Source organism: Coturnix japonica, unplaced genomic scaffold (genome assembly GCF_054131305.1).
Source record: "Coturnix japonica strain WE unplaced genomic scaffold, WE-NBRP24 Scf045, whole genome shotgun sequence".
NCBI classification, from domain to species: Eukaryota; Metazoa; Chordata; class Aves; order Galliformes; family Phasianidae; genus Coturnix; species Coturnix japonica.
The window spans coordinates 2812863-2952018 of NW_028188948.1; the positions used below are offsets into that span (position 1 = coordinate 2812863).

Genomic DNA, 139156 nt, shown 5'->3' on the forward strand with positions numbered 1-139156 from the left:
TAGATGCTGAGGGAAACCTTTGTTAATGAATTTTCACTGCCAGTGTATGGAATCTGTTTTAAGATTTTTATATCAAGTAGTTTGAAGAAGGTAAAATAAGAAACAATTTTCTATCCAAGTATTTAGTTGGACATATGCTGCTGGTGTAAAGGAAAGTTACATGGTTTTTTATTATGGAAGATTAAAAATATTTTTTTTTTCTGTTTTTTAGTAAAGTGATGTTTTTATTAGTAAGTATATAAATTTTATTCCTGTACATAACACTGTGCTTTAGCCATTTTCATAAGCCATCTTGGAGTAGATTTATCTTAGAGTAAAAAAGTTACTTCTTACATCCAGTGTCTTGTTTTTCTGTTTTGGAAGAGATACAAAACAGAAGTCAAATGCACATACATCAAGTTATTAGCACTCAGTGGAGAAAATGTAGTGCATTACCAACAACAGTTCAGCTCTAGCTGATCTCCAGACAAAGGTACTTTATGATTCTTACACCTTCACTTGTATGGAGAGCATATCTACTGTCACAGAATATCGCCCAATTGAATGCTGTACTGGCACTATGTAGAAAATGGCACCCACATAAGTGAATGGATGTTTTGTTACTGCTTTCAAAGTGCTACTGAGTATCAGACTTGCCTTGTGACTTGCATAAGGACTGTCCTATTTGAGTTGTGGCTGAATTGATGCTGTCTCCCAGCAAGTGGTTTTGAGGCTTCTCTCTTTCAGCTAGCTTTGAAGGCTCAGGGGCAGCAATTCCTGGCTGAAGGTGAAAATTCTACTGCAAAAAGATGAACTGTCCCCTCGCTAGTGCTTGCTTGTATTTCTGTTCTATTTGGAGTATAATTTCATTTTGGGCCTTCTTCCTCCCGTGTCATATGAAAGTTCTATGCTTCTTTTTGGGTATTTTTTATTTAATTCCTGTCCAGAGGGGTATAAAATGCAAGATGAATTAAGCTCCTTGAAGATAGGAACATCTACCTCTTTTCATGTACCATTTTGGGTGAATGTATATAAAATGTCTAAGAAGATGTTTCATTGAGAAGTAATCTGAAACCTATGGACTGAGTGACAACAAGTTTGTTTTCTTTTGACATGAAGGACCACGTCAATTAATGTTTGAAATTTAAATGACCTTGTGAAGGAGAAAAATAAGTACTAGCACTGTCGAAGGACCTCATGGGACTGGTATCTAAACCTTTTTCTACTAAGCACGGTCCTTTTCAGTGGGGAAAAAAATATTAAGAATATTAAGGAGAATTAGAACTGGATTTTCTTTAAGGTCCTTTCCAACCTGAGCCATTCTATGACGCACTGCTTGCTCTCTTCTGAACTAGAAGAACTTTGCCCTTAAACTGATGCAAATGCAGTAGCTGACATAGAAGAACAAGAATGCTCTCTGAGAGTTTTTGTTATGAAATACGTCAAATTTGGGTACCTTACTAAAAATACATTGTGTTTTGATCTTATTGGCTGTTGGAGCGCTTGAATAGTTAAAGAAACATTGAAAACCAGGATATTTCTGTTGTGAGGTGACTGTCGTTTGAGTTTTCTTTCGTGATGAGCCTTCTTATTTTAAAGGAGCATGATCTTTGTACTTCTTGTTTATCACCTTAATTTTTTATGAATTCAGAATGCTTTAAGAGAACTTGCTATGTCTCTTTGTTTATCTTTTTGCTTTTGTCACTATTAGTTTTGAACACATGAATGTGTGATCAGCTTTAAGAAACTGTCCGGACACAGACCAGAAGAGGAAAAGCTGCCGCAAAGACATGCCATGGTTTTTAACCTCCCAGCAGTTAGCTTGCTCATTCTGACTATGCAATTTTTTAAAAGCCTGCATGAATCCTGGTGTAATCTGAGTCTGCCACACTGTGATTTATGACACCTTAATGCAGGAATTTAGATTTTTGCTTGTCTGCCATGAGGCACCAATTGTAGTAAAGAGTTAACGAGGGGACATGAGTAACTTGAGCACAGAATAATTTTGCTGCCATAGGTAGGATTTAAGCCTTACAAACCTGAACATTGTGTTATAAATATGGTAAACACTGCCTCTTGTGTATGCCATTTGACAAGGAAAAAGTAGGCAGTGTGTTTGGAACTTGCTCCCTATAAATGATAGGACACAGAGCATTCATGCATAATTTTCTGGGGTCTGCATGTGCAGGCTGGTACCAAGTTAATATGCCACATAGGTGCAAATACAAAACATGAAAAAACCACTCACAAGTTGTTCTTGAAGTTTCCATCAAATGCCCTTTGAGTTTATACTTTATTTCTAGGAGTCCCTTATATTTCTTTTTATTCAAGATGTTTGTCATGATGCATCGGATGCAGCACAGATGGGAAATGAGATTTTTATCTGGAAATGTGTATTATCTTTTACAGAAGCATAGAGTCCAGAACAACTCTGAAAAATGAGTTTATCTGTGCAGCTGCCTGGGAGAAGTCTTTCTTAGTTTCTATAGGTACCTTGTATGCTTAGTGGGAATGCATGACCAGCCACTCTTTCTCTGATCATGCAACCTAATATATTTAATTTCGTGGGTAAGGTTCAGAAAAAAGGTGGAAGGGATTTGTCAGGGAATACAGCCAGTACGTGTTTGAAATGTTTCTTTAAACTTGGCTCCTTTAACTATAAAGCTAGAAATTTAACTTGGCTTCCTGGGCAAACTTCAGTCGTCCTGATAAACATACACAAGGATGTTTGGATAACAAAAGAGAGAGCATTACCAAGGTGATGCTTAATTGAGCTAAATCCACATATAATCATTCCTATTATAGTGAAGTGCTGTTCCTCTTAGATGAAGTAAGCCACTTAGAAAATTCTGCAAATGTTTCATTGTGTTGCTGCTGCTTCTCTGACTTACACTAATGAGGATGAGGAAATGCTCTACTGAAATCCGTGGTGCTAAGCAACTGTTAAACATCATTTGACATGCCAATATTAAGACAGACTTATGTTTTCTTTGATTTTCTTTTAGTAAATTATTCATTATTATTATAAGTGATTGGGCAAAACTTCAAAAGGAAGAAAAAAGCAGCTAAGGATTGAAACAGGAGGAACTCACGTTGAACTGTTAATACGAAACGATCCCAGGAGGGCCAGACTCACCTCACTGCTGCTGATCTGCCTGGGACCTCACATGTTTGAATGGGGCTGTTAAGTTCATTTTCTGCAGTGTGTTTCTGAAACCTGACAGAAAGACCACAAGACCCTTTCAGGCCTGAGTTACAGGGACAGTGCTCTCATCTGCCACTGAATTAGGCACAAGGGAGGATCCCAATATGTTCTGACCCAAGCTACACCTGGTTGAAGTACTCTTAATGAAGTTCGTGTAGGGTGGGAATTTCAAGAGAGTACTGAGCAAGCAAGCAGAGAAGTGATGGTTATGTAGGGGCGTCTGCTGGCAGGGCTAAATTCCTGCCCATTTCCAGAGATGCATTGATAGGCAACTCTACCTCTTTGAGTCTTGTGAGATATTCTGGGAAATGTCTTTTTAATGGTAATAGCCACAAGTTATAAGGTGTGCCTTGAGACAGGATGGCTTTTATATATTCTTACCCACATTACAAATTGTGGTACGTACTTGTGGTATGAGCTGGTGTGTGTGTTAGTCTTGATAGAGTTTAGTCATTATTTCAGCGTCAGTGCTTTTTAATCATGCTTCCCCTGTCAAACATAGCAAATATTTCCATTCTTCACTCGGGTAGTTTTTTCTTTTTCCCTGTAGCCCTTCCAAACGAGACAAAGCAATAGCATTATTTTAGTTCATCTGTATGTTTGTGCATCTCTGCTCTTAGCAAAGAGCATGCTAAAATCGATGTCCATTGAGGAACTGTTGCTATTGCCCTTGCTGCCTGATACTCCACAGTAACTGTAAACTGAAGTCCACTGGAGAGTTTGGGGTTAGAAGAACGCTTAATATCAGAAGGGAACCCATATGGTAAATTGTCTTAAGACTAGTTGCTGGAGGATTTGTAGTTTCTAGCCAAAGCAAAGCAATAGTGGATATTTTGAAGAGAAAGAGCCCAAATTTCACTAAGATCAACAATGCTCAGGCTGGGATCTAGAGAGAGTAACTGTGGAGTTCTTCTGATTTGTTCCCTGACGTGTGTTCTAATCTGGGACAACTCATTTACTGAACCTCTAGCTTTGGGTTTTCCTGGCTGTAAAATGAAGATGTGAAGGTTCACAATGATTAAGATGAGAAATGTTATGCAAGTGCTGGAGGAGAAGGGAATGAGATGCTCCTTCTCAACACCAGTCCTTAGAGGAATGTCATTGTGGCATTGTCTGAAATATCTTCGTCTTCACTGTTTTACTCTTCTTGCACTTTCTCCTTTGGGTTAACCTTTTTATTAAGTCTCCAAACTGGCTCAAATTCTCTGTAGACTTAAAGTGAAATGCTAGTAGAGGGGTTTGGTTCTTTAATTCCATGGGGACTGAAACAGAGAGGAAGAGGCCTTAGGAGAGGGCCTAATCTGCAGTGTCAGAAAGGGCTAGAGAAGAAAGAGGAGTTCCAGAGAAAGCTGATGAATTGTGTATATGTGAGAACAGAATGTAAGATATATTTCATGGAACAGTTCTTGACAGAGGCGAGGTGGAAAAGCAGTCCATTGTGCACCTGATTACCTTGATGTATTCTGTGGCAGGCTGTTGTTGGATGGCTTTCTGGCTGGATGGCTTTCTGGATACTTGTCCTGGGGTGCTGCAATATAGCCATTCCTCTTCAGCCCCCAATCTCTTACTGTTATTTTAATATTTCTTTTAGATGTCTCTCATCTCCCATGAGTAACTAACCACAGGCTATCCTGAGCTCTTCTCTATCTGAGATTTAATATCTTTGATATTAGAGATTCTTTCCATTACAACTCTGTAGTGTTTTTTCTTTCTGTTTATTGACATACGTGCACTAAATAAAACAATGTTAAGCCCTGTTTTGTAAAAGTTCTTTGGAGCATTATTCCATATATTGGAATTTATAGTTCCCTATATAGATTGCCTTGAAACCTCAACAATAGATTTGAAGAACTTTCTGCACACAGTTTTACTATTAGTCTGGAAGCCATTTTATGTATATATTCTTTGCGCATGGGCTCCCTCTGGAGCTTTCTCTTATTAAAAAAAGAAAGAAAACCCTTTAAAACATATTTAGAGGGAGATTTTAATAAAAAGCATCAGAAGTGCTGCTATGTCATTGCAGGGTTCAGTAGAGCACTGTTTGATATCAGTGTTAGGTACATGAACAGAGTCTTACTGTATTATGCCATCTGAGGAGAGGGGCCCTTATAATTAACATCTAGTTGGTCTTGGAGAGAGCCTTGTGTGAAAACAATGCCTCACAGTGTAAGAGTAATTAATTACAGTACTCTGAAGATGCAAAGTGCCATGTAAATCCCAGACATTCATCATAGCGTTTAGACTCTAATGGCTAATAACAGATTTGATTTCGCTTTCAATGAATCATCATAATCAAAGAAAATTTTGCTTCTCTGAATATTTTCACTATTTTCCAGATGTGTTTTATTAGAGTGTGAGCACAGAGGGAGGAGAAACATTTTAATTTACTGAAATCAAACTCTGCCAGTATTGGTGCAGACACTTCCAGTGCTTTCCCCTTGGAAATTCTGGGAAATTTTTGGAAAGAATTTTATGTGTGAAACCTATTCGGTGATGCTGAAGCGTTTACCAGCATCTAGTGGCTGGCAACCCTGCCTGCAGTGGGGCGTTGGAAGTTGGTGATCCTTGATGTCCCTTCTAACACAAGGCATTTAATGATTCTGTGCTTTCATAGTTTTCCTTATCGAGGACAAAGTAAGCAGTAACATCTACATTGGTTTTCTCTGAAGGGAAGATAGTAAAAGTCGTATTTCCTTGAATTATGTTACTACTTTTTGAAGAGCTTATAGATAGTGTTATTCTGAGGAGCATTTTCTCTTTATTTTAATAAAATTGGATATAATTGTTCTGTGACCAGCTACATGTACTTTTTAAAAGATGCAGTCTGATTGACAACAGTAACAAAAAGACGTTATGTACTTGGATTTTTATCCTGTGATCTGCTTCCCAAGAGTCTTAAACTGAGCAGGGTTGTAGTTTGCTCATGTCTCAGTGCACTGTGACAGGTGCATCAGAAATTCTGTCACCCTTCTGGCCATTACTGTTTTTATCAGAGATTTTAGTACCTTATCAGATTTGAAGGAATTTCTACCGCATAGCGGCGTGTCTGGGTTTCTGTTTCTTTTTTGAAGCTATTTCAGTGTTTTCTTGGTTTGTCTTCCTTGTGTTTAACATGAATGGAGTCTTGTACAATTAGCTTACAGACAGTGATGTGATAGAGATATTTCTTGCATGGTTGTAATGAATTTATGACTCTTCTTATAAAGGCATTCTGATAACAAACAATCTTTTTCCTGTGGAACACAGGGAAGGAGGCCAGGATGTTCAGCTTCAACAAAGATTCCCCAGTCATTGTTATATATATATTTTTTTACTCTATGGTGAACCAACTTTTATTTGCTAGTATTAGAAGCTCTTTTGCACTCCAACTTTTGGCAAGAATGACCCAGTGAGCACAAACACTGTTGCTGGGTACGTAGAATCTCTCAGTTTTGGCTGGTGCTCCAGACCCCTTCACATCTGGTCAATTTTTCTCTTGAAGTACATTGGTCTGATTAATTGTCTGGGGTGAGAATATCACAGGTGTCCATACTGTTCAGAGTTTCTTCTAAACGTGGAGGTCTACACAAAGTGCATGCTCCCTTACGCTGGTATTAATCATCCTTGCCTATGCATCTTATTTTTGCAGCATTCCTTCCTGTAATGGGAGGTTGTTAGTGGTTTTGCTGGTCTTGCTGCTTATTTTTATTTATTAGCCAATGCAGGACTAATAGTATATCGGTTTTAAAAAATAATAGAGCCATTATCTTTGAGACCACTATAAGTTGAGTTACTTCTTCCATTAATAATTCACATTTTTAGTCCATTTGCAAATTAAACATCACATTTTCATTTTTAACATCTACTGCTCTTTGGAAAAATTTAATTTCCTATCATTGTCTCATAATTAAGCTCACTGTGCATACTGTGTAACTTAAAGGACTCTAATAAGTAGGACATAGAACCAACTGTTTCAAATCTCTGCCCTTTAGAGTAGACACATTGAACATAAAAGTGGTTAAAAAAATGAAAAAGCAAGGGAAGCAGCAAAATCCAATGGGATTTTGTTGTTTCACTGAGCCATGTGCCTGGTACTGTGACTGTGGTCCTACTGAAAAAATGTTTCTTGACACTGTGGTAAAATGGGAGTTACCTTTCAGGCTGAAAACTTCAGGCTGAAAACAAACTGAAAACTGAAAAAATGAAGTTCTGTTGCAGTTTGGTTTGGCACACAGCACACGCAGGTGTTTTTGCTCCATTTTCTGTCTTCTGGATCCAGCCACTCTTTTCATGTAGCGAGAAACAACAGCAAGGGCTTCAGCCTGGCAGGGACTGCATGGGACTGATGCTTTGCAGATGGAAAGCAAAGTGCCTTACCCAGGCAAACACAGAGGCACGGCAAAAGTAGGACTGCAGGGAGGTGAAAGAACCAGCTATGGGTCCAACAACATTAGTAAGTTAATTTTCTGGACATCTGTTCAGATCCCATGAATTGTAAAAGGATACATTTTCCCCTGGTGATAGGACCCCACAGTTTGCTCCCTGAGATTTCCGCCTCTCTTTGCAGAGTGAATCTCAGGTGTTTTATGAGCAAATGAAAACCAAGATTTGCCTTGGTCCTGTGCTGTTAACAAGGCTGATTTTCCTCTGTCTGCTTGAGCTGCTGCTGATGCTGCACAAAGCCCAGCTGGTTTTGCAGGAATGGAAATGATATTCCATGAATGATATGAAAGGCATAGAAAGGCAAGAAAGAGGGAAAGTAATCGTGTGGGCTCAGCTGTTTACTATTTTCAGCGTACAGGAACTGAATGTATAATGTTAGCTCAGACCATGGTTCCTCAGTTTTCTGTGGTTTGCTAAGTAAGGACAGTGATTACAATTCTTCTTTTTCCTGTAGAAGATCACTGAAAACTAAATGAAAACCGTGCGCTTGTGCTGCACTTGCTGCTATGTCTTTTTCTTCCTCTCTCCCTCCTAACTACCTCCTGACCCAATTAACTGATGGAGAGGTAGAATAATAAAAAAGAATGAGTTCACATTAGTTTCTTGAGCAGAGGTGTCTCATTGAAGAAGATGGGTCTTGTGCGTGCTCCCACAAAGCGAAAATCCTTGGAAAATGCACACAGAGTGCAGAGCTGTGCTTTGGATCAAAACTTTGTAGAAACTAAGCTTCTTAGTTTTGGCTGCTGATGGCTCTGTTAGCTTGTCATTTTAAATGCATCAAGTTCCTCTTTGTGATGGCTGAATGAGTGTTATTCCATTCATTTGCTTTATGTGAGGACATTTTCCATACAGTTGATGCATGAATGGGTTTATGGTCCAATTTAAGATGAGTCTGGGGTTCTTCTGGAATGCTCTGCTCTACCTGTAAGGCTGGTGATTCATAAGGCAGGAGGGGTTTAACATCACAGACAAACACTGATTTATAAGAATATAAAGTGTTAAAACATTCTTTTTCCTCTTATAATTGTCAATCCTAAGTCTCTTGTGGGGAAGACATATTTCACATTAAAAAAAAAGTAAATGCCACAGTTATACTGAAGACAAGAAGGATTCTTCCCCTCCCCACCCCAGTTTGATTAACCACAGCATTGTTTTTACTCTTGAACATTACTTGTTTCCTCTTCTATCTTGTACCAATAATATCCAGAGAGTGCTTGTACAAGCTTAGAGATTTTATTCCTTAATTTATACTCCAGGGGGTACATCTCCCAGAATCTTTCTAAGGAAAGGCCAGGGAAATGAAAATTGTTGGAGTTCTTATAGCCGCACCACTGAAGTATTTTAACCTTTTTATTGCTGTGTGGGTACATGCCTACAAATATTACCACTGACCTAAGTTTGTTCCGGGTTATAAAACTGCCTCCTGTTGATAAATGGGACTTGTCTTTCCAGAGACCAGGAGGCCAAGTATTTTAGGCCTCACATGATTATGATTTCCTCTTTTATTTCTGCTTATATGAGCTTAATCCAATACCCAGTTGAGGAGATAAGTCTTCCTGTTGACGCATGCAGCAATTGAAGGAAAAGATACAACAAAGCTGTTTGAAAGTTTCTGGTAGTTTATTTTTGTCAAAACAGAAGTGATTTGGTGGTTTCTTTACAGCTCTTCTCTCTGGCTGTAAATATGCCTGGAGAGGGAGCCTCAGTTCTAAACCAGGAAGAGCAGCCCTGAACCACTTACCCCATGCTGCTGATGAGTGTCTGAAGTGTACAGGACCCTTTTGTATTCTCTTTTTGCTACCACGTATAAGAAAGACCTTTTATTTTCATTCTTATACAAAGTGACATTAAGTTAGGTCTGCTTTCCCAACAATCCCACTGATGCATATCTTGGACTTTCTCCTTTGGGCTGCTTCTACAGCATGGTGTGATTGCAGTGGTACAGGGGTCATCCTAGGTGGCTGAACTTCCCTTCGTGCAGAGGGCCATCACTGAGCCCAGAGGAAACGTAACTTCCACAGGAGTCCTAGTCTGAAAGTGAGCAAGGAGTTTAAAGTGGCCTTTAGGGGCGAATTTATGTCAGCCTCTGCACTCTTCCTTGTGTTAAGCATGCCTTCTGTCATGGAAAAATCCAGGCTTGATTATTTTCATGGATGTATTTCTCAAGCGTATTTAACTCTATTCCTTTCCTCCTTCAGGACTCCAAATAATGTCTTGTGTAATTGCCATTGCGAGCAAATTTTTGGAAAGAATATTGCATTTGAGCTGTCAGCAATGCAATAATATAATAAGCAAATACAAGGTATGGAATAGGGTTGCATTCACAATATCTAAGTGCGTGTATACATAAATGTGAAAACTTGTATGCGTCATATATGTGGAGTGTACATAGGTATAAGTATCTATGTATGTACATGTAAGGAGATTCTTTTACTGCAAGTGGTATTGGTCAGCTGAAATCTGTGAAATAATAAAGTAATCCACATATTGCATGTTGAGAATGAAAGGGAGAAATGTGCATGAGAATACATTGAAAGATCATGTAGCTGTACAGTTAAAGTAAATGTCTCAAAGTTTCAAGAGAAAGTAGGAAAAATACTCTTTACAGCTGTGCACTTTGCAGTTGCTGATCTATGCAAACTGATAAGACTGATAAGCATTTTGGAAAACAGACCAATAGGAAGGGGAAGCTTGTAAAGTCACCTCCCCACACAAAGCAAACAAACAAAAGAAGATAATTCTAGGATGCAGAAATGGGAAGTAATTGCTTTGCTGAGTACCTGAGATACTGCCAAACTCTTCACCTGGTGTGGTTTACTCAGTTTTGGATATCACGCTAAAGAAAGATGTGAACAAACTATAGAGAGCTCACAGAAGAGAATAATCAAAGTGGGAAAGACACACCTGAATGAAGCAATTTCTCAGCATAGAGGGAAGGTGACAGGGTGGGATGTGGTAATGTTTTTCAAATATCCAAGGTGGCTATGTGAGGAAGGAAATAATCTATTTTCGGTATCCAGAGAGTTGTTTGCTAATATGAGTACCGTCATCAGATGCAGAATTGAACTAGGATTTCTTATTTATTTTGTGAATCAACATATGCATGGTCATGTATGCAGCCATTGCTGAATTTGATGGATTTTGTTGGCTCTGCACTACATGCATATGTTGCAGATATCAAAAAGAAAAGTGTATTTTACCAGAATCTATTTCCTTACATTTTCTTGGTGGCTTTTTCTTGTCTTGCTCCCACTCTTGATGCAAGTTCATAATAAAATTAGGCCAACTTGATTCGTTTTTACGCTTGTGGCCTTTTCTTTCTGTAAAGCTGAACTAGATCCACAAAGAGACATCACAGAATTTGGCATCTTTATCCCATCATGTGCTAGGCTGCCTAACTCTAGGTGCAGCATTTGGGAGCTGAGCAGAGGGGCAGGATCACCACCTTTCACTTGCTGGCAGCACTTGCCCTCATGTAGCCCAGGACACCATTCACCTTAGTGGCCAGGGCTCCCTGCTGGTTCTGCCTAGTGTCCAGCAGAACTCTGACTTACTGTCCAGATGGTTGGCACCATCTATGAAAGAGCCTGGTGATTTTTCTCCTCAGTTGCAGAAATTTGCTCTTCCCTTCACTGAGACCCACGGGGATCCTGCCTGAAATGTAACAGTGGCACAGCAGCAGGAAAAAGGGGAGAAAGCATTTGGGGTAGGGAGGCAATGACCACTATGCTGTTGGCAGCACCAACACGATTCTGCATCTCTGTTTCTGCTTGATTTCCATGGTGGAAGTGGACAGCAATGACAGGAGTCCATGGGAGCTGATTTGTGTCCCAGCTGCCACACAGCCCCAGTCTTGCCAGCTCCACCACTGTTGTATTGCTGCTGCTGGTGGGGTGGAGTCTTCCTTGGTGATGGCAGATCCTAGTAGTTACTGGCCTTCCTGTGGGAGGCTCACTGGGTCCCCCCCAGATGGGCTGATGCCACAGGGCCCTGCCGTAGGCTCTGCCAGTTCCTCACCAGATGATGCATGATCCACAATGAAGGTGGAATAGATGCAGCTCTTCTGCCATGGTTGGCACCTCATCCCTGTTGAAGCTGGTTGGGCTGCTGAACTGGGCAGAAAGTATATTACAGGTGTGCTTGCTACGGTGTTTCACTTCATTGAATAATACGAGATTAATTCTCATTTTTCCTGTGTTCCCTTGAACAGCCACAGGAGCCTCGTGCTATTTGGAGTTTTTTTAAAAGCAAATTGAGGTATCACATATGAAGCTGTTCTCCATTTTAAAAAAATCGGGGGATTCAAGTAAAAAAAGATCATGATGTAACTTAAATGTTTCAAAAATCAAGGGTATCACTCAAGGCTATGTGCTGCTATTGGATTGGAGTTTGATTCTTTAGTGTTCCATGTGTTTTCCTTCCTCTGATGAGTTCCTGCATTACTCACAGTGGGATGGTTTGGGATGGGGTCTGATTTTGTGATGTCATCACGCAGTGTCATCACATGCAATCATAATCGGTCCATCTTCTGCTTATTAGGGTCTTTGTCTCTTTTATTAGTAATATCAGGAGTGCTGATTTACGGTCATAAATTTCAAAGATGAAATTTAACACCCTCTATCTATAAGGACAGAAATATGGAGAAAGCAGCATGGGCAGCATGGGTAGGAACAGCAACGCCAGCAGTCTTGTCAAAAACACAGAGACTTTTTGTTCTAAGTTTTAAGGGATGTTTATTAGGTATTATAAGCAGCAGGCCGAGAGGCAGATGTTGGGCTCCCGGCCCGCCGGAGCCGTGCTGTGACGGCATTGCGGTGCCGGCCTAGTGCCGCCGCCGGGGCCGCCTCTTGCAGGGCGGCGCAGAGTCCTGGGGGCTGCTGCGGGCCTTCCTCTTCGGGGGGCGCCGGGGCCCCCCAGACGAGCGGTCGCTGCCCTGGGAAGAGGGACCCGCTGTGGCCGCCTGCCCTGGCTCCGTGCTGGGCCCTGCGGTGCTGGTGGAGCGGCCTGGGCCCGAGGCAGGAGGCTCCTGATGGGAGGTGCTGGTGATGGTGCTGGCTGCAGGACTGTCCTCCCTCCCTCCAGCAGCACGGGTGTCCTGGTGGTCCAGCTGGTGGCGGATGGTGGGGCCGTACAGGGCTGCAGCGATGCCGATGAGCCTTCTGACGAAGGGCACCACGTCACCACTGGTGGTCATCTGCAGCGCCTGCACCAAGGCCTCCTGGTCCAGCCCGTGCTGGCACAGGAAGTTCACGGTGGTGCACTGTGCCACGTAGACTTCCCACCAGTCGTCGCTGGACACCTCATGGATCTCTCCCTGCAGCCATCGGAGCAGGGGTCCGAGGTCTTCCGGATGTTGCTGGAAGAAGGCAGCCCAGACCTCGGCTGGGAAGTTGTGCTCAGCTGGGATGAGCACCGGCTCTGCAGGCCCCTGCTCGTCCTGCAGGCCGTCACCTGAGTGCGCTGCGGGCTGCGGGACAGCACACTCCAGGTAATCCTCGTCCGACCTCACCGAGTATCGGATGGTGGCGACTTTGTGCCCGCATACGGCACAACTCGGTTTCTTCTGTGCCCACCAGACGGCACAGCCGTAGCACAGCTGGTGCTGGCAGGGGGTCACGTAAGCCACATCCTCCCGTACTTGCCCACAGATGGGGCAGGTCCAGTCGGATGTTGCATCCATGGCCCGGGCTGTTCAGTGGGCTGGGGAGAGCTGAGGTCGGGAAGCTGCTCCCCTCACAGGTGCTGCAGCAGGCAGAAAGACGGTGTCACCAACTGCAAAAGACAGAGAGAGGCCACGGTCACTCACTGTCCCAGTCTCTCATCAGCAAACCCTCCCGGTCCCTGTTCCCCTCCTGCCACTGCGGAGGCCATGTCCCCACGGGCATAGGCCGGCCTGGGGAGGGGCCCTCAAGAAGCACCCCCAGCTTCTGGCGTCAGGCATTGCCACGCTGCCCACCTGCGCTGCTGCACGCTCCTCTCCTAGATGTCCCAGACGCCTGCAACCAGCAGGGTCGGGGTACAGCTCAAGAGGCTCTGGGACGGCGGCTGAGTGCTGCGCAAGCAACACCCAGATCACGTTCCAGCTCCAAAACTCGCCCTGTCCACACTCCAGTCCTCGCACACTCGCTCGGTTGGAGGCCAGGCACGAACTGCTGGGCTGGGCTGCTGCGCCCGCATTGGAGCAGTGTGGGCCAAGCAGTCACAATCCATCGCACGGAGATGTCACAGACCAGGGCTTGGCCGTGTTGCTGGGCCTCGCCTTCACTGGGGGACATCACCACCCGTCCCACAGCGACGCCGTCATCCACTGCTTGCTCATCACTATGCGCCAGCCTCACGTGCTGCACGTTTTATTATTCAATAAAATTTCCTGCTTCCCTCTGTCTCTTGAAGTTGGTGATCTTGGAGATCTTTTTCGGCCTTCATGAATCTATGATTTTGTGTTACCCAAGATCACTCTGATTTAGATGCTGAGGGAAACCTTTGTTAATGAATTTTCACTGCCAGTGTATGGAATCTGTTTTAAGATTTTTATATCAAGTAGTTTGAAGAAGGTAAAATAAGAAACAATTTTCTATCCAAGTATTTAGTTGGACATATGCTGCTGGTGTAAAGGAAAGTTACATGGTTTTTTATTATGGAAGATTAAAAATATTTTTTTTTTCTGTTTTTAGTAAAGTGATGTTTTTATTAGTAAGTATATAAATTTTATTCCTGTACATAACACTGTGCTTTAGCCATTTTCATAAGCCATCTTGGAGTAGATTTATCTTAGAGTAAAAAAGTTACTTCTTACATCCAGTGTCTTGTTTTTCTGTTTTGGAAGAGATACAAAACAGAAGTCAAATGCACATACATCAAGTTATTAGCACTCAGTGGAGAAAATGTAGTGCATTACCAACAACAGTTCAGCTCTAGCTGATCTCCAGACAAAGGTACTTTATGATTCTTACACCTTCACTTGTATGGAGAGCATATCTACTGTCACAGAATATCGCCCAATTGAATGCTGTACTGGCACTATGTAGAAAATGGCACCCACATAAGTGAATGGATGTTTTGTTACTGCTTTCAAAGTGCTACTGAGTATCAGACTTGCCTTGTGACTTGCATAAGGACTGTCCTATTTGAGTTGTGGCTGAATTGATGCTGTCTCCCAGCAAGTGGTTTTGAGGCTTCTCTCTTTCAGCTAGCTTTGAAGGCTCAGGGGCAGCAATTCCTGGCTGAAGGTGAAAATTCTACTGCAAAAAGATGAACTGTCCCCTCGCTAGTGCTTGCTTGTATTTCTGTTCTATTTGGAGTATAATTTCATTTTGGGCCTTCTTCCTCCCGTGTCATATGAAAGTTCTATGCTTCTTTTTGGGTATTTTTTATTTAATTCCTGTCCAGAGGGGTATAAAATGCAAGATGAATTAAGCTCCTTGAAGATAGGAACGTCTACCTCTTTTCATGTACCATTTTGGGTGAATGTATATAAAATGTCTAAGAAGATGTTTCATTGAGAAGTAATCTGAAACCTATGGACTGAGTGACAACAAGTTTGTTTTCTTTTGACATGAAGGACCACGTCAATTAATGTTTGAAATTTAAATGACCTTGTGAAGGAGAAAAATAAGTACTAGCACTGTCGAAGGACCTCATGGGACTGGTATCTAAACCTTTTTCTACTAAGCACGGTCCTTTTCAGTGGGGAAAAAAATATTAAGAATATTAAGGAGAATTAGAACTGGATTTTCTTTAAGGTCCTTTCCAACCTGAGCCATTCTATGACGCACTGCTTGCTCTCTTCTGAACTAGAAGAACTTTGCCCTTAAACTGATGCAAATGCAGTAGCTGACATAGAAGAACAAGAATGCTCTCTGAGAGTTTTTGTTATGAAATACGTCAAATTTGGGTACCTTACTAAAAATACATTGTGTTTTGATCTTATTGGCTGTTGGAGCGCTTGAATAGTTAAAGAAACATTGAAAACCAGGATATTTCTGTTGTGAGGTGACTGTCGTTTGAGTTTTCTTTCGTGATGAGCCTTCTTATTTTAAAGGAGCATGATCTTTGTACTTCTTGTTTATCACCTTAATTTTTTATGAATTCAGAATGCTTTAAGAGAACTTGCTATGTCTCTTTGTTTATCTTTTTGCTTTTGTCACTATTAGTTTTGAACACATGAATGTGTGATCAGCTTTAAGAAACTGTCCGGACACAGACCAGAAGAGGAAAAGCTGCCGCAAAGACATGCCATGGTTTTTAACCTCCCAGCAGTTAGCTTGCTCATTCTGACTATGCAATTTTTTAAAAGCCTGCATGAATCCTGGTGTAATCTGAGTCTGCCACACTGTGATTTATGACACCTTAATGCAGGAATTTAGATTTTTGCTTGTCTGCCATGAGGCACCAATTGTAGTAAAGAGTTAACGAGGGGACATGAGTAACTTGAGCACAGAATAATTTTGCTGCCATAGGTAGGATTTAAGCCTTACAAACCTGAACATTGTGTTATAAATATGGTAAACACTGCCTCTTGTGTATGCCATTTGACAAGGAAAAAGTAGGCAGTGTGTTTGGAACTTGCTCCCTATAAATGATAGGACACAGAGCATTCATGCATAATTTTCTGGGGTCTGCATGTGCAGGCTGGTACCAAGTTAATATGCCACATAGGTGCAAATACAAAACATGAAAAAACCACTCACAAGTTGTTCTTGAAGTTTCCATCAAATGCCCTTTGAGTTTATACTTTATTTCTAGGAGTCCCTTATATTTCTTTTTATTCAAGATGTTTGTCATGATGCATCGGATGCAGCACAGATGGGAAATGAGATTTTTATCTGGAAATGTGTATTATCTTTTACAGAAGCATAGAGTCCAGAACAACTCTGAAAAATGAGTTTATCTGTGCAGCTGCCTGGGAGAAGTCTTTCTTAGTTTCTATAGGTACCTTGTATGCTTAGTGGGAATGCATGACCAGCCACTCTTTCTCTGATCATGCAACCTAATATATTTAATTTCGTGGGTAAGGTTCAGAAAAAAGGTGGAAGGGATTTGTCAGGGAATACAGCCAGTACGTGTTTGAAATGTTTCTTTAAACTTGGCTCCTTTAACTATAAAGCTAGAAATTTAACTTGGCTTCCTGGGCAAACTTCAGTCGTCCTGATAAACATACACAAGGATGTTTGGATAACAAAAGAGAGAGCATTACCAAGGTGATGCTTAATTGAGCTAAATCCACATATAATCATTCCTATTATAGTGAAGTGCTGTTCCTCTTAGATGAAGTAAGCCACTTAGAAAATTCTGCAAATGTTTCATTGTGTTGCTGCTGCTTCTCTGACTTACACTAATGAGGATGAGGAAATGCTCTACTGAAATCCGTGGTGCTAAGCAACTGTTAAACATCATTTGACATGCCAATATTAAGACAGACTTATGTTTTCTTTGATTTTCTTTTAGTAAATTATTCATTATTATTATAAGTGATTGGGCAAAACTTCAAAAGGAAGAAAAAAGCAGCTAAGGATTGAAACAGGAGGAACTCACGTTGAACTGTTAATACGAAACGATCCCAGGAGGGCCAGACTCACCTCACTGCTGCTGATCTGCCTGGGACCTCACATGTTTGAATGGGGCTGTTAAGTTCATTTTCTGCAGTGTGTTTCTGAAACCTGACAGAAAGACCACAAGACCCTTTCAGGCCTGAGTTACAGGGACAGTGCTCTCATCTGCCACTGAATTAGGCACAAGGGAGGATCCCAATATGTTCTGACCCAAGCTACACCTGGTTGAAGTACTCTTAATGAAGTTCGTGTAGGGTGGGAATTTCAAGAGAGTACTGAGCAAGCAAGCAGAGAAGTGATGGTTATGTAGGGGCGTCTGCTGGCAGGGCTAAATTCCTGCCCATTTCCAGAGATGCATTGATAGGCAACTCTACCTCTTTGAGTCTTGTGAGATATTCTGGGAAATGTCTTTTTAATGGTAATAGCCACAAGTTATAAGGTGTGCCTTGAGACAGGATGGCTTTTATATATTCTTACCCACATTACAAATTGTGGTACGTACTTGTGGTATGAGCCGGTGTGTGTGTTAGTCTTGATAGAGTTTAGTCATTATTTCAGCGTCAGTGCTTTTTAATCATGCTTCCCCTGTCAAACATAGCAAATATTTCCATTCTTCACTCGGGTAGTTTTTTCTTTTTCCCTGTAGCCCTTCCAAACGAGACAAAGCAATAGCATTATTTTAGTTCATCTGTATGTTTGTGCATCTCTGCTCTTAGCAAAGAGCATGCTAAAATCGATGTCCATTGAGGAACTGTTGCTATTGCCCTTGCTGCCTGATACTCCACAGTAACTGTAAACTGAAGTCCACTGGAGAGTTTGGGGTTAGAAGAACGCTTAATATCAGAAGGGAACCCATATGGTAAATTGTCTTAAGACTAGTTGCTGGAGGATTTGTAGTTTCTAGCCAAAGCAAAGCAATAGTGGATATTTTGAAGAGAAAGAGCCCAAATTTCACTAAGATCAACAATGCTCAGGCTGGGATCTAGAGAGAGTAACTGTGGAGTTCTTCTGATTTGTTCCCTGACGTGTGTTCTAATCTGGGACAACTCATTTACTGAACCTCTAGCTTTGGGTTTTCCTGGCTGTAAAATGAAGATGTGAAGGTTCACAATGATTAAGATGAGAAATGTTATGCAAGTGCTGGAGGAGAAGGGAATGAGATGCTCCTTCTCAACACCAGTCCTTAGAGGAATGTCATTGTGGCATTGTCTGAAATATCTTCGTCTTCACTGTTTTACTCTTCTTGCACTTTCTCCTTTGGGTTAACCTTTTTATTAAGTCTCCAAACTGGCTCAAATTCTCTGTAGACTTAAAGTGAAATGCTAGTAGAGGGGTTTGGTTCTTTAATTCCATGGGGACTGAAACAGAGAGGAAGAGGCCTTAGGAGAGGGCCTAATCTGCAGTGTCAGAAAGGGCTAGAGAAGAAAGAGGAGTTCCAGAGAAAGCTGATGAATTGTGTATATGTGAGAACAGAATGTAAGATATATTTCATGGAACAGTTCTTGACAGAGGCGAGGTGGAAAAGCAGTCCATTGTGCACCTGATTACCTTGATGTATTCTGTGGCAGGCTGTTGTTGGATGGCTTTCTGGCTGGATGGCTTTCTGGATACTTGTCCTGGGGTGCTGCAATATAGCCATTCCTCTTCAGCCCCCAATCTCTTACTGTTATTTTAATATTTCTTTTAGATGTCTCTCATCTCCCATGAGTAACTAACCACAGGCTATCCTGAGCTCTTCTCTATCTGAGATTTAATATCTTTGATATTAGAGATTCTTTCCATTACAACTCTGTAGTGTTTTTTCTTTCTGTTTATTGACATACGTGCACTAAATAAAACAATGTTAAGCCCTGTTTTGTAAAAGTTCTTTGGAGCATTATTCCATATATTGGAATTTATAGTTCCCTATATAGATTGCCTTGAAACCTCAACAATAGATTTGAAGAACTTTCTGCACACAGTTTTACTATTAGTCTGGAAGCCATTTTATGTATATATTCTTTGCGCATGGGCTCCCTCTGGAGCTTTCTCTTATTAAAAAAAGAAAGAAAACCCTTTAAAACATATTTAGAGGGAGATTTTAATAAAAAGCATCAGAAGTGCTGCTATGTCATTGCAGGGTTCAGTAGAGCACTGTTTGATATCAGTGTTAGGTACATGAACAGAGTCTTACTGTATTATGCCATCTGAGGAGAGGGGCCCTTATAATTAACATCTAGTTGGTCTTGGAGAGAGCCTTGTGTGAAAACAATGCCTCACAGTGTAAGAGTAATTAATTACAGTACTCTGAAGATGCAAAGTGCCATGTAAATCCCAGACATTCATCATAGCGTTTAGACTCTAATGGCTAATAACAGATTTGATTTCGCTTTCAATGAATCATCATAATCAAAGAAAATTTTGCTTCTCTGAATATTTTCACTATTTTCCAGATGTGTTTTATTAGAGTGTGAGCACAGAGGGAGGAGAAACATTTTAATTTACTGAAATCAAACTCTGCCAGTATTGGTGCAGACACTTCCAGTGCTTTCCCCTTGGAAATTCTGGGAAATTTTTGGAAAGAATTTTATGTGTGAAACCTATTCGGTGATGCTGAAGCGTTTACCAGCATCTAGTGGCTGGCAACCCTGCCTGCAGTGGGGCGTTGGAAGTTGGTGATCCTTGATGTCCCTTCTAACACAAGGCATTTAATGATTCTGTGCTTTCATAGTTTTCCTTATCGAGGACAAAGTAAGCAGTAACATCTACATTGGTTTTCTCTGAAGGGAAGATAGTAAAAGTCGTATTTCCTTGAATTATGTTACTACTTTTTGAAGAGCTTATAGATAGTGTTATTCTGAGGAGCATTTTCTCTTTATTTTAATAAAATTGGATATAATTGTTCTGTGACCAGCTACATGTACTTTTTAAAAGATGCAGTCTGATTGACAACAGTAACAAAAAGACGTTATGTACTTGGATTTTTATCCTGTGATCTGCTTCCCAAGAGTCTTAAACTGAGCAGGGTTGTAGTTTGCTCATGTCTCAGTGCACTGTGACAGGTGTATCAGAAATTCTGTCACCCTTCTGGCCATTACTGTTTTTATCAGAGATTTTAGTACCTTATCAGATTTGAAGGAATTTCTACCGCATAGCGGCGCGACTGGGTTTCTGTTTCTTTTTTGAAGCTATTTCAGTGTTTTCTTGGTTTGTCTTCCTTGTGTTTAACATGAATGGAGTCTTGTACAATTAGCTTACAGACAGTGATGTGATAGAGATATTTCTTGCATGGTTGTAATGAATTTATGACTCTTCTTATAAAGGCATTCTGATAACAAACAATCTTTTTCCTGTGGAACACAGGGAAGGAGGCCAGGATGTTCAGCTTCAACAAAGATTCCCCAGTCATTGTTATATATATATTTTTTTACTCTATGGTGAACCAACTTTTATTTGCTAGTATTAGAAGCTCTTTTGCACTCCAACTTTTGGCAAGAATGACCCAGTGAGCACAAACACTGTTGCTGGGTACGTAGAATCTCTCAGTTTTGGCTGGTGCTCCAGACCCCTTCACATCTGGTCAATTTTTCTCTTGAAGTACATTGGTCTGATTAATTGTCTGGGGTGAGAATATCACAGGTGTCCATACTGTTCAGAGTTTCTTCTAAACGTGGAGGTCTACACAAAGTGCATGCTCCCTTACGCTGGTATTAATCATCCTTGCCTATGCATCTTATTTTTGCAGCATTCCTTCCTGTAATGGGAGGTTGTTAGTGGTTTTGCTGGTCTTGCTGCTTATTTTTATTTATTAGCCAATGCAGGACTAATAGTATATCGGTTTTAAAAAATAATAGAGCCATTATCTTTGAGACCACTATAAGTTGAGTTACTTCTTCCATTAATAATTCACATTTTTAGTCCATTTGCAAATTAAACATCACATTTTCATTTTTAACATCTACTGCTCTTTGGAAAAATTTAATTTCCTATCATTGTCTCATAATTAAGCTCACTGTGCATACTGTGTAACTTAAAGGACTCTAATAAGTAGGACATAGAACCAACTGTTTCAAATCTCTGCCCTTTAGAGTAGACACATTGAACATAAAAGTGGTTAAAAAAATGAAAAAGCAAGGGAAGCAGCAAAATCCAATGGGATTTTGTTGTTTCACTGAGCCATGTGCCTGGTACTGTGACTGTGGTCCTACTGAAAAAATGTTTCTTGACACTGTGGTAAAATGGGAGTTACCTTTCAGGCTGAAAACTTTTAATGAAGTTCTGTTGCAGTTTGGTTTGGCACACAGCACACGCAGGTGTTTTTGCTCCATTTTCTGTCTTCTGGATCCAGCCACTCTTTTCATGTAGCGAGAAACAACAGCAAGGGCTTCAGCCTGGCAGGGACTGCATGGGACTGATGCTTTGCAGATGGAAAGCAAAGTGCCTTACCCAGGCAAACACAGAGGCACGGCAAAAGTAGGACTGCAGGGAGGTGAAAGAACCAGCTATGGGTCCAACAACATTAGTAAGTTAATTTTCTGGACATCTGTTCAGATCCCATGAATTGTAAAAGGATACATTTTCCCCTGGTGATAGGACCCCACAGTTTGCTCCCTGAGATTTCCGCCTCTCTTTGCAGAGTGAATCTCAGGTGTTTTATGAGCAAATGAAAACCAAGATTTGCCTTGGTCCTGTGCTGTTAACAAGGCTGATTTTCCTCTGTCTGCTTGAGCTGCTGCTGATGCTGCACAAAGCCCAGCTGGTTTTGCAGGAATGGAAATGATATTCCATGAATGATATGAAAGGCATAGAAAGGCAAGAAAGAGGGAAAGTAATCGTGTGGGCTCAGCTGTTTACTATTTTCAGCGTACAGGAGACTTTTTCTGGTCTTCCTAAGTGAACCTGGTGAACTGAATGTATAATGTTAGCTCAGACCATGGTTCCTCAGTTTTCTGTGGTTTGCTAAGTAAGGACAGTGATTACAATTCTTCTTTTTCCTGTAGAAGATCACTGAAAACTAAATGAAAACCGTGCGCTTGTGCTGCACTTGCTGCTATGTCTTTTTCTTCCTCTCTCCCTCCTAACTACCTCCTGACCCAATTAACTGATGGAGAGGTAGAATAATAAAAAAGAATGAGTTCACATTAGTTTCTTGAGCAGAGGTGTCTCATTGAAGAAGATGGGTCTTGTGCGTGCTCCCACAAAGCGAAAATCCTTGGAAAATGCACACAGAGTGCAGAGCTGTGCTTTGGATCAAAACTTTGTAGAAACTAAGCTTCTTAGTTTTGGCTGCTGATGGCTCTGTTAGCTTGTCATTTTAAATGCATCAAGTTCCTCTTTGTGATGGCTGAATGAGTGTTATTCCATTCATTTGCTTTATGTGAGGACATTTTCCATACAGTTGATGCATGAATGGGTTTATGGTCCAATTTAAGATGAGTCTGGGGTTCTTCTGGAATGCTCTGCTCTACCTGTAAGGCTGGTGATTCATAAGGCAGGAGGGGTTTAACATCACAGACAAACACTGATTTATAAGAATATAAAGTGTTAAAACATTCTTTTTCCTCTTATAATTGTCAGTCCTAAGTCTCTTGTGGGGAAGACATATTTCACATTAAAAAAAAAGTAAATGCCACAGTTATACTGAAGACAAGAAGGATTCTTCCCCTCCCCACCCCAGTTTGATTAACCACAGCATTGTTTTTACTCTTGAACATTACTTGTTTCCTCTTCTATCTTGTACCAATAATATCCAGAGAGTGCTTGTACAAGCTTAGAGATTTTATTCCTTAATTTATACTCCAGGGGGTACATCTCCCAGAATCTTTCTAAGGAAAGGCCAGGGAAATGAAAATTGTTGGAGTTCTTATAGCCGCACCACTGAAGTATTTTAACCTTTTTATTGCTGTGTGGGTACATGCCTACAAATATTACCACTGACCTAAGTTTGTTCCGGGTTATAAAACTGCCTCCTGTTGATAAATGGGACTTGTCTTTCCAGAGACCAGGAGGCCAAGTATTTTAGGCCTCACATGATTATGATTTCCTCTTTTATTTCTGCTTATATGAGCTTAATCCAATACCCAGTTGAGGAGATAAGTCTTCCTGTTGACGCATGCAGCAATTGAAGGAAAAGATACAACAAAGCTGTTTGAAAGTTTCTGGTAGTTTATTTTTGTCAAAACAGAAGTGATTTGGTGGTTTCTTTACAGCTCTTCTCTCTGGCTGTAAATATGCCTGGAGAGGGAGCCTCAGTTCTAAACCAGGAAGAGCAGCCCCGAACCACTTACCCCATGCTGCTGATGAGTGTCTGAAGTGTACAGGACCCTTTTGTATTCTCTTTTTGCTACCACGTATAAGAAAGACCTTTTATTTTCATTCTTATACAAAGTGACATTAAGTTAGGTCTGCTTTCCCAACAATCCCACTGATGCATATCTTGGACTTTCTCCTTTGGGCTGCTTCTACAGCATGGTGTGATTGCAGTGGTACAGGGGTCATCCTAGGTGGCTGAACTTCCCTTCGTACAGAGGGCCATCACTGAGCCCAGAGGAAACGTAACTTCCACAGGAGTCCTAGTCTGAAAGTGAGCAAGGAGTTTAAAGTGGCCTTTAGGGGCGAATTTATGTCAGCCTCTGCACTCTTCCTTGTGTTAAGCATGCCTTCTGTCATGGAAAAATCCAGGCTTGATTATTTTCATGGATGTATTTCTCAAGCGTATTTAACTCTATTCCTTTCCTCCTTCAGGACTCCAAATAATGTCTTGTGTAATTGCCATTGCGAGCAAATTTTTGGAAAGAATATTGCATTTGAGCTGTCAGCAATGCAATAATATAATAAGCAAATACAAGGTATGGAATAGGGTTGCATTCACAATATCTAAGTGCGTGTATACATAAATGTGAAAACTTGTATGCGTCATATATGTGGAGTGTACATAGGTATAAGTATCTATGTATGTACATGTAAGGAGATTCTTTTACTGCAAGTGGTATTGGTCAGCTGAAATCTGTGAAATAATAAAGTAATCCACATATTGCATGTTGAGAATGAAAGGGAGAAATGTGCATGAGAATACATTGAAAGATCATGTAGCTGTACAGTTAAAGTAAATGTCTCAAAGTTTCAAGAGAAAGTAGGAAAAATACTCTTTACAGCTGTGCACTTTGCAGTTGCTGATCTATGCAAACTGATAAGACTGATAAGCATTTTGGAAAACAGACCAATAGGAAGGGGAAGCTTGTAAAGTCACCTCCCCACACAAAGCAAACAAACAAAAGAAGATAATTCTAGGATGCAGAAATGGGAAGTAATTGCTTTGCTGAGTACCTGAGATACTGCCAAACTCTTCACCTGGTGTGGTTTACTCAGTTTTGGATATCACGCTAAAGAAAGATGTGAACAAACTATAGAGAGCTCACAGAAGAGAATAATCAAAGTGGGAAAGACACACCTGAATGAAGCAATTTCTCAGCATAGAGGGAAGGTGACAGGGTGGGATGTGGTAATGTTTTTCAAATATCCAAGGTGGCTATGTGAGGAAGGAAATAATCTATTTTCGGTATCCAGAGAGTTGTTTGCTAATATGAGTACCGTCATCAGATGCAGAATTGAACTAGGATTTCTTATTTATTTTGTGAATCAACATATGCATGGTCACGTATGCAGCCATTGCTGAATTTGATGGATTTTGTTGGCTCTGCACTACATGCATATGTTGCAGATATCAAAAAGAAAAGTGTATTTTACCAGAATCTATTTCCTTACATTTTCTTGGTGGCTTTTTCTTGTCTTGCTCCCACTCTTGATGCAAGTTCATAATAAAATTAGGCCAACTTGATTCGTTTTTACGCTTGTGGCCTTTTCTTTCTGTAAAGCTGAACTAGATCCACAAAGAGACATCACAGAATTTGGCATCTTTATCCCATCATGTGCTAGGCTGCCTAACTCTAGGTGCAGCATTTGGGAGCTGAGCAGAGGGGCAGGATCACCACCTTTCACTTGCTGGCAGCACTTGCCCTCATGTAGCCCAGGACACCATTCACCTTAGTGGCCAGGGCTCCCTGCTGGTTCTGCCTAGTGTCCAGCAGAACTCTGACTTACTGTCCAGATGGTTGGCACCATCTATGAAAGAGCCTGGTGATTTTTCTCCTCAGTTGCAGAAATTTGCTCTTCCCTTCACTGAGACCCACGGGGATCCTGCCTGAAATGTAACAGTGGCACAGCAGCAGGAAAAAGGGGAGAAAGCATTTGGGGTAGGGAGGCAATGACCACTATGCTGTTGGCAGCACCAACACGATTCTGCATCTCTGTTTCTGCTTGATTTCCATGGTGGAAGTGGACAGCAATGACAGGAGTCCATGGGAGCTGATTTGTGTCCCAGCTGCCACACAGCCCCAGTCTTGCCAGCTCCACCACTGTTGTATTGCTGCTGCTGGCGGGGTGGAGTCTTCCTTGGTGATGGCAGATCCTAGTAGTTACTGGCCTTCCTGTGGGAGGCTCACTGGGTCCCCCCCAGATGGGCTGATGCCACAGGGCCCTGCCGTAGGCTCTGCCAGTTCCTCACCAGATGATGCATGATCCACAATGAAGGTGGAATAGATGCAGCTCTTCTGCCATGGTTGGCACCTCATCCCTGTTGAAGCTGGTTGGGCTGCTGAACTGGGCAGAAAGTATATTACAGGTGTGCTTGCTACGGTGTTTCACTTCATTGAATAATACGAGATTAATTCTCATTTTTCCTGTGTTCCCTTGAACAGCCACAGGAGCCTCGTGCTATTTGGAGTTTTTTTAAAAGCAAATTGAGGTATCACATATGAAGCTGTTCTCCATTTTAAAAAAATCGGGGGATTCAAGTAAAAAAAGATCATGATGTAACTTAAATGTTTCAAAAATCAAGGGTATCACTCAAGGCTATGTGCTGCTATTGGATTGGAGTTTGATTCTTTAGTGTTCCATGTGTTTTCCTTCCTCTGATGAGTTCCTGCATTACTCACAGTGGGATGGTTTGGGACGGGGTCTGATTTTGTGATGTCATCACGCAGTGTCATCACATGCAATCATAATCGGTCCATCTTCTGCTTATTAGGGTCTTTGTCTCTTTTATTAGTAATATCAGGAGTGCTGATTTACGGTCCTAAATTTCAAAGATGAAATTTAACACCCTCTATCTATAAGGACAGAAATATGGAGAAAGCAGCATGGGCAGCATGGGTAGGAACAGCAACGCCAGCAGTCTTGTCAAAAACACAGAGACTTTTTGTTCTAAGTTTTAAGGGATGTTTATTAGGTATTATAAGCAGCAGGCCGAGAGGCAGATGTTGGGCTCCCGGCCCGCCGGAGCCGTGCTGTGACGGCATTGCGGTGCCGGCCTAGTGCCGCCGCCGGGGCCGCCTCTTGCAGGGCGGCGCAGAGTCCTGGGGGCTGCTGCGGGCCTTCCTCTTCGGGGGGCGCCGGGGCCCCCCAGACGAGCGGTCCCTGCCCTGGGAAGAGGGACCCGCTGTGGCCGCCTGCCCTGGCTCCGTGCTGGGCCCTGCGGTGCTGGTGGAGCGGCCTGGGCCCGAGGCAGGAGGCTCCTGATGGGAGGTGCTGGTGATGGTGCTGGCTGCAGGACTGTCCTCCCTCCCTCCAGCAGCACGGGTGTCCTGGTGGTCCAGCTGGTGGCGGATGGTGGGGCCGTACAGGGCTGCAGCGATGCCGATGAGCCTTCTGACGAAGGGCACCACGTCACCACTGGTGGTCATCTGCAGCGCCTGCACCAAGGCCTCCTGGTCCAGCCCGTGCTGGCACAGGAAGTTCACGGTGGTGCACTGTGCCACGTAGACTTCCCACCAGTCGTCGCTGGACACCTCATGGATCTCTCCCTGCAGCCATCGGAGCAGGGGTCCGAGGTCTTCCGGATGTTGCTGGAAGAAGGCAGCCCAGACCTCGGCTGGGAAGTTGTGCTCAGCTGGGATGAGCACCGGCTCTGCAGGCCCCTGCTCGTCCTGCAGGCCGTCACCTGAGTGCGCTGCGGGCTGCGGGACAGCACACTCCAGGTAATCCTCGTCCGACCTCACCGAGTATCGGATGGTGGCGACTTTGTGCCCGCATACGGCACAACTCGGTTTCTTCTGTGCCCACCAGACGGCACAGCCGTAGCACAGCTGGTGCTGGCAGGGGGTCACGTAAGCCACATCCTCCCGTACTTGCCCACAGATGGGGCAGGTCCAGTCGGATGTTGCATCCATGGCCCGGGCTGTTCGGTGGGCTGGGGAGAGCTGAGGTCGGGAAGCTGCTCCCCTCACAGGTGCTGCAGCAGGCAGAAAGACGGTGTCACCAACTGCAAAAGACAGAGAGAGGCCACGGTCACTCACTGTCCCAGTCTCTCATCAGCAAACCCTCCCGGTCCCTGTTCCCCTCCTGCCACTGCGGAGGCCATGTCCCCACGGGCATAGGCCGGCCTGGGGAGGGGCCCTCAAGAAGCACCCCCAGCTTCTGGCGTCAGGCATTGCCACGCTGCCCACCTGCGCTGCTGCACGCTCCTCTCCTAGATGTCCCAGACGCCTGCAACCAGCAGGGTCGGGGTACAGCTCAAGAGGCTCTGGGACGGCGGCTGAGTGCTGCGCAAGCAACACCCAGATCACGTTCCAGCTCCAAAACTCGCCCTGTCCACACTCCAGTCCTCGCACACTCGCTCGGTTGGAGGCCAGGCACGAACTGCTGGGCTGGGCTGCTGCGCCCGCATTGGAGCAGCGTGGGCCAAGCAGTCACAATCCATCGCACGGAGATGTCACAGACCAGGGCTTGGCCGTGTTGCTGGGCCTCGCCTTCACTGGGGGACATCACCACCCGTCCCACAGCGACGCCGTCATCCACTGCTTGCTCATCACTATGCGCCAGCCTCACGTGCTGCACGTTTTATTATTCAATAAAATTTCCTGCTTCCCTCTGTCTCTTGAAGTTGGTGATCTTGGAGATCTTTTTCGGCCTTCATGAATCTATGATTTTGTGTTACCCAAGATCACTCTGATTTAGATGCTGAGGGAAACCTTTGTTAATGAATTTTCACTGCCAGTGTATGGAATCTGTTTTAAGATTTTTATATCAAGTAGTTTGAAGAAGGTAAAATAAGAAACAATTTTCTATCCAAGTATTTAGTTGGACATATGCTGCTGGTGTAAAGGAAAGTTACATGGTTTTTTATTATGGAAGATTAAAAATATTTTTTTTTTCTGTTTTTTAGTAAAGTGATGTTTTTATTAGTAAGTATATAAATTTTATTCCTGTACATAACACTGTGCTTTAGCCATTTTCATAAGCCATCTTGGAGTAGATTTATCTTAGAGTAAAAAAGTTACTTCTTACATCCAGTGTCTTGTTTTTCTGTTTTGGAAGAGATACAAAACAGAAGTCAAATGCACATACATCAAGTTATTAGCACTCAGTGGAGAAAATGTAGTGCATTACCAACAACAGTTCAGCTCTAGCTGATCTCCAGACAAAGGTACTTTATGATTCTTACACCTTCACTTGTATGGAGAGCATATCTACTGTCACAGAATATCGCCCAATTGAATGCTGTACTGGCACTATGTAGAAAATGGCACCCACATAAGTGAATGGATGTTTTGTTACTGCTTTCAAAGTGCTACTGAGTATCAGACTTGCCTTGTGACTTGCATAAGGACTGTCCTATTTGAGTTGTGGCTGAATTGATGCTGTCTCCCAGCAAGTGGTTTTGAGGCTTCTCTCTTTCAGCTAGCTTTGAAGGCTCAGGGGCAGCAATTCCTGGCTGAAGGTGAAAATTCTACTGCAAAAAGATGAACTGTCCCCTCGCTAGTGCTTGCTTGTATTTCTGTTCTATTTGGAGTATAATTTCATTTTGGGCCTTCTTCCTCCCGTGTCATATGAAAGTTCTATGCTTCTTTTTGGGTATTTTTTATTTAATTCCTGTCCAGAGGGGTATAAAATGCAAGATGAATTAAGCTCCTTGAAGATAGGAACATCTACCTCTTTTCATGTACCATTTTGGGTGAATGTATATAAAATGTCTAAGAAGATGTTTCATTGAGAAGTAATCTGAAACCTATGGACTGAGTGACAACAAGTTTGTTTTCTTTTGACATGAAGGACCACGTCAATTAATGTTTGAAATTTAAATGACCTTGTGAAGGAGAAAAATAAGTACTAGCACTGTCGAAGGACCTCATGGGACTGGTATCTAAACCTTTTTCTACTAAGCACGGTCCTTTTCAGTGGGGAAAAAAATATTAAGAATATTAAGGAGAATTAGAACTGGATTTTCTTTAAGGTCCTTTCCAACCTGAGCCATTCTATGACGCACTGCTTGCTCTCTTCTGAACTAGAAGAACTTTGCCCTTAAACTGATGCAAATGCAGTAGCTGACATAGAAGAACAAGAATGCTCTCTGAGAGTTTTTGTTATGAAATACGTCAAATTTGGGTACCTTACTAAAAATACATTGTGTTTTGATCTTATTGGCTGTTGGAGCGCTTGAATAGTTAAAGAAACATTGAAAACCAGGATATTTCTGTTGTGAGGTGACTGTCGTTTGAGTTTTCTTTCGTGATGAGCCTTCTTATTTTAAAGGAGCATGATCTTTGTACTTCTTGTTTATCACCTTAATTTTTTATGAATTCAGAATGCTTTAAGAGAACTTGCTATGTCTCTTTGTTTATCTTTTTGCTTTTGTCACTATTAGTTTTGAACACATGAATGTGTGATCAGCTTTAAGAAACTGTCCGGACACAGACCAGAAGAGGAAAAGCTGCCGCAAAGACATGCCATGGTTTTTAACCTCCCAGCAGTTAGCTTGCTCATTCTGACTATGCAATTTTTTAAAAGCCTGCATGAATCCTGGTGTAATCTGAGTCTGCCACACTGTGATTTATGACACCTTAATGCAGGAATTTAGATTTTTGCTTGTCTGCCATGAGGCACCAATTGTAGTAAAGAGTTAACGAGGGGACATGAGTAACTTGAGCACAGAATAATTTTGCTGCCATAGGTAGGATTTAAGCCTTACAAACCTGAACATTGTGTTATAAATATGGTAAACACTGCCTCTTGTGTATGCCATTTGACAAGGAAAAAGTAGGCAGTGTGTTTGGAACTTGCTCCCTATAAATGATAGGACACAGAGCATTCATGCATAATTTTCTGGGGTCTGCATGTGCAGGCTGGTACCAAGTTAATATGCCACATAGGTGCAAATACAAAACATGAAAAAACCACTCACAAGTTGTTCTTGAAGTTTCCATCAAATGCCCTTTGAGTTTATACTTTATTTCTAGGAGTCCCTTATATTTCTTTTTATTCAAGATGTTTGTCATGATGCATCGGATGCAGCACAGATGGGAAATGAGATTTTTATCTGGAAATGTGTATTATCTTTTACAGAAGCATAGAGTCCAGAACAACTCTGAAAAATGAGTTTATCTGTGCAGCTGCCTGGGAGAAGTCTTTCTTAGTTTCTATAGGTACCTTGTATGCTTAGTGGGAATGCATGACCAGCCACTCTTTCTCTGATCATGCAACCTAATATATTTAATTTCGTGGGTAAGGTTCAGAAAAAAGGTGGAAGGGATTTGTCAGGGAATACAGCCAGTACGTGTTTGAAATGTTTCTTTAAACTTGGCTCCTTTAACTATAAAGCTAGAAATTTAACTTGGCTTCCTGGGCAAACTTCAGTCGTCCTGATAAACATACACAAGGATGTTTGGATAACAAAAGAGAGAGCATTACCAAGGTGATGCTTAATTGAGCTAAATCCACATATAATCATTCCTATTATAGTGAAGTGCTGTTCCTCTTAGATGAAGTAAGCCACTTAGAAAATTCTGCAAATGTTTCATTGTGTTGCTGCTGCTTCTCTGACTTACACTAATGAGGATGAGGAAATGCTCTACTGAAATCCGTGGTGCTAAGCAACTGTTAAACATCATTTGACATGCCAATATTAAGACAGACTTATGTTTTCTTTGATTTTCTTTTAGTAAATTATTCATTATTATTATAAGTGATTGGGCAAAACTTCAAAAGGAAGAAAAAAGCAGCTAAGGATTGAAACAGGAGGAACTCACGTTGAACTGTTAATACGAAACGATCCCAGGAGGGCCAGACTCACCTCACTGCTGCTGATCTGCCTGGGACCTCACATGTTTGAATGGGGCTGTTAAGTTCATTTTCTGCAGTGTGTTTCTGAAACCTGACAGAAAGACCACAAGACCCTTTCAGGCCTGAGTTACAGGGACAGTGCTCTCATCTGCCACTGAATTAGGCACAAGGGAGGATCCCAATATGTTCTGACCCAAGCTACACCTGGTTGAAGTACTCTTAATGAAGTTCGTGTAGGGTGGGAATTTCAAGAGAGTACTGAGCAAGCAAGCAGAGAAGTGATGGTTATGTAGGGGCGTCTGCTGGCAGGGCTAAATTCCTGCCCATTTCCAGAGATGCATTGATAGGCAACTCTACCTCTTTGAGTCTTGTGAGATATTCTGGGAAATGTCTTTTTAATGGTAATAGCCACAAGTTATAAGGTGTGCCTTGAGACAGGATGGCTTTTATATATTCTTACCCACATTACAAATTGTGGTACGTACTTGTGGTATGAGCTGGTGTGTGTGTTAGTCTTGATAGAGTTTAGTCATTATTTCAGCGTCAGTGCTTTTTAATCATGCTTCCCCTGTCAAACATAGCAAATATTTCCATTCTTCACTCGGGTAGTTTTTTCTTTTTCCCTGTAGCCCTTCCAAACGAGACAAAGCAATAGCATTATTTTAGTTCATCTGTATGTTTGTGCATCTCTGCTCTTAGCAAAGAGCATGCTAAAATCGATGTCCATTGAGGAACTGTTGCTATTGCCCTTGCTGCCTGATACTCCACAGTAACTGTAAACTGAAGTCCACTGGAGAGTTTGGGGTTAGAAGAACGCTTAATATCAGAAGGGAACCCATATGGTAAATTGTCTTAAGACTAGTTGCTGGAGGATTTGTAGTTTCTAGCCAAAGCAAAGCAATAGTGGATATTTTGAAGAGAAAGAGCCCAAATTTCACTAAGATCAACAATGCTCAGGCTGGGATCTAGAGAGAGTAACTGTGGAGTTCTTCTGATTTGTTCCCTGACGTGTGTTCTAATCTGGGACAACTCATTTACTGAACCTCTAGCTTTGGGTTTTCCTGGCTGTAAAATGAAGATGTGAAGGTTCACAATGATTAAGATGAGAAATGTTATGCAAGTGCTGGAGGAGAAGGGAATGAGATGCTCCTTCTCAACACCAGTCCTTAGAGGAATGTCATTGTGGCATTGTCTGAAATATCTTCGTCTTCACTGTTTTACTCTTCTTGCACTTTCTCCTTTGGGTTAACCTTTTTATTAAGTCTCCAAACTGGCTCAAATTCTCTGTAGACTTAAAGTGAAATGCTAGTAGAGGGGTTTGGTTCTTTAATTCCATGGGGACTGAAACAGAGAGGAAGAGGCCTTAGGAGAGGGCCTAATCTGCAGTGTCAGAAAGGGCTAGAGAAGAAAGAGGAGTTCCAGAGAAAGCTGATGAATTGTGTATATGTGAGAACAGAATGTAAGATATATTTCATGGAACAGTTCTTGACAGAGGCGAGGTGGAAAAGCAGTCCATTGTGCACCTGATTACCTTGATGTATTCTGTGGCAGGCTGTTGTTGGATGGCTTTCTGGCTGGATGGCTTTCTGGATACTTGTCCTGGGGTGCTGCAATATAGCCATTCCTCTTCAGCCCCCAATCTCTTACTGTTATTTTAATATTTCTTTTAGATGTCTCTCATCTCCCATGAGTAACTAACCACAGGCTATCCTGAGCTCTTCTCTATCTGAGATTTAATATCTTTGATATTAGAGATTCTTTCCATTACAACTCTGTAGTGTTTTTTCTTTCTGTTTATTGACATACGTGCACTAAATAAAACAATGTTAAGCCCTGTTTTGTAAAAGTTCTTTGGAGCATTATTCCATATATTGGAATTTATAGTTCCCTATATAGATTGCCTTGAAACCTCAACAATAGATTTGAAGAACTTTCTGCACACAGTTTTACTATTAGTCTGGAAGCCATTTTATGTATATATTCTTTGCGCATGGGCTCCCTCTGGAGCTTTCTCTTATTAAAAAAAGAAAGAAAACCCTTTAAAACATATTTAGAGGGAGATTTTAATAAAAAGCATCAGAAGTGCTGCTATGTCATTGCAGGGTTCAGTAGAGCACTGTTTGATATCAGTGTTAGGTACATGAACAGAGTCTTACTGTATTATGCCATCTGAGGAGAGGGGCCCTTATAATTAACATCTAGTTGGTCTTGGAGAGAGCCTTGTGTGAAAACAATGCCTCACAGTGTAAGAGTAATTAATTACAGTACTCTGAAGATGCAAAGTGCCATGTAAATCCCAGACATTCATCATAGCGTTTAGACTCTAATGGCTAATAACAGATTTGATTTCGCTTTCAATGAATCATCATAATCAAAGAAAATTTTGCTTCTCTGAATATTTTCACTATTTTCCAGATGTGTTTTATTAGAGTGTGAGCACAGAGGGAGGAGAAACATTTTAATTTACTGAAATCAAACTCTGCCAGTATTGGTGCAGACACTTCCAGTGCTTTCCCCTTGGAAATTCTGGGAAATTTTTGGAAAGAATTTTATGTGTGAAACCTATTCGGTGATGCTGAAGCGTTTACCAGCATCTAGTGGCTGGCAACCCTGCCTGCAGTGGGGCGTTGGAAGTTGGTGATCCTTGATGTCCCTTCTAACACAAGGCATTTAATGATTCTGTGCTTTCATAGTTTTCCTTATCGAGGACAAAGTAAGCAGTAACATCTACATTGGTTTTCTCTGAAGGGAAGATAGTAAAAGTCGTATTTCCTTGAATTATGTTACTACTTTTTGAAGAGCTTATAGATAGTGTTATTCTGAGGAGCATTTTCTCTTTATTTTAATAAAATTGGATATAATTGTTCTGTGACCAGCTACATGTACTTTTTAAAAGATGCAGTCTGATTGACAACAGTAACAAAAAGACGTTATGTACTTGGATTTTTATCCTGTGATCTGCTTCCCAAGAGTCTTAAACTGAGCAGGGTTGTAGTTTGCTCATGTCTCAGTGCACTGTGACAGGTGCATCAGAAATTCTGTCACCCTTCTGGCCATTACTGTTTTTATCAGAGATTTTAGTACCTTATCAGATTTGAAGGAATTTCTACCGCATAGCGGCGTGTCTGGGTTTCTGTTTCTTTTTTGAAGCTATTTCAGTGTTTTCTTGGTTTGTCTTCCTTGTGTTTAACATGAATGGAGTCTTGTACAATTAGCTTACAGACAGTGATGTGATAGAGATATTTCTTGCATGGTTGTAATGAATTTATGACTCTTCTTATAAAGGCATTCTGATAACAAACAATCTTTTTCCTGTGGAACACAGGGAAGGAGGCCAGGATGTTCAGCTTCAACAAAGATTCCCCAGTCATTGTTATATATATATTTTTTTACTCTATGGTGAACCAACTTTTATTTGCTAGTATTAGAAGCTCTTTTGCACTCCAACTTTTGGCAAGAATGACCCAGTGAGCACAAACACTGTTGCTGGGTACGTAGAATCTCTCAGTTTTGGCTGGTGCTCCAGACCCCTTCACATCTGGTCAATTTTTCTCTTGAAGTACATTGGTCTGATTAATTGTCTGGGGTGAGAATATCACAGGTGTCCATACTGTTCAGAGTTTCTTCTAAACGTGGAGGTCTACACAAAGTGCATGCTCCCTTACGCTGGTATTAATCATCCTTGCCTATGCATCTTATTTTTGCAGCATTCCTTCCTGTAATGGGAGGTTGTTAGTGGTTTTGCTGGTCTTGCTGCTTATTTTTATTTATTAGCCAATGCAGGACTAATAGTATATCGGTTTTAAAAAATAATAGAGCCATTATCTTTGAGACCACTATAAGTTGAGTTACTTCTTCCATTAATAATTCACATTTTTAGTCCATTTGCAAATTAAACATCACATTTTCATTTTTAACATCTACTGCTCTTTGGAAAAATTTAATTTCCTATCATTGTCTCATAATTAAGCTCACTGTGCATACTGTGTAACTTAAAGGACTCTAATAAGTAGGACATAGAACCAACTGTTTCAAATCTCTGCCCTTTAGAGTAGACACATTGAACATAAAAGTGGTTAAAAAAATGAAAAAGCAAGGGAAGCAGCAAAATCCAATGGGATTTTGTTGTTTCACTGAGCCATGTGCCTGGTACTGTGACTGTGGTCCTACTGAAAAAATGTTTCTTGACACTGTGGTAAAATGGGAGTTACCTTTCAGGCTGAAAACTTTTAATGAAGTTCTGTTGCAGTTTGGTTTGGCACACAGCACACGCAGGTGTTTTTGCTCCATTTTCTGTCTTCTGGATCCAGCCACTCTTTTCATGTAGCGAGAAACAACAGCAAGGGCTTCAGCCTGGCAGGGACTGCATGGGACTGATGCTTTGCAGATGGAAAGCAAAGTGCCTTACCCAGGCAAACACAGAGGCACGGCAAAAGTAGGACTGCAGGGAGGTGAAAGAACCAGCTATGGGTCCAACAACATTAGTAAGTTAATTTTCTGGACATCTGTTCAGATCCCATGAATTGTAAAAGGATACATTTTCCCCTGGTGATAGGACCCCACAGTTTGCTCCCTGAGATTTCCGCCTCTCTTTGCAGAGTGAATCTCAGGTGTTTTATGAGCAAATGAAAACCAAGATTTGCCTTGGTCCTGTGCTGTTAACAAGGCTGATTTTCCTCTGTCTGCTTGAGCTGCTGCTGATGCTGCACAAAGCCCAGCTGGTTTTGCAGGAATGGAAATGATATTCCATGAATGATATGAAAGGCATAGAAAGGCAAGAAAGAGGGAAAGTAATCGTGTGGGCTCAGCTGTTTACTATTTTCAGCGTACAGGAGACTTTTTCTGGTCTTCCTAAGTGAACCTGGTGAACTGAATGTATAATGTTAGCTCAGACCATGGTTCCTCAGTTTTCTGTGGTTTGCTAAGTAAGGACAGTGATTACAATTCTTCTTTTTCCTGTAGAAGATCACTGAAAACTAAATGAAAACCGTGCGCTTGTGCTGCACTTGCTGCTATGTCTTTTTCTTCCTCTCTCCCTCCTAACTACCTCCTGACCCAATTAACTGATGGAGAGGTAGAATAATAAAAAAGAATGAGTTCACATTAGTTTCTTGAGCAGAGGTGTCTCATTGAAGAAGATGGGTCTTGTGCGTGCTCCCACAAAGCGAAAATCCTTGGAAAATGCACACAGAGTGCAGAGCTGTGCTTTGGATCAAAACTTTGTAGAAACTAAGCTTCTTAGTTTTGGCTGCTGATGGCTCTGTTAGCTTGTCATTTTAAATGCATCAAGTTCCTCTTTGTGATGGCTGAATGAGTGTTATTCCATTCATTTGCTTTATGTGAGGACATTTTCCATACAGTTGATGCATGAATGGGTTTATGGTCCAATTTAAGATGAGTCTGGGGTTCTTCTGGAATGCTCTGCTCTACCTGTAAGGCTGGTGATTCATAAGGCAGGAGGGGTTTAACATCACAGACAAACACTGATTTATAAGAATATAAAGTGTTAAAACATTCTTTTTCCTCTTATAATTGTCAGTCCTAAGTCTCTTGTGGGGAAGACATATTTCACATTAAAAAAAAAGTAAATGCCACAGTTATACTGAAGACAAGAAGGATTCTTCCCCTCCCCACCCCAGTTTGATTAACCACAGCATTGTTTTTACTCTTGAACATTACTTGTTTCCTCTTCTATCTTGTACCAATAATATCCAGAGAGTGCTTGTACAAGCTTAGAGATTTTATTCCTTAATTTATACTCCAGGGGGTACATCTCCCAGAATCTTTCTAAGGAAAGGCCAGGGAAATGAAAATTGTTGGAGTTCTTATAGCCGCACCACTGAAGTATTTTAACCTTTTTATTGCTGTGTGGGTACATGCCTACAAATATTACCACTGACCTAAGTTTGTTCCGGGTTATAAAACTGCCTCCTGTTGATAAATGGGACTTGTCTTTCCAGAGACCAGGAGGCCAAGTATTTTAGGCCTCACATGATTATGATTTCCTCTTTTATTTCTGCTTATATGAGCTTAATCCAATACCCAGTTGAGGAGATAAGTCTTCCTGTTGACGCATGCAGCAATTGAAGGAAAAGATACAACAAAGCTGTTTGAAAGTTTCTGGTAGTTTATTTTTGTCAAAACAGAAGTGATTTGGTGGTTTCTTTACAGCTCTTCTCTCTGGCTGTAAATATGCCTGGAGAGGGAGCCTCAGTTCTAAACCAGGAAGAGCAGCCCCGAACCACTTACCCCATGCTGCTGATGAGTGTCTGAAGTGTACAGGACCCTTTTGTATTCTCTTTTTGCTACCACGTATAAGAAAGACCTTTTATTTTCATTCTTATACAAAGTGACATTAAGTTAGGTCTGCTTTCCCAACAATCCCACTGATGCATATCTTGGACTTTCTCCTTTGGGCTGCTTCTACAGCATGGTGTGATTGCAGTGGTACAGGGGTCATCCTAGGTGGCTGAACTTCCCTTCGTACAGAGGGCCATCACTGAGCCCAGAGGAAACGTAACTTCCACAGGAGTCCTAGTCTGAAAGTGAGCAAGGAGTTTAAAGTGGCCTTTAGGGGCGAATTTATGTCAGCCTCTGCACTCTTCCTTGTGTTAAGCATGCCTTCTGTCATGGAAAAATCCAGGCTTGATTATTTTCATGGATGTATTTCTCAAGCGTATTTAACTCTATTCCTTTCCTCCTTCAGGACTCCAAATAATGTCTTGTGTAATTGCCATTGCGAGCAAATTTTTGGAAAGAATATTGCATTTGAGCTGTCAGCAGTGCAATAATATAATAAGCAAATACAAGGTATGGAATAGGGTTGCATTCACAATATCTAAGTGCGTGTATACATAAATGTGAAAACTTGTATGCGTCATATATGTGGAGTGTACATAGGTATAAGTATCTATGTATGTACATGTAAGGAGATTCTTTTACTGCAAGTGGTATTGGTCAGCTGAAATCTGTGAAATAATAAAGTAATCCACATATTGCATGTTGAGAATGAAAGGGAGAAATGTGCATGAGAATACATTGAAAGATCATGTAGCTGTACAGTTAAAGTAAATGTCTCAAAGTTTCAAGAGAAAGTAGGAAAAATACTCTTTACAGCTGTGCACTTTGCAGTTGCTGATCTATGCAAACTGATAAGACTGATAAGCATTTTGGAAAACAGACCAATAGGAAGGGGAAGCTTGTAAAGTCACCTCCCCACACAAAGCAAACAAACAAAAGAAGATAATTCTAGGATGCAGAAATAGGAAGTAATTGCTTTGCTGAGTACCTGAGATACTGCCAAACTCTTCACCTGGTGTGGTTTACTCAGTTTTGGATATCACGCTAAAGAAAGATGTGAACAAACTATAGAGAGCTCACAGAAGAGAATAATCAAAGTGGGAAAGACACACCTGAATGAAGCAATTTCTCAGCATAGAGGGAAGGTGACAGGGTGGGATGTGGTAATGTTTTTCAAATATCCAAGGTGGCTATGTGAGGAAGGAAATAATCTATTTTCGGTATCCAGAGAGTTGTTTGCTAATATGAGTACCGTCATCAGATGCAGAATTGAACTAGGATTTCTTATTTATTTTGTGAATCAACATATGCATGGTCATGTATGCAGCCATTGCTGAATTTGATGGATTTTGTTGGCTCTGCACTACATGCATATGTTGCAGATATCAAAAAGAAAAGTGTATTTTACCAGAATCTATTTCCTTACATTTTCTTGGTGGCTTTTTCTTGTCTTGCTCCCACTCTTGATGCAAGTTCATAATAAAATTAGGCCAACTTGATTCGTTTTTACGCTTGTGGCCTTTTCTTTCTGTAAAGCTGAACTAGATCCACAAAGAGACATCACAGAATTTGGCATCTTTATCCCATCATGTGCTAGGCTGCCTAACTCTAGGTGCAGCATTTGGGAGCTGAGCAGAGGGGCAGGATCACCACCTTTCACTTGCTGGCAGCACTTGCCCTCATGTAGCCCAGGACACCATTCACCTTAGTGGCCAGGGCTCCCTGCTGGTTCTGCCTAGTGTCCAGCAGAACTCTGACTTACTGTCCAGATGGTTGGCACCATCTATGAAAGAGCCTGGTGATTTTTCTCCTCAGTTGCAGAAATTTGCTCTTCCCTTCACTGAGACCCACGGGGATCCTGCCTGAAATGTAACAGTGGCACAGCAGCAGGAAAAAGGGGAGAAAGCATTTGGGGTAGGGAGGCAATGACCACTATGCTGTTGGCAGCACCAACACGATTCTGCATCTCTGTTTCTGCTTGATTTCCATGGTGGAAGTGGACAGCAATGACAGGAGTCCATGGGAGCTGATTTGTGTCCCAGCTGCCACACAGCCCCAGTCTTGCCAGCTCCACCACTGTTGTATTGCTGCTGCTGGCGGGGTGGAGTCTTCCTTGGTGATGGCAGATCCTAGTAGTTACTGGCCTTCCTGTGGGAGGCTCACTGGGTCCCCCCCAGATGGGCTGATGCCACAGGGCCCTGCCGTAGGCTCTGCCAGTTCCTCACCAGATGATGCATGATCCACAATGAAGGTGGAATAGATGCAGCTCTTCTGCCATGGTTGGCACCTCATCCCTGTTGAAGCTGGTTGGGCTGCTGAACTGGGCAGAAAGTATATTACAGGTGTGCTTGCTACGGTGTTTCACTTCATTGAATAATACGAGATTAATTCTCATTTTTCCTGTGTTCCCTTGAACAGCCACAGGAGCCTCGTGCTATTTGGAGTTTTTTTAAAAGCAAATTGAGGTATCACATATGAAGCTGTTCTCCATTTTAAAAAAATCGGGGGATTCAAGTAAAAAAAGATCATGATGTAACTTAAATGTTTCAAAAATCAAGGGTATCACTCAAGGCTATGTGCTGCTATTGGATTGGAGTTTGATTCTTTAGTGTTCCATGTGTTTTCCTTCCTCTGATGAGTTCCTGCATTACTCACAGTGGGATGGTTTGGGACGGGGTCTGATTTTGTGATGTCATCACGCAGTGTCATCACATGCAATCATAATCGGTCCATCTTCTGCTTATTAGGGTCTTTGTCTCTTTTATTAGTAATATCAGGAGTGCTGATTTACGGTCCTAAATTTCAAAGATGAAATTTAACACCCTCTATCTATAAGGACAGAAATATGGAGAAAGCAGCATGGGCAGCATGGGTAGGAACAGCAACGCCAGCAGTCTTGTCAAAAACACAGAGACTTTTTGTTCTAAGTTTTAAGGGATGTTTATTAGGTATTATAAGCAGCAGGCCGAGAGGCAGATGTTGGGCTCCCGGCCCGCCGGAGCCGTGCTGTGACGGCATTGCGGTGCCGGCCTAGTGCCGCCGCCGGGGCCGCCTCTTGCAGGGCGGCGCAGAGTCCTGGGGGCTGCTGCGGGCCTTCCTCTTCGGGGGGCGCCGGGGCCCCCCAGACGAGCGGTCCCTGCCCTGGGAAGAGGGACCCGCTGTGGCCGCCTGCCCTGGCTCCGTGCTGGGCCCTGCGGTGCTGGTGGAGCGGCCTGGGCCCGAGGCAGGAGGCTCCTGATGGGAGGTGCTGGTGATGGTGCTGGCTGCAGGACTGTCCTCCCTCCCTCCAGCAGCACGGGTGTCCTGGTGGTCCAGCTGGTGGCGGATGGTGGGGCCGTACAGGGCTGCAGCGATGCCGATGAGCCTTCTGACGAAGGGCACCACGTCACCACTGGTGGTCATCTGCAGCGCCTGCACCAAGGCCTCCTGGTCCAGCCCGTGCTGGCACAGGAAGTTCACGGTGGTGCACTGTGCCACGTAGACTTCCCACCAGTCGTCGCTGGACACCTCATGGATCTCTCCCTGCAGCCATCGGAGCAGGGGTCCGAGGTCTTCCGGATGTTGCTGGAAGAAGGCAGCCCAGACCTCGGCTGGGAAGTTGTGCTCAGCTGGGATGAGCACCGGCTCTGCAGGCCCCTGCTCGTCCTGCAGGCCGTCACCTGAGTGCGCTGCGGGCTGCGGGACAGCACACTCCAGGTAATCCTCGTCCGACCTCACCGAGTATCGGATGGTGGCGACTTTGTGCCCGCATACGGCACAACTCGGTTTCTTCTGTGCCCACCAGACGGCACAGCCGTAGCACAGCTGGTGCTGGCAGGGGGTCACGTAAGCCACATCCTCCCGTACTTGCCCACAGATGGGGCAGGTCCAGTCGGATGTTGCATCCATGGCCCGGGCTGTTCGGTGGGCTGGGGAGAGCTGAGGTCGGGAAGCTGCTCCCCTCACAGGTGCTGCAGCAGGCAGAAAGACGGTGTCACCAACTGCAAAAGACAGAGAGAGGCCACGGTCACTCACTGTCCCAGTCTCTCATCAGCAAACCCTCCCGGTCCCTGTTCCCCTCCTGCCACTGCGGAGGCCATGTCCCCACGGGCATAGGCCGGCCTGGGGAGGGGCCCTCAAGAAGCACCCCCAGCTTCTGGCGTCAGGCATTGCCACGCTGCCCACCTGCGCTGCTGCACGCTCCTCTCCTAGATGTCCCAGACGCCTGCAACCAGCAGGGTCGGGGTACAGCTCAAGAGGCTCTGGGACGGCGGCTGAGTGCTGCGCAAGCAACACCCAGATCACGTTCCAGCTCCAAAACTCGCCCTGTCCACACTCCAGTCCTCGCACACTCGCTCGGTTGGAGGCCAGGCACGAACTGCTGGGCTGGGCTGCTGCGCCCGCATTGGAGCAGCGTGGGCCAAGCAGTCACAATCCATCGCACGGAGATGTCACAGACCAGGGCTTGGCCGTGTTGCTGGGCCTCGCCTTCACTGGGGGACATCACCACCCGTCCCACAGCGACGCCGTCATCCACTGCTTGCTCATCACTATGCGCCAGCCTCACGTGCTGCACGTTTTATTATTCAATAAAATTTCCTGCTTCCCTCTGTCTCTTGAAGTTGGTGATCTTGGAGATCTTTTTCGGCCTTCATGAATCTATGATTTTGTGTTACCCAAGATCACTCTGATTTAGATGCTGAGGGAAACCTTTGTTAATGAATTTTCACTGCCAGTGTATGGAATCTGTTTTAAGATTTTTATATCAAGTAGTTTGAAGAAGGTAAAATAAGAAACAATTTTCTATCCAAGTATTTAGTTGGACATATGCTGCTGGTGTAAAGGAAAGTTACATGGTTTTTTATTATGGAAGATTAAAAATATTTTTTTTTTCTGTTTTTTAGTAAAGTGATGTTTTTATTAGTAAGTATATAAATTTTATTCCTGTACATAACACTGTGCTTTAGCCATTTTCATAAGCCATCTTGGAGTAGATTTATCTTAGAGTAAAAAAGTTACTTCTTACATCCAGTGTCTTGTTTTTCTGTTTTGGAAGAGATACAAAACAGAAGTCAAATGCACATACATCAAGTTATTAGCACTCAGTGGAGAAAATGTAGTGCATTACCAACAACAGTTCAGCTCTAGCTGATCTCCAGACAAAGGTACTTTATGATTCTTACACCTTCACTTGTATGGAGAGCATATCTACTGTCACAGAATATCGCCCAATTGAATGCTGTACTGGCACTATGTAGAAAATGGCACCCACATAAGTGAATGGATGTTTTGTTACTGCTTTCAAAGTGCTACTGAGTATCAGACTTGCCTTGTGACTTGCATAAGGACTGTCCTATTTGAGTTGTGGCTGAATTGATGCTGTCTCCCAGCAAGTGGTTTTGAGGCTTCTCTCTTTCAGCTAGCTTTGAAGGCTCAGGGGCAGCAATTCCTGGCTGAAGGTGAAAATTCTACTGCAAAAAGATGAACTGTCCCCTCGCTAGTGCTTGCTTGTATTTCTGTTCTATTTGGAGTATAATTTCATTTTGGGCCTTCTTCCTCCCGTGTCATATGAAAGTTCTATGCTTCTTTTTGGGTATTTTTTATTTAATTCCTGTCCAGAGGGGTATAAAATGCAAGATGAATTAAGCTCCTTGAAGATAGGAACATCTACCTCTTTTCATGTACCATTTTGGGTGAATGTATATAAAATGTCTAAGAAGATGTTTCATTGAGAAGTAATCTGAAACCTATGGACTGAGTGACAACAAGTTTGTTTTCTTTTGACATGAAGGACCACGTCAATTAATGTTTGAAATTTAAATGACCTTGTGAAGGAGAAAAATAAGTACTAGCACTGTCGAAGGACCTCATGGGACTGGTATCTAAACCTTTTTCTACTAAGCACGGTCCTTTTCAGTGGGGAAAAAAATATTAAGAATATTAAGGAGAATTAGAACTGGATTTTCTTTAAGGTCCTTTCCAACCTGAGCCATTCTATGACGCACTGCTTGCTCTCTTCTGAACTAGAAGAACTTTGCCCTTAAACTGATGCAAATGCAGTAGCTGACATAGAAGAACAAGAATGCTCTCTGAGAGTTTTTGTTATGAAATACGTCAAATTTGGGTACCTTACTAAAAATACATTGTGTTTTGATCTTATTGGCTGTTGGAGCGCTTGAATAGTTAAAGAAACATTGAAAACCAGGATATTTCTGTTGTGAGGTGACTGTCGTTTGAGTTTTCTTTCGTGATGAGCCTTCTTATTTTAAAGGAGCATGATCTTTGTACTTCTTGTTTATCACCTTAATTTTTTATGAATTCAGAATGCTTTAAGAGAACTTGCTATGTCTCTTTGTTTATCTTTTTGCTTTTGTCACTATTAGTTTTGAACACATGAATGTGTGATCAGCTTTAAGAAACTGTCCGGACACAGACCAGAAGAGGAAAAGCTGCCGCAAAGACATGCCATGGTTTTTAACCTCCCAGCAGTTAGCTTGCTCATTCTGACTATGCAATTTTTTAAAAGCCTGCATGAATCCTGGTGTAATCTGAGTCTGCCACACTGTGATTTATGACACCTTAATGCAGGAATTTAGATTTTTGCTTGTCTGCCATGAGGCACCAATTGTAGTAAAGAGTTAACGAGGGGACATGAGTAACTTGAGCACAGAATAATTTTGCTGCCATAGGTAGGATTTAAGCCTTACAAACCTGAACATTGTGTTATAAATATGGTAAACACTGCCTCTTGTGTATGCCATTTGACAAGGAAAAAGTAGGCAGTGTGTTTGGAACTTGCTCCCTATAAATGATAGGACACAGAGCATTCATGCATAATTTTCTGGGGTCTGCATGTGCAGGCTGGTACCAAGTTAATATGCCACATAGGTGCAAATACAAAACATGAAAAAACCACTCACAAGTTGTTCTTGAAGTTTCCATCAAATGCCCTTTGAGTTTATACTTTATTTCTAGGAGTCCCTTATATTTCTTTTTATTCAAGATGTTTGTCATGATGCATCGGATGCAGCACAGATGGGAAATGAGATTTTTATCTGGAAATGTGTATTATCTTTTACAGAAGCATAGAGTCCAGAACAACTCTGAAAAATGAGTTTATCTGTGCAGCTGCCTGGGAGAAGTCTTTCTTAGTTTCTATAGGTACCTTGTATGCTTAGTGGGAATGCATGACCAGCCACTCTTTCTCTGATCATGCAACCTAATATATTTAATTTCGTGGGTAAGGTTCAGAAAAAAGGTGGAAGGGATTTGTCAGGGAATACAGCCAGTACGTGTTTGAAATGTTTCTTTAAACTTGGCTCCTTTAACTATAAAGCTAGAAATTTAACTTGGCTTCCTGGGCAAACTTCAGTCGTCCTGATAAACATACACAAGGATGTTTGGATAACAAAAGAGAGAGCATTACCAAGGTGATGCTTAATTGAGCTAAATCCACATATAATCATTCCTATTATAGTGAGTGCTGTTCCTCTTAGATGAAGTAAGCCACTTAGAAAATTCTGCAAATGTTTCATTGTGTTGCTGCTGCTTCTCTGACTTACACTAATGAGGATGAGGAAATGCTCTACTGAAATCCGTGGTGCTAAGCAACTGTTAAACATCATTTGACATGCCAATATTAAGACAGACTTATGTTTTCTTTGATTTTCTTTTAGTAAATTATTCATTATTATTATAAGTGATTGGGCAAAACTTCAAAAGGAAGAAAAAAGCAGCTAAGGATTGAAACAGGAGGAACTCACGTGTTGGAAGTAACCGCGGGAGACAAGTCTCATGCTATCATGGTCAACAAGCCTCGTTTATTAGGTGTTACAGCATCTCATTTATACAATCAGTAATAAGTTCATGCATATTGCAAAAGTTAAGCTCAGGATTGGTGAATTAGACATTACTTCATCTGACCTTTGTGGTTAGTCTTATGGATACTTTTTCTTTGCAGCTTTGTCTACACCTTGCTACACGTCTTGCTTTTCCCTTAGGCCGTCCTTGCTTCTAGATACATATTTCATCTTTAGCTACATACCCTGTCTTTTCACATACTGATTTCTTCTCAGCTGCCTAGCCCGTGATCGGCCCTAGAATAGACCGTCTTTGTCTTTAGTCACGTTCATTCTTTTACAATTTAACTAGTGGAATCTCTTCATGTCCTTTCTCATGAAGCCATTCTGCATAAACACTCTCCACATTTCCCCCGTTTTCTTTTAAAATGAAAAGGCTCAGTTTAACGACCGATTAATCATATTTAACAAGCAATTCAGTTCAATTGTTCAATTAGTTCTCATGTAGTTTTATCCTGCTCCATAGCTGCTGCTCTGTGAACTTCTCATCTCGATCCATGGCTGCTGCTCCATAAAATTCTTCTTGTATTACAACAATTCCAAGATTCTGCCTATAGAGTAACAACACTACTTAAATTAATAACATAACTATTATAACTCGATCAAGACCTCGATTGACAATACTCTAAAAGTGAAAAAAGAGACAAGTCAAATACAACACAACAACATTACTGTTAAACCTACTAAAAAGAACAAACATGTTTGTACTGCAACCTAAGTTTCTGCAACCTAAAAATAAATCCGTGAGGGTCCCATTGTGTTAATCTGTAACTGATCAGGAAAAGTCTTCAATTTTCATATACTCTGATATATTGATTTTAATGACCACTAAAATTTGTGCAATAAATGCTTTTAAAATGCTCATAACCATGCTCTGCCAACTGAGTTATCCGGGCTAATAATTGATTAATGATTGTGCAATTTTATGAAGTAGCATGTCAAATAGAACCAATTTTAGAGGACAAATGTACTAGAGTATCACTAGGGGCATTAATACTTATTGACCCTTGAGAAACAGCAAGCCATGTTGGTGGTGGATGTGACAGGTAGTGCCAGCAGGGCGTCCCCTGCTTCAAGGTGCACATTTCCTCTCTCACCCATCACAGATTCTCTCCTGCATTCAGGGTCTGAAGGATTTCTTCCAGTTGTACACCATATCCGCATGGCCAGTGCGTGATATAGAGCCCAAGTGGAAACACCTGCTTGGAAAACAAAATAAACTATCAAATTTAGTTCTATTAGCGTGCACTTTTGTCTAAAATGATGCATGGTTATATTTTCAGATCCCAATTAATTGGATGTAAAATAGGTATCCGTTATATGATACAGCGTCATCTCTTTGCCTGGGATTCCTTTCCAGGTTTTGTCTTTGCAAATTAAGAAAAGCTAATTAATAGGCTAATAACATCATAACCAAACAGTACTAAAACATTAAAAGATCTATTCCTGTAGATTCTAGCATTGATTACATCAAATCCTGTTTAATACACATCTGATCTATTACTAAAATAGAAGAAGCACACAACATCCTAGCTAATGCCTTAAACTCTAAATCTTGAGACTGCATTGGTAAAACAGAAAATCACACACTATGTCAAACTATTACTAATATTATCTATAACACAGCAAGTTACAAAGCAATACCACTAAGTAAGAAACACACAATCACAATTACTATAAAGGCTGGATGCTATTTTCTGCCTTCAGATGAGATCGAACATATCATGCTGGAACCCACACAGGGCCAGTCCCTGTGGAAATAAGAGCATATTCACAACCCCAAGTTGTCAGTGGTAGAGGACAGTCCCAAAGTCCTGTGGCCATATTCCAAACATTAACCATAGGCTGTTCCTTTAGCACCGGGGAAGCCTCAAAATGACGATCCACATAAGCTGTATCTCTATGAACACGATTCAAAAACTTCATCACAAGCACAAGCAAAACCTTGCATAATACTTCTTGTAGTGTGTCTCCCATATTCCCCCTTTTTTGTTTAATAATAAGAATGGATTTCAATGTTTGAGAAATGTGATCAGTAATAGCTTGTCCAGTGGGAGAATGAGCAATGGCTGTAGTATGTTTAACACACCCTTCTTGGAGGAAAGTTTGAGTGGCCTTAGAGGTATATGCAGGCCCATTATCTGTTTTTGTAGTATGTAGGATTCCCATAGCAGCATAAGCAGATAACCAGTGTTTACGGGTGTCATGACTGAGTTCACCTGTATGTGCTGTGGCAAATATGTAAGAAGAATGAGTATCTATTGTTACATGTGCATATTTTAGACGGCCAAATTCAGGAATGTGAGTGACATTTGTCTGACACAGTTGAAGAGGTGCTGTGCCACATGGATTTGTCCGAGTCTGAGGCAAAGAGCTATCAGTCAAATTATGTAGCTGATATTCAGTCATAAACACGGTGTATTGCATAGGAGAGAGGATCATTCTTAACACAGTTTTCCAATCGTGAGGGGTCATAGCGTAAGTGTCACTGTTTGTAACCAAAAGATTGTATGTAAAGGCTGACTGAACTCTGTATGTTCTCACTGACTCCCTTAGCTCCTTCACTGCCTCATAAGGCAGGGATTCCAAATGGGGGACCTGATTAGGAAAGCTTTGCAACGTGTCAGCATCACCCCTTAATATTGTTTCTTCTCTGCAATGCTCTAAGACATCACAGTACGCTGTAGGGAAAATTGTCATTCCTGCTTCCTTCAAAGTATCATCAGGAGGAAATGCGTCCGATTCTCTTTCTGGATCTACTGGACCTGGGTCATAACAATCCCCTGGTTTCAGTCCATCCGTGTCTTTAACCACGTTACACACGGGCTGCAGAGACACAGCCGCGCAGGACGAAGGAGGGGCGGCATGGAGAGGCGCAGAGAACGACGTGGGCGAAGCAGAGGGCGGGGGTGCTGTAGAGACCGACAACGCGACGAGCGACGTGTGCGGGGGGGCAGGCGGCCGCTGGCTGGGAACGGCAGCTTGTATCGGAGCGCGGCCGCTGTTCTTTCGTGCGCTGCTTCTCACGTTTCCCGACTTCCTATAGCATACAGCAGCGTTGTGGGTGTTGGATTGACACTTGCTGCACCAAATCCCAGTGGCTTGGCACTCGTGACGGATGTGGCCAGTTTTTTCACAACGGAAACATTTCATGAGGGAGCTGATCTGCGAGCGTGGGCTTGTAGCGACTGCAGCTTGGAGGGGTGCAAGGGCTGCTAACACTTGATTCTGAGAAGCCTCAGCCTGTGCCTTTAATCCTGCCCCTAGCTCTTTAATAGCCTCAACTATGAAAGCCTGAGCCCCCGTGGGCACGCTCGATAGTCTGTCTAACGCCTCCTCTATTGTCCAGTTACTCCTCAAAGTACTTAGAATGCCACGAGCTGTAGCATTACAATTCTGAAGTGCACAATGTTTTAGCATTATTTCCCTCATGTACTCTGGTACTCCAGCCTTCTCTATGGCTCCAGCTACCTTATCTAGAAACGCTCCAAAATCCTCATTTCTTCCTTGCTGGATTCCCATATAAGACGACAACCCACCTGGTGCCTTGATCTTATCCATAGCCTGCATGACTAGATACATTGACTCCCTACATTTAACTGGTCCTAATAAAGCCTGGGCCTCCGTCCGGATGAAAGGACACACCCCTAAAAGTTCTTCAACGGTGACATTATACAAGGGATCTCCGGGCTGCCTAACTATCGCAACTCTCTGTTGGCACATCTCTTCCCAATAAGCATTAAATAGCAGTTGTTCGTGCTGCGAAAAAATCAACCTAGCTATAGCCTGACAATCAGATGGCAACAAAACCTGAGTACTCCAGATATAATCCAGTATCTGTCTCGCTGGCTCACTTTTTACTCCAAAACTGACTGACCGTAGACCGCAATTGTAACAACAACTTCCAATCTAAAGCACTGATAGCAGCCTGTGTCCCACCTGCAGCATTAGGCGAATACCCCACCGACAGCACCATCTGTGGCACCGCTTCCAACGCCTCACCGTCTCCCGCCTCTAAACAAGCCCGCGCCAGCGCAGCCCAAGCCCCCCCCCGCTCCCGCGCGACGGCCTCCGCCAGGTCACTCTGTGCCCCAGGGAGCGGCTCATTGCAAAGGGGGGTCGAGGGGGCCGGCTGTAGCGCCATGGTCGATGCAGGCGGCTCGTCTGATACAGACGTGCAGGGAGACGGAGACGGGGCACTCGGCTCCACAGCCACTGGCAACTCAGGCTCGGCGGCCGGCGGCAACTTTACGGTGGACACTGCAGGGGGCCCCGGGCAATCTGACCATTCATTATAATTCTTATTCCTCCCCTGCACAGCACTAGCTTTCTCTACCGCTTCCTTTTCTGCCTGATATTGCAACAAATCATTATAAACCACACGCCACCACTTCCCGCATTTTTTAGCCGTTTTCTCTCCATCTATCATTCCCTGAAAAATTGCATCCCCAAATTTACGCCACTCAGCAAGATCATGCACTAAATGCGGATTCTGAAATAACCCTTTAGTATACCCATACACTAATAACTTAGGGAGTTCCTTTTCCAAGTCTACCCCCTTAAACTGTCTCCGCCTAAGAAAAGCGGAAAATAAATTATATGCTGCTTGCCTGTCCATTTTTACTCACGTCGGTACCGTTGCAGCCCTCCAGGCTTCGGCAGCACGTGTCGGTCGAGCCCACCTGTGTGGTCACTCGAGACGCGGAGCTCCAATTTTAGCTCTTTCGTCGTCCGTCGGGCTGTGAAATCCGGACCCGAACCCAACGCAGTTCTTCACCCGTGGCACCCTTTTTTCCTTATCACGTCGGGGTCACCATTTGTTGGAAGTAACCGCGGGAGACAAGTCTCATGCTATCATGGTCAACAAGCCTCGTTTATTAGGTGTTACAGCATCTCATTTATACAATCAGTAATAAGTTCATGCATATTGCAAAAGTTAAGCTCAGGATTGGTGAATTAGACATTACTTCATCTGACCTTTGTGGTTAGTCTTATGGATACTTTTTCTTTGCAGCTTTGTCTACACCTTGCTACACGTCTTGCTTTTCCCTTAGGCCGTCCTTGCTTCTAGATACATATTTCATCTTTAGCTACATACCCTGTCTTTTCACATACTGATTTCTTCTCAGCTGCCTAGCCCGTGATCGGCCCTAGAATAGACCGTCTTTGTCTTTAGTCACGTTCATTCTTTTACAATTTAACTAGTGGAATCTCTTCATGTCCTTTCTCATGAAGCCATTCTGCATAAACACTCTCCACACTCACGTTGAACTGTTAATACCCACAAGGAAAGTGTTTTGGAACAACAGTAACAAAAAAGGCATAGCCTTTGTCCCAGATCATTTTTCCTCTTGAGTCACTTATCTAAGGACTGTTTGACAGATTCTGGCTCCATTTAATAACAGTTTTATGCACTCTGCACTCTCATTTTCTGTGGCATAAGGAGAACCTGTTGCTATTCAGGTGCCTATTTGGCTAACATAGATAAGTTCACGGGAAATTGGTAGCAACCAGTACATCTGGGAAGAGAGAGATCAACTCAGTATGTTCATTCCGATGCTTTAACTTCTCTTGCTTTTTAAAATTAATTTAATTTATCAGAAGTTGGTAAAAGATTGAAGTAAGGGGAGGAAATGGCATAGGCTGTGGTTATTTCACGCTTGTATTTTGAGGTTGTTTTCTGGGCATGATCTGCATTTCTTGGTCTTGCTTCACTCTATGTAGTGGATGGAGATGGAGGGCTTAGCTCTGGTGTAAAGCCAGCTGTTTCTGCTAGGAATCATGATATTCATTCACAGGTTTTTCCTTCAGGTGATTTTTACTGAAATTAAATGGTCTGGGAGTTACTTGAGTAGCTTATGATGCTTTTCTACAAGCATAAGTGAAGTATTCCTGGTCTTTTAGAGCACAGCTTTTCTTTAAATTAAACCATTTTCTGTGTGCTTTTATATAACCATTTCTTTATCCTTCTTAAAAAAAAATAAAAATAAAAAAAGCAAGTTTATACAGGAGGGAATACAGGAAAGTAGAGAACGATATTTGGCATGTTTTCTGAAAAGGGTAGATTGGGTTCTTGGCATCTGTTTGTTCCATATTTCTGAATATTGGGTTGGCCACAGTTTTTCGCAGTCTTCTTTCTGAAAGCTTTGGTCAGCTTGAATTCTAGAACAGCTGGATCTTCTGTGAAAAGTAGGCGTCAAGAAGACTCTGAGGGTCCTGGATTAGCAATTTCTTTCCCCCAGTCTTTCAGGCTTTCAGTCGATTGTGGCTGACAGTGCTGTACTTAATACATTTTCTTTCCAGTTGTTTCTGACAAATGTAAAGAAATCAATTCTGATATTGCTTTAGAGGAGCACCTTGTTCTCTGGTTTCTTGCTGAAAGCTCACTAAGATCTTATTATTCAGAACTCAGCAATTCCTTAGAGGAATAACTGCTGTAATTTGGACTGGGAATTTAGGTAATGGAACAGTATTTATGTGAGTCCACTTACAGTGGAAAAGAAGGAGAAGAAAAATGTGAATAAAGGAAGGAGAAATATGTCAAGTATTAGTTCAGAAAAAATTAGCATTCAGTAGTTTTGTTCATATTTTATATTAGAATGGCAGATTGTTTAAAATTTAGTCCTAAAGTCCCACAGTAGTGCTAGTAGTTAGATAGACCTCATTTTATCTTTAGGATAGCAAGAAGAATTCCCTTTTTTTTTTTTTTTTTCTTTCCTCCAAAATATGAATTTAATATTGTGACTTGTTAGATATGAATCCGTTTTGCTTTCCTAAGGGCTTGTGCATCGCTGGAGATATTAAAGATGGAATAGCCTTATTCAGTCATCAACAAGGCTGTTACAGGTTTTATTCTCTGGACTATGGTTTCTAGTATTGTGCTCTCCTGGTTTGATATGCTCTCAACAATAAGGCTGCCTTATCTTTTCTCAGGAGGATGTTCTACTGCCTAATACGAATCACTATCAAGAAATACTTAAGATATCAAGTGTACTGTTTCTAAGAGATCTGATGCAGCAGTGTATGAAATTGCTCTGTATGGAACTCGTGCTGATCCATCGACACAGGGAAGCTCAGTCTGAGCTTCATGCTTCTGGAGTTCACAGGAAGGTTCTCATCAGAGGAAAAGGTTTCTTATTTTGCTGCATATATTCCACCTAAAATTAATTTTGAACAAAACTAATGATAATTCATCCACATTGGTGAAATATGAGGTCTGCTTCAAAAATAATGCTTCCTACTTTGTTGGCCTACAACATTAGAGGCAGATGGTGGTGGTACGGCAGTAGAGAATGAAAATTCCCACCAATATTCCATTGCATTTTGTTGCTGTGTGACAGATAGAAGCAGAAGGGCAGACTAACAAAGTGGTTTCTGGCATGGAAGTGCAGATGAAGCAAAAGTGTGTCATCCAGTGGTTTGGACAGGTTATGGAGGCTCTTAATTCTCCCTTATAGATGAGTTCCTTTACTTCATGTGTCTTACTTGTCTTAAAACTCTGTCCATTTTATTAACATAAAGCAAAATTTGCTATCTACTAACTAGAACTGAAGGCAGTTCAGCATGCGAAGTCACTCTGAAGCCAAAGAAGCATGGATTTTTACCTCCCCGATTGCTAAGCAGCAGATGTAATAAAGCTGAAATATTTGTATCACTTATACTGGAAGTATGCTCAGTTATGTCACTATTTTCAGCTCATCTCTGAAGTCAGTTATGTCTATGCCTGCAGGATACCAGGAAAGCTTGTTATGAGTATTATCTACTTCATTACCTACTTCATCCCAACCAACTAAACTAGTGAAGAAGTTTCTCCTCTGTAGCACCTCCCCATGATATGCCTGTAATCTTCATAGACGTTTGCAGAATTTTTGCCATCTCACGTGGTTGGACGTTTGCTGAGGTGCCTTACTGCTGGCTTAAAGAGGAAAGCAACTGAGAGAAGGACCTTTGTGACAGCAAGAGCAGAGTAACTGGTAAAGCCCATTTAGAAATCTGCAGCTTTTCTTGGCCAAGGGCTCCCCAGGGAGCTCTCTGGAAGTAGTTCTGTCCATCTGCTGAAAGTAAGGATACGTGCTGCTGCTTAGCTTTGCGCCCAAGCCTTCTTGGTAAGCTAGTGTCAAGGTTTTATCAGTGTTCAGTTGTTACTGCATCACCTGCTGAATAGACTGCAAAATGTGACTGCATGAGCAGTGGGAAGAGCAAGGGGCATTTTATGTATGTGCACTAATGTGAAGGCAATATTAACTTCAGAACCTCCAATTTGCTTTGGTCAGAAGCTGCTAAGTTTGCTTTTTGTTGTGAGGAGCAAGATTGAAAAATAAGTAAATCAAGAAGTTTTCTACTGCTTTCATCAGTATGAGTGTGAATTTAGGCCACAGAATAAAACAGAGATTCTGAATTAATACTAGGGAGTACAGCATCTGAACCTTTACCTGAACAGGCTTTTCTACTGTACCAGCTCTAAATTTCCGTTGTTCCTAACACCAACCATACATGTAAATCTTTTGAGATGTGTCTCTTTTGAGAAAATGTATCGAGAGGTGACCTTCAGTGTGCTGCTCATTGTCACCTTCTAACCAAAGCCACTATGCTCAACTTAGTAGGCAGCTCTGCTCAAAGTGCTTGACTTATGTTTGAGATGCTCTGCACTGCTCCTTCCAACGTGTGAGATATTCTCAATAGCATTTAGACTGTCAGGAATTGACAGATGCATCTGTTTTGGCTGTTCCATGTTCATAGTCTCAGTCTGCACCAGCTGTTTTCTCCCAGTCCCATTCAGGCAAGAGGGCAGACTGAGTGCCACGTATATCCTTTCTTTGTGTGTTTGTGAGAATAAGTTGTCTACTCCTTCATAAAATGCGTCTGTGATGACAATCTCATATAAATGAGGGCAACCTCTTGAGACACTATCTCTTTTTACAACCATTGTTTCTCTTTATTGAGATACACAGAACTATTTTCATGAAATAGGATAGTTTCTAAGGCTTCTAATTGTATTATTTTTTGTTTTTCTCTGTCTGTTGCTTTATAAATCAGCAAATCTCTAATGTGTTTGACACTGGGTTTCAACAGCGTAGGCAGGCATTCTGGTTTTCAATTTTCTGTTGAACACAGTGTCGGAGGGTGACAACCCACACTTAAATGGTATTGTTCCTTAATTAAATAGTACGGAATACGGATAGGAAACTGATTCCAAGGTCTTTCAAATAAGCAATTTATTTTGATACTGTTTTCCAATACCTATTTAAATGAAGGATAATGGTGACTAGTGGTTGCTTGTCTCCAGGTGCTCTTTAAATTCATCTCCATTAAACTCTGGTCCACTTTCAGACATACCTCTGGGCAGGTAGAACATGCAAGAAAAATGCATTTGATATAAGCAGTTGTTAATTCAATTGTGCTATCTTCTAGTGAGACTGTTTCAGAGAAATGCAAGTAGAAATCTAAGGGAAGTTTGTTTTAATACACGGAATGAAAATGGATTGGGAGTATGCCACTCCAGCCGTGCTCTATCATCTAAATTACTTTTGGTGACCTAATCCTTGCCAATAGCTGTTGTTAGTAACCATAAATGCAAACTGACACGTGAAACCTGTTTTGTTCAACTTCAGGCAAAGACTGCTGAATTTGCCTGTTCATCAAATTGTTATGCGCCTCATATGTTTTAAAGTACTTCTATTTTCTCTCTTCGATGGTGTGTGATGCCACAGTAAGTAGTTACTAGTTAATGCTGTTTAATTTCCACCCCTATGAAGGGAGACAGGTCATTTTTACACTTTCTGTATATGAGCATGTGGACGTTCAACCTTTGAACTAAACCTTCAGTTTAGTGTTACAAAAGCAACACTAATCCCCATTGCTGGGACATCCATCAAGAAGTCCATTTGTTTAACTGTTCCACACCATAGACATGAATCCTTTGGTTTCTATGTCTATTTTTGCCACAGCATCCTCGTGTTGTCCTCTGTGCTGCCTTGACTTTTTTTCTTTGGTAGCAGACTGCTTGATAGACTTCATCACAGCATATTTGAACTGAAGAGGTCAATTGCGTAGCCTGAGCTGAACTCTGTTCCTAGCATCAGTTGTCTTGAGTGGTGTAGCTCTGCAATTCATCTTTAGTTTAAAGCATCTGTCGTGGTTTTCAACTCCTTCTCCATAACTGAAGAACCAAGTTATAACATTCAGAACAGGGCAATACAGTGAAGCACTGACATGTTTTGGTAGTTTAAAGAAGCTCCAAGTTTATTGTAGTAAAACAGGGACAGGCAGTTTGCATTTGCTTCTGCAACTCTAATCTCATCAGAGTTAAGACAGCCAAGATAAACCTAAGGCAACTTCACACTTAACATATCTTTTTAATGCAGTCATGCTTAACGGTGCTGCTGCTGTATATTCCTAGGGTAACTATGGCCTGTTTCTCAGTGTGTGCTGAAGTGTTTCTGTTTTTAATATAAGGATCTGACTTGAAGAGGAGAAAAACATCCCTTTTCCAAGTTTTTCATGCTGAGAACTACAATTAAAAGTAATTGCTTCTATTTCCAAAGTAAAACATGACTTTTAAAAGCTGTAATATTCAGCAGTACCAGGAGGACGCTTATGTCATGTTGAGACAGTTTCGATATTTCACTTTATAGGTGCTCCCATCTGCCTCTCTTAAAGCAGTTCTTCCTGAGAGATGAATGAAGCAGGTTTCTCAAAAAGGCAATATAAAGGGAAGAGGAACACAAAATACCAGAAATAGAAAAATGAAATAAATATAAATGCCGCATCAATCTGAAGGCATTTATGCAAATTGCCTCATAAATATAAACAGTGTAGACTGCTGTGATAAGTAGAGGCATTTTAGGGCTGAGATGTTTTGTATACAACTCCGATGCTAATTGTAAACGAAAAAGATTATATTGATAAATGAACCTTGTCTTACTTCTTTTCTTCTTCTTCTTCTTCTTCTTCTTCTTCTTCTTCTTCTTCTTCTTCTTCTTCTTCTTCTTCTTCTTTTTCTTCTTCTTCTTCTTCTTCTTCTTTTTTTTTTTTTTCCCCTCATAAAATAGAGGTACAAATTGCATGAGTTAAATTTGTTTTACCTATAAGCCATTATAAATAAGAGAATCAAGAGAATGTCTGAACTTTGAGAGGAAACAGAACAACATAAAATGGGTTTAGAAACCTATCTTGATTGGGCAATGAATTGTGCTGAAACAGCTCAACATAGAAGGACATGATCAGAATATCCCAAATTTGGAAATTTAAGTTTTATGCCTGGGAAGGAGAATAGACTGAATTAAAACAAAATACAAGTTCAGATGACATTGGAAGGGGAGATATGGCTTTCTGCAGAGTTTGCGCCTGCCTGGGAAAATCTGCTGTGATCTGACACATCCAGAACAACTGGACAAGTATTGGTTTTGCTGGCTTCCTTAATGTTTTGTTCCCTGGAGTGCACACTGTGGACAGAGTAAAAGCCAGATGCTTGCCAAATACAACAGAAAGGAATTACAGAATTAGAACCCTTAGCAGCCTCTTAAAACGCTATGAAACTTGTGAGATTTACACATGGCATCACTGCTTTCCGGCTTAATGAATTGGCCAAGTCCATTTTCCACTGCCCTTTGGACCTCCTCTGTAGGTCATCTCCCTGCAGAGACAGGCCAGCCTTTTAGGAGACCCAAGCTTTCAAATAGAAAAGCCATTTTTTTAAAGGCCATGCTCCTGTATCCATAGATGTAGGAAGTACTTTTAGCAGTAAGGATGGGGTAGGTTGGAGCATGTGTAGGAAGGCTGGGAAACCTGATGCCCTGACATCCTGCTCTCCATACATTTCCTGCAGGATTTGGGGCAAATTACTTTGCCTCTTTGCCTGGCAGTTACACAGTTGTGAAATGGGGACAGCTGTCCTCCTCTATTTCTCAGAGGACTTGTGAAAATAAAGGCATTAAAGATTGTGAAGCCATCTGTTGCTATGGTGATGAGGCTCATTTAGGCACTGAAGCAGCAAGATTAGAAACTAATATGTTTCCTGCACAACTTATTTAGAAATATGGATAGGCGGCACTGACGTGTCGGGTCTGGCTCTGCCTCCAGTAACAGGGTTACTGATTTTCATTGGGAACAGAATCTGTAGATTGTAGCACGCACTCTTTGCTAAGCCTTGGTATGTTAAATGCCTCAAATTGGGTCAGTTGCATAATGCCTCATGGTTGCTTGTTACACCAGGTAAAAACAACGTGCAGGATTTTAACACCTATTATGATTGCTAGATGCTTTTGCATTTCTTGTTAGGTATTCAGAGCTCAGGTGAACGCAGTGGGAATGTGAAAATTTTGCTGGGGAGGTACTGGAGGAAAGAGCAGAGAAAGGGTATAGGGAAATGGATTTTCTTACTTCAGCCCTGCCATAAAGAGCATGCTATGGATGAGTCAGAGGCTGGGGAGAAGGATCAGTGGGATACCTGTGATACTGCTGTTGGTGGGGAAGGATGATGAAACTTACTTCCATTGTTGCTTTGCCCTGCAAGTGTAAGTTTGATATCTTGAGGCTGACAGATTTTGCAAATCTTACCTGCCTGTCTTTTCCCAATGCTCTGCATCAGTACAGCTAGTGCCGTTTAGCTGTATTGAATAATTCAGGTTGGAAGGGACCTTTGGGTCCTCTGGTCCAATGCCTTGCTCAAAGGAGGGTACGCTTCAAAGCTAAACCAGGTTACTGGAATTCTTGTCTAATCAAGTTTTAAAAATCTCCAAGGATGAGTATTCCATACCCTTTATGGGCCCCAGTTTCAGTTCTGATCCACATTTTTCACTATTATTTAACTAGAATTTTCTTTGATGCTGCTTATCCCTGATGGGTCTTTATTGGACTCTGAGGAAAAACTGCAGTACCTTGAAGCCACGAGACTGTGCTTACAGGACATTTGCTTATTAGCAAATGCTGCATGACCAGAAATCTTCCTGCTTGCAAGGCCTGAGCTTCACCCCACGTGGGACAGCCCTCTGCCACACTGCTGCTCATTCTCAGCCTGAGTCCTTCCTGCATTATGCTGCTGTGCACCATCTGTGTTTGCCCTTGGAAATAAAAAGACTGGAAAACAAAAACCTACTTATGATGAGGAGCTTTAATAAGCACTTGATACAAATAGAGAAAGCATCTGGGGTCGGCTGTAAGATGTTTGCTTTTAAATGGCCTATCAAAGTATGAGATGCTTTCTCTAAATCTGATCTTGAGAGAAATCTGAGTTCTATATCCCATTTCCAGATGGCATAACTTAATATCATGGTGAATTATTTGGCACACTTTAAACAAATTCTTCTTCTCTCTGCACCTGAGACAGAAGCATCATCAAATTATGTCTGGAAAGTTTGGTGAATTATTGTTTCTTATACTTAAAAACATAATACAGCTTTTCAGACTTTTCTGGGACCTGGTTAGTATTCTCTCTTTTTAAACCTAACATGACTTTTCTCCTATGTGTTTGTGTTTGGGAGTTATTCTAGCACACCATTCTCAACCATCTGTTTTTGTTCAGTGTTTTGAATCTTCTTCCAGCTTCCCTATAGCTCAGAAGTCTCCAATGCAGAGGGAGAATAGGCTCCAGTAAAACACTAGAGTGGTTAAGTGGTTCCAGCATGACCAGCGTGAGTTTGCTCTGTTTTTAAACAATGTGAATATGAACTAAATGAAAATGCTCTGAAGGAGAAGGACAAGGCAGGAAAACTTCTTATTTTCTGTATCTTGCTGAGACATTGTATCAGAAGTAACAGGAAAATTGATCATTTTCTCACATCCAGGTGATGGCGCACATGGCCTCTATTAGCTGACAACAAATTTAGATTATGTTTATGTTGTAGCCAGCTTTGTCAGTATTTTTCTTTTGAAGTAGTAAATAATATTAATTGTGTAGAACAGAAGCATAAATACTCTTCTTTACCACTCTCTGCTGTTTAGAACATTATTTTGAGAAGGATTTGTATTTCCTACAGTTTTTAATATTAATTTGTTAAGTCATTCATGGCGTGTTCAAGTGATTAAGACTCAAGGTCTGCTTTCCTGTACCTCTAGGTCATTGCAATGAATTTCAGTTTTTATTTGCTTCTGTTGCCTGAAGTACAAGCCAACAATCACATGTAAATGCACTTCAGAAATTCCACCGGTGTTCCATGAACACTGGCTTATAAATTGAGTTGAGACAGAATAGGATGCAGCTGAAACATAAAAGTAAAAGGTTGCAGAACTGTATTCCTGCAGCTGGGACCATGCCTTGGGGGGCATTTATCAGTTCAGACAGCCTCCTGATTAGGACTCAAAGAAACACAGGAAAGCACAGTGAGGGTGGATGTAGGAATAGGGCATTGCAGAACATACAAGCCAAAATCAAACATCTGAGGAGTCAAAATGTCAGATATGGAGTGGCCGAAAAACAATTGGAAGTCAGTCAAAGGATCCCAAAGCCATCACAACCAAAGCAAAATGTGGTCAGAAACAGGGATAAGGCAGGAATGAGTGGTGCTGACCCTTAGAGCAATCTCAGGATGAGGTGTAAGAGCCCCACGTAGCACAGTGGTGCTGTCCCCATGTCCTCCATGCCTGCCTGGGTGCTGCCACCATGCCTTAGGCTGACTGTGAACACTCTCCAACACCTCTGCAAGCTGTACTGCTCAGTTGCATTTGCAAATTCTTAAACACTTTCTCCTTGGCAATGCCTCTGCAAGGAAACGAGTGACACTTAGGTCTCTTTCCTTTCACTGTCGGCCTTGTTCTTTGGCTTGTCAGGGTTATTATCATTAAGGGGTTGCAAAGCTCTCTTCAGCCTGTTAGCAATTAGCAGACTGTGGCCTGGGATTTCTGAGACAGAAGATGTGGCCTTGCAAAAGCAGTTACAGCTGAGAGTGGTGTCTTTGCTGTGCTCTCTTAATGCGTAATTGACTGCTCCAGGGCAGAGAGGGAATGAGCAGACAGAAGTATCGGGGAAAAGTGTATCGTTCTGCTTTTTCTTGATCTGATCCAAGCACTTGGTTGAATCTACAGTGAGCAAGGCATGCTTGTAATTGGCCTGACTTTTCTTTGCTGGGTTTTGTTATTCCCCGAACTATTTGGAGCTCTCCAAAGTTTTGGTGTTAAGTCTAAAGGAAGGATTTCTGTATGTTATACTCAAAATGGAGTAAAAGGTCTTCAGGGCCAAAAGCCTTTGGACCTTTGTGGTGCTACCATACTGGAAACCCAAGTTAAACACTCTATCACCACTGCAAGCTTTGTCTCTGCCTTAGAAACTGGACTAGTATTTTGTGGACTAACCTTTGTGTCTGTGAAAGCAGACTTGCACTGTGGTTCAGACCTGGTAGAAGCGAAGTTCTGCTGATCTGGAAGAAATGGTTCTTTGTTCCTATTTTCTTCCACTGTTTGGATAGAGAATGTTTTATGAAAAATGACTATGTTCCAGGTAGCTTTGTTGCAGCTGATAGCTATAGCACTGCCATGTAGCTGTATCATCTCAGTGACTGCAATAAAAGATTCAGTGGGCTTGATTCTGCTCTCCATCTGATGTGTTTATGCCAGCAGGCTTCTGTGGCTGTATTATTGTTTGTTTCTAACAGTGTCAGAACAAGAACAGAGCTTCTGGGGACAAATATAGGTAAATGGAATATTTCTTTGGAATTCAACTCATTCGTTGCTCTCCCTCACCTGTCTAAGAGCAGACTACCCTGACAAGGCTCTGAACCAACTTCCCATATTGGTCTTGTTCCAAGAAGGTCATCTGAAAAGTTGTACCACTTGGCAGCGATTTAAAAACAAATAATCAAACCTACTTGTCTCATTTCTTCAGAAGAGAGAGAAAGGGCACCAGTCTTAAAGAGAAATTTTTGAGCTGTGAATTCCAAGGAGACAGTGGCATCAACTACGGCCATGACAAAGTTGGAGGAGAATGCAGATTTAAGAATTACTCTATCCTTACTGAATAGTTGTTAGATAAGGGTGGAGGAGAGTGGATTTTACATGGTCCCTTGGTTAGTGAGCTTGAGTGCATTATATACTGCTATTATGCATTAAATGCACCATGTACTAGACAAGATGTCTCAGTAGAGTTGAGGTCTCTAAAGTCAGATATAGTAGTGGCTGTCTTCAGCTCTGTCTTTAGTGTGAACATCTTTGCCAAAGGAGGGAACTTGTTTTAATTGACTTTTTTTTCTCTGCCAACATTTTGCTTTGGTAAAATAAGTGAAAAATCCTATTAGACAGGGGAAGGAAAAAAGAGAGGGACTTTTTGTCCCTCAGTGTGTTCTGAATATTTGAAGGATGTGATGTTTAGAAATCAGTGAAAGCTAGATGGGATTTAAATATTAAGGGGCAGGAATTTGCCTTCAGGTAAAGGATGATATTTGCATGACTCATGTTGTTAGGTGAACATTCCTGTGTATTGGTGACCTTTTACCTTGGTAGCAATGGGAAATATGTTAAGTAGGGGGCCCAGTTCTTCATCATGTTCCACCATAGGAAATGATTAGAGGGAACTCAAAAATAGTGTGTAGCATAACAAGATGCTGAACTAAATATTTTCACTGCTCAACTAAATCTCCCATTGCTTTTAATAACACACTATTTATTTTTTTTTCTTTCTTTCTTTTTCCCATGAATACCATACAAGAAGAGGAAATCTTGTAACAACTGCTATGGAAGCCATGAATTTCACTGCAATTTCATTTCTATAGTTTAAATTATATGAAAGAATATGCTGATTTATCTGCTTAACCATGTCTCTCCTCTGCCTGGTATTACAATTTTCAAGGTATCCAAAGAGTAGGAATGTTTTGGTGGAGGTTTGTATGGTTTCTATAATGCAGCGATTCTTGAAACAAGTGTCAAGTATGTAAACAAAGTTTATTGAATTTATTCTTTGCTGTTTAAGTCTTGTACGGGCCAGGAGTCCAAAAGAGAATTAGAAAATGGTGTTCTGCATGTCTGCTAATGATGACTTAGGATTGCTGATACTTACTGAACTTGTAGTGAAAGGTTTTTTTTCCTGTTTTAAGGGGAAAAGATCTATTTTATCAAACTGTAGCCACAAATATTCAAGATTATTTTTCTGATTGGATGTTATCTGAGCTGCCTATGACTGTATCTTTAGTGTCAGTCTTTATGTTGGTCTTTTAGCTGATGCAATATAAAGAAATCATAAACAATGGAGTATGTTTATGTAATTCAAATAAAATAGTGATGCAGATAAAAATAGCTAAGTTCCATTAACTTTTCAGACCATAATAGTGAAACACTTGTAAGTCGTAGGATACGCTTGAATGTCTGTAGTACCAATTTATCCCTCTGCTTAGTCATTCATTTCTATTTAGATCTTGGTGCTTCTGTGCAGCCTGTGATTAGATTGGCAGTTCTCATTTAAACCCTAACTCATTCAGTCTTGGTTATCAAATAGCTTAAAAGGCAAGAACAAACGCTGTTGTTTTTAAGATGTACTGATATATGATTTGCATCCTTACATGTGGTATAGGCTGGATTTACCAGAGTAAATGTTCTTTCATCTGTAGTTTTCTTTGTAGGTATTTTGTGTTTTGTTGTGTGGGTTCAGTACACAATACTTTAAATGTTATATTTGTTCCAAATTCGCTGTTGTAGCGAATCAGAGCGGAGCAGGATGAGAAAGTAGCATGTTTTGTAAAAGAGAAAAATTTTACTTTACAACTCTAGGAAGTGGAGGAACCGGTACTCCCAAAAATATCCCTACCCATCAGTACTGCATCTCTGGCACCATTCAACTTTAGTTTTCTGACTAGCAGTACTGTGTCATCGTCACCAAGCACTGTTTCAACATCAGTGATGAACAAGGTGAATCTATGTTGTATGCTATAAATGCTTTCCTGTATGAGTCTGTATCTGCTCTTTTGCAAGTTAACTTCTGTGGTGCTCATGAAATTAACTGGTGTTAGTTCATACTGAGTTGAGTAAGTCAGAGCTGTATTGCAGTTTGGAGAGAAAAATGCAGTTTTTTGATTGTCAGTCTTAGACTTGCAAATGTCTGGTTTGGTTTTGGAACTGTGGCAGAAAATGAAGTTGCATCAGCTTCTTTTGCATTTAAGAAATCAGATGAGAAAAAGGATGAAACTCCTGCATCAAAGAGAGGCTTCTCTTTTGGTAACGTGGAGTCGGCTCCTGCCTCGCAGTTTGTTTTGGGAAGGACAGAAGAGAAACAGGATTCTGTCAGTTCTGCTCCTCCGTTACTGTTTGGGAAGAAAGTTGAGAATGAAGAGTCAAAGGCACAACCTGTCTTTTCCGTTGGGCAGCCTGAATGTACCAAAGAAGAAAGCACAGCAAAACCTATGTTCAACTTCAGCTTTGTTAAACCATCGGAGAAAGAAACTGAGCAGGCAAAGCCAACTTTTTCATTTGGGGCCCAAGCCAATACTTCAGGTAAGCAGAATATCTTTTGTCTTCAGTTGTCTAAGTCCCTCAGATGGTACCTCTGAAGTCATAAGTTACAGAATCTGTAGGAGTTGCTGGGTTCATGTACTGGAGCTTTAGAAAAAGCTTAATTACTCTGTGCAGTGTGATTTGTGTTCCAGTTGTTGACGTATAGACAATTAGTAGAATTCCTGTTTTGATTTCAGTGAGTTTTAAGACTAGGTTTAGACAAAAAATATATACATATTGTCACACATTAAAGAACCTGTATTGCATCCCACATGAGCATGGATGGTTTGTATGGTTTCTGTGCTAGCAGCATAGTTGGTGGTACAGTCTTTAGCGTGGTGACAGAGGCCTCATGCGATGGTTTTCATAGTGAAAGGGGATGTGAGGAGGTGTCTCATTCATGTGTTCTTGCAGCTGTGCTGCTGCAATTTACTGCCATGAAGGTGTGGAAATTGCTTAATAGGTACTACACAGTTTTGTGCATCTTTAACCTTCTGAAAGAGCGGGCTGAAAGATTTTAGTAACAATTGCCATGTGGAAGAATTCTGATTCTGATTTCATGACTTATCAGCCATGGTTTGCAGAACAGCGTTCATTACTCACTTCTACTAACTTTGGAAGTTATAAGGGAAGGAACAGAGAGAATAAAAGCAACGCATGGGGTTATGGTTCTTATGATTGAGTTGAAGTTCTGGAGTTTGATTTAACCATGGAAATTTGATGAAACACCTTGTGTAAAAATGAGATTTTAACGAGCCTTCTTCAGCACAGTAGAGAGTCCCTTAAAAGTGGCATAGATGAAAAGGGTCCGTAACTTCTGGAAAAACAGCAGTGGGAAATCAAGAACAGGGTCAGGTGTAATAATGAGAGAGCAGAAGCTTAGGGAAAGCTGAAGAACTGCATACTTTAAAAGATAACTTTAAATGTAAAATTGCACTCAGTACTTTGTGACAGTTCTGTAACAGGGGGCTGTTCTCCGTGGCTCCCAAAAGCAGGTCTTGAAAGTACTGAATTACAGTGAGCTTAAGCCAAAAGAGTGATGCTGCAGGATGATGGGCTTAGCCAGCTTTAGGGCTGTAGGCACAGGGCTGTAATTTCAGGAGAGGCTACAAAAGCAGCTGTACCACTGTGGGGTTTTTTTTTTTTGCTGTGTTATTTAGCAAACTACAGAAGTGTTGCAGGTAATGCATGTTGTTCTTCTCAGAGCATCTGAAGAATAGTTTTGTTTGAAAAGCTGAGATGTACTGGTTCATTCTGGTTCCAGTTGTTATAGCCAGTGCTTGGTGTCCGTAACTACTAAAGCCTAGAACTGTGGTGGTGTCATCATTCTTCACAATTCTCCCATTCCTTTAATTGCACATGGCAGCGTTCAGTGTATTAAACCTGGATTTTATGTAATCCACAGTAGCTGGATAATAGTTGAGACATCGTCCAGCATTTCTCCTTGTACAGTGGCTGGAACAGGGTCTCTCTGTTGCGCTTGGTTTGCCGTCTTGCAGTGTTTTATGTTCTGTTCTCCCTCTCAGATCAAGGAGCAGCAAAGCCATCCTTCAGCTTCTTGAGCTCTAGTTCCTCCAGCGCAGCCGTACCTGCCACTTCAGCCAACAGCAGCAGCCTGTTTGGCAGCGTCACTTCTTCCTCCAACCCTGCACCAGTTCCCACTCCCTTTGTGTTTGGGCAAGCCAGCAACACTGTGAGCAGCACCGCTTTTGGCAATTCTGCAGAATCTACAGCATCTCAGTCATTTGGCTTCTCTCAAGAAAACAAACCCACCACCACATCTTCCACCACTGGTGCAGCAGTTAATCCATTTGTCTTTGGTTCAGGAGCCAACAGTAGCAATGCAGCAAGTTCTGGCTTTACCTTTGGAGCCACGGCCACATCGAGTTCAACAGGTACATTTAAGCAGGTGCTTTTGTTTTTGCTCTTAGATCACAAAAGTGGAGCAGGGAAAGAGTGTTTCCTGGAGAACAGGTAGGGAAAATGCATGGAAATTGAGAAAAGTAGTGAATATTTACATCCAACAATATATAAACAGTGCTAATGCTTGGGGCTCAGGTCAAGTTTTGAGGCAGTCTGGGAAATACAGTTTAGGGATCAACTGGCTGTGGTGATATTTTGTGCATTGGATAATCCTTTACTGGCTTTCATTTGCATAGGAACTTGTCATTGTGAGAATGAATTTCCCTCTTCTCAGTATCAATCCAGTGCTGAAGGTTAAAAGTTAGTTTTAACTTGAATTTTTCTCTCCCATACCTAAAACTCTTCGAGCGTTGTAAATAACATCAAGATTTGTACTATCCACCCTTCACAAGTGTATATTACAAACACAGTATTGATATATGCAGCTGCTGCTTTGTAAAGCGTGACTTCTAATGAGCACGATAGCCAGTCCTTCATTTTCTTGGTCTTCATAATCTTCAAATCTTCATAAAAGTACTGGAATGCCTTTTAGTCCGTCTTAACTTCTGTTTTCCTTCCTGGAAAAACAATCAGCCATTCCAAGTTACATTGCAGCAGTTGGTATTTTTATGTTGCGTGACGTCTGCTTAAATTGCATTTAGATTAATAGCGCTATTTAGAAGGTCTCTTTTTGCTCAGCAGAAGTGTGTATGTTTGAAGTCACAGCTCAGTCCTGTATTTTTTTCTCATTATTTCTGCTGGCCATGCAGAACCAAAGCAGCTAATTGAATGAGCTTGTTTGCTATTATATGGAGAGACAGAATTATTCTGGTAGCTCAGTTAGGTCCCTGCAAGCCTGATGTGGTCTCCAGAAATTGATAATTGTAAACATTTGGATGAGGAAGGGGAGCAGTTGCTTATGAGAGGAAAGATTGGCGTTCTCCTCATTCTAATAGATCAGGAGCTGTGTTTTGAACGCTTAAAATAATACAAATAAGTGAGTGAGTGTTCTTTACCCGTGGTATAAATAAGTCTTAGTAATACAAATCAGCTTGTGCTCTTTGTGGGAGCCTGCTTCTAGAGCATGAATGGCTAACAGTAATTTGAGTCTAGACAACCCGTGTTTGAGGTGTGCGTTGTCTGACTCCTTTAAGTATGCTGTTTTTCATGTAACTTACAAGAAAAGGTAGGATTCCTATCATGAATGAGGTGCTGTTTGTTGTTTTACCTACTTGGCTTCAAACATAAAGCTCTGTAACAAACAAAACAACTCAGCACATACTGAAATTTCTCTTCTTTTCCTTTAGGGTCATCCTCTACATTTGTCTTTGGGTCTGGGTCTTCAGCGCCTGCTGCTGGACCAGCATTTGGTGCCAGTCAGCTACCAGCATTTGGCCAGAGCCAGGGCCCTGGCCAGCCAAATGCTCCCAGCTTTGGATCTTTGTCGACATCACTGTTTTCATCTGGCTCTCAGCCTGCGCCTCCTGCCTTCGGCTCTGTGACAAGCAGTACTGTGTTTGGACAGCAATTGAGCCAACAGCCAGGTTTTGGCTCTGGTGCCTCCAATGCTGGTGAGTGTTGACCATCCTTTTCGTTTCAGGTCTCAAAGAGAGCTTGGTTAGTCAGTGAGTTGGTTTCCATGAAGTGCAGCTGAAGTTTAGTGAATGAAATTACTTCTGCCTTTTGTACATACTCTACTGTAAGAATTGCCCTCCATAGAGGGAGTAGACACAGGGTTAAGTATTTTGCATCTGATTCCTTACTGCCGGAGAGGTACACTACCTTCACCAATAGGTTGTACATTGTTGTATATTGTGGTGCATGCAGCCATAGACTAATGGCAGTACAGGTAGCAGCAGACAGTTCCTTAGCAATTTGCCAGCAGTCTAAAAATCTCTTTATGATGCTCTACTGAAACAAATGACGTTGTCTAGGTGTTGTTCCTGTTGTAACTTAGCATTTCTGGTAAACCTCCCTCCCACCCCAAGCTGTGCCGCCTTGAGCAAGGTCTAAGCAATGTATGTTAGAGGTGGTGGGAGGAAGGAGGGGAGGACTTTCCTGGAAAGAACAAACTCAAATTTCAACTTTCTTATTCCCTTCTCCTTCTACCCCGTCTTTCTCAGGTCCCGTATTCCAGTTTGGGAGTAGTACTTCTAATTTCAACTTCACGAGTAACCCAGAGGTATTTACTTTTGGTGCAAATCCTCCTGCACCGGCAGCATCGGTACTACCTTCCGGCTCTTCAGGATTTTCATTCAGCCAACCTGCAACGTTTACAGTGGGGTAAGAGACCAAATCAGATTTTCACTTGAGCTTTTGGTACTATCTGTGGAGCGCAGGCAGCCTCTACTGATGTTAAATTGCGAGGTGCTCAGATGTACTTCGGAATTTATGTCTAAGGACAGCATCTCTCCTCGCTCTGTTAGTGTGACTGGCTAAGTAGGCAACGATGGCTTTATAGCAGCACAGCTCTCAGAAATATCATGCAGCCATGAGAAGTGTTCTTGAAAAATAAGATCTGAATTGAGCTGTTACGCTGCTGCTTACCTGCTGAATGAGAGAGATTTCATTGCTTTTGGTTTCTGGAACTCTCTTCCCATTCATCATACGTTGTCTGTTGCCAGCTGCTGAGTAGTGAGCAGCCAGATGATAAAACAGTTGTTCTGGAATATCTGCTCAGTGCTGCTACTGAACTGTCAGCTAACAGTAGGGAACGTCAGCTGGGTTTAGACCGTCGTGAGACAGGTTAGTTTTACCCTACTGATGATGTGTCGTTGCGCTAACTCTGCGTTGTCCTAACTCTGTGCTACCGGTTTCTATTCATAGGACTAATGGAAAAAATATTTTCTCTGCCTCCGGATCTTCAGTTCCCGGTCAGAAGATAAAGACTGCAATTAGACGTAAAAAGTAATCGGCAGATTGGTAAAGCAACTTTCAAAGCAGCTGCTGCCCTGCATTGTTCAGTTGTTGGGATCGTACCTCGTGCTGGGTTAGCTGAAGTCAGATCTGCCTAAAGTGTTGCAGAAAGGAACCAGGTCGAGACTCGAACTCGTGGGTACTCCAGGGTTGATTTTATTAACAAGCTCAGTGCTCAGGTGAAACATGCATACAGAGCTTGGGTCACTCCTAGTGAATGACCCTTAAGCTTTACAAACGTCCTATATTTATATGATTAGGTAAACATTACATCATTTATGTTATTCATTTCTCGTGATTAATCAATACATCTTCAGTCCTTCTTTCTCGTGTTTCATCCTAGGCCCAGGCTTCATGCTTCACGTGTTACTCTTCTTTTGAACTTGTCCAGAAATTCATTATCTTCTTTCATCCGAGCCATCCGGGCTAGACCAGTCCATTCCATCTGTCTTATGGTTAAACTATATATTTTAACTGATTAACTACTAAATAGCAATGTCAGCACTATTATTGTCTACCTCTGCTGTTTCATAACTTCACAATACTCTAACACCCCTACATGGGTCATGGTTCAGGGCTATACAGGGGATACTTGAGTAGCATATTGGTTGAGAAATTTACCATTTTTCCTAACAGTCCCCCCTTTTCTAATAGCTACTTTCCCAAGTATTCTACTGATATCCACCAAAAACTATCTTAGGTGGCGGTGGTGCCTTTACAGTTAAAGCAGACCCCATTCGCATACAGCATTGTATTAGTACATAAACAATAACAATCAGAACAATCACAACAATTATAATCAAGATAATTTTCTTAGCAATAGCAGAAAGATTTGGCAACCAGGATGTCAGCCAATGCCATGTTTCAGAAAAACCCCATCGAGTATCATCCTTCTGTATTTCTTGCATTGTCTTACTTACTTCCCATATTTTCCCAACATCAGTTAATAATTCTCCAGTTTGATCAACATACATACAGCAACTAGCATTCAATACAGTACACACTCCCCCTTGCGAAGCTAAAAGCATATCTAGTGCCATTCTATTTTGCAAAACTACTTTAGATAAGTTTGTAAGCTCGCCTTGTATAGTTAATAAGCCATAAGCCGTTGCATTAGCTAACTTCTCCACCTCCCCTGACACATTCAGTATTGCTTTTTCCAATTCACTAACACCTAAACCAGGTATAAACCAACGCACAAATGCATGGAATCCTGTTGGTCGTTCAATTAAAGGATTTAAAATAGTTCTTTTAGTACGTCCATAGAAAGACCTATGCCATAACGTTCCATTTATTTCTCTGGGAATGATCTCCATATCGGGTACAACTAGGCCTAAAGTGCATCTTCCTCGCCACTTTTTGGGTAAAATTTTGTACGCATGTTCTCCACACAGCCAATAGGCTCCTGGGAGACTCAAAATCAATTGATTTCTGTTTTTAATAGCAGTGAGATTATCACATCGTAAAGTCCAATTTCCCAAATAGGTTCCAGTAGAATCACGATTTTCAACACAATGAATATAAGTATTGTTCTCCAATCGTGTATGAGCCAATGATAAAGCATGAGTGGTAAAATTACTTCTTAATATTGTTGTATTCCAAATATGACCAATAGTAGTATTAACATGAATAGGGATACCAATCAAATTTACTCCATGTGCTACTGATCTAGGTAAGGCTGAACAAATCCAACAATCACTGACATTTAGATTCTGGGCAAACGATTGCATTATTGATACATGAGAATTATCTGTCCAATAACGATAGTGGCCTAATTCATAAGAGACATGTGGCTGTAAAGACCTTCGGTGTCTCATCTGCTGAGTATGGCTACTTGTGTCATGCCAGGACATAGGTCCCCATTTTACCTCTTGCCAATGTGTATGAACTAATTTAAACCCGTCCCGAGGGTACGCAATGGAGAATTTATGACAGCACGAATTGTTGAAGCCGGGGAGCATACCCACACACCAGATTCCAGTACCACTGCTTGGTTCTCTAAAATTAATATTATGGTTAACCCATACCGCTCGGAGCCGAGGAGGAGGTACTCTGGGGTATGAAGGATAAGAAAATCGTGCTCTAATGCAAAAACTAAAATTAGCTCGAGTACTACCGGGGATATACCATCGAAATGTGCCAAAAGGGGTTCGGACATTGTTGAGTTGTAATAAGTCAGTATTTCTTTCTCCTTCTATGATGAATTCACGCTGAGTCGTAGAAACCTCTTTCGTTTTCAAAGTTACCTGATGTCCAGTCAAAATGTCCCGATAGGAGAATTCATACTGGTACCGATGTCCTGAAGCTATGCAGACGAGGAAGAAAAGGATGCAGAGACCTTTTTCACATGAGTATGATGGATCCATGCCTCTTTACCCTTGACCTTGATAGCATAAAGAGAAGTTAACAACACACAATAGGGCCCTTCCCATTTGGGCTCCATTTTATGTTTCCGTTTAAACACTTTCACCATTACCATATCTCCTGGAATAATATCATGTACTTTAACATCTCTTGGTAATCCTTGATAACAATAAGCATATTGCTGAATTCTCTTAAAAGAATCTTGTAAATACAACAAATATTGAGTAATATTCTCTTCCCCTTCCAAAAGTGCAGTTTTTGCTGAGACATATGTTCCTGGTACTGCCACTACTCTCCCAAATAAAACCTCAGCTGGACTAATTTTTAAAGGCTCCCTAGGGGATGTTCTCAAATCCCATAAGACTAAAGGTAATGCATCTGGCCATTTGAGTCCTGTTTGTGACATTACTTTGCCTAATCTATCTTTAATAGTCCTATTCATTCTCTCTACCTTTCCGGATGACTGTGGATGATACGGTGTATGTGCCGCCATAGTAATTCCCAGTGTCTTTGACAATTCGGCCATCATTGAGGAAACAAAATGTGTTCCCCTGTCTGAGTCTATTTCTTCTGGGACTCCGTACCTTGGAATTAAGTCTCGTAACAGAATTTTAATCACAGTTTTTGTATCATTCTTTCGTGTAGGAAATGCTTCCACCCAGCCAGACAAATGATCCACAATAACTAACATATATTTAAATCCCAATACTGGTGGCATTTCAGCAAAGTCAATTTGAAGTTTCTGAAAAGGATATTCAGCTGGAGGTCTCTTCCCTTCTTCCATCCTGGGTCTGGTTATCCCGTACTTTTGACATATTTCACATCCTGCAGCAATTCGTCTAGCTGCTGCATATACTCCCGGTGCTATCCACAAACGATCAATCTGATTTGCAATATTTCCTGGACCGCCATGGCTTCTATCATGATACCACCTTACTAAAGTTAGCAAATATTTATGTGGTAACATAGGTTTATCACCAATCATCCAAATCCCATCCTTTTGAACAGCTCCCATACGCATCCACACCTCCAGTTCCTCTTTATTCATTTCTGTATAAAGTGTCTTAGGGTCCGATAGCAGTGGTATAGTTTGTACAGTCATAATAGGAACACTATAATTAGGGTGCACAGCAGCTGCTCTAGCTGCCGCATCTGCAAGTTGGTTTCCTTTTGCTAACGCATGTTTTTTAGAGCTGTGTGCAGGTATGTAAACTACAGCAATCTCTCGTGGTTCTTGTATAGCCAGTAATAGGTCATTTATTAGCTCACCGTGAGCTATTGTTCTCCCTGCAGAGGTCAGAAAGCCTCGCTCTCTCCAGAGCATGCCGATAGCATGGCAAATTCCAAAAGCATACTTTGAGTCCGTGTATATATTTACCTTCTTGCCGCGTGCTAATCGTGCCGCTCTACAGAGCGCAATAAGTTCTGCTCCTTGTGCTCCCAACCCGCTTGGGAGAGATTCTGCTAGTAGAACAGTTGTCTCAGTTGTCACAGCAAATCCGGTGTATCGCTTTCCTGCAATGTAATAACTAGAACCGTCAGTAAACAAGTTTAACTCAGGCTCTGTTAATGGCTCATCCTTTAAGTCTTCCCTCGGTCGTGAGACTGAGTGAATCACCTGCACACAATCGTGTTTATTTTGTTCTCCAGTTGAATCAGGGAGTAAGGTGGCTGGATTCAAAGGTTTTGATCGCTCTAAGGTGATATTATCAGCTAGGAGCAAAATGACTTCGTAGCGGTGAGCGCGCTGTGGAGAAAGGGATTTTTCTGCATACCTTTTAAGCAAGATTTCTACTTCATGCGGAACCTTTACAACCAGGGGATGTCCCAAGACAATGGTCCGGACTTTCTCGGTGAGTTCTGCCGCTGCAGCCACAGCTCGAATGCAATAGGGAGTTCCCCTCACAACAGGATCTAATGACTGTGAGTAATAGGCGACAGGCCGCTCGTAAGGTCCAAATTTTTGAACTAAAACTCCTTTTGCAATTCCTCTTGATTCGGTAACATATAAGGTAAACGGCTTACCATAGTCGGGCAGTCCCAAAGCCGGTGCGGATACCAGCGCCTGTTTAATAGCCTGGAAAGCTTGCTGCATTTCATCAGTCCATGGTATCGGTTCGATGGCCTGGTCCTTAGTAGCTTCTTGTAAAGGTTTAACAATTTCACTATACCCTATAATCCATGGTCGGCAAAATCCAGCCTGTCCTAAAAATGCCCTCATCTGTTTCTTTGTGATTGGCCTAGGTACTGCTTGTACAGCATTAATTCGTTCTGGATCAATTTTCCTTACCCCTGAAGCTAATACATACCCTAAATACTTTACCTCAGGCTTACAAAACTGCAATTTGGAAAGGGAGACTTTATGTCCTTTTTCATACAATTTATTACATAAATACTTTGTGTCTTCTATGCAAGCTTCTTTTGTTGCACTAGCAATAAGTAAATCATCAACATATTGAACCAACACCGATTTTTGAGGTAAAATAACATCCTTTAAATCATTTTTCAAAATCTGTGAGAACAAAGTTGGTGAACTCGTAAACCCCTGAGGTAACCGAGTCCACGTTAACTGTTTCCCTTCCCATGTGAAAGCAAAGATCTCTTGGCTTTCCTCAGCAATAGGTATACTAAAGAAAGCTCCCGTCAGATCCATTACAGTATACCACCTGGACCATTCTGGTATTTCAGTTAATATTAGTGAAGGGTCAGGAACTACAGGGTGCAGGGCTTCAACATGTTCATTAATTGCTCTTAAATCTTGTACAAAACGATATTCAGGGTTCCCGTCCTCATCCTTTCTATTTTTAGAAACAGGCAGAATAGGAGTATTATATGGACTAATAATGGGTCTCAATATCCCTTCATCAATAAAATACTGAATTTGTTTCTTTAAACTAGGTAATGCTTCTGTCGCAATCGGGTACTGTTTAATTGAGGGCGGTGGTCCAGCTTTTGTCTTGATTACCACTGGTTTTGCAGATTTCAAAAATCCTATATCCTTACTACTATGACTCCACAAACCGGAGGGTATGTCTTTTAAGTCATCTGGAATTTCAATTTTCTGTTTCTGTTCTCTTTCTACAGCTAGTACATTCCCCAAAAAGTAAAGTTTCATCCCTTTTGAATTCAAATCTAATTTAGTGCCTAGTTCTCGGAGGACATCTCTTCCTAATAGGGATATTGGAGAAGTGGGTGAAATAACAAACTGTGCCCATGTCATCCGTCCTGACAAGGTTACAGGCAGTGGTTTACTCAAGTATTTCTCTTCTACCCCTAAAACTCCCTTGACAGTAACAGTTTCTAGTGATTTTTCAGGCAAATCAAAATTTAACAAACTTAAAGTTGCTCCTGTATCTACTAAGAATGTAACTTCTAGCCCATCTACTTCTGCGATTACATGACCTTCTGGACTCAGAGTAACAGCCATCCTCCTGTTATTGCGAGTGAGTTCGTCGCAAGCCTCCCACTCCTGAATCTATATGAGGCCCAGATGCGTCTGTCACCGGATAACCCTGGGGGGTTAGAAAAGGTCGAGGTCTGAGGGGGCATTCTCGCTGCATATGTCCAAAATCTCCACACCAATAACATACAATTTCTCCACCAATCTGGGGTGGAAATCCTCGTCTCCTTCCCCGATTTCCTCTACCTCTGCCTCTAGCATTTTGCCACCTATTCTGTTGAGCTGACTGAGTAATCGCAGCTGCCAAAAAAGCCATATCTTCTCGTTTTTCCTGCCTCTCACGTTTCCTCTCGGTCTCTCTCTCTCGTTCCTGTCGCTTTCGCTCCTCATCCTTCTCTTTTTGCATTTTCTCCTGTCTCTCCTGATCTCGCCCATTGTATACAAACGTAGCAACAGATAATATTTTTTGCAACCCCTCTGCCTGCCATCCCGGCATATGTTTCTTAAAATACTTATTAATATCGGGTGCAGCCTGATTTACAAACACACTAATTGCAAGCGGCTCTTGAAAAGTCTGCTCTGTCATACCCCCATACTTAAGTAAAACAGAACGAAGTCTATGCCAATAATCACTGGGATGTTCATCCAACCGTTGCTGACATTCCTGTACTTTGGACCAATTAGTAACCCGCTCGACACACTGGCGTACAGCCTCTAGCAAACCCTGTGTAGCCGTTCTCCAAGCCTGAAGCTCATCCTGTCTAACAATATTCCATTTCGGATCAGCTATGGGCCATACAGGTCTTCCTGGATTAGTATTTGATAACTCTCTATCCTTAGCCATGATCTTCTCTCTCTCTTCTACAGTAAATAATTCCTGTAACAGAGTCTGTATGTCCTCCCAATTAGGTTTATAATCTCTGAAAATACTAGACAACATCTTAGCACATTTTTCCGCATCCTCCCATAAACGCGGCATTTTCTCTTGCCATAGCATCAAATCTCCCGGTTTCCAAGGCTGATGTACTGCTGCTGCTAATAGAGGTGGTACATCAGGGCCGGTATCAGGACCAACCCTCGGATTAGAATGAAATTCAATAGTCATCGGATACTGCCCCACTTCTTTATTATTTCCATCTTTTTCCCGATCAGAATTATACCCACCCTGATGTAATTCATCAAAATATGCTAATAATTCAGTTTTGCTAGTAGCCTTCCCCAACTTAATTTGATTTCTTTTATCAGCCCAATTTATCCACACATATAAATAATCCATTTGATAAGGATTTCTATCTTGGAGTATTCGCCGCATGGTAGCAAGACGTTTATCATCAAACGTCCCCTCAGGTGGCCATACTTCGTCGGGACCAGCCCCACGAACCCGGGTTAAGAATGGCCAGTCATCCTGACACAGAGTGATCACTCGCTTCTTTTTTAACCCCACAACACCTTCAATCTTACTCCAGTTACACAAAATTTCCTCTAAGGGTGAACCCTTAATTATAGACGGCGATCCCCCCATAACTATTCTCCAAATAGAAATCCAAGGTCCAGTGAGAATTGCAGCCACTCTGTAATGAGGAAAATAAACCTCAGAAAAATAGAACCCCAAACCCCCCAAAAATAAGAAGCCTCGGGGACTCGAACCCCAAAAATAGGACTCGAACCCTTAAAAGAGTGGATGCACTTCCCCCTGGATATAATAAAAAATTTAGGCACTTACCCCAATCAACGCCTAGAGTCCCATCTGGGGTGCCAAACTGTTGCAGAAAGGAACCAGGTCGAGACTCGAACTCGTGGGTACTCCAGGGTTGATTTTATTAACAAGCTCAGTGCTCAGGTGAAACATGCATACAGAGCTTGGGTCACTCCTAGTGAATGACCCTTAAGCTTTACAAACGTCCTATATTTATATGATTAGGTAAACATTACATCATTTATGTTATTCATTTCTCGTGATTAATCAATACATCTTCAGTCCTTCTTTCTCGTGTTTCATCCTAGGCCCAGGCTTCATGCTTCACGTGTTACTCTTCTTTTGAACTTGTCCAGAAATTCATTATCTTCTTTCATCCGAGCCATCCGGGCTAGACCAGTCCATTCCATCTGTCTTATGGTTAAACTATACATTTTAACTGATTAACTACTAAATAGCAATGTCAGCACTATTATTGTCTACCTCTGCTGTTTCATAACTTCACAATACTCTAACACCCCTACATGGGTCATGGTTCAGGGCTATACAGGGGATACTTGAGTAGCATATTGGTTGAGAAATTTACCATTTTTCCTAACATAAAGAAATATAAAACTTTGCTGCCCTTTCCTTCTCTCTCTGGTGTAGTTCATTTTGTAACAAGTAGAGTTGGCAACAGCGCCGTTCTCAAGCAAAACTATTTTAGAATCCAGCAAGTTACTTCTTTCACTGACTTGGCATGGTTCGGCTATAGAGATGAATATAGCCCGCACAGTGAATGGCTTGTACAATACCTCTTCATCTGCACCACTATGTGAGCTCATCCTGTGCAGCAGGAGAAGAACAGCTGGAAGCTGGAGGTGCTGCAGGCCCAGCTGGAGGGCGAGCGGCTCCACTGCCAGGAGCTGCAGCGCCGCTGGGCTGCCGAGAGATGTGAACTGCAGAAGGCGGCAGAGCGGGAGCGGCAGCTGCTGACCGACCAACTGCGCTGTGCCTGGGAGAAGCAGCAGGCCCAGGAAGAGCAGCAGCTGAAGGAGTGGGAGCAGCGGCAGCGGGTGACGGGGACCCGTCAGCTGCTGCTCTGGAAGGAGGCCGAGCTGCGCGCGACAAAGGAGCTGCTGCAGCGTGATTGCGATGCAGCCCTGCGCCAGGCTCGGGAGCTGCAGCAGCAGCTGGCCAAGGTGCTGAGGAACCCCCCCAGCAGCGAGGCGGCCCATGCCCAGCTGCAGGACGTCCTCAGCAAGCTGCGCTGGGAGACGAATGGTGAGCAGCCCGCCTGCATCCGCCACCTCCAGCGTCAGCTGGAGCTGGAGAGGAGGCTCTTCACCTATTACATCGTGGGGAGCTGGGCAGATGTGCTCCGTAACGCAATGTCCTGCTCCCAGGAAAAAGAGGGAGCTCTGCGCCGCCACCGTGCAGAGCAGGGCTCCAGTCGACTTGCCGTGAAGGACGCTCACGTCCAGGTAAGATGACACACTGAGAGAGTGGGGATTGTTCAGCCTGGGGAGGGGAGGCTCTGGAGAAACCACAGAGCGGCCCTCCAGTGCCTGAAGGAGAACTGGGGAAAGCTGGAGATGTACTGGTTGTAAGGGAGGGTAGTGATACAACAAAGGACAGTGCCCTGAAAGTAGAAGAGGGGAGATCTGGATGAGATATAAGAAGACAGGACACCATGAGGGGGCAGAGGCGCTGGCACAGGCTGCCCAGAGAGGCTGTGGTTGCCACACGCCTGGCAATGCCCCAGGCCAGGCTGGACGCACCTTTGGGCAACCTGACCTAGTGGAAGTTGTCCCTGCCCTTGGCATGGGCTTGGAACGGGAGAGTCTTGAAGGCCCCTTCCTACACAAACCATTCTGTTATTCTATGATTTTCTGGTTCTAGGTGCCAGAGACAGCCAAGGAAGACCTGGGGATCCCGGGCAGCCGGCCCTCTCCCCGCCGGGGCCCGGCACAGCCCCCCGCCTGCCCTGCGCAGCGGGAGGAGAAGAGGCAGGAGCTGAAGGCACTGCAGGCCCAGCTGGAGGGCGAGCGGCTCCGCTCCCAGGAGCTGCAGCGCCGCTGCGCTGCTGAGAGACGTGAGCGGCAGGAGGCGGCAGAGCGGGAGCGGCAGCTGCTGGCCGACAAACTGCGCTCCAAGTGGGAGCGGGTGCGGGTGTCAAAGCTGCAGCGCCTGCGGGAGCAGAACCTGAGGCAGTGGCAAGCAGAGATCTGCCAACTGCTGCAGGAGAAGGAGGCCCAGCTGCACCAGATGCAGGAGCTGCTGCAGAAGCGGCGCAACGACACCATCCGCCAGGCATGGCATCTGCAGCGGCAGCTGGCGGAGGCGCTGCTGAGGAGCGACAGCAGCAGAGCAGACCACAGAATGCAGCAGGAAGTCCAGCGGCAGCTCTGCTGGAAGTCCCGTGCAGAGCAGGCCGTGGAGAGCAAGCGCCTCCAGTGTGAGCTGCAGGAGCAGAGAAGACGCTTCCTGCAGTACATCCTGGAGCACGTGGAGGGGCAGCCACGCGTCTTCTTCAACAGGGCCAGGGCCTGCCATCGGGCTGTAGCAGAGGTGGGTGTTCAGGCTACAGAACAACAAGAGGCCTGCCCACCTGAGCGCAGGGAGCAGCAGGAGCAGAACACCCATCTGCTGAGTAAGCTGAAGGAGCTGCAGAGACGGTGCAGCCTCCTTGAAGAGAAGAGCAGAAGCTCTCAGCAGATATGGGAGGAGGTGGAGTGGCTCAAGGACAAGACGCGTACGCTCTGCCTCCGTACCCAGCAGCTGCTGGAAATAGTCTGGCAGCTCAAGGAGGCCTCTTCCGCATCCAAAGACACCACAGAGAAGGCAGAGGAGGTCAACCAGCTGCAGGGACAGCATTTGGAAAAGGAGGCTGCAGAGCAACAAGAGGCCTGCCCACCTGAGCACAGAGAGCAGCAGGAGCAGAACACCCATCTGCTGAGGAAGCTAAAGGAGCTGCATAGACAGTGCAGCCTCCTTGGAGAGAAGTGCTGCCTGCTGAGGAGCAGAAGCTCTCAGCAGATGTGGGAGGAGGTCGAGCGGCTCAAGGACAAGATGCGTACGCTCTGCCTCCGTACCCAGCAGCTGCTGGAAATAGTCCAGCACCTCAAGGAGGCCTCTTCCACATCCAAAGAGGCCACAGAGAAGGCAGAGGACATCAACCAGCTGCAGGGACAGCATCTGGAAAAGGAGAATGAGACGGCCAAGGAAGACCCGGGGTTCCCAGGCAGCACAAGCAGCAAGCTGCTGGAGCAGTGCAGCTACCTCCAACAAGCCCTGAGCAACCTGGAGAGTCACTGCCAGGCCCTGAAGGCCCAGAACCACCTGCTGAGAGACCTCCAGCAGGCTGACATCAAGCTTGGAGTGCTCAGCAAGAGTCTGGAGGAAAAATGCACACAGCTCCAGGAGATGGGGAAAAAGCTGAGGCCACACAGAAATCCCAAACAGGAATGCCCCAATCCCCAGGAAAAGCCGGGGGAGTCAAAAGAGTGGCCAGTGGCAGTCTGCATCTACATTTTCGCAGACCATCACCTCCAAAACGAAGATTCTTAGCTCGTCACAGCTACAAAATCCTTATGAGGGCCCTAATGAGGACCCAGAAAACGAGCTTCCACTGACACCTGGACAATACGTTTACATCTGTGGAGACATGGATGAGGATGGCTGGTTTCTGGGAGAGCTGACGGATGGCACAAGAGGACTGGTCCCTTCCAATCTGGTGGAAGAAGTTTCAGACGATGACCTGGATATCACCGTGCCTCCAGGGCTTCGTGATCTCCTGCTGGATACCAATGACGAAGAGAGACCAGGCAGCAGGAGCAGGGGCAGAAAGCGATGGTCACCATCCAGAAATCTGTGTCCGTGTGTTGGCTCAGCCTGGGGGACGCCGAGATTCCTCTCCATAAGACAGCAACATCCCATCAAGATTCCACCTTTCTGGATGAAGGCTACCTCATGCTCCACTTGACGTTCAAGTGGAGTGTGGTCCATCAGCAGGAAGGCCTTAAAAATTCATCCCTTGTAAGACTGAGAATTTATTACACTGGACTGGAATAAAACAACAAAAAACAACAAAAACGCCAAAACAACTTTAAAAAATTTGTATATTGTATATTATTTATATATATTATATATTATAATATATGATTATATAATATATATATTATAATATACATAATATACATTATATACATAATATATATAATATAATAAACACAATAATAAATTATATAATATATATTATATATATTATAATATTAAAAAAATTCTAATAAAAATAACCAAACCCAAAAAGTGTGTCCAGTCTTCTTGTTTTTAGACAGTCTGCTTTTGTAAACGTACAAGGAAAGGTAGAGGCTGAGGAAAGCCTCCAAAGTCTTTCTCAAGCGCTCTACCTACAAGTATTAGAATCAAGAGAGAAAGGAATCATCACTGCTTGCCTCTGTTCTTTGGGACACCTGAAGTACCTTGGAAGGCCACACTTCCTGAGCCCTACAGACAGTCTGTCCCAAAGCAGCTGTTTGATCATTTCCATTGGGTGACAATGCATAGTGCTTGCATCGTCTGCAGGCACAGACTCAGATGCAAATCCACATCCTTAACTGTAGGTCCGTACATCCTTTATATACATGCTCTAGCTCCTACTTGAAATTTTCTGTCTGTCCCTATATGTCAGCAGGGCAATTAGCAAGTCTCCTTCACGTCTAGACACCAACTGCCCATACAAGTGCGTGTGATAATGCACGCGGCTGCCGCCAGCACTCTGTGTAAAGAGAAACTGTCAGAGAGCTGCACATCAGGGAGGGGTTTCTTGGTCTCAGCCTCTGCTTGCTTTTCTGGCTGGCTGTGAGGGACGCTCACAACCAGGTGAGACAGTGGAGATCTCTGGGAGATAGGACAGTTACATTCCTTGGAGCCAGATGTGAGTTCTTCATTCTTGAGAGTTGAATTCTCTTCTGGTGACACAGCCGGTGAGACACAGACAGAGGGACGCCAGTGGACTGTTTGTTCTTGCCCACTTGTGTGTATGCACATGGCTGTGAGCAAGGCTGTGCACATCTTCATGCACAAATGAGCGTGCACGGAGCCGTGGACAGTGCTGGGGTTGCACACATGTGAGTGTGCATGGGTGAGTCCATTAGTGCACGCATGTGGGAGGGTGTGCAAGGATGAGGTGGTACGTGTGTGTGTGTGTGTGCAAGGATGGGGTGGTACGTGTGTGTGTGTGTGTGTGTATGTGTGCAGGGATGGGGTGGTACGTGTGTGTGTGTGTGTGTGTGTGTGTGCAGGGATGGGGTGGTACATGTGTGTGTGTGTGAGTGCAGGGATGGGGTGGTATGTGTGTGTGTGTGTGTGTGTGCAGGGATGGGGTGGTACGTGTGTGTGTGTGTGTGTGTGTGTGTGTGCAGGGATGGGGTGGTACGTGTGTGTGTGTGTGTGTGTGTGTGTGTGCAGGGATGGGGTGGTACGTGTGTGTGTGTGTGTGTGTGTGTGTGTGCAGGGATGGGGTGGTACGTGTGTGTGTATGTGTGTGTGTGTGCAGGGATGGGGTGGTACGTGTGTGTGTGTGTGTGTGTGTGTGCAAGGAAGGGGTGGTACATGTGTGTGTGTGTGTGTGTGCAGGGATGGGGTGGTACGTGTGTGTGTGTGTGTGTGTGAGTGCAGGGAGAGAGTGGTATGTGTGTGTGTGTGTGTGTGTGTGTGTGAGTGCAGGGAGAGGGTGGTATGTGTGTGTGTGTGTGTGTGTGTGTGTGCGCACAGGGATGGGTTGATATGTGTGTGTGTGTGTGTGTGTGCAGGGATGGGGTGATACATGTGTGTGTGTGTGTGTGCAAGGATGGGGTGGTACGTGTGTGTGTGTGAGTGCAGGGATGGGGTGGTACGTGTGTATGTGTGTGTGTGTGTGTGTGTGCAAGGATGGGGTGGTATGTGTGTGTGTGTGTGTGTGCAAGGATGGGGTGGTATGTGTGTGTGTGTGTGTATGTGTGCAGGGATGGGGTGGTACGTGTGTGTGTGTGTATGTGTGTGCAGGGATGGGGTGGTACATGTGTGTGTGTGTGTGTGTGAGTGCAGGGATGGGGTGGTACGTGTGTGTGTGTGTGTGTGCAGGGATGGGGTGGTACGTGTGTGTGTGTGTGTGTGTGTGTGTGCAAGGAAGGGGTGGTACTTGTGTGTGTATGTGTGTGTGTGTGCAGGGATGGGGTGGTACGTGTGTGTGTGTGTGTGTGTGTGTGTGCAAGGATGGGGTGGTATGTGTGTGTGTGTGTGTGTGTGCAGGGATGTGGTGGTCCGTGTGTGTGTGTGTGTGTGTGTGTGCAAGGATGGGGTGGTACGTGTGTGTGTGTGTGTGTGTGTGTGTGCAGGGATGGGGTGGAACGTGTGTGTGTGTGTGTGTGTGTGCAGGGATGGGGTGGTACATGTGTGTGTGTGTGTGTGAGTGCAGGGATGGTGTGGTATGTGTGTGTGTGTGTGTGTGTGTGTGCAGGGATGGGGTGGTACGTGTGTGTGTGTGTGTGTGTGTGTGTGTGTGTGTGTGCAGGGATGGGGTGGTACGTGTGTGTGTGTGTGTGTGTGTGTGTGTGTGTGTGCAGGGATGGGGTGGAACGTGTGTGTGTGTGTGTGTGTGTGTGTGTGTGCAGGGATGGGGTGGTGGCCATTTGCACGAGCACAGAGGTGTGCAAAGCGGTGGGCGATTGCTCCGTTGAAGCAAGAAGCAAGCGTGACAGTGCTCCAGTTGTAAGGAAGTGCATTGCTGGAACAGGGCAGAGCTGAGCCTGCAACTGCAGCCTCCTTTGCACAGCCCAGCTCTCAGAGGGTGAGACAGTTGTGCTTCCTGAGCAGCTCAGGGACGTTGTGGACAGAAGCAGCCGAGTCCAAAGTTCCTGGTGTGAAGTGCTCCGAACATCGGGCTCTCTGGGCGAGCTCCCGGCTGACAGCACTGCTCCCCTCTGCCCTCGCCCGGGCCTGCTGGGAGCTGCAGGGCCTGCTGGGAGCTGCAGGCCCCGCAGGAACTACCACTCCCAGGATGCTGTGCGGCAGCACCGGGCGCCGCCATGACAGTGCTGTGTGCAGTGCTGTGCAGGGCTGGGCCTGTGGGCTCAGGGCACCGGGTGCTCCTTCCCTGAGCCTGCCAGGAGGTAAGGCACCGTGAGGGTGGTTTGGGGGAGACCAAAAGACGTAGAGAGGACGTAGGTGGGACATGGAGGTGAGATAGATGGGGCATGAACTGGATCTAGAGAGAGGGGTGAGAAGGCAAGGTGGATATCCGACAGGTGGGGACAGGGGCCTGTACAGGTCAAGGGCCAAGTCCAGCTCTGCAAGCACAGCAACATGTCGGGGACGCCGGGCTGCGGCTGGGGATGGAGCAGAGCAAGATGGAGAAAGGGGGGAACATTCAGGGAGCGAAGAAATCTCCAAGTGGGGCTTTCTCCATAGCTCAGCCTGCAGCGCAGCCACACGACCTAGGCAGGCCTCAGACTGGGATCCTGCTGCTGGGTGCTGCAGGGTGCAGCCTGGCTCAGTCCTCTCGGCACCTGGGGACTGATGGCTGTGTCTGGGATGGCACTGAGCCTCCTCCACTCCAGGCTGAGCCACTCAGCTCTCCCAGAATTCCCGTCCATCCCCCTTTCTCATCCCTCCATTCCCACGCAGAACTGACTGAGGAGGGGAGGGATGGGTCCAATGGTGGTGGCAGATCTGGGACACTGCCCTTTCTGCTGCCCTTTCACATTGCCCTGAAGGTGGGCCCGGGGGCCTGGGGAGGTGGGCTTTGTAACTGAAGGAACGGCCGCAGGCAGGCAGAAATATGGCAAAGACATGTAATCATTGAACGTAGCAAACAGTCAAGAAATGACAGTATTCCCAACCATTTCCCACCCTAACAATCCTTTCTGATCCCACCCTCTAAAACTCCCACCCCCAATCAACTTCCCTCCCTCTGCCAAAAACCTCCCAGCCCCCTGTTGTAATCCAAGAAGAATGGCAGCAGCCATGGATCAAGAGAAGGACTTGACAGAGCAGCAGCTGTGGAGCAGGATAAAGAGCAAACCGTGTTGGTGGTGGATGCGACAGGCAGTGCCAGCAGGGCGTCCCCTGCTTCAAAGTGCACCTTTCCTCTTTCACCCACCACACATTCTCTCCTGCATTCAGGGTCTGAGGGATTTCTTCCAGTTTTACTCCATATCCGCATGGCCAGTGCGTGATACAGAGCCCAAGTGGAACACCTGCTTGGAAAATGAAATCAACTCTCCCATTCAGTTCTATGAGCGTGCGCCTTCCTCTCAAGTGATGCGTGGTCATATTTGAAAAATCCAAATTAGTTGGATATAAGAGAGGTAATAGCATCATAACCGAGCATTACTAATACATTCAATGATTATTGCCGCAGATTCCAGCACCATTTGTAACATCAGACCCCATTGGATTCACATCCAATCTATTAACATAGTAGAAGCACAAGATAACCTGGATAATGCCTAATAACTCTGGTTCCTGAGACAGTAGTTGGCAAACCTGAAGGCAAAAGGTCAGCGTGCTAGGACAAACAGCCAGACAGCAGTATGGTTAAATATGGCTGCGTCCATTGACTGCCCGAAAAGCCATGCTTTTATAGCAGACAGACGAGGGTGTTTAAAAACCACAGACACCAATTGGAGGAAAGCTACCGCAATAACAACCCCTGGTCAAAGATCCCCCTTGAAAGCCACAAGCTACTCATTCTTTTCCTAGAGGTGTCCTTGGTTCTCATGCTGTTTCTCCCTCCACAGCTGCTGCTCTGTGAAGCCCTTCTCTTGATGCATGGCTGCTGCTCTGTAAAATTCTTCTGGTATTACAATGGCCCCCCAGATTCCCACCCCAATAATTCCTTCCTCCAAATTGCAACACTGAATTTCAGAGTGTAACATTATCAGAGTACAATTTCTCCCCCAGAATTGCCACCGCACCAAGTTCCTTCCTCATCTCCCTTTCTGCTCTTCTCGTCTGCGCGTCTTCCTTACTTTCATCCTGTCCTTTTTCTTCTGGTGATGGAGATCTTCAGGCTGGAGGAGCTCTTGTCTTGCTGCAGCCACCCCAGCATCCCTTGCCAGCTGTGCTGTGCCCAAACTCATCCTCGCTGATCCATGCCAGCCGATCATCAATGTCTGCGATGTCCTCCGGGCTGCCTGCGCTTGTTGTCACTGCTGGAACAGCAGTCTGGAAAAGGCAATCTGGAAAAGTAAGTTCTTTGTACTTGAAAACTTCTCAGTTCTTTCTGATCTCGATATACAAAGAAGTTCCAAGTCCCTGTAGCTTTTGTGTTTTCTTTTGCAGAAGGATTCTGTGATTCTGTGTGATTCTGGATGATCTTTGAGATCCTTTTCAACCCAGGCCATTCTATGACTGTACAGTTCCATACTGGAACAAATATAAAATGCTAACTATGTAAAACATGGAGTCAAACCTGTGTGATTTGTCCACACCAGGAGGTGATTAGAAAACAATTTGTAAGCTACAAAGCTGCTTGCTGGAAAGGAAAAGAAAATAAAACTACAAGAATAAGGGAAAACATTTCTTCCTGAAAATAGGAAGAATAATGGACCTGCCATGAAATTTGGGTGAAGCTGCCTGATTTTATGAAGCTATTCACATTATTTTCTTGGTGCTGTGTTTCCCAAATGAGTGGTTTCTGGCTCTGCTTCAGCACCAGTCTGCATGTGAACATCAACTCTATTCACCATCTGGGAAGATTAGGACTTCCCTTCTCCCACCAGCACCACTGAATTACAGTTACTCAGTGGTTAAACAAAGGAATCCTTAAAGAAGGGTTTACAGCTGTCCTGTTATCTGAAGTGCTTGGGGCATTCTGATACTATTAAGCTCTATGTATTAACAAGTTAAAAATTAAAGGTAGGCATCTGATTGTTGTGACAGTTTCTAAGTTATTTGGAAAGCTGTACCACCCAACCACATCTATTTGATGGAGGTGACAAAGCTCAGTTTAATTTCTGACTGCTGTTTAAATTCTGAAGCTCGAGCTGGTTCCTGGAGCAGAAAAAGCTCGGAAGCTGTCCCTCCTACAAGCAGGCACCTCTGAGCAAAATATGACATCTCAGTTTCTGATGGTAAGGTCAGGAGATCTGATACCAGCGTCTAGCTTTCGGCTTCATGCTATGTTAGTGGGACCTTTGGCATCTAGCACTTAATGATCTTGAAGGTTTCTTCCAACCCAAGCCCTCCCAGGATCCTATGATTCTGTGATTTCATTCAGGTTTATTAAGATGAGATGAGTTCTCCTAAATGTGCTGTTCTCCATATGATTATAATTGGAGTCTAGATGGGTGACTGAAACCAGACACCAAACTTTCTGATGGCCAAAATGAAATGAAATCAATCCTTTACTGTGTCAGTAGTCTGTAACTAGAGCCCATCAGGTAATTCCCAGCCTCCTGCCTGTATCAGTGGCTGCACACAGTGAAAAAGTCTGATGGGATTTTAACCTGTAAAATGTTCCAAAGCAACCAGAGGGTGAATATATTCACTATGCAAATACCTACAGGGATAAGCTTGTCATGTATGTCCTCAGGAAGCACAGTAGTTAATGGTGGGACTCAGTAGGTCATGCTGAAAGTTGAGTCTGCTGATCTTGAAGGTCTTTTCCAGCCTACATGACCTTCTGCTAATATTTCTGTATTTATTTCTGTTCAGCTCCCAGAAAACCTCCCACCCAGCCCCCAGTTGACCCCGTGGTGAAAAATAAAACAGAAACCTCAGTGACGCTGGCATGGTCCCCTCCGAAGATGCACCTCCCCATTCCAATCCATGGCTACATGTGGAACCCAATAAACTAACTGGCTTCACGTGGGTGAGGTGCCACGAGTCTCATGTCCCCGTCCCAGAGTTCACGGTGAGCAATCTGTCTGAAGAGGCTGATGATCAGTTCCGAGTGTCTGCAGTCAATGCGCATGGACAGAGCCCGTCTCTGGAATTCCCAGGGAGCGTGCACCTTGGTAAGCACAAAAACCCCAATGGAAATGGGTCAGTGTGTGCTGAGCAGCTGTGTTGGCTCCCTAAAGATGTTTCCTTTGACTTTAAGGATAGTAGTGCATTAACACACCAAAGGCTTTCCTTTATTCCTAGTTCTCCTATCTCATATCAACCTCCAGCTACCACTAAAGTGATACAAGTTATGTTTCTGTGACAGAGAGATGAATATCCTTATCTTTTGATATCTCACATGTGCAAGAGGCAGAACTTTCTGTAACAGACCTTAAGCACAGAAGTGCTTCTTCCAGCACTCATGCAAAGGGAGAAGTAGAAATGTCCCTATGATTTAATCTTCCATCTCTAAATGAGATACCAGACTTGCATCTAAAGAGCATTAAGACAAACATGTTGTTCTTCCTCAGACCCAGTCCTGGCTGTGAAATCCCCCCTAACAACTGGTGAAGCTGTACCTGGAGGGGATGCCATGTTTACTATTGACCTTACAACAACGTGTTGCGGCACTTGGTACCTCAATGGTAAAGTCTTACAGGAAAGTGAGACCTGCATCATCAAGAGAACCCAAACTACTCACAGCCTAATGATAAAGAACGTCACCAAGAACGATGATGGAGCAGAAGTGAAATTTGTTGCCAAAAATGTTGATGTCAGCACCAAGATGAGAGTGAGAGGTATTTGCTTTGATCCTTCTCCTTTCCTCTTACAGTCAATGCATAGTTGCTGTGATCTGATGATTAGAACTGGGGCTGCAGGCATTCACTGACTGTACCAAATACCTGAAATTGCATCCCATGGACTGACGTGAGTCCTGGTAATGACCTAAACATGATAGCACTGAGTGTAGGGTAAGCCAGTCTACCCAGCTGCTTGGTATCTGAACCAGATTGCTTCATGCCAGCTGATGAATGTCTGCAGTTCACAGCTCTTGGCCAGTGCATTCAGTCAGCAGGTTTACCACTGCATCACCATGGAGCAGTACTTTCAGCTCCAGGTTCAGACAGCCTTTCTGATTGCACTGGAATAGTTTAGAAGTAGGGGAGCAATCATTCCAATAATAACTCTTTCAATCAGATTTGCGTGACCAAATAGAACAAATAAACATTCATGATGGGAGGAGCTGTTTGTCATTGGGTGGAAACCTCTGCAGAAGCATGTTTAGAGCATTCTTAATCAGTAGAAGGAGATGTTTGGTTGATTTTTACTTACTAAATCCTGCAAGAAGACCAAATGAAATATCTTGAATTGCTCAGCACTGACACAATGATGAGTGCAGGAACAAAAGGTGATACTTTTTCAGAGATGTTGCAGCAAACATTGACCACGTTAGCCTGATATCAATTGAAATAACGAGGCCTTTGCTCCTGACAGGTGCTGCAGTGAGATTTACCAATAAGGGCAAAGATGTAGAAAAGATCTCCGCTCAGCTGCGTGAGGAAGCCAAACTGCAGGCTGAGCTTTCAGACACAGGTGCTACTGTGGAGTGGATGAAGGATGGGAAGGAGCTCAAGGCCAGTGAAAAATATGAACTGCACATTGTGGGGAAGAGACACACCCTGAAAATTCACAACGACTCAATGGATGATGCTGGAAGTTGTCAGTGCATCTGTGAGGGGGATAAAATGCTCTATCAGCTTTCAGTGAAAGGTATGTGACAGTCTGGGCTGTCCTCTTCCAGCCCAGGGCCAGCAGACTGCATTCACCTGACTCCCCAACAGTCCAGCTGTTGTCAGACAGCATCTGGGGTGTTTTCAGTGGCTGTTTTGACTTGAACTGGCCAATCTGCTTTGTAGAGCCATTTGATTTCTGTGTTCTGTCCTGTGATTCGTCCCTAAGATATAGAGGAAGTCAAGGGAAAGATAGGAAAAAGAACATCCCAGCCTTCCTGCTCTTCTGTCAGGGTGGCCATGAGAGATGATGTCAACAGCTCTTTTTGTAGCAGTGATCCCAAACGTAGAAGAGACCTGTGAAGAGTCACAGGGATGTTTACTTAGCTGTCATTCCATGGTGGGCTTTTTCTTACACAGATGTAGAGAGAAACTGAACTTTCCCACGCAGGGAAAGTCTGTTTTGCTTCAGGGTGTAGGTCTGATCTCTGAGATCCACACGCTTGGCCTTGATTGCAATAAATGAGAGCCCTTTGTTTGCTCCAGTGGAAGACTTTCCATTTCTGCAGTACCCTCTGCAGATGACACAAATGCAAATGAACCTTCTTCCCAGCAACAATTGCCTTTTTCTTTTTTACACTGAGTATGCATGAGGCTCTTCATCATATTCTCCTTGCTTGTCACACTTGTTGATCCATGGAGAAAAAACAAATCCCTAGAGTAGTGTATGCACTTTGACACTGGAGAGCTTACTTAATTGCTTCTTCTCAAAGACCAAACTCCAGAGAGGCATGGAGACAGCTCCAAACAGAATTGAATAATGGGACTAAATTTATGGAGAAAAGAACTTCCTGCCAAGGCTTGTCAGCTAGTCTTAATTTTGCTTTTCTTCTCTCTCTTTGTCATGTTAGCATAATATTTCATAATGGCAGGTCTGCCCCCAGAATTAACTGGCACAGGCTGCCCAGGGGTAACTATCACATGTTTATGTGTTTTGATGTTTCACAGTGGGTCTTAAGTAAAAGGAACTCAGGTTTTGGTTGCCTGCAGGTCAGATGTTCTTTTGGGTTCAATATGTTTGCATAGTGACTTGCAACCATGGGACTGGTGTTCAAGGACCCTCTTGGTTCCTTCAGTTCCTAGGTTCTTTCTTGCCTAGATTTGACACTTTGTTTCAACAGAATAGCTGATATTCTCTAGTGAAGGCTATTAGTTTGGGCACAAGTGGTAACCTAAACCTGTTCCAACCTGTGCATACAAACCTGCAAGTTGGTCTCATTTCAGTCCCTCAGTCAATACTTTTTCTTTTTTTCCCTCAGAGCCAAAACCTGTGTTTATAAACCAGTAGCAGGTGCTGAAAGAGGTGAGTGTCAGCTGTCCAGGCTCAACGTGGACGTCAAGTGGTTCAAGGTATGGCATGTAATGGTATTTTCCTTTCTGACTTCTCTGGAAATGAATGAGAGGCTTTAATTTCACTTCCAAGGGATGCGAGTCTGAGCTTTTGCTTGATAGCTTTTGCACTGCCCTCTTCTCTTTATGCTCTTTTACTTGCCCAGATCAGCACTCTTTGTTATTATGTCCTGAGTTCATTTATCAAGTTGAAATGGAAGTTTGTTTTGGGTTTCTTGTGAACTCCTGAGGTCTTGCTGCACAAAATATTGTTGGTTGGAGTACAGTCTTGAGCTTCAACTCTAACACAGAAATTCTCAGCCAGGATTTTGTAGCCTTGTTGTGAACTGGGTTTTTGGGTGAAATCTCAGTTTTCTTTGCACCTGACAGTGTGAGAATTTGCTCTGGCACTTTGTGTACCTCCCCGGTGCTCAGCTGTTCCTTCCCTTACTTGAGGATAACGTCATTTATTCAAGGTGATGTCCAAACGGGCTTGTTAACAGTCCTCCGCAGTGCTTTAAGCTGTCATAGGTCAGCCAGAATTTCTGCATGTTCTATAGCCATTCCTACATGTTGAAAACACTGCACTGTGCTTAAGCTTCAGCATATGTTCCAGTAAGCACAGTTCCATTAATTCTAGGGGAGTGGGTGAATTAAGCATTGATCTGAAGGCTGCATTTGCTCAGTGCAGAGATGGAAGGACTAATGGAGATCTGACTTTGATATTTTCCCTTCTAGGATGGGAAGGAGCTCCGTCAAAGTAAAAAAGTGAGCATTACTTCCCAGGGAAATAAGAGAAGTCTCATTATTCACAAGTGGTGAACTCTCATTTTCTCTCTCAGTCTGCAACCAGGTTGGTTTGCTGTTTCAGTCCTGGCTGTTTTATGCAGGAACTCTGCTCCTGAGGTTAATCCAAGTTGTATCCAGGCCCTTCAGAAGGAAAGGGAAATAGTAGAACAGAAATAAGTTCTGATTCTGACATAAATAAGTGCAGACCTGGACAGTTAAAAAGGGATTGTGTGATGTTCAAGGGATTTTGAAGCAAAGATGTCCCCTAGGTAAGATTTGTGGCTGACATTCCCCATACATTGTGGGCACACAAGCTAAGGAGAGACTAGTGATGAGCATGCAGAGAAGCCAATGGTTCAGACAGGTTTGTAGTGACACGACATTGTAGAGTTCTGTCTAGTTCTCCTTGGCATAGTTTGGAAAATAAAGATGAGGTGATTGGTGGTAACCAATATGGCTTCCTCAAATTCAAGCCATGCCTGACAAACTTGGTGGCCTTTCATGATGGAGTAACAGCATCAGTGGATAATGGGAGAGCAACTGACATCATCTACTTGGACTTGTGCAGAGCATTTGATCCCGTCCTGCATGACATCCTGGTCACCAAAGTGGAGAAAAATGGTTTTGATGGATGGACCAGTTGCAGGATAGGGAACTGTCTGGATGGTCACACTCAGAGAGTTGCAGTGAGTAGCTGAGTGTCCAGGTGGAGGGTGGTGTTGGGACCAGTGTTATTTAACATTTTTGTAGGCAACATGGCCAGTGGAATCAAATGCAGCCTCAGCAAGTTTGCAGATAACACCAAGCTGAGCGGTGCTGTTGATGTGCTAGAGGGAAGGGATGCTACCCAGAGGGACCTGGACAGGCTGGAGAGGTGGGCCCTTGGCAGCCTCATGAACTTGAGTGTGGCCAAGTACAAGGCCCTGCACCTGGGTCAGGGCAATCCCAAGCACAGGCACAGGCTTAGAGGAGAATGATTTGAGAGAAGCCTTGACCCTGAGGAGAAGAGTTGGTCTGGAGGGAGGTGTCCCTGCCTATAGCAGGGGGATTGGAACTAAATGACCTTAAAGATTCAGTCAGTTCTATTGTTTTTCTACCCTTAATTTTGCTTGGAAGGTTTTAGAATAAATTAGATTCTGGTTTCCATGAAGACTGTTTGCAGGGAGCTCCGTTGTAGCTAGTAAGTCTGTCTTTAAGTTCAAGGGCAATAATGCATTGACTGTGTTGAAGACAGAAAAGACTCAGGAATGGATGATGGTTTAGAATAAAACAAAATCCTACTTATTTTCTATGCAAATATGTGTAAGGAAAAGATGCTGCACTCAGTTCTGGAAATACCCTGACAAATATATCTCTAGTGCTTCACAGCTGGAGATATCAAGATTGTTAAAGCACTGGAAGATGTGGAAGTGAATGAATATGGGAGTGCATCTTTTGTCTGTGAGATTTCACTCGATGAGGTTCAGAGCCAGTGGTACAAAGAGGACAAGCTGAAGGCTGATGACAACATCAGAATGCGGCAAGATGGTAGGGTGTAAGAGGGGGATTTTTCTCCTGAGTGGGGGGTGGGTTGGAGATCAAGCATATAAGACATCTGAAATGAAGTGAAGATTGTTCAGAAGGGAGTTCCCCTTTTGTTTTGGGACTGAGGTTAGGGTGGAACAAGTGACAGGTGGGAAGCTTAGTGTGGGAAGTGTGATGCTATCCCACCATCCCACACTGCCAGGAGCAGGTAGGAAATGAGTGCAGTTATTTCCAAAGTGGGGGTGAACAGGGCAGTCAGTTCACCTCTCCAAAGAGGTTTTGTCTGACAGTGAGTGTGATCCTTCTGTCTCAGGTACTTTAATGGTGACGGTGGCCGCATTCGGTCAGTCCTTGTAGAAGCCATGTTTAGATTCCGCTTTGGTGGGGATGTGGATGTGGGGGAATGGGTGGTTTCATTGACATGAGAGAACAGGCAGTGATGCTGTGAAACCAGATGGATGATGCTCAGCCTGGCCATGTGCCTCAGAGCTCTTTGCTCAAGGAAGCCAAGTGTAGTTGTGGGTTTGCTCTCAAGAGCACAGTTTGGTAGGGATGAGTTGGAGGTTGGACTAGATGACCTTAGTGGTCTTTTCCAGCCTTAGTGACTCTGTGGTTCTCTGCTTCAGGAAAGACCTACTCGCTGACTTATACACGTGTCCAAGTCAAGGATGCAGCAGAAATGAAATCTGTAGCAGAAAAAGTGCCCATCTTACAGTGAAAGGTACTTATGCTTCTGATGACGATTTTGCTTAAATTATCTTATGTTATAAACCAGCCAACAACTTTTGCTTTAATGTCAAGGAGGGTAAACACCACCAGAACCTTTCACAGAAATTAAAACTCCTACCTACCTACCTTTCTGCCCACAAAATATGCAGCTTCTCTTTTGGAATTTACTTTTGCTAAGTAAAACAGATTATTTTCTTAGGTGGTGGATTTTCTACCTCTAGACTTCAGATTTGTGTTTGAACGTTGAGGGATAAAAACATAGCTTGACTTTTTCTTCATTTTCTCTGTATGTTTGAAAAGAGCACAGGGTTTGTTTTTTTTTTTAATATATACAATGCTAGGTATATATATGATGTTAAGTGTGATAAAGAAAAGGGAGACATTTGAGTTAGCACACTACTCAAGAGTTCAGTCCCCACCTTTGCCACTGTTACAATTATAAGGGCAAGAAAATCCTGGAAAATGAATTTCTCCTAAGTAGAGTTATTACATTGGACCTACAGAGACCTTTACTAGGAGAAAACTTGTTGTTCAGAGCTAAGTTGCTGTATTTATCCAAAATAATTATCAACGTCCGTGTTTCATTGAACCTCTTTTCCATTTCGTAATGCGAGGATTTTGATAGCGGTATGGGAAGGTCATGGTTTGATTTGGATGTTGGACTGGGAATCAGAAGATCTGGGCTCTCTTCAGGTTGTCAGTCTTATTGTCTGACTTCTTAACAACATTCCTTTCTTTCTATTATTTTTAATGACGTTTTAAGGCATTTTGTGCTGATAGGTGTAGTGTTCTTTTGCAGTAATGCTGACGTGAGTAAGTAGGGTGATAATGTAAGGGTATTTTACATTCCTTCTAAATCTCTGCTTTCTCTTGTTCCATCCTTCTTAAAGAGCAATCCATTAATCTAGTAAAGGAGCTGTGTGATGAGGATGTGACTGAGCCTGAAGAAGCCAAATTTGAATGCGAGATATCCATTCCTTCTGTGAAACCTCCCAAGTGGTATCTACGTGGGGAAGTCTTACAGGCTGGCAGAAACTTGATTATGCAGCAAGAAGGCACCATCCTCCAGCTGACCATACCGAAAACCACCACTGATATGACAGGCACCATTCAGTTCTCAATTGGCAAATCAAAATCCACAGCAACTCTGCTCGTCAGAGGTAACATATCCTGGCTTGGTTTACATCATGAAGATGAAGAATTAATTAACGTACAGCCTTCCTTCACTGGGGTCTTTGAAATATTGTGTGTGTGTCTGGAGGGTCTGCTCCATTTCCAGTTCAAAGTCGTTGGACACTAAATGAGACAGCTGCATCTCAGTAAAAGATCTGTTTGAATAGCTGTGATGTGCTTACTATTCAGATCTACAGAGCTGAGGTTTTGTCCTTGGCTATACCAAAGAGGTCAAATCAGGTGAAATTAATTGTATTTCAGAACTAGACAAGTTGAAGTTTGGTAGGACATAAGTTTGATGCCATTTCTCATTGATTTCATCTGAAAGAAACTTCCAGGCTTTTTGTCCGCTGTTGTCCCCAGCGTAAGATTATCCATTCACATCCTAAAGTACTTGTTATATTTTTAACTCTCTCTTATTTGAATAAAAGCCTCAACAATTTGGAGCAATTTAATAAGCACAGAACAAGAGCTGGACCTTGCATTTGGTAGATAATATACAGTATTACTTTATAGAAATGTAATCAATGGCATTCCCTATAGACAATCGTTTTTTTTATCTTTAGTTCAAATAGTTCAATATTCAATAATAGTTCAAAAAACCATTGTGAACATGAGATTAATTGAAATGGAGCAGACGCAAGAGACTTTCCTCTTCTTCCAATTGTCCTCATCCTTTCTTCTCTTCCATCCCTGCTTTGCAGATTACCATATACAAATCACCAGGAAGCTGGAGGACAAGACAGCTTTGGAACGTCATTCTGTCATCCTGTCCTGTGACTTCAGGCCTTCTCCAAAGGTTGTGAAATGGTTCAAGGGCCACACACCCATCGTGCCCTCTGAGAAGTACAAGATCAAGAGGGATAAGCATTCAGCAGAGCTCCAGATTCTGAAGCTGAAGCCCGATGATGCTGGTGTGTACAAGTGCAAGGCAGGAATTGCAGAGACTGAAACCACGCTGACAGCTGAAGGTAAGAGCAGGGGGGGTGGTCTCTTACATGTCCTATTTCACCTCAGATTTCTTTTCTTGAGGTTGATTTCTGCCGTTCTCTCCTGCTAACTTTATAAATGTATAATCTTCACTGAGAATACTACACAAAGATCGTCTAGTCCAACCATTCTACCACATCCCAGTATGATTTATAGTAACAGTGGTAACAGTTCACCTTGTTTCCCCACAGCCCGCAATGTAGAAGTAACGAAGCACTTGCAGGATGTAGAAATTGAAGAAGAGAGCTCTGCTGTCTTCTCCTGCGAGCTGTCCCATAATGACGAGGACGTGGAATGGTTCCTGAATGGCAACCTCATTTACACCAACAATTACAAGGACATCAAGAACGTTGGCAATTGCTGCAAACTGACAATGAAGCAGGTTAAGCCTGAGGATGCTGGCACAGTGACAGTGAAGTCAGACAAGGTGTCAGAAAGCACGTGCCTGAAGGTGATAGGTGGGTCTGATCACACCCCTCCTGGATATAAGAGATGCTAAGGAGCCCCAGTTCATTCTATTGTGCAGCAGTCCTGCTTCTAAAGCTCACCTCTCTGGGGTGACAAGACATCAGGGGCTTTCTTCCAGTGGAAGGTTCCATTGCAGCAGATATCAACGAAGGAGGATGGTTTTGGTGTCCTGCCATAGCATTCCATTGCTTTTTATCATCATTTTCCTTAACACAAGAAGAGTTACAAGAGCAGTTTCTTTTACTGCTTCAGTGCCATGCAGTGTCAATGCTGTTGTCTCCAAGTATTTATGACTGCAGGGAGAGCTCATTCAGTGTGTGTTTTGCCTCTGGGATGACTAATGACCAGGCTGTGAGTAACCTGATCTAGCTGTGAATGTCCCTGTTTATTGCAGGGGAGCTGGGCTAGATGGCCTTTAAGGGTCTCTTCCAATTCTAAGGATACTATGATTCTAATCTGATCTCCCCAGCAATTAAGCTCTTTTACTCTATGCACTCCAGAGTTTGAAGGATTTCATTTTTCTCCTTTCTTTTGCATTTGGTGGGTGTTTTTTCCCCATTATAAACATCTGATGTGTGAAATAGAAGATAGATAAAAGGAGTCAATAAAACAGGAAAATCAAAATTGTTCAGCAGCTCATCCTCTTAATCCTGAGGCCTGCTGTATGAGCTCTGCTGTACGTGAGGGCAATGCCGGCTCTCCAGCTTTAGAAGAGCTGCATCCCAATTACTTCATATGATATCAGTCCCACCCACCGGCAATGCAGGCTGTCCCTCCTGTTCCCTGTATTCTCCTCCTGATTAGTTCAGAATACCATAAAGCGCATTCAGTCAACGGACATGAAATCGCTTTAGGTTCTATCTTGGTGTCGTCAGTACTGGTAAAGATTTATTGATCCCTATTTAAAAATCTGAAAGCAACTGGAAATGTCTCAACTTCTCTATCACGTTGTTCTGTTTTGCCTGTTTAATTGCAGAGAAGCCTGCTGTCTTCATGAAGTCCTTGGATGATGTTTTTGATGAGGAGCGGGGTGTGATTAAATTGGAATGCGAAGTCTCTAAAGAGAAGGTCAAACCAGTGTGGAAAAAGGACGGTGTTGTGCTCGCTTCTGGCAACAAGTATGAGCTGGTACAGTCTGGGAAGACCCTATGTCCCCTTATCCATGACCTCGAGAAGTCAGATGCAGGTTTCTATACCTGTGATATTGGCACTGATGATGCCAAGTCAAAGGTCGGCATTCAGGGTAAGTACTGTGGAAAGTAAAGGAGTGCTGAAAGCACATTCAGTGTGGTCACTATGTCTTACACATATTCCCCCACGAGCCTTAATAGTTTCTACAATAGAAGTGTATTACTGCAATTTAGCGCAGTGATGTCTGGAAAATTCCCATTGCTTTTGATGTAAATGTATCTCATTTTGCCATGAAAATCACCAAACACGTCAAGAATGTCCTGGAAATGTTTCCTTTCTAAATTTCCCTAAAATGGAGAAATGGTTTGAACACCAGTAGGGTAGGATGGTAACAAATTAGCTAATAGAAACATTTAATTTCTTGTCATAGGCAAAACCCTTTTTCTCACGCAGCATCCTAGAGTTGTCCTCTCTGTTAGGTTGTTCCCTCTGTGGCTCATTGAATCTTCATTCTGCTCCATGGACTGAGCTGCTCTAATTGTAGTTCTTCCAGAGCAAAGACAAGAGATTCACGTCTCTTTTTTTTAATAGCTTTCTGGTAATTCTGAGTGGAGAATGTCTTAGAGAATACATCAGTAAGGAACACAGCCATGTTCTGCAAATCCTGAGTTAAAACACCAGTGCTGCTACTCATGTCAGTCACAAATGCCTTTTCTACATATAAACCTCATACTAACGTATCTCTTACCTTCCAGAGCTGAATAGTGGCATTACCAAACGGCTGAAAACCACTGAAATCCAGGAGGGAGAAGATTGTACTTTTGAATGCATTCTGTCCCATGAAAGCATTGATGAGTTCAACTGGACACTGAATGGAAGCAGAGTGGAAAATGGTGGGCGATTTAAAGCTTCTAACGTGAGTCGGAAATATACTCTCATTATCAAAAGTGTGACTCCTACTGACGCTGGGGAAGTCGTTTTTACTGCCCGTGGTCTAACCTCCAAAGCCTCTCTGTGAAAGGCAATGAGATGGGAGAGATTCTGGGGTCTGATTCCTTCAACTGTCTTCTGATAAGATTGTCGTGAGAGCTAACTCATAATATGGTTAAAGTGAATAGCAACCTTCTACTTGAACCTTGAAGCACTGAGAATTTCTCTTAAAAATAAGTAAAAGGAGGAACCATTTGACACAAATGTGAGAACTACCCAAAGCACTGGGGTAGTGTTGGAAATGGGCATCTCACTACAGCTTGTTCCATTAACAGTAAATCAGGAATGCTCTGTTGAGGGAACTGTGGGAGCAAATATCCTCTAAGTATAAGCTGAAGGGATGGCCTTCACATCATCTAGCTGTACAACAAATTCCTATCTAGAGCATGTGCATCTGAGAGCATCATCCGAGGCTCCCAGTGTGATGAGTGGAGAGAAGAAAGAGGCAGTTTTCAGACATGGTTCATCATCCTCAATTGGGTAGATTTAAGAGAGAATAAATGCTGCCTGGAATTCTATTGTCTGTACTTTGCAGATTACTGCTGGCTGTAGGATGGCGTCTGTTGCAAGTGCCTCTCTAACTTATCTCCAGCATGTAGATGCATGTATTTTGAGAGAGGCATCCTACCCTAAGTGTATGTTACTCAAAAAGCAATGTTTTCTTCCAGGAAAACCTACTGAGGTTTCAAAACAGCTGGAGGATAAGACAGCAGCAGCAGGGCAGGACATCAGCCTGAGCTGTGAGCTGTCAAAACCGGATTTGAACATCAGGTGGTACAAGGATGGCAAAGCAATCAGAAAAAGCCATAAGTACGACTTGCAGCAGGAGGGAAGTGGGGCCATTCTGATCATCCATGACTCTACTGCCAAGGACAGTGGGGAGTACCCCTGTGAGACAGAGGACTCCATAACAAAAGCCAGGGTCACTGTGCAAGGTGAGTTGAAAAGCACACTGGGGATGGCATGTAGAGAAGTCGAGGTAAATATCTGCAGCCTGTGGGTGATGTTTTTCTCTTCTGTTTCCTTGAGCAGGATCAATTCTTAGTTTTCAGAAAATATGATGGATTAAAATCTTTTCCTTAAAATAATCTGGAAACTGAATGATTCTCCAGTGTGATGTGGATCTGGGCAGCCTGGTCTGGTGGTTGCTGACCCCTTGGAGGGGGTTTGAAACTAGATGATCTTTGAGGTCCTTTTCTACTCAGGCCACTCTATGATTCTGTGATCATTCTATGATTCTATGATCTTGGGTGTTAGTGAGCCAAGAAAAGATGGCAATCTGAATTAGTCTATATTGAATATGTGTAATCAAAACTATATGCAGTTGATCAGATGAGATCCTACCAGCGCATGTATAATGGTATTGAACTTTCCAGATATCTACTGGAATTATCAAACCTATGTAAATGGGTGGACTCTGTGGTCTTCTTAGACTCTTTGCATCTCTATGTGATATTCTGAAATGAGGGCAAAGGAGATTCAGGACACCTCTGTCTGCTTGGGACTTGTTGGGGTAACAAATCCCTTTGTCCTACACCCTCATCCTTTTTTTTTTTTCCTTCCAGAAAAACCTAATTACTTTATCAAGGAACTTTCAGATGTGAAAACTGAAGAAAGTGGAAGTGCACTTTTTACATGTCAGAGCGAGAAAGCCGCATCCTTCGTCATATGGAGGAAAGGCATTGCTGTGCTCAGGCCTGGCAGGAAATACAAGAGGGCACAGAAAGGACGAGACCTGCAGCTGAGCATAAAAAATCTGGAGAAAAGTGACAGTGACGTGTACACCTGTGACACTGGTGATGCCCAGTCCAGAGCCAAGCTGGTTGTACAAGGTATGTGTGAGAGCCATATGACTGCGCATCCTGTTTCTCCACTACCAAGACATTATCCTGGTAGAATTTGTACATTTATGGCAGGTCTTTGGGGCTGCAGCTGTCTGGCCTGAATAGCGGTTCACAAGCCATGCACAGAGCAAGCTGCACGGAAAGGGAAAGAACTACCGACCAGAGCAGTGCCATTGAGAACTTTATGTATCATTTAAAAACCAAAAATGCTGATGTACGGTGAGGCTGGTGACCCAGAAATCAGTGTGAACTTTCTATCTCTGACCTTTCTGAGTTAAAAATAGTCCTTAAAAATTCCCTTATGCTGCATTCTGGTTAGTTGTCACGGTTTAAACAAAAATCTACCTGTGTCCGTGACAGGGGGGCCACAGGCAAGCGAGGTGCTAGAAGGAGCTGAACCTCTGTCCCAACTACTTCAGAAGCAGCCCAAACCCCCTCGTACATGGCTAAGATCTCCTTCTCAGTTGGAGTGTAGCAGTCCTCAGACCCTTTATATGCTCGACTCCAAAGTCCCGGGGGTTGGCCTTGGGTTTCTCCTAAAGCTCTTTGCCACAAACTCCAAGTGGGACCTTTCTCTCCAGCAGCAGTGTAGAGGATGTTCTTTACATCCTGTCCTGTCCGTACTGGCCCCAAGGCCACGGAATGGGCTATCTCTTGTTTTCTCTGCTCAAAAGCCTGCTGCTGCTCAGGACCCCATGAGAAATTATTCTTCTTCCGTGTTACCTGATAGAGGGGGCTCACTATGTGGCTGTAGTTTGGGACATGCATTCTCCAAAAGCCCACTACTCCCAGAAAAGATTGGGTCTCTGTCTTGTTGGTGGGAGGAGACATAGCAGTGATTTTTTCAATCACATCTGCTGGGATGTGTCGATGCCCATCTTGCCATTTTACACCTAAGAACTGGATTTCCTGGGCAGGCCTCTTCACCTTGATGCGCTTAATGGCAAAACCAGCTTGCAAAAGAATTAGGATTATCTGTTTTCTTTTCTTGAAAATCTCTGCTGCTGTATGGCCCCACACGACAATATCATCAATATACTGCAAGTGTTCGGGAGCATTACCCTGTTCCAAGACAGCTTGGATCAACCCATGGCAAATTGTTGGGCTGTGCTTCTACCCTTGAGTTAAACGGTTCCAGGTATACTGAACAGCTCTACAGGAAAAAGCAAACTGTGGCCTTCATTTTGCAGCCAATGGGATGGAAAAGAAGGCATTAGCAATGTCAATGGTGGCATACCACCTAGCTTCTTTTGACTCCAGTTCATACTGGAGTTCTGTCATGTCTGGTACAGCAGCACTCAATGGAGGTGCTGCTCCTCCTGGCAGCACAAGAGGTCTCCATTCCCCTGATTAAGAAAGTGGGCAGGAGAGGTAGAAAACCGGCATGGCTCAGCAAGGACCTGCTAAGAGAACTGAGGGTGAAGAAAGGGGTGTACAAGCTCTGGAAACAAGGCTGTGTCACCTGGGAAGAATACAGGGATGCCGTCCGAACTTGCAGATGTGGGATCAGGAAAGCCAAGGCTCAGGCAGAACTGAACTTGGCGAGGGATGTGAAAAACAACAAGAAAACCTTCTACAGGTACATTGGCCAGAAGAGACAGGCCAAAATGGACGTGCCTACTCTGGTAAATTTAAAAGGAGAAATGGCTTCAACAGATGAAGAGAAAGCTGAGGTGCTGAATGAGTTCTTCACCTCGGTCTTCACTGGTGGCCAGGATTCTAGTCTTTTTCACGTCCCTAAGTCTTGCACCCCCATACCTCCATGTGGGGACCAAGGAGGTAAATCCCTCCCCACTGTAAGGGTAGAGCAAGTCCGAGAGTGCCTCCTTAGACTGAATGAGTATAAGTCTATGGGGCCAGATGGCGTGCATCCCAGGGTCCTGAAGGAGCTGGCTGAGGTGGTTGCTGAGCCGCTCTCCATCATATTTGAGAAGTTGTGGCTGTCAGGTGAGGTCCCGGATGATTGGAGGAAGGGTCACGTCACTCCCATTTACAAGAAGGGGAGCAGGGACGACCCGGGTAACTACAGGCCGGTGAGTCTCACCTCTGTGCCTGGGAAGATTATGGAACAGATCCTCCTGGACAACATGCTTGATCACATAAAGAACAAGCATGTGATCCGAGACAGCCAGCACGGCTTCACCAGGGGAAGGTCATGCTTAACTAATCTTGTGGCCTTCTATGATGGAGTGACGGCGTTGGTGGATGAAGGGAAGGCGACCGATGTCATTTACCTGGACCTGAGCAAGGCCTTTGACATGGTCCCCCATCACATCCTCATCTCCAAATTGGAGGGAGGTGGATTTGATGGGTGGACAACTAGATGGATAAGCAATTGGTTGAAAGGCCGCAGACAGAGGGTGGTGGTCAATGGCTCTATGTCCAGGTGGAGGCCGGTAACGAGCGGCGTCCCTCAAGGGTCTGTCTTGGGACCGGTGCTCTTTAACATCTTTATTAATGACATCGATGAGGGAATGGAGTGCACCCTCAGCAAGTTTGCTGATGACACCAAGCTGAGTGGTGCAGTTGATACGGTGGAGGGAACGGATGCCATTCAGAGTGACCTTGACAGGCTGGAAAGCTGGGCTCGGGTGAACCTAATGAGGTTCAACACGGCGAAGTGCAGGCTTTTGCACTTGGGCCGGAAGAACCCCAGGCACCTGTACAGGCTGGGAGGAGTTGTCCTTGAGAGCAGCTCGGCTGAAAAAGACCTAGGGGTCCTGATAGATGAGAAACTTAACATGAGCCAGCAGTGCGCTCTGGCAGCCCGGAAAGCAAATGGGATCCTGGGCTCCATCAGGAGAGGGGTGGTCAGCAGGGATAGGGAGGTGATCGTCCCTCTCTACTCTGCTCTTGTGAGGCCCCATCTGGAGTACTGTGTCCAGGTGTGGAGCCCTCAGTACAAAAAAGATATGGAGATTTTGGAAAGGGTCCAGAGGAGGGCCACAAAGATGATCAGGGGGCTGGAGCACCTCCCCTATAAGGACAGGCTGAGGGAGTTGGGTTTGTTCAGCCTGGAGAAGAGAAGGTTGCGGGGTGACCTCATTGCAGCCTTTCAGTACCTGAAGGGAACTTACTCCCAGGAGGGGAGTAAACTCTTCGAAAGGGCTGATAATAGCAGGACTAGGGGAAATGGTTTTAAGTTGAAGGAGGGAAGATTTAGGTTGGATGTTAGGGGAAAGTTCTTTACTAGAAGGGTGGTTAGGTCCTGGAACAGGCTGCCCAGTGAGGTTGTGGATGCCCCGTCCTTGGAGGTGTTCAAGACCAGGTTGGACGGGGCCCTGGGCAACCTGATCTAGTAAATGTGTATGTTTGGTGGCCCTGCTAGGCAGGGGGGTTGGAACTACATGATCCTTGAGGTCCCTTCCAACCCGGGTAATTCTGTGATTCTGTGATTCTGTGAGGTGTGATTTCATTTAGGCCACGGTAATCCACCGTCAACCTCCATTCTTCACTGACTTTATGCACTGGCCATATGGGGCTGTTAAAAGGCAAGTGAGTTTTGCTAATCGCTCCCTGATTCTCTAATTGGTGAATTAGCTTGTGAATGGGGAGCAATGAATCCCTATTGGTGCGGTACTGCCGTCTGTGAACCACTCTGGTAGCAATTGGTACCTCTTGGTCTTTTACCTGGAGCAACCTCACAGCAGAAGGATCATCTGACAGACCAGGTAAAGCTAACAGCAGATAAACACCATTTGTGTTAACAGCAGCTATCCCAAAGGCCCATCGATACCCCTTGGGATCCTTAAAATATCCCATCCTAGGGTAATCGATTCCCAGTATACATGGAGCCTCTGGACCAGTCACAATAGGGTGCCTTTGCCAGTTTTTACCAGTGAGGCTTATTTCGGCCTCCAACATAGTCAATTCTTGTGAACCCCCAGTCACTCCATGGATATATATTGGTTGTGTACCTTGGTGACTTGAGGGCATTAGGGTGCATTGTGCACCAGTGTCCACCAAGGCTTTATATTTCTGTGGTTGAGATGTGCCAGGCCACTTAATCCACACAGTCCAGTATACTCTATTGTCCCTTTCCCCCCCCTGTCTGGGGGCAGGGCCCCTCTATTGTTTACCTTGGTGGCTTGCAGCAACTGGAACTCTCCCCTTCTTGGAAGAGTTCACCTTGGTAGTTGTTTCACCTTGTAATTCTTTCACTCGTGCCTGAAGTGCAGAAGTGGATGAATTACACCACTTCTTCATGTCCTCCCCATGACTACAGAGGAAAAGCAACAAGGCAAGACGTGTAGTCTCATCGTTGATTCGAGGTGACTTATCATTGTCATTTGCTTGAATACGAGGACGTCTCTTTTTAATGGTTGAGATTTTCGATGATACAGGTCGAGAGGAACTCATGTTGTTCAGCTTCCTCAATAGGCGATTGTGGAAATCCTGGTTTCCATCATCTTGTACCACCGTGGATTCATCTACATCAGGCACATTAGCCAATTTGTCAATAATATCATTTTGTGTTCCCTCGATTTTGTTTAATCTTTCCACAATTTTGACAATGGCTGAAGTATACAGATTAACTTCTGTAGCGCTTATAAATAATTCAGGTTCCTGAAGTCTGCCAATTAGTTCATTCACAAAGGGTTTCCTTTCCCCTTTGCCATATACTAATGCAAGTGCACTGGCATGCTTTTCTGGAGCTGCTTTTGTAAAGTCACGCCACATTTGTCGTGGAACGCGGACTGCTTCAGGATCATGTAATTGGTTCTTCTGTAAGTTGCAGATTCAGTAAAATTATTCATGCTTTATATGATGTTATGATGTGGAATACTGATAGCAAAATTACAAAATTATTAAACCATGACACCCTGGTATTTTTCTTTTTTTTTTTCTTAAATATTTTCCTTTTTTTTTTCTTAAATATTTTCCTTTTTACTATTTAAATGTTATGGGCACATCTTATAGAAACACAAGGCTGTTTACAAAGAAGTGCATGCTGTGTTGCTGTATGATGAGCAAGATACATCTATTCTTCATCTAGCAGGAATAGTTGCTGAGCCTTAAGAACAGTTTCAGAAAGCTTAGGGAATTTGGGCATTTTCCTTGTTTCTGCAACACAAAATGAAAATTTACGCTGTATACAAAGAAAAGGGGAGTCCGAACTTGTACGTTAAATTTGAAGGAGATCAATCTGGGGTAATATTTAAAAAAAAAAAAAAAAAAAAAAAAGGGAGCGTGGTCATCAAATACTATAAAATATATTAGCTGTTACTAGAATGCCACTTATCTTCCCCCCATACGAATCACTGTCATGTTGTATGTGAATTTGTGAGGTGAGTTTTGAAGCTGAAATTAAAAACTTCTTGTATGGCTGTCTTCATAGTGGCTATCCAGACTATCTGTAGAAATAACAGCTACTATGTAGTCAGCTATTCACCAGTTTTAACTGATTATAAATTACGTTTCAGGGTGGAGAACATAGCATAGTGCCTGACACCTGTGTTGATCCTGAGGGCATTCTTGATTCTGTGCATTATGATGTCATGGATATTAAAGAGCAAACTGAGGCAGCACATAGTTCCATTGTATCCCTGGGGGACCTGAAGGAAGATACTGGCTGGTTTGAAAAGCAGCTGGAGAAAACTAACTTTGAACTGATGGAGACCAAAGAAGAGCTAACAGAGAAAAACACCAAACTACTTAAAACTGAAGAAGAGCTGATGCAGAAGAGCAAAGGTGAGTTATGCAATGTGAAAGGTAGAAGACAGAAATAGTTCATTAATCTAAAAGAGAAATAACCAGTTTGAGTAGGAATTAGAGGAGATGTTCTACCTTTCGAACATAGTGATAGTTTGTTCCTTGTGTATATTCAGGTTCAGCAATTCCACGGTTTTTGGTTATTTCTTTTCTTTTTTTCCCCCTCTCCTTTAAACTGCAACTAGCAGCTTTACGCTTTCGTAAGTATGGGGTTAAATGTCTATATCTTGATTTTTACTTTTATATTGTAATCTCTACTCTTCTTTATGTCTTGTTGATGCAATGTTTTCGTTCCAAGAAATATAGAAAACTTTTGAATCACTCCCAATAAGTGAAGACCACATGCAAATTAATTAATCTGTTCAAAAGCTACCTAAACATTAGAATATCTGGAAAAATTGATTACTTAATAAACTATCTATTGGCTACTTATGTAATACAACCTTTTCTGTGTGTTACAGACTTTGAAATGCAGATGATTAAATTGGATGAGTCTGTTGAGCAACTTAAAGAAGCAACTGAGGTAACTTTATCAAGAAGATGTTGTGTAAAATTGTTTTAATACCAACTTGTGGTAGCTTAAAATACTATTCCAGTAGGCTCCATTAATAGATTTCTTACCGAGCTTAGCTTAACTGAATTTGCCTTTAATGCATTGTGTAATTCAGCTACTCAACACTCCATTAGAAACTGATGACTGAATTTTTTTTATTTTTTATTTCCAAGAAAATGAATGCACAAAATGAAAGGATTCGAGAGCTAATGGACATCGTGGTGCAGAAAGATGACATTATTACAGAGCTACAAGACTTAAAATCTCATTTAGAAGAAAAAGGAAAAGATTATGTGAGTTTTACACATCTCCGTATCCTTATACAAAAAAAGAAAAACACTAATTCTATGCTTGTAATCAACACATTTTTGGAAAACTGATTTTCTGTATGTAGCTGGTACTCGCTTGAAATTGTAAACAATTCAAATTTATCTGAAGGTAGTTGTTGTTAACACAAACAACAAAAATATCAGTGTGTTCCACTAACTCCTGCCTCACACTCTTACATCAGAGGAAGAGCAACAGTAAAAGTATGTTGAGTAGAGTTGGAAGTATGAGTATGAATGGTCAGGATATCTCCACGTTCTATGCAGTCCATAAAACTTTATCCTGACTAACGTACCGCGAGCTACTGAATATGTGAAGACTAGCTTGATTAAGTATGTGTGCGTACCACTTCTGGTGGCTTTTGTTCATTTTTTGATGTTTGGTAGCCTGAAGTAGCTCTGAAAACATTTATAGTTAATTCTGTCACTCAGATCTCTAACCTTGTAAGCTTAGCAACTTGACCCTTCTTAGTCTTTGACTGTCTGCATCACTGCAACTTAGTATTTCCATGGTATTAAAGCTGACTGTGATGACTAGTCATGTCCTCACCTATTACTTCTTCCAAGAACAAGGCTCCAACTCTATCTGTGAGATTGTGTGGCCTGAACACTTCTGAGGCTTTTCTTTTCATAAGTTACTAAAGATGAATAATCAGTCCTTGGCAGTGCCAGCATGGCTTAACAATCCTCATCTTGTAAGTAAGGAAGCTTCGCTTGTGGTCAAGGACACAATCTAAAATATGCGTGACAGAGCTGACTAAGCTTTAAGGTTGGATTATATCTGTCACGATGAAAGTGATTTTAGCAGCTTAGCAGAAGTGTGATGTGATGAACTTGTATGAGAGCTGACCATTTGCTCTTTGACCATGTTTGTAATTTTGTTGACTTCTTGGAAACAGGAAATTCTTTGATAAACTGGTAAACTCTTGATTGTGTGCAAGTCTTTTACTTTGTAACCTGCTAGGCTCTTGCTTTCCCTTGTATACTCTACCAAGTATTGCACTTGTCATTATCTGAAGGTGTACTTGTTCTGTCTGCTATTGAAATTTGTAACTGATGTCTATAGAGTCACTGGGTAAATATTTTAGCTGTATGGTTTTGTGTAAATATTTGCCTACAGAAGATTACTGAGACTTAAGTGCTCCTTTTGTTAAGCTTCAATGTAACTGATCTTATATCAATACAGGAAAAGACTACCTACCATTTAACTACCATTAAAGCAGAACCGGCAGAAGAGAACACTAATAAAGGAACTGAAAGCAGCCAATTTTCAGTGCTTTCAGTTAAAGCACTGAAACAAGAGAAAACTGAGTTGGAAGTGGGAAGAAAGCGCAGTACTGACGAGGATAAGCCTACTGTGGAAGAGCCACCTCCAAAGAAAGGTACAGTTTCTTCCATCGTTGAACAGGGTGTCTTCCAAAACAATAAATTGCTTCCTATTCCGGATAGGAAGCAAAAGGCTGTGAAGCACGTACCTTATGGTATAAGGAGAAAAGCCACTGTGTTAAACTGTAAATAGAAGTAACTGTTATGTAAATATCCCTTTTTCAGAAGGTCCTATGCTGTTCATTTTTGAATGTTATTCAATTAAAAGTTTTTTGCACTATTTTTTTCCTTTTTGCTGCTTTTTCCTCATCTGTTGATGCACTTGCAGATTTGGTAATAGTTTTAAAGCAGTTTCTTTAGGATTGTTTCAACTGCTGTTGCTGATCTTCTGAGTAGCATCAGCTGCTCAAGTGCTTTTTTTTGTTTGTTTGTTTTGTTTTTCCTGAAGCAACTATCAAAATTGTTGACGACCTGCTAATTGCTCGCTCATGGGCAATATTTGAGCAAAATGGTTTGGATAAGCTCTAATGCATTTAACTTCACTTCTGGGCACAGCTGAGCATCAGTGTTCCTAGAATTACGGAAGGCATATACAATGTAGAAGGGAAAATCTAAAACTTAGCTGTAGTCCCTTCCTTTCTTGTATTCCTCTTGCAAAATATGTGCAAGGGAGAAAGTCAAGGCCTTCTTTGGATGAGATACTGTTCTTGGATGATTTGTCCCTGCTGCCTTTATTTGGCATAAATATTGAATCCTAATGTGACCACTGAATGGCATCACATATAAGCATCTTACCAGAGACTGAGGGAGGGATGTGGACTCCTCCATACTCCAAATAGTAGTGGGTTTGTTCTAATCATATGACCAAAGCTCTCATTTAAAAATTAATGACAGCAATGCTCCACATAGGAATTAAAATGGGTAGCTGATAGTCACAATGTCAGCACGAAGTTTTCTGTTAAGAAGTACTGAGTATTCAATCATGTTAAAATTTTCTTCTATTTGTGAGTATTAATAGCGTCCAATTTCAAAAACCGCTTAATATATATTCTTTAGCTATGTTAAATATACACAGTAGAACAATGAGCACAGGTATGTTGTGCTGGTTCTTTTGTAGAATTAGTTATATAAGTAGCACGAGCAAAAGTGTTTTAGGAGATGCTAGGTTATCTCAGCTTCAAGTTCAGGGTATTTACACCATTCTCTGAGCTTTTAGGTCTTGTTTCCTATGCTCTGTAATAATGCTTTTTCCCTACTTCCTCTGTAAGGAGCTTCTAGACTGAACATTACACATCTTCTCCCTAGTCTTATTTATCTTGCTTTAGTGCTTGCTTGTTGTTTTCAGCATAAAGTGTTTAGATTACTTATAAATCATATTCCCCTCACTAGTGTTGCTGGGAGCAGCAGTCAAAACCCAAAACCTGGTTTGGGGTGGAATATGCCACTGCTGTTTCTTCAGTATGACTTTTAAATCAGTTGAGGGCTGTATATAAAACTCCTTAGATGAGTTAAGAGGCTGTTTCCATGCAGTACATGTGAATCTGTATGTAATGCAGGCTGCACGTGGGTGCTATAAAATTCTGCATTTCTGTAGTTGTAGTAATAAAAGGACTGTACAAGAATCACCATGGAATATATTGTTGTGGTGACCCAATCCCTAGTAAGTCTTGACTTATATTTATTTTTTTAATACTTAAAGTATGCATATTATGAATGGACATAACTGGATTCTAAAGCAATGATGAAATACAGCAGAAGTTGCTTTTGATAGAAAGAAAATGCATGTGATTTTAGCTAATTGCTCACCAGTTAAAGAAAAAACAGCCCCAAGCTAATGGAATATTTATGGAAACTTGAATCTGCAAATTTGTACAACTTTATGAGTGAACTTTATATGCAAAAGAGTAAGTGTGGACAGAAGTAGGAATCCTCATATTTTGTTTAGAGATGAACTGAATAAGAGAGACAGATATCAACACTTAAGTGATCAACTTGTCCAGGGTTTTATCTTTCTTTTGAAAATAAGAGGACTGTGAGTTGGAATGAAATTTCTTAGAGAACTGTTTATCTACCATTTAGATGTAGATGGAGTGATTCCTGGCTGCCTTATAGGGATTGCTGAAGCACGGAAGATAGAAAGAATATAGCTGTGAATTATCTATCTCATTCCCATGTTCCTTAAATCTAATTAGATTTTCTACTGGTGTGGAGTGGAAGGTTTGAGTAGTGCCATGGTAAAAGTGTTCTTCCAGACTGAAAACCTTTTGCTGTTAATTCTGTATAGAAATCTGAGGCACCTGATTACGTGTTCAGAGGACTTTAATTCCTTCACTAGTATCAAATACTATGTGATGTGAGGGTATGGCTTGCATATTACGACAGTGTTTCACTTAGAAGTTGCTACTTGGTGTTGTGAACTGCTATGTAATAATTATTTTAATCAATCTGAGCTACATTCCTTTTCCCTTTTTTTTTTGGTTTGTTTGTTTGTTTGTTTTACAGTAGTTGTAAATGAGAGAAAGAAAAAGAACACTGTAGAGCAAAGGACAATTGAACACATGAAACAAAAGTGCTCCACGTACTGAAAGGAAGTACTTGCACTGAGGGAAAGAACTGAAATTTTGGAACATCATTTAACTGTGCTTGAAGAACAATGCAGAAGAGAAAAAAATAAAAAAGAAGATTTCAGTAAGCAGGTAACAAGCCTGCGTATTCAGCTTTCTTTTTCTGAAGAAACAGCTGATGCCCTCCGTGAACAAATTCTGCAGGGTCAAGCTGACTATCGGGAAATTGCTTCTGAACTGGATGAACAGAAATCTATAAATATGTCACTAGAAGACAAAAATGCCCAACTAACTAACAACATAGAAGTTGCCAAAGAATATATAATTGATAAAGTGTCACAAGTAAAAGAAATGCGGACCAAATTAGATGAATTATACAAATGTCACTTAGAGTTTCACGCCATCGGTACTGACTTTGTCAGTGTAAAGGATTCCTCAGACTCTGAAAAAGATGAGCCAGGGACATCTCAAATTAGTTCTGCATGCATTCAGTCACAGACTTCTTCCATCTCAGATCTTGTGCAGGACCTCTCCTTTAACTATAGTCTTGAAAGGATTTGGGAAGTATGCAGAAGTATTGTTGATGTTTCCTCACAAAAAAGTCAGCACATCAAAGCACTGCTTCAAGACAATGAAAACCTAAAGGCGGGACTGAATACTGCTGAAAATCATAATCGTCAACTTGTAACGAAGCTATGTGAGATTACAACTCACACTAGTCAGGAAGATGATCTTGTGAATCAGTTACATGAGCAAATAGAAAAGAAAACTCAGGACTTTGAAGAAAGGACTGCAGAAGATCAGAGAGTGATTGCACAATTTCAGGAGGAAGTTGCCAACTGTGAGGTAAAAATAAGAGAGCTTGAATATCTCCTGGAGGTTTCCAAGACAATGGAAGACAATGTGTCAAAACTCAATGAATTACTTAAAGAAAAAGAATCTATTATTGTTAATCTGGAGACAGTTACAGCAACTCTGCAGGAGAAGTCTGCAAATGCAGACAAAAAGGTTGAAGAGTTAAGTAGCAAAAAAGCAAATCTGATTCAAGAAGTTCTACAGCTGAAAAACAGCTTGGAGCAGATGAAACATTCTCTTTGGGAAAAGGAAAAGAGTGAAATGGAGAAAGTGCAACGTATAGAATTGTAAGTAACCACTGAGTTAACTTAGAGCCCTTTGAGAATGAACTAGAGTTAAAAATAGTTAATGGGAACATCCCTTTGACTTAATGCATCTGCATGCTTATCAATGGCCAAACTACTACTTTAGGATGCTTTGGTATGCTACTTGAGTTCCAAGGGAAAACAGGAGTGTGCAAGGAAATAAAGAATAATATGGGGATTTCTGGTGGTTTTGTTGTCCATCCCTCAGAATAGCATCTGAATAATTTATTGCTTCAGAATCTGATTATGAGAAGCAAGCTGAAATTCAAAAGTAATTGTTTAAATCTTGTCACTGGTCTAGATAGATTTAAGAGTCTATTTACAAATAGAAACCAACAGGCAGGGCATGGATTAAGCTGTAATTGCTGTTTCCATGAGATGTGTAACAGTAATGTTCTTTGTCTCTTTATTTTTAACATAAGGCTAGAAAATATTCTTTCTGAGAGTTCTGCCCTTGTACTGAATTTGAAAAAAGATTTGCAGAGGAAAGAAGAAGAGTATGCAGATCTAAAAGACAAACATTCTGATGCCGAGAAACAAATTCAGCAAGTACAAAGCGAGGTTTGTAGTCAACTGAGCTATTTTTTTCTGTAAGATTATGCTTGGTTTTCTGCTGTTAAAACTTCTCAAACTTTAACTATGAAGCTGGAAATTTCACACTAGTGTGGCTAGCAGCAAATCTTAGGTAAAGTTGCCATTGAAGCTCTAGAGGGGACCAGAAGTTAAAACATGGTTTCGCATAGATAATGAACAGAGGAAAGTAAAGTTGGTTAGTAGTCTGGAATAAGGTTTGTGAAGAGAATAGCTAATCTGCCTCTGGAGGGGACTTGTTATTATCTCTAAGTTACTGGTGACTTGCCATTGGTATCCGTGGTAACTCCAAAGCCTAAAACCTAAGTCTTGTGAAAAAACGCTGATAACTGGGAAGAAGAATGCTATTTACTTGAAGAGAAATAGACTAATTTCCAGAGGCTCTTTAATATAAGCATGTATATTTTTTTTCTTCAATTTCAGCTTCAGTGATGTTAATAGTTAAAATTTAATTATTAAACAAGTAGATATTTTAAAACCCATTTTGCAGGATCTTAGTCTGAAAGTTTATTGGGTGTGCTTGGGGTGGAAAATTGAAGCTTAAAAATGAATTCATGTCTTCCTTGGTAACCTTGCACTTGCTGTCGTTTTCCTACTCAGCACTTGTTTGTGAATTCCTCTTTATTTAACAAAGAAGTATTTGGCCAGGTTGGATTACAGAAGTCTTTTAATGAACCGTGAGCTGTGCTTACATTACAGGTGTCCACGATGCGTTCTGTGGAGGAATACCTCAGGAACAGGATGGATGAACTTGAAAGGATTAATAACCAGTTTAAGGATGAGCTGGATTATAAAGACTATACTATCCAACAACTTAACCAGGTATTTTTCTTGCATCATTCATTTAATAAAAATTAAGAGCACCTTTTCCAAGCAACAGGAAGAAGGTCAAAAAAAAAAAAAATTGGAGCAAAATGAAAGTGGCCAACTGAAATTAGTGGTAGACCATGAAAGATATTCAAATAATTAGTCACTACAGAGCACTGGCAGATTGCTTTAAATACAATAATCTGCATAGTAAATACATATATAATACATGCATATAACCTGATCTTGTTGAGTGACATCACGATATGTTAATTGAAATGTCTTACCATAAACTCTTTTTATCAGCTTGAATCCTTATTTACGCTATATGAAAAACTTATTAATTCTAGTCTGTCTTAAAGATTCTGCTTGTTTCTACTGTGTATGCTTTTCTTTCAACATGAAATATAGGAGCTGGAGGAAAAGGACCATAATCTTCAAAAGTGGCGTGAGGAGAGAGATCAGTTAGTAGAAGATTTGGAAGAACAGCTCAAAACTTTGGCTTCTAATGCCATACAAAAAGAGACAGAAATAGCAGAACTGAGACAATCTGCCTTAAAGGATTCAAGCAAGGTCAGCTCTCCTTTCCTCCTACCTGATTAGCTACCCATAAATTCTGTAAGACTCCTGTACCTGCTCTTTGTATTCTGGGTGTGCTTCTGTTCTTGAACACTGTCGTATTGACATCATGTGCAACTAACCAAAAAAAGCACCAGCTTTTATTTTTGTTCTTCAGAAACAGAATTTCTGTTAATTACTAAAATTTCAATTTTTTCAGTAGTTCAGATAAGCAGATGTCAGTTTGATGCTTATGATCCTACAATCATACTGGACATCTGTAGCTTTTTCTGATAATTCACAGCATTTCCGGATCCCAAGCTAGGCTCAATACTCAGACAGTAGTTCTGTTTCAGGTTTCTTACTTTCTTTGCTTTCTCTGAGGTAGTATCTACAATGGCATGAAAAGACAGAAGGGGACGTGGAGAGAGATTAAGGGAAGCATCAAAAAGCAGAGGGGGGATGATCTCTGGAAGTTGCATTTCTTATTTCAACATCCAGCTTTTAATCAGGATAGCCAATCTAAGCCGTAGCATAGAATTTCAGAAGCTAAACAGAAGACTAAATGAGTTGTGCTCTTTTGAGAATGTTTGGATTCACTTTCTCTGAGAAGAAAGATGTTCTCATAGCAAAACTTCCCCTACAACTGCCGACTTTCTCACAGTACCGAAGATTTGGGAACAAATAAAAGCTCGGGTTATTATATCTTAAGAGAGATGAAGGCTGAAGCACATAAGTAAAATAGAAGAATCAAAATATATTGTATTACAACTTCCCAGGCAATTCTGTGACTACTGCACTTGTAACAGTGACCGTACAAATCCGTGAAATGTTACTGTTCTTGAGTAGTTAAGTGTTCTAGCCTGCAATTCTAAAACTGATGCTACTAAGTAATTGCAATACTGCTTGTGTGTGTTAATTCCTTTTGCCAATCCCACAACTCAGCAGTTTTTACTGTTTATTAGGATAATGCAACTGTGATAGAAGAGTTAAGAAAAGAACTGGCTGACAAAGATGACTTTATAAAGGAATTAAAACAACGCATTGACCACAGTAGCCCTCAGTGTTTGCCAGAAATACCTTTACTTGAAGAAAGACAAAGTAGAAGGAATGACTCTGTAAATGAAAAGGTATGATTATATTTAGAGAAAGTCAGTACTTAACATCTTGTTAACCCCTTTTTGTTCTTCTGTTTTCCTAGGAGATACTGGAGCTGGAATCATTTTTCTTAGCATATAGTCCTTTAACTACATATTCAGTGATGAGTACTTGTTGGTTCTTTTTGTCTTCCACTCAAACATGAGCTCTCATCTTCTCAAAAATATTTTATTTACTAGAACACCATCTCTCTGTGTACATTATGGAACTTTTCCATGCAGTTTTCCATGTATTCATATGTGGATGCTGAAGATTAGGCAGAGGTTTAGCCTTTGGTGTTCTAACATAGCAGCTGTGAGCGTGCAGAGTATGGGGGGAATGGATGACAAAACGACCAGCGTTACAGATTTTGTCCCTAAATAATGTCTCGCTTTCTCTCTTTTGGAGGCAGAATACTGCCTGAGACTGTTAGTGAGACCCAGTAGGGTGTATCTGAAGATCACACAATGAATAGATGTTACTACCTTCCCACACTTGTGCTGTGTTTCAGCTTACGTGTTCATGTGGCGTCTGAGCTTGAGGTTTTACACTGTAACTTCAGAAAACTCGAGATATTTTGGAGGTCTAATGCATAGCCTAATCTTTACTCCTTTTAAATATTTACAGCCTAGGAAACAACAAAGCAAAACTAAAACTGGAGAAAGTATTCCATTAAGATGCAAAGCTGAAGACAATTATTTGTCACGTCGATGTACTAGGAGCCTCACTTCATTAAATGAATCTGAGGTTAGTATGAAACTTCAGATCTGAAAATGTTGTGATTGTATTGCTTTTGATAAGGAATGAGTAGGAAAAGATCTCATGTTCTCTAAACAATTCCCAAGTTTTAATTTATTTATCCCTTTCAAGGTGATCAGATCACCTGTTTTTATAGCCTTTGATAGGAATAAAAGCTGTTGAAACAATTGTGTGATGAATTTTTGTCAGGTGCTGTTGAAAACTCTCCTCATGTTAATGCTTATGAAGTGGCTCATGATTAGATAAGTTACTTGGAAAAAATTCATGGAGCCACTGAAACGGGCACAGCAAATTGAACTTATTTTCTTCCTCTGCAGGATTTCTGGATATTGTTTTGTTAGCAGATGATGTTAATCATTCCTATATAAGTTTTTAATTGCTAACTTTCATAAAATAGCAGTTACATATATTTTAAAAACAAAGTATTTATTAACCAACTTAATTCTTGGAAATACAGTGGGTGGTGATACTCCATTCAGATTCTTAGCAGAGCCTGATAAAGTGGCTCTGACTACTTTTTGTCTTTCTACAATCTTTGGTAACTTTTTGAGAGGAAGAAGACTCCCCTCAGGGGGTCGGAACAGTGTAAGTAGTAAAAGCTGCTAGTCTGTGTTTGGGACACTGGAGTTTGCTAGTTACTAGCAGCAGTAGAAGCAGCCATCTACCATTTTCTGATGCCCCCAGCAGCCTGTCTTCCATGTGTTCAACCAGCATCTGAACTCATTTTTGATATGCTAGCTGAATTCCTGCCATAGAGAAGGAGGAGTCCAGGTGATCTCAGTTCTGACTTTGTTGTTCCTGTTGAGAAAAACAGGATTGGGTGGATTGTGGACAGTAAGTGCTGCTGGGGAAATGCATACTGACATTTCCCTGTCACTTAGCTGTGCATTTGCTGCCATTTGACCATGAGCAGGTACATGATAGCCTTCAGCTTAAGTACGGTGTCATTGCTTGAATGCCTGTATTCTCTCCAGGGAAAAGATAGCAATGGAGTTCTTTAATGACTTGTACTGGGCTTGCACCTTGCCAGCTGGACCTTACTTATGTAAATAACATCTCTAGTGTAGAAGAGGAAGGGCAAATTCCCTAAGATTAAGCTGGAAGTTAATTGAACACTTGAATCAAATGCTCCTGTTCCTGCCCAGTTCTGACACAGCAGAGTTGAGATGAAGAAAATCGTGTCAGTTCTACCACCATTCTCTATTAAAAAAAAAGTGTAGTTGTCTGTGCCCTTGAGAAAAAATGACTTGTAAAGTATCAGGCTCAGTTTAACATGGAGAACTTTTTTTGTGATCATAGATTGGAAATAATTTTAAATGTAACAAGTTCTAGGAAAGAGGGGTAAAACTCTGCTGTAACTGAAATAGACTCCTTCTGTGTCTTCCTACAAGTGTTCTTACAGCAGGAAAATCGAATGCTTACATATCCTTTTCCAGATGCTTTATAACTTTTTAATCTCATGGCTACCTTAACACTTGCACTTAAAATTCTTCTGTGCTATCAGGAGCATTTGGAAACTGTCCTCGACTCTTCTGGAGTGTCCGCAGAAAATGGCAAAACTAGTCGGTTCCCAAAACCGGAGCTGGAAATCCCACTGACACCTCTGCAACCTGATAAGATGGAGATAAAGCAGCACGGCAGCATGATACCTTTAGGAGTGAAAATGCCTAAGGCAAAAAAGAAAAGAAGTGATGACATGGATGAGGTATGACCTAGACCCAACAGAAAACAAAATATCTGATGCCTTTTTACCATTCTCATTTAAGCATTAAAAAAATGCTATTTCTACCTCAGTAAAGTAGTTGAAGAATTTAATCAATGAACTGCTTTAATGAACAAAACTAATAGCCAAGCTCAGTGATAATGGTTTAAGAGAAGGGAATTTCTCTTAACTCCATTGTGTATTTTCTTTGAAACCTGTAGACATAAATCAGCTTTTTAGACATTGTGAGATGTCTAATACTGATATCTTAATGTCCTGTTTTTATAATTGAATGCTTATTTATTATTTGATTTACAGTGGAATAGTTACCACTAGCAGATACTTCCCTACTATTAGCAAAAGTTTTTAAAGTGTTCACTTTTGTGACATCAATTGTTCTTTCCAAAAGAATCATGGCTGAAACTTGTCTTATTTTCCCAGGATTTTGTGAAAAATGAGAACATGAAAAATACAAAATCTGTCATGGCTTTTAATTCACCCTCTGCAAGTGACGAGAAAATGGTTGTTTTTTGTTCTAGTTTTGAAGCTAGCTTGGGACTTCCTGTAATTGTGTGGTCACACGAAAGAAGCAGTGTCTTATCCTTATGTGTATACCTGAATGGGAATCTTACATGCTTATGAGCTCTTCCTATTAAATTCCATAAGCTAACCAAAGGGCAAGTCAGTCTGTCCCCAAAGCGTGTAATGGCTGTACTGTGTAATGATTTGGAGGGAAGGATATTGCACACTGAATAGTTGGGAAGAGAAGCTTTAGTGTATTATCGTGTGCTTTTGTAAGTGAAGCCCTTGTATTAAACTAAGGTTCATATCATTAATATGCATGGCAGTTATTAAAAACAGATGTTCACATGTGATAGCAGTATCCTTGGCATGGTCAGAGTATGAGTAGTAGATTTTTCCCATCTGTTGTCTTCTGTTTTGTATGTTTGTTTATTTTATGTAATTAGAACAGCTTATGTAAGAAACAACTCCACAGCTTGGGAGCTACTTTTAAAGAAACTACTGCCTTATTAAGAAACTGTAAGAAACGTATGCCTTGAAATAGCTGAGATTTTGACAACTCCCTAAAGGGTATAAAATTGTCTGCATTACTTGCCGTTGTGGTATCATCAGCATAATGAACAGAGGTGTCAGTAGTAAAGCTCAAAATGTCAACTTAAAATAACGTTGAACTAAAATGAAGTTTAAACAATGCTCTTGTTTCACATGTTCACATCTCTGTTGAACAGAAATCCGGAAAAGACTACTTCCTGAGAAAGCGAGTACATGCTTCAAGACTGACTAAAAAGAAGGATGAAACACTGCAAAAAGTTGGAGATTTTATTCAAAGCTCTCCTTCTATTATACACTCTAAAGGTTGGTGTAGAATAAGTTTTATTCCATGTTTTCTAGACATTGTAGAATGGCTTGTTTCTGCTGTAGGCTATTAATGTATGTGTTCTTAGACTTGTCTGCCATGTTAAGTTGTCCTTTGATTTATGAAGTAAATGCATTTATTCGTCTCTTCAGAGATTCATTATTACATTTGTGAAAACCTACAAGTATACAGAGAAAGTTGGTTCTGTCTTGTGCTTCTGTCAGCACGAAAGTTAGGCCTGTTGTTTAACTCCTGCTGAAGTTTCTGACTTCCAGCGACTTCTGAGCCATGATTGTCTTTCATACTCCATTTTAATGCGTGCTTTAATCTGCCGTACCTGAACCTATAAACAGTTTCAGCTATAGAAGCAATAAAGAACCTCGATGAACAAATACAATTTCTGAGTATTTTCACTTAAATTTTACGTGTCATTTATAAACCAAGTTTGTTACGAAGCTTTTTTTGCATTCAGCGATTTAAAGACTCACAAAACCAGTAAGTTGATTGGTTTATGTATCAAAACAAATTTCTTCTAGCCAAGAAGCTGATGTCAGCAGTAAGTTCTCCTAAATCAAATGAACCTGAAAGTCTCGAAGAAGGAGAGACCAAGCCAAAACGATCCAAAAGGAAGCTGTATTCCACTGTCGTTTCTGGCCCTCTAGATATACCTGCTTCTTCGGTAAGCGATTATACTGTAGTCTTGGCTTAAAATAAACTACTAAGGAGTCCAAACAGACTGGAGGTTTCATCTATTTGCAGGGGGAGGTTGAAAGTACTGAGGTATTTCTTTATTCTACCAAGTCATTCTTGTTGGTCTTCCTGCTGTTCTGTTTTATTTTGTCCTCAAAGATCTCTGTGTTTGGCTGGCTTACAGTTTACTAAGTAGGTGATGTAGCAATCATGGATATGTCTTCTAATTTGGAATCATAGATAATTTCAGTGTGTCGGAGTGGGATTATTCTACTACACGCTTTTCTAGAGCACAACTTAGACAGCTTTTTAGGTATGCTTAAACTATGATCTCCTGTCTAAGCCAACTTGCAAAGGATCTGATGTGCCAGTTTCATGACTCTGTCGGCAGCTATTGTGCTAAGAACATTCTTGCTCTGTTGGAACTGCATCTTTTAATTATATTAGAGTCCTTTTTCTGTTCAGCAAAGTGATCATTTGCCCATACTGTAATATCCTTCTGAATTCTTTGATGATTTGACGAATGATAGGGGCAGAAACCAAAATGTTATATTTTTTTTGTTAGAGGATGAAGAAGATGAGACAATTTCTTTTCTCACTGTAGTTCTGAGAACATGGAACTGAACCGAGAACTGAAATTCTGGGCAAGTCATAGCTACAGGGATTGAGGCTAAAAATGTTTTCTGAACGCTTCATGTTTCACAAAACAAGTATTATAATACTCTTTTGAAAACAAGTATTTCAAAATGAAAGCTGCCTTCAGGCTTTCCTCAGATGTGTGTGCTTTTTTAAGATAAACAGGATTTTGTACATTCTCCATATTTGTTCCTTGTGATTAAGCTGCATTAAAATGATCTCGGTATCCCATAGTTTTCTGAATAAAATATAATAAGCAAATTCCATTCTGAAATCCATTTAGGGGAAGAAATATGTTTGCGTGGGTCAAGAAGAGCTTGTCAGTCTTGTGTGAAAAGATGAGTAACTTTTGAAATGTTTTCTTCAGGAATCTGAGGAACAAAAGAAGGAAAGTGATCATCTGATCATCAAGCGACGGCTGAGATCCAGAACAGCTAAAAAACCTTGAAGAAGCATGTTTGTTCCCCTTTCTCAGGACATACTTTTATCGTATTATTAAAACTGGTTGTTAATAAACAGTAACAGTTACTCCGTTGTGTTCTTAAATTTGTATATAGGTGTACAGTGTCTCTCTGACAGTTTCAAACTGACTCCATTGAGGCTGAAATAAATACAAGCTTTCTTAAACTGGGTTTGGATTTTATTGTGGTTGAGGGTTTATTTATTTTTGTCTTGCCTCCCCTGTATAGGAACAGTATCTCTAGGACTGATTGCTATTTACCCATTGTGCAGTAATAACTGTACTTGTTCAGGATGGCCTGGCTTGCTTTTTTCACGTGACTGGTGTACTTAGCAGAACTCTGGCAGAGAGAAGAGCATGAATACACATTAATATTTATGTATACTTAATTTTTGGGCCTTTTTAAAGAATTTTCTTTGGAGAGAAGATGGTGCCAATTCCTCAGTGTGGAAGAAAGGTGCTTTCCCTCACTTGTGCAAATTCAGCTTTAAATGAATAAACTTAGAAAAATAAACCCAATACATTTGGGGGGAATTCTATTATCCCAAATACTGTTCTCCCCCTCAGTGAGCTTCGAACCTTTAGATGCTGTTGGATGAATTAGCTGAAAGGTTCTCAGCTGGCAGTATGTCCTTGTGTTGACTCCAAGTCCAATAGTTCCTATAGATTCAATTGCTCAGGAGGTAAAAACATGGATGAAAGCCGACTTGGGTGAATATTTGAGAGTTTGATGGGAGTGAATTGCCTTAAAAGCAGCTGGTGATAGAACAATATACTGATTGTATTTAAAAAACCCACAATCGTACTATTTGTTGCTGTGCCGATAAGCTTTCTCCTTGCTTGTAGGCTTGTGAGATCCAGGTTTGCAGAAAACAATCTGTGAAAAATCATGGGAATCATGTGGTTTTATGCTCAGCAATCTCATTAAAAACTTGAACTGACTTTTAGAAGCTTTTCTCCATGGTGTTAGCTGGACAAATCTGCATGTGGATGTCAACATGGAGGCTTTTATTGACCTGGAGTAGAAAACAGCATTCATACCTACCAGGTGAGATGGGCAGCTACTGCACAGGTACACAGAAGAAACTGATGGAAGCATAAGTACTTGAAATCACCCTCCCTCCTATTTATTGACCTATGTATGTGAATGCCGTGCATGAATGCCTCATAGCCAGATGTCAAAATGGAACAATGCTGCCTGAAGTGGTTGGTGACAATATGGAAGACGGTTCTGATTAGCTGCAGTTTGCAAATTACTTGCAAATATTTCATATCCAGAAGACTGCAATTTATCAGCCATGCGATATTGGAGGCAAAGTCATTGCAGGGGATGGGAGTGATCTACTTGTTCCAGAAGCTGTTAATAGAGCTCTCGTTGCTACTGGGTACATCATGATATACACTTAATTACACTACTTTTCAAATGGTATTTTTATTATGAGAACAGCCTCATTGCTGCCTGCTGCTGCATGGGAAAAGTAGTTGCACACTTGGTATAATTATATGTGGTTCTCTGCTGCAAAACTGACCTTTTACAAAATGTCACATGTGGTGTTTGGTGAGTCTCAGGCTTGCCTAATTTCTGTGCATTTTCGTAAGGCACAGCAAGTGCAGAAAACAGGTTGCTTTGTTTAGGGAAAAGAAAAACCAACCACAAATGTTTAGCTGACTTGCGGAATCAAACTCTATAATCCAGAGATGGGTTGTAAAGCAGGTATGTTTATTCCAGCATTGCGCAGCGCCGGGTGCAAGGGGGATAGCTCCTCCAAACCTGCACACCGACTTGTAAAGCCGTGATACAGAAAGCAGGCAGAAGAAACATCCTTCAAATCCAGAAGGTAAACTCCACCTATTCATTCCTTAACTGGGTTAATAAAGTGCATGGATTTGCCACCACTGAGTGTATGCATTCAACAATTCTATTACTTGCCTTCAAGTGTTGTACCAAACTACAGCACTTGCTATCAAAAATTTTTGCAAAATTGGAGTCCAAACTCCAGAAAGTCTTCTATCCTTCTACAGTTATGTATCCTTATAGGGTACCACTTTACCCTGACTGGGCAATCTCTTGCTTTTAACTTCTATTCAGGGCTTCATGTTTGGCCCTGATGCCCACACCCCTAAGTGCATCATGTTTGATATTGCTGTGACTCCTGGGGTACAACATTGTTTTTCCCCATTTGTGCTAATGCCAGACTTACAGTTTTTAAACAGTCAATATTGTTGGACCCTTAGCTCCAGTTTTATTAAATTTCTTGCCAGAGCAACCTGGCAGGTACAAGAATTTCTGTATTCCTACTTAGTTTATATTTAATTAATCCAAAAAAAACCGTAAACCTTTTCTTGTTGGGCAGTAGCTTCTATTACTGTTACAAAGCCATCTATGAGTAGTAAGAAGCACCCATATCCACCAGAAAATAAATCTCTTTATCCTGCTTCCCTAGATGCAATTTCCCGTTGCAGTTTGCACACTGCTTTCCTTTCAGTGGGGCGGAGCCCTCCCTGGGCACTTCAAGCCCCCACTCCCCCCACCTCTCCCTGAGGGGATCTCTGGGTCCTACGGCCCTATTCTGGCACCACAACAGTAACAGCTGTTATTATCACCAATTCCCTTACTATCTGTTTGTCAATCAGTTTTGTTTTGTTTTCATATCGTTCACCTCTTTTCAGTCCTGACATCCCTGTTATACCTTGCCAGTCCTTCCTCCTCCAGCCTGTGTCTGTCCCAAACTTTCTCACTTTCCAAACTCTCATCATTACATAAACTACTAACATCCTATTTCAGTTTCACCTCCTTCTCTCCAGGTGTCCAGTGCTAACACTGGGATTTCAGGTTTCCTACATCTCTGCACATGAAGGCTATTCTCACTTCCATTGCCCCCTCCTCCCCACCTCCCCCCTTTGCTGCTTACAGCAACAGTCTCCGTACCCGGCTCTCTCTCACTCCAAGAGTTCTTGCAAGGGGGGGGAAACAATACAGGGGGTTGCTCTCATACCAGCACACATAAACTCACTTTCTCTTTAACCCTTTTTCCTTTGTACACGATTTCACTATTTGTACCGTCAGTTACACTTCCACACACCCTCAATTATACTTCTGTATACCAATAGCAATTACACTTTCTTATACCATCAAAGCAGTTTGTCCCATTCCCTTCAAAACCCACAGATCAAACAGTACAATTTTTCAGTTTCCACAAACACCCTTAATACCATATAACTTTCCCTTAGCAATCCATATCATTCAGTTCCTTGGGCTGTTCCACCCTTATCTTTATGGCCTTATTTCATGTTTTTCTTGATTCCCAATTTCATCTTTATCCCCTAGTTTTAATACAGTATTCTCAAAAAGTGGTACTGTCATCCCGGTTCTCTCTACCCCTGTTATCTTTAAGGCCTCATTTGTTAATTTGAGTCCTGACACCTTACGGGCCAGTGATGAACGAGCTGTCCCAGTATCAACTAAATCCACAACTTCTTCCCCCTCAGGTCCCACTTTTATATTTACCAGGGGGTCCTGATGGGACCAAAGTTTTGAAAGCCCCAGAAATTGATCTAATTGTTCTGCTACTCTTATAGAATCTTCAATTAAAGGTTTCATTTCCTTCTTAAAATTTCTAATTTCTCCACTAGTGAGTGGGGAGTTTACATAGCATATTTGTCCTTGTCCCAATGGGACCTCCCATAAGGGGTACACTGAGGTGCTGGTACAGCTAGTGTCTGGGAAAGGAGAAATTTTTATGTCCCTTTTACATTGTTTTAATTCTCTCCTGAGCCCAGCATGCCCCTCTTTTCTGTGAAATGTCCCTGTGTGCTTTACCATTTCCTCTTACTGGGGCAGTGCCTGTCTCCCTTTGTGCTACATTGGGGTTATATGGGGGGGAGATTCTCAGGAGGGTCCCATTGATTAGTTCCTTTTTCTAATTCCTCTCCTTCCTGGTCCGGGCCTTTTTCTTTTTACTAATAACAGGCTGATTTCTTGTATCCAACAGGCAGCATATTCTGATTCCTCCTTTGAAAAGGGGTTTTGTTCTTTACATGTAAATTCGAGATCTGACAAACCCAACCTTCACCAGATCTGTATTTTGGCCAAATACTGATTTTCCCTGTAGTGGATCTCTAGGCCATATCTAACACAATATTTAAACATCTTTTCCCAATCCTTTTTCCTGGTTTTGGGATCACTTTAACCCGTCCTCCAACTTATATACTAACCACCAATGATTACATTAATTGATGAGGGTGTTCTTGCTTAGAGTCCCTCCCGGTTCCCCAGCAATATCCCTCTGATATGCCAATATACATCCTAAGAGATTTTCTTAGGTATCTCTTTCCCTTATGTTCCTAAACACACGAGGAGGGGGAGCAATGGTTCAAAAACAAATTTCGTAAAGTTAACATGTTAAAGCGGAGGCAACACAACCCTATTGTTTCTCTAATCTGGATCATTATCACATTTAAACTGCGGTATTTTCTACAACAAAAGCAACAGGGTCTCGATACTAATTGTGGTTTGCCTTTTGTGGGCTTTTACCCCGCAGGATCATCTGCTTCTGTCTTTAGTGAAAGGACTCTCCCTCAGCAATCCCAGACCCTGGAGGTTGATGAGAGAGTCCGGGGAATGGGAGATTTCCCTTTAGTCGGGGAAGAGGAGGTCTGTGAGTGCCTAGGAAACATTAAGGTCCATAAATCCATGGGACCTGATGGGGTGCATCCGCGGGTGCTGAGAGAGCTGGCGGAGGTCGTTGCTGAGCCACTCTCTGTAATCTATCAGAGGTCTTGGAGAACTGGGGAGGTGCCTGAAGACTGGAGGATGGCCAGTGTCAGTCCAGTCTTCAAAAAGGGCAAGAAGGAAGACCCGGGTAATTATAGGCCGGTCAGCCTCACCTCTGTCCCAGGGAAGGTGATGGAACAGCTTGTTCTGGATGCCATCTCCAGACAACTGGGTGATAAGGAGGTTATCATAAGTACTCAGCATGGGTTCACCAAGGGGAGGTCATGCTCGACCAACCTGGTGGCCTTTTATGAAGATGTCACTAGCTGGGTGGACGGGGGGGGGGGGGAGGCGGTAGATGTAGTCTACCTTGATTTCAGTAAGGCTTTTGATACTGTCCCCCATGACATCCTTATAACAAAGCTGAGGAAATATGGGATAGATGAGTGGACAGTGAAGTGGGTCGAGAATTGGCTGACTGGCAGAGTGCAGAGGGTTGTCGTTGGCGGTGCGGTGTCTGGCTGAAGGCCTGTAACTAGCGGCGTCCCCCAGGGGTCTGTACTGGGTCCGGTCTTGTTCAACATCTTCATCAACGACCTTGATGAGGGGATAGTGACCACCCTCAGCAAGTTTGCTGATGACACGAAGTTGGGAGGATTGGCTGACATGCCTGAAGGCTGTGCTGCCATTCAGCGAGACCTGGACAGGCTGGAGAGCTGGGCAGTAAGAAACTGAATGAGGTTTAACAAAAGCAAGTGTAGAGTCTTGCACCTAGGGAGAAATAATTGCATGCACCAGTACAGGCTGGGGGAAGAGCTGCTGGAGAGGAGCTCTGCTGAGAGGGACCTGGGCGTCCTGGTGGATGACAGATTGGCCATGAGGCAGCAGTGTGCCCTTGTAGCCAAAAAGGCCAATGGCATCCTGGGGTGTATTAAAAAGAGCATGTCCAGCAGGTCAAAGGAGGTGATCCTCCCCCTCTACTCTGCCCTGGTGAGGCCTCATCTGGAATACTGTGTCCAGTTCTGGGCTCCCCAGTACAAAAAAGACAGGGATCTCTTGGACAGAGTCCAGCAGAGGGCCACAAAGATGGTGAAGGGCCTGGAGCATCTCCCCTGTGAGGAGAGACTGAGGGAACCGGGTCTGTTTAGCCTTGAGAAAAGAAGGCTGAGAGGGGACTGGATCCAGGTTTATAAATACCTGAGGTGTGGGGGCCATAGTGGTGAGGCTGGTCTCTTTTCAGTAGTGCGTGGGGATAGGACTAGGGGTAATGTGATGAAAGTACAGCATAGGAAGTTCCGCACGAATGTGCAGAAGAACTTCTTTATGGTGAGAGTGACAGAGCACTGGAACAGGCTGCCCAGGGAGGTGGTGGAGTCTCCTTCTCTGGAGATATTCAAGACCCACTTGGATGCCTACCTGCGTGACATGGTGTAGGGAGCCTGCTTTGGCAGGGGGGTTGGACTTGATGATCTCTAGAGGTCCCTTCCAACCCCTAAGATTGTGTGAGTCTGTGATTCTGTGAGTAATAGGCACCTGAGAGGGCAGAGTTATTCAGCTGACCAAATGGATGAATACACCAAAAGAAGAGACAGATCTTTCTCTATACGTCTAGTGAAAATTCCAGAGCTTATGCCATTCCAAAGCTGATAATGGTCCTCACTGGGCCCATTAATACTCCAAGAAACTTCACTGTTACTTCTGACTTTGTCTTGTTGAGCACTCTGTGCAAACTTCTCTCTGCACTGGAGGTTGATCGACTCAGCATCAAATGTGCCCTGTGGCCCATTATAACCTAAAGAATCTCCTGTGCCTTATGCCATCTTGTTATCTTCTTCAGGTTATCAGAACTTGTTCAGCAAAAAGGAGGGATATCTGGAGAGAGCTTAAAGAGAAAGAATCCATTATAAATTTATTGTCTCTTTATTTATAGCTGGGTTTAAAGCAGCACTGTGCAACTGATACCAATCCAGGATGTCCCAATGAGTTCTGTACTGTTACTGTGTTGACAAAGGTCCTTCTCAACCTCCCTTCCCAATTTCTGCTCACAATGGACCTATGGGACTTGCATCACTTTTCTTCACATCTCTCTTCTCCTCTGCATTCATCCGCTCAGTGTTAAAACTGCTTTGCACCAACTCCCACTGGCTTTCCTCAGAGAACCAGCTACACATGGAAAAGGAAAGATTTCTCTTTTTTATCTGGCCAGCAAATGGAAGGAAAGGTGATGCAATTGAATGAACAGTAAAACAGTGATCAACTGCATGCCATGTTCAAGCTGCATCTATTGAAGTTTGTCTTTCATATGGAATACTTTTAAAAGAAATGATTTATACTGAGGTAGGATAGGATAGATTGAATCACAGTGAAGGAGTTGACAACAGAGGCCATCAGACTCTGGGAGATGGAGCAAATTCCAGTAATCTCCCTGGGATAGATAAGCCACGTAGCTGAGAGGTATCAACTTAAAACTGAACAGGACTTGTGAGTATTTCACACATTGAGACGGGTTAACACATTCTCACTGATTCTCAGAATTTGGGGAGATGGAACAAATTCCAGTAATCCCCCTGAAAGTCAGAAATCAGACAGATAATGTATGTGTTCTTAGACTTGTCTGCCATGTTAAGTTGTCCTTTGATTTATGAAGTAAATGCATTTATTCGTCTCTTCAGAGATTCATTATTACATTTGTGAAAACCTACAAGTATACAGAGAAAGTTGGTTCTGTCTTGTGCTTCTGTCAGCACGAAAGTTAGGCCTGTTGTTTAACTCCTGCTGGTTTCTGACTTCCAGCGACTTCTGAGCCATGATTGTCTTTCATACTCCATTTTAATGTGTGCTTTAAGCTGCCGTACCTGAACCTATAAACAGTTTCAGCTATAGAAGCAATAAAGAACCTCGATGAACAAATACAATTTCTGAGTATTTTCACTTAAATTTTACGTGTCATTTATAAACCAAGTTTGTTACGAAGCTTTTTTTGCATTCAGTGATTTAAAGACTCACAAAACCAGTAAGTTGATTGGTTTATGTATCAAAACAAATTTCTTCTAGCCAAGAAGCTGATGTCAGCAGTAAGTTCTCCTAAATCAAACGAACCTGAAAGTCTCGAAGAAGGAGAGACCAAGCCAAAACGATGCAAAAGGAAGCTGTATTCAACTGTCATTTCTGGCCCTCTAGATATACCTGCTTCTTCGGTAAGCGATTATACTGTAGTCTTGGCTTAAAATAAACTACTAAGGAGTCCAAACAGACTGGAGGTTTCATCTATTTGCAGGGGGAGGTTGAAAGTACTGAGGTATTTCTTTATTCTACCAAGTCATTCTTGTTGGTCTTCCTGCTGTTCTGTTTTATTTTGTCCTCAAAGATCTCTGTGTTTGGCTGGCTTACAGTTTACTAAGTAGGTGATGTAGCAATCACGGAGATGTCTTCTAATTTGGAATCATAGATAATTTCAGTGTGTTGGAGTGGGATTATTCTACTACACGCTTTTCTAGAGCACAACTTAGACAGCTTTTTAGGTATGCTTAAACTATGATCTCCTGTCTAAGCCAACTTGCAAAGGATCTGATGTGCCAGTTTCATGACTCTGTCGGCAGCTATTGTGCTAAGAACATTCTTGCTCTGTTGGAACTGCATCTTTTAATTATATTACAGTCCTTTTTCTGTTCAGCAAAGTGATCATTTGCCCATACTGTAATATCCCTCTGAATTTTTTGATGATTTGACGAATGATAGGGGCAGAAACCAAAATGTTATTTTTTTTTGTTAGAGGATGAAGAAGATAATTTCTTCTCTCACTGTAGTTCTGAGAACATGGAACTGAACCAAGAACTGAAATTCTGGGCAAGTCATAGCTACAGGGATTGAGGCTAAAAATGTTTTCTGAACGCTTCACGTTTCACAAAACAAGTATTATAATACTCTTTTGAAAACAAGTATTTCAAAATGAAAGCTGCCTTCAGGCTTTCCTCAGATGTGTGTGCTTTTTTAAGATAAACAGGATTTTGTACATTCTCCATATTTGTTCCTTGTGATTAAGCTGCATTAAAATGATCTCGGTATCCCATAGTTTTCTGAATAAAATATAATAAGCAAATTCCATTCTGAAATCCATTTAGGGGAAGAAATATGTTTGCGTGGGTCAAGAAGAGCTTGTCAGTCTTGTGTGAAAAGATGAGTAACTTTTGAAATGTTTTCTTCAGGAATCTGAGGAACAAAAGAAGGAAAGTGATCATCTGATCATCAAGCGACGGCTGAGATCCAGAACAGCTAAAAAACCTTGAAGAAGCGTGTTTGTTCCCCTTTCTCAGGACATACTTTTATCGTAGTATTAAAACTGGTTGTTAATAATCAGTAACAGTTACTCCATTGTGTTCTTAAATTTGTATATAAGTGTTTGTTGCAGAACGGCGGGAGAAAAGCAGACGACCACACCTGTCATTGACATATGATCAGCGAATCTCATTTATTCCTTGGCTGTGTGTACCTTTATAATACGGATAATTAGCTCATACATATTGCAAAAGTGGAGCTCATCATTGGTTCCCAATTACATACCATCCCCGAGTATCTTAACAGCTTGTTGTTATCAACTGAAAGCTACTCCCTTGCTGAGTTCCCAGAACCATGGCTAGTTTCTCACCATCCCAGGGCATCCTGTTGTTCTTGCTGTCCTTGCAGGTGTTATGGCTGCTTGCTTAGCTGCACCGTGTTTACGACCCTTCTCAGCTAACTAGCTGTAAAAAACACTCTCTACATTTCCCCCGTTTTCTTTTAGGCTGAAAAAGGGTTTGATTTAACGACCGATTAATCATATTTAACAAGCAGTTCAGTTCATTTGTTCAATCAGTTCTCATGTACTTTTATCCTGCTTCGTAGCTGCTGTTCTGTGAACTTCTCATCTGGATCCATGACGGACGCTCTGTAGAATTCTTCTTACAATACTGCCTATAGAATAGTAACACTACTTAAATTAATAACATAACTATTATAACTCAATCAAGGCCTCGATTGACAATACTCTAAAAGTGAAAAAAGAGACAAGTCAAATACAACATAACAACATTACTGTTAAACCCACTAAAAAGAACAATCATGTTTGTACTGCAGCCTAAGTTTCTGTAACCTGAAAATAAATCCATGAGGGTCCCATTGTGTTAATCTGTAACTGATCAGGAAAAGTCTTCAATTTTCATATACTCTGATATATTGATTTTAATGACCACTAAAATTTGTGCAATAAATGCTTTTAAGATGCTCATAACCATGCTCTACCGACTGAGTTATCTGGGCTAATAATTGATTAATGATCGTGCAATTTTATGAAGTAGCTTGTCAAATAGAACCAGTTTTAGAGGACAAACGTACTAGAGTATCACTAGGGGCATTATTACTTATTGACCCTTAAGAAACAGCAAGCCATGTTGGTGGTGGATGTGACAGGTAGTGCCAGCAGGGCGTCCCCTGCTTCAAGGTGCACATTTCCTCTCTCACCCATCACAGATTCTCTCCTGCATTCAGGGTCTGAAGGATTTCTTCCAGTTGTACACCATATCCGCATGGCCAGTGTGTGATACAGAGCCCAAGTGGAACACCTGCTTGGAAAACAGAATAAACTATCAAATTTAGTTCTATTAGCATGCACTTTTGTCTAAAATGATGCGTGGTTATATTTTAAAAATCCCAATTAGTTGGATGTAAGAGAGGTATCTATTCTATGATACAGGGTCTTCTCTTTGACTGGGATTCCTTTCCAGGTTTTGTCTTTGCAAATTAAGAGAAGCTAATTAATAGGCTAATAACATCATAACCAAACAGTACTAAAACATTGAAAGAGCTATTCTGGTAGATTCTAGCATTGATTACATCACAGAATCACAGAATCACAGAATCACAGAATTACCCGGGTTGGAAGGGACCTCAAGGATCATGTAGTTCCAACCCCCCTGCCTAGCAGGGCCACCAAACATACACATTTACTAGATCAGGTTGCCCAGGGCCCTGTCCAACCTGGTCTTGAACACCTCCAAGGACGGGGCATCCACAACCTCACTGGGCAGCCTGTTCCAGGACCTAACCACCCTTCTAGTAAAGAACTTTCCCCTAACATCCAACCTAAATCTTCCCTCCTTCAACTTAAAACCATTTCCCCTAGTCCTGCTATTATCAGCCCTTTCGAAGAGTTTACTCCCCTCCTGGGAGTAAGTTCCCTTCAGGTACTGAAAGGCTGCAATGAGGTCACCCCGCAACCTTCTCTTCTCCAGGCTGAACAAACCCAACTCCCTCAGCCTGTCCTCATAGGGGAGGTGCTCCAGCCCCCTGATCATCTTTGTGGCCCTCCTCTGGACCCTTTCCAAAATCTCCATATCTTTTTTGTACTGAGGGCTCCACACCTGGACACAGTACTCCAGATGGGGCCTCACAAGAGCAGAGTAGAGAGGGACGATCACCTCCCTATCCCTGCTGACCACCCCTCTCCTGATGGAGCCCAGGATCCCATTTGCTTTCCGGGCTGCCAGAGCGCACTGCTGGCTCATGTTAAGTTTCTCATCTATCAGGACCCCTAGGTCTTTTTCAGCCGAGCTGCTCTCAAGGACAACTCCTCCCAGCCTGTAGAGGTGCCTGGGGTTCTTCCGGCCCAAGTGCAAAACCTTGCACTTTGCCGTGTTGAACCTCATTAGGTTCACCCGAGCCCAGCTTTCCAGCCTGTCAAGGTCCCTCTGAATGGCATCTGTTCCCTCCACCGTATCGACTGCACCACTCAGCTTGGTGTCATCAGCAAACTTGCTGAGGGTGCACTCCATTCCCTCATCGATGTCATTAATAAAGATGTTAAAGAGCACCGGTCCCAAGACAGACCCTTGAGGGACGCCGCTCGTTACCGGCCTCCACCTGGACATAGAGCCATTGACCACCACCCTGTGTCTGCGGCCTTTCAACCAATTGCTTATCCATCTAGTTGTCCACCCATCAAATCCACCTCCCTCCAATTTGGAGATGAGGATGTGATGGGGGACCATGTCAAAGGCCTTGCTCAGGTCCAGGTAAATGACATCGGTCGCCTTCCCTTCATCCACCAACGCCATCACTCCATCATAGAAGGCCACAAGATTAGTTAAGCATGACCTTCCCCTGGTGAAGCCATGCTGGCTGTCTCGGATCACATGCTTGTTCTTTATGCGATCAAGCATAAAGATGGGTTTGGGATGAGGGGTTGGGAGCGAGATTTGGAATAGGGATTGGGAAGTGGGATTTAGGACGTGGGACTGAAATGCGGGATTGGGGCGTTGGATATGGGATGTGAGATTTGGGATTGGGATGTGGGGATATGGATATGTGATGGATATGGGATGGGATATCGGGAACTGGGATATATATGGGGTGGGCTGTGCATATGGGATGGACTTGGGATGCATATGGGATCACGGAATCCTAGAATGGCTCAGGTTGGAAAAGAGCTTCAAGGTCCTGATATCCAACTGCAGCCCAACCGTAGAATCAATGCAATCAATCTCTCCAGCTGCATCTGCAGCGCCTTTCTCCCCTCCAGCAGATCAGCACTCCCTCCCAGCTCGGTGCTGTCTGTGAACTTACGGAGGGCGCACTCAATGCCCTGGATGAGATCCCTGATCAAGGTGTTCAACAGGAGCTGAGCCCTGGGGGACACCACTCGTGGCTGGCCACCAGCCAGCAAATGCTGCTCTGGGTGTCCAGGCTTGGCCGAGTGAGGACAAAACTGCCTGGCCTCAAACGAGGCAGAGGAGCCACGATGCCATGTGAGGTATCTTTATGGCTGTCTGTACATCGCACAGCAGGCCCGGCTGCCCCTGCTTCTCCCCTCCATGGGAGCTGGGGGGCTGTGACACAGCACAAATGAATGCAGGCAGAGGGATACGTCAAAGGAAACACAAAGCATTTAATGACAAATCATAGAAAACAATGAGTAACAGAAACAACAATATTCCTAAAATTGCCATCCCACAACAACTGAGTGTCCAGACAGGGTCCCATCCCACTGCAATGATGACTTTGGAGGATGGCTCTGTTCTGCAGGGGAGGGATGGGGCTGCTGCTGGTGCCCCTGGAATGCTGCCGCTGCTGCCTGGTGCTGCAGGGCCGGCGAGGAGCTCAGGGTTACAGGTAGCCGTACATGTCAGCTATGGCCATTTCTATCTCCCGCTGCACCAGGAACTGCACGGGGCCGATCTTCATCTGCTGGGCCGCCCGCTGCCGCTCCTCCTGGGCCAGCCTCTTCATGCGCTCCCGCTCGAGCCGCTGCTCGGCTGTGATGGGCAGCGATTCCTCCAGCACTCTGGGTAGCGCACGGCCACCTGCCCGGGGCCCCACGCAGGGCACAAAGTCCATGGGGCGCTGTGGCCGAGGCTGCTGCTGGTGCAGCTGTGGCAGTGGGTCCCTGCACAGCACGGAGCTCCTCCATGGTGTCTTCTTGGCAGCGTTCTCCTTCCGCGCCGTGCTGCCTGGAGGTGCCGGCACTGCCTTGGCTGAGCCTCTGCCTTGGGGCTGGAGGGCAGCAGGGCTGGCGCTGGCTGTGGGTTGGGGCTGCACAGAGAGTGGCTGGCGCACCGGCCCCACCGCAGTCACTCTCTGCCCCAGCGGGTGCACGGCCTGGATGGATTCACACAGGTGCACGTGCAGCTCGCTGGCAGTGCCCTTTTGCCCGCTGCTGCTGGCTCCTGTGTTGGCCCCAGGCTGCTTCACTTGATGTGGGCGTTTGCAGCCTTTTCTTTCTTTTCCTTCCTTGCTTGGCAGCAGCTTCCTTTTCTTGGCTGGAGCGCTGCTGGTGGGCTGCTCCTGCTGGGAACTCTCCCCTTTCTGGGCCATGTCAGCAGGCGCAGGGCGCTTGGCCCGCTTGGTGCTGCCCCTCTTTTTCTTATCTGCCACCCGGCAGATAGTAGAGCCCAGTGACGGTGGAAAGGGAGCATGAAGAACCTGGGGCTGCTTTGGCTGCACCTCCTCAATGAGCTGTGCGGGTTGGGCTGAGGGAGGTGTGGTGACAGCCAGCGTGGTTGGCAGCGGACTGAGCCGGGCACTCGCTGGTGGCACGACAGGGCACAGCCGTGTCATCTCATACTGCAGCTCAGACAGGAACCCAGGGGATGGTGGAAGCCCCCAGAAGGGGTCGCTGTGGGTCCCGCTGGCAGCCTGTGCCTCCGTGCTGAGCTCTGTGCTTTCCCAGGGGTTGTCAGGGAGCTCAGCGATGAAGCATCCTGGGGCAGGGCTTCTCGGCTTCTTGTGAGGCACCTCAGCAGCTCTTGACACATCTGAAAATGCAAGATGATCACCGTTTTGGGGACTTCCCACACACACTCTGTGCAAACACACACCTGTGGGCTGTGCAGCCCCGAAACTCACCACTGATCCAAGAGAGCAAACCCTGAATGCCCGTGATGTTCTCCGGCACATCCGAGCTGGTCGCCACTGCTGGGAAAAGCAAGAAAATGCCCAAGGTTCAATGCCAGCTCTCCAGTACCATGTTCATCCCGTACCAAGGGATCTCTGGTGGACGCTGTGTTCCCATTACAGATCAGGACGGCAAAGTTAAGTGTCAAGGCCAGGGATTAAGACCCCAGGAACAGACAATGAGAACAGTTCCAGGAAAGAATGGACAGAAAGCCAAAGTAGAAAGACAGTGCACCAAAGCCAGACGTCCACTGTGTGTCTGTACCTCTCTTGGGTGCTGGGCCACACTCTGTGCTCCTCCCCTGGCTTTCGGCAAGGCTGCGCTTTGATAGAATGCTGCTTGCATCAGCTTCTGACACGAAGGAGACAAGAAAGACATGAAGAGCATCTCAATGGAGGAAGATTTGAGCACAGCCAACAACAAGCTTCTGGTCTTCAACAGCAGTTTCTTCAGTTTGCCTTTCTGCTGCCACAACATTGTGCCCTTTCTGCAGTCAGCAGAGATCTGCAGAGTCCTTTCTTCTCTCTTCCATCACACACACTGCCCTTCATGCAGCCCTATTTAGAGGCAGGTACCCACACCACAGCTCACAAGAGCTTCTTACCCATGGAGGCTTTCCGTTTCCCCTCTTGTTCCGCACCGTTCCATGGATTTGCGGTCTCCGTCCCTACAACAACAGATCAGGTGTTGATTTCACAGATACCAGCGAGAAGCTGAAATACTGTCCAGTAAGCCCATGCTCCCCCAGAGAACAGAAGGATGCTACTTTGACAGCCCAAACACAATCTGTTTGATCACTTCTCGCTGCGCCTTCCTGCAAATCTTAAGGTTTCTTGACATTCCCTGCAGCACTGCCCCCGCCCAGAAGTAACAGTCAAATATCTCCACACTTCATGACAGAGGGCTGAGGACACTCACTTTTGCCTGGCAGTAAGGACAGGCCATCCCCATCAAGTCCCTCTGTGAGCTGAAAGGCGACGCTGGATCCTTGGCAGCCTGCTGGCTGCTTCTGAAGAGAGAAAGGAAGAAACATGGGAGGGAACGTGCAGCCACGGTTTGCAGAGAGGTTCCAGATGGTGCCAGAGATGGGATATCAGAGTGCTGAGACACTATTTATCACTAAGGGAAAACAGCCTGAGCCACATTCCTGCCATTAGCCCAGGCTGTCAGCAGTGAGCACAGAACCCGACCACTTATTGAGGGCACAAAGGACCAGTAGGGCTCCTCCCACTCCGTCCCTTCCCTTAAAAATGAGACAAAGGAAGAAGAACCAAGCAAAGAAACCCAGCCATACCTTTCCACTCACAGAGCAGAAATAGGAATAGCAGTCATCTCCTGGCTGAGACATGGCTGGTGAAGTCTCAGAGGAAGCTGAAGCTCCCAGGGCTCTCTCCACAGGAACGTGCCCCGCTCTTGGAAAGAGCTGGCTTCACTCTTCCTAAGACTGCCTCGAACCCCGAAATCTCCTTTTGGACAGGAACCTTGCAGAAAGTTGCGACAAGTGAAAAACTGTCAGGAAGAAGCATTTTCCCAGCTTTCTTATGCACCCAGCCATCTGCGGGGCAGCGCAGCACAATTTGCTCTTGGTGAAGGTCGCGTTTGTCATGTCTGACATGAAGCTGGGAACCCGGCAGCAGTTTTCCAGGGCAGGAATGACATTTCATCATCCTCACCGTAAGATGGGATGGAATTTCCACAAGAACCCATTTCCCTGCAAGCAGCCATGCTGAGGGGCACCGCTGGAGCTGGGAACTCCTCCCCAGCACAGCTTTTCTGCTGAGACACCTCCTGGCAACCACCCAGCACCAAACCCAGCTCACCTGCTGGGCCTGCTCAGCCCAAGCTGTGCCCAGATCACGCACACGCCGCAGCGCTGCTTCAGATGGGCTCTCACAGGGTGATCAGCTCCAAGGAGGGCCCAGAGCTCAGTCTGCGTGCAGACACTCACCAGAGCACCAGCTCTGCTCACCAGCTGTGGTACAAATGCTCCCACCCGGCAACGGTTGTGACCTCAGCGAGTGTCTGCATCACTGCTGTGCTTTCATCATAGGCGAAGGGAATGGACTCCTTCTAGATCCAAATGGTAGGAAACCAATGCCAGGGTCATCCAGTGGGGTGTTTTTAAGTAAAATAACAGAGAAGTGAAGCTGAGTGTAGTGCAGCCCAATAAAAACCAGTAAAGGCCAATATGGCCTCATAGTGGTCAATGGAGTTCCAGAGGAACCTGTAGGAAACAAAACCCAAGGCCAGTGCAGCCATCTCTGGTTGGGGTTTTAAGCCCCAGGGCTGATATCGGCCTCTCAGACTGTGGCTTTAAGTCCCAGGGCAGTGCTGGCCTCCCCGGCTGTGTCTGCATCTTCAGGCTCTCAGGCTGGTGCCGGCCTCTCTCAACTGTGGCCATGGCTTCAAGGCCCTGGACTGTTTCAAGCTTTTCAAGCTGTGCCTTTAGTCTCCAGGGCCTTTTTCAGCCCGTCTGTCTGTGGCTTTGGCTTTAAGCACCATGGCTGTTGTCCAATGGGCAATACTCCCACATTTGCCAATGACCATCACTTTACAGGAGGTAGTGAATGTTGACAGTTCCCCTTTCATTTTTCCTTGGCACTTAGGTTACAGAGTTCTCCTATGCTATGTGCAGGTGCAATACCTCTGAGCAACCATTTTGATGGTTTCAGCAAAGCTCAGGGCAACAGGCTTTGGTCATCCTCAGATTTACATGATGAGAGAGACAGAAAGACAAAAGTTCAAGGTAATAATCATTTCTCTTCTTCTAGTCAGCGTGCCATAACTAAACCTGCCATACTAAGACTTTTGTCCTGATAGGGATGTTTCCTTAATCTCACACTCTTAGCACAACTATTTCTGCTGAGATTAATAGAATCATAGAATCACAAGGTTGGAAAGAATCTACACCGTCATCTAGTCCGTCCAACCACTCTTTATCATACCTACAGAAAACCACTAAACCATATCTCCTTTCTCCCTATCCAGATGTCTCTCGAACACTGCCAGGATGGCAACTCCACCACCTCCCTGGGCAGCCATTCCAGTGCCTGACCGCTCTCTGAGAGAAAAAGTTCCTTCTTATGTCCAGTCTAAACCTCATCTGATACAACTTGTGGCCATTTCCTCTTGTCCTGTTTGTTGCCTGGCCCGTCCTATCATAACCTCCCTTCAGGAAGTTGTAGAGTGCAATGAGGTCTCCCCTTGAGCCTCCTCTTCTCCAGACTGAACAATTCCAGCTCCCTCTGCCTCTCCTTATAAGACTTGTGCTCCAGACCCCTCACCAGTTTTGTTGCCTTTCTCTGAACACGCTCCAGGGCATCAATGTCTTTCTTGTAGTGAGGAGCCCAAAACTGAACACAGTACTCAAGATGTGGCCTGACCAGTGCTGAGGACAGAGGGATGATCACCTCTCTGCTCCTGCTGGCCACAATATTTCTTATACAGGCCAGGATGCTGTTGGCCTTCTTGGCCACCTGGGCACACTGTCAGCTCATGTTCAGTTGAGCATCGACCAACACCCCCAGGTCCCTTTCCTCTTCACAGCCATCCAGCTACTCTGCTCCAAGCCTATAGCGCTGCATGGGGTTATTGTGGCCAAAGTGCCAGACCCAGCACTTGGCCTTGTTGAACCTCATCCCATTCACATCAGCCCAGTGATCCAGCTTATCTAGACCCCTCTGAAGGGCCTCCCTACCCTCCGGCAGATTGAGACCACCTCCAACTGGGTGTCATCTGCAAACTTACTGAGGGTACACTCAATCTCCTCATCTAGATCATCAATAAAAATATTAAACAATATGGGCCCCCGTACCGACCACCGGAGACACCACTGTTGCAGAACGGCGGGAGAAAAGCAAACGACCACACCTGTCATTGACATATGATCAGCTATTCTCGTTTATTCTTTGGCTGCATGTACCTTTATAATACGGATAATTAGCTCATACATATTGCAAAAGTGGAGCTCATCATTGGTTCCCAATTACATACCATCCCTGAGTATCTTAACAGCTTGTTGTTATCAACTGAAAGCTACTCCCTTGCTGAGTTCCCAGAACCATGGCTAGTTCCTCACCATCCCTGGGCATCTTGTTGTTCTCGCTGTCCTTGCAGTTGGTATGGCTGCTTGATAAACTGCACCGTGTTTACGACCCTTCTCAGCTAACTAGCTGTAAAAAACACTCTCTACATTTCCCCTGTTTTCTTTCTGGCTGAAAAAGGGTTTGATTTAACGACTGATTAATCATATTTAACAAGCAGTTCAGTTCATTTGTTCAATCAGTTCTCATGTAGTTTTATCCTGCTCCGTAGCTGCTCTTTGAACTCCTCATCTCGATCCATGGCTGCTGCTCCGTAGAATTCTTCTTGTATTACAACAATTTCAAGATACTGCCTATAGAGTAACAACACTACTTAAATTAATAACATAAGTACATTTTTTGTACTGAGGGCTCCACACCTGGACACAGTACTCCAGATGGGGCCTCACAAGAGCAGAGTAGAGAGGGACGATCACCTCCCTATCCCTGCTGACCACCCCTCTCCTGATGGAGCCCAGGATCCCATTTGCTTTCCGGGCTGCCAGAGCGCACTGCTGGCTCATGTTAAGTTTCTCATCTATCAGGACCCCTAGGTCTTTTTCAGCCGAGCTGCTCTCAAGGACAACTCCTCCCAGCCTGTACAGGTGCCTGGGGTTCTTCCGGCCCAAGTGCAAAACCTTGCACTTTGCCGTGTTGAACCTCATTAGGTTCACCCGAGCCCAGCTTTCCAGCCTGTCAAGGTCCCTCTGAATGGCATCTGTTCCCTCCACCGTATCGACTGCACCACTCAGCTTGGTGTCATCAGCAAACTTGCTGAGGGTGCACTCCATTTCCTCATCGATGTCATTAATAAAGATGTTAAAGAGCACCAGTCCCAAGACAGACCCTTGAGGGACGCCGCTCGTTACCGGCCTCCACCTGGACATAGAG

The 139156-nt window shown here is 43.0% G+C and overlaps 9 protein-coding genes and 1 long non-coding RNA gene across 16 annotated transcripts; 6 read left to right on the forward strand and 4 right to left on the reverse strand.

The window, feature by feature from the left end:
- Positions 1 to 12320: 12320 nt before the first annotated feature.
- Positions 12321 to 13644, reverse strand: LOC146752482 (uncharacterized). Its single transcript, XM_085531839.1, has 2 exons — positions 13563 to 13644; positions 12321 to 13378 (listed from the first exon to the last, which is right to left on the reverse strand). Exon 2 carries the CDS (start codon positions 13284 to 13286, stop codon positions 12429 to 12431), a length of 858 nt encoding a protein of 285 aa, XP_085387965.1. The 5' UTR covers positions 13287 to 13378; positions 13563 to 13644; the 3' UTR covers positions 12321 to 12428.
- Positions 13645 to 56369: 42725 nt separating this feature from the next.
- Positions 56370 to 69450, forward strand: LOC146752483 (nuclear pore complex protein Nup153-like). The gene is made up of 5 exons (XM_085531842.1): positions 56370 to 63800; positions 65327 to 65695; positions 67010 to 67273; positions 67826 to 67985; positions 68529 to 69450. The coding sequence occupies exons 1-5, from the start codon at positions 63710 to 63712 to the stop codon at positions 68611 to 68613; spliced, it is 969 nt and encodes a 322-aa protein (XP_085387968.1). The 5' UTR covers positions 56370 to 63709; the 3' UTR covers positions 68614 to 69450.
- An 872-nt stretch (positions 69451 to 70322) lies between these two features.
- LOC146752484 (uncharacterized) lies at positions 70323 to 73483 on the reverse strand. Its single transcript, XM_085531844.1, has 2 exons — positions 72361 to 73483; positions 70323 to 71001 (listed from the first exon to the last, which is right to left on the reverse strand). The coding sequence occupies exons 1-2, from the start codon at positions 73201 to 73203 to the stop codon at positions 70924 to 70926; spliced, it is 921 nt and encodes a 306-aa protein (XP_085387970.1). The 5' UTR covers positions 73204 to 73483; the 3' UTR covers positions 70323 to 70923.
- Positions 73484 to 74287: 804 nt separating this feature from the next.
- Positions 74288 to 76672, reverse strand: LOC146752485 (uncharacterized). The gene has a single exon (XM_085531841.1). It carries the CDS (start codon positions 75902 to 75904, stop codon positions 74417 to 74419), a length of 1488 nt encoding a protein of 495 aa, XP_085387967.1. The 5' UTR covers positions 75905 to 76672; the 3' UTR covers positions 74288 to 74416.
- Positions 76673 to 76896: 224 nt separating this feature from the next.
- Positions 76897 to 81301, forward strand: LOC146752486 (uncharacterized). The gene is made up of 2 exons (XM_085531840.1): positions 76897 to 77541; positions 77960 to 81301. Exons 1-2 carry the CDS (start codon positions 77449 to 77451, stop codon positions 79625 to 79627), a joined length of 1761 nt encoding a protein of 586 aa, XP_085387966.1. The 5' UTR covers positions 76897 to 77448; the 3' UTR covers positions 79628 to 81301.
- A 1812-nt stretch (positions 81302 to 83113) lies between these two features.
- LOC146752487 (uncharacterized) lies at positions 83114 to 87118 on the forward strand. Of its 4 annotated transcripts, none has more exons than XR_014940604.1 (3): positions 83114 to 83211; positions 85105 to 85289; positions 86759 to 87118. It is a non-coding gene; the product is annotated as an uncharacterized LOC146752487 (long non-coding RNA). The 4 variants fall into 4 exon arrangements; XR_014940603.1 differs by lacking the exon at positions 86759 to 87118 and adding an exon at positions 85364 to 86071; XR_014940605.1 differs by lacking the exon at positions 86759 to 87118 and adding an exon at positions 85385 to 86071.
- Positions 87119 to 88319: 1201 nt separating this feature from the next.
- On the forward strand, positions 88320 to 97948 carry LOC146752488 (obscurin-like). 3 transcript variants are annotated; one of them, XM_085531865.1, is made up of 10 exons: positions 88325 to 88699; positions 89979 to 90069; positions 90787 to 90901; positions 92196 to 92364; positions 92988 to 93082; positions 93981 to 94250; positions 94968 to 95234; positions 95445 to 95711; positions 96698 to 96964; positions 97608 to 97948. In XM_085531865.1, exons 6-10 carry the CDS (start codon positions 94133 to 94135, stop codon positions 97868 to 97870), a joined length of 1182 nt encoding a protein of 393 aa, XP_085387991.1. In that variant the 5' UTR covers positions 88325 to 88699; positions 89979 to 90069; positions 90787 to 90901; positions 92196 to 92364; positions 92988 to 93082; positions 93981 to 94132; the 3' UTR covers positions 97871 to 97948. The 3 variants fall into 3 exon arrangements, with proteins under 3 accessions (XP_085387990.1, XP_085387991.1, XP_085387992.1); XM_085531864.1 differs by having other exon boundaries at positions 88320 to 88699; positions 89979 to 90901; XM_085531866.1 differs by lacking the exon at positions 90787 to 90901 and having other exon boundaries at positions 88327 to 88699.
- A 568-nt stretch (positions 97949 to 98516) lies between these two features.
- On the forward strand, positions 98517 to 110440 carry LOC146752489 (uncharacterized). Of its 2 annotated transcripts, none has more exons than XM_085531846.1 (7): positions 98517 to 98777; positions 99408 to 99674; positions 105110 to 105377; positions 105860 to 105921; positions 106125 to 106244; positions 107464 to 107659; positions 110106 to 110440. In XM_085531846.1, the coding sequence occupies exons 2-7, from the start codon at positions 99642 to 99644 to the stop codon at positions 110186 to 110188; spliced, it is 762 nt and encodes a 253-aa protein (XP_085387972.1). In that variant the 5' UTR covers positions 98517 to 98777; positions 99408 to 99641; the 3' UTR covers positions 110189 to 110440. The 2 variants fall into 2 exon arrangements, with proteins under 2 accessions (XP_085387972.1, XP_085387973.1); XM_085531847.1 differs by having other exon boundaries at positions 110109 to 110440.
- LOC146752490 (kinesin-like protein KIF20B) lies at positions 110189 to 120182 on the forward strand. Its single transcript, XM_085531845.1, has 11 exons — positions 110189 to 111309; positions 111750 to 111888; positions 112618 to 112740; positions 113137 to 113298; positions 114249 to 114413; positions 115048 to 115167; positions 116684 to 116884; positions 117323 to 117403; positions 118132 to 118258; positions 118796 to 118938; positions 119953 to 120182. The coding sequence occupies exons 1-11, from the start codon at positions 110429 to 110431 to the stop codon at positions 120031 to 120033; spliced, it is 2223 nt and encodes a 740-aa protein (XP_085387971.1). The 5' UTR covers positions 110189 to 110428; the 3' UTR covers positions 120034 to 120182.
- Positions 120183 to 132657: 12475 nt separating this feature from the next.
- On the reverse strand, positions 132658 to 136327 carry LOC107318441 (uncharacterized). Its single transcript, XM_085531885.1, has 7 exons — positions 136004 to 136327; positions 135478 to 135664; positions 135102 to 135192; positions 134788 to 134850; positions 134448 to 134534; positions 134135 to 134203; positions 132658 to 134043 (listed from the first exon to the last, which is right to left on the reverse strand). The coding sequence occupies exons 2-7, from the start codon at positions 135529 to 135531 to the stop codon at positions 132896 to 132898; spliced, it is 1512 nt and encodes a 503-aa protein (XP_085388011.1). The 5' UTR covers positions 135532 to 135664; positions 136004 to 136327; the 3' UTR covers positions 132658 to 132895.
- Positions 136328 to 139156: the final 2829 nt, after the last annotated feature.

What these genes read in the sequence shown, in the direction of transcription:
- LOC146752490 (XM_085531845.1), top strand. Translation starts at nt 110,429, where the DNA reads ATGTCACTAGAAGACAAAAATGCCCAACTAACTAACAACATAGAAGTT. An exon ending in ATGACTCTGTAAATGAAAAG is followed by an intron (nt 114,414 to 115,047) that starts GTATGATTATAT and finishes AAATATTTACAG; the next exon opens with CCTAGGAAACAACAAAGCAA. An exon ending in TAGATATACCTGCTTCTTCG is followed by an intron (nt 118,939 to 119,952) that starts GTAAGCGATTAT and finishes TGTTTTCTTCAG; the next exon opens with GAATCTGAGGAACAAAAGAA.
- LOC146752483 (XM_085531842.1), top strand. Translation starts at nt 63,710, where the DNA reads ATGTTCAACTTCAGCTTTGTTAAACCATCGGAGAAAGAAACTGAGCAG. An exon ending in GGCCCAAGCCAATACTTCAG is followed by an intron (nt 63,801 to 65,326) that starts GTAAGCAGAATA and finishes TCTCCCTCTCAG; the next exon opens with ATCAAGGAGCAGCAAAGCCA. An exon ending in CCTGCAACGTTTACAGTGGG is followed by an intron (nt 67,986 to 68,528) that starts GTAAGAGACCAA and finishes TTCTATTCATAG; the next exon opens with GACTAATGGAAAAAATATTT.
- LOC146752489 (XM_085531846.1), top strand. Translation starts at nt 99,642, where the DNA reads ATGCCCAGTCCAGAGCCAAGCTGGTTGTACAAG. An exon ending in AGCCAAGCTGGTTGTACAAG is followed by an intron (nt 99,675 to 105,109) that starts GTATGTGTGAGA and finishes ATTACGTTTCAG; the next exon opens with GGTGGAGAACATAGCATAGT. An exon ending in AAGAAAAAGGAAAAGATTAT is followed by an intron (nt 106,245 to 107,463) that starts GTGAGTTTTACA and finishes ATATCAATACAG; the next exon opens with GAAAAGACTACCTACCATTT.
- LOC146752486 (XM_085531840.1), top strand. Translation starts at nt 77,449, where the DNA reads ATGTCCTGCTCCCAGGAAAAAGAGGGAGCTCTGCGCCGCCACCGTGCA. An exon ending in TGAAGGACGCTCACGTCCAG is followed by an intron (nt 77,542 to 77,959) that starts GTAAGATGACAC and finishes TTCTGGTTCTAG; the next exon opens with GTGCCAGAGACAGCCAAGGA.
- LOC146752488 (XM_085531864.1), top strand. Translation starts at nt 94,133, where the DNA reads ATGCAGCAAGAAGGCACCATCCTCCAGCTGACCATACCGAAAACCACC. An exon ending in CACGTGCCTGAAGGTGATAG is followed by an intron (nt 95,712 to 96,697) that starts GTGGGTCTGATC and finishes GTTTAATTGCAG; the next exon opens with AGAAGCCTGCTGTCTTCATG. An exon ending in GTCAAAGGTCGGCATTCAGG is followed by an intron (nt 96,965 to 97,607) that starts GTAAGTACTGTG and finishes CTTACCTTCCAG; the next exon opens with AGCTGAATAGTGGCATTACC.
- LOC146752485 (XM_085531841.1), bottom strand. Translation starts at nt 75,904, where the DNA reads ATGGGGGGATCGCCGTCTATAATTAAGGGTTCACCCTTAGAGGAAATT.
- LOC107318441 (XM_085531885.1), bottom strand. Translation starts at nt 135,531, where the DNA reads ATGTCTCAGCCAGGAGATGACTGCTATTCCTATTTCTGCTCTGTGAGT. An exon ending in TCTGCTCTGTGAGTGGAAAG is followed by an intron (nt 135,193 to 135,477) that starts GTATGGCTGGGT and finishes TTCTCTCTTCAG; the next exon opens with AAGCAGCCAGCAGGCTGCCA. An exon ending in TGGCCCAGCACCCAAGAGAG is followed by an intron (nt 134,204 to 134,447) that starts GTACAGACACAC and finishes TGCTTTTCCCAG; the next exon opens with CAGTGGCGACCAGCTCGGAT.
- LOC146752484 (XM_085531844.1), bottom strand. Translation starts at nt 73,203, where the DNA reads ATGAGGGCATTTTTAGGACAGGCTGGATTTTGCCGACCATGGATTATA. An exon ending in GATTAGCACGCGGCAAGAAG is followed by an intron (nt 71,002 to 72,360) that starts GTAAATATATAC and finishes TATGCTATCAAG; the next exon opens with GTCAAGGGTAAAGAGGCATG.
- LOC146752482 (XM_085531839.1), bottom strand. Translation starts at nt 13,286, where the DNA reads ATGGATGCAACATCCGACTGGACCTGCCCCATCTGTGGGCAAGTACGG.